Source organism: Dama dama, chromosome 8 (assembly GCF_033118175.1).
Source record: "Dama dama isolate Ldn47 chromosome 8, ASM3311817v1, whole genome shotgun sequence".
Classification (NCBI taxonomy): domain Eukaryota; kingdom Metazoa; phylum Chordata; class Mammalia; order Artiodactyla; family Cervidae; genus Dama; species Dama dama.
Window position 1 is genome coordinate 54,046,482 of NC_083688.1, and position 128,692 is coordinate 54,175,173.

Here is a 128,692-nt window from a genome sequence, read left to right on the forward strand (position 1 = left end):
AAAGAGAGAATTTGAAACACCTTTTCTGGAAGGGACAGCCAAAGAATTTGTATTGAAGGTGCATTTGCAGAGCAAGTATATCATCTTTAATTAGATAATATACTTTTCTTGGGGTGGGGTGGGGTGACATGGTGAACATTAGGAAGGAGGTAAGAGATTCCTGATCTCTTGGCAGTATCATTCTGTGTAAACTTGAAAAACTTAAGTCAAGTGCAAACAAAGATTTTATCTAAAACTTGACTAAATTCCTGGCTCAGATCTCATCTAGGTATGAACCTGACAATGTCACCATTCAGGTATGCAGATTAAGCAAAAACAAGAATAAATCTCCACAATTCTTTGACCTAAGTTCACATCACCATCTGCCCTCCTGCCTCCTCCGGCATCCTGCCCCCGTATCTATCCTTGTGTAAAGTACTGTCCAATACAGTTGCCACTTGCCATGGGACCTTCCCAGGTGGCTCAGTGGTAAAGAATCCCACATGCAGGACTTGCGGGTTTGATCTCTGAGTCAAGAAGATCCCCTGGAGAAGGAAATGGCAACCCGCTCCAGTCTTCTTGCCTGGGAAATCCCTTGGACAGAGGAGCCTGGCGGGCAACAGTCCACGGGGTCACAAGAGAGTCACAACTTAGTGACTGAAAAAACAACACTTGCCACAGAGGAAGTTGGTAGGTCCAGTATATTAATTCTGTGAAGCTTGTGATGTCTCAGGAACAAGGTCGTTATTCACTCACAAATGACAAAAGCCTAGAGAATACTTGTCTCATTTAAATGTGAAAGAACACTTACAGATAAGTTCAGAGGCAGCCTCCATCTTTAGTGGGTCTGTGAGTTGGTTTCCCTGTGAGACTAGCGCCCTCTGGTGCTTTTTTTAATGTTGTAGCCTTCAATTTGGTGAAGGAAGAGAAAATCTTTACAATGTGACTAACTAGAAAGATTTAGGTAATAGGATTGGCTGTCCTTAAAATTGCACTTCATTAAAAACTGTGTTTTCAATAGTGCATTAGACTCCCCGCTCCCAACCATTGCTCTAATATAGCGTAAAACTAGAAAGGAACTCGGTGGTTCACACAGATAGATCAATGCAGGCAGTAGCCAAACAAGATATACATTTACTGCAGCTCAACAGCAATGATTTGAGAAGTTAAGTATTTCTTAAGAGAAAGAAGATAGCAATCTGTCATTTTTAAGACTGAGTTCATTATTTTCATACCCAGCGGAGCTGCAGATACAGGTTCACCTTCCATGGAGGCATCTAGTTTAGTTTGTGTGCCTTTGTGCTTAGTCACTCAGTCATGTCCGACTCCTTGCAACTTGATGGACTGTAGCCCACCAGGCTGTTCTGTCCATGGAATTTTCCAGGCAAGAATAATGGAGTGGATTGCCATGCCCTCCTCCAGGGGATCTTCCTTACCCAGGGATCGAACTTGCACCTACCTGGGTCTCTTGAGTCTCTTGCATTATCAGCAGAGTCTTTGCACCTAGCACCACCTGGGAGGGATGGCCCTAGTTTAGTTTCCTGTAGTTTAGTTCTGTTTTAGATGGCACAATTGGTCATTTCTACACGTGGAAGAAAAAAATGCTGTACCCTACTGCTGACAGTCTTTTCACAAATCTGATATTTGTCACAGGTATTTGCTTTAGCGGTTTTTTTTTTTTTCTTGTTGCAAGGAACTTCAAGCTGGTGGAGATGTGATACAGGTTTTTTACTGTAATGAATCATCATCACAACTCCAGATCTCCAGAGAGGAATACTAGTCTGAAATTTTGGTGGTGAAACTAAATACAAAACTATTGCTCCAGTTAAGTCTGTATCTGTTGCTTCATTCTTTTTTTTTTTTCCCTGTGGTGGTGGATCTTCATCGCTGCACTTGGGCTCTCTCTTGCTGAAGGGAGCCGGGGTGTGCTGGCTTAGCTGCTCTGTAGCATGCGGAATCTTCCCAGACCGCGGATCGAACCTCTCCCTGGTACTGGCAGGCAGATTCTTAACCACTGGACCACCAGGGAAGCCCCACTTCATCCTTTTAAGAACAACCTGATGAATGAGAGGGGAGAGAAAGTAGATATTTCACTTCATGTCTTCCAAAATCCATTCATCCATGTTGCCAAATTGGGTAGTCTTTGCCTTGGTTCTCCTCTTCTTCCCTCTTCCCTTTCTCTTCCTTTTTGGGGGACCCCCAGTAGATAATGTACCTGTGTGTAGAATGACTAGGGCCAGGAAATACGGCACGTTAGTAGCATTCACGCCTGCAGTGTTATTTGGTTAGAATAGTGTTAAGTCTGCACTGTGTATTATGGGGTGTACCTTTGCGAGTGGGGGGGCAGGTTTATATTTTTAAACTATGCCTACCCAGATAATCACGATGGTGTGATCACTCACCTAGAGCTAGACATCCTGGAATGTGAAGTCAAGTGGGCCTTAGAAAGCATCACTACATACAAAGCTAGTAGAGGTGATGGAATTCCAGTTGAGCTATTTCAAATCCTAAAAGATGATGCTATGAAAGTGCTGCACTCAATATGCCAGCAAATTGGGAAAACTCAGCAGTGGCCACAGGACTGGAAAAGGTCAGTTTTCATTCCAATCCCAAAGAAAGGCAATGCCAAAGAATGTTCAAACTACCGCACAATTGCACTCATCTCACATGCTAGTAAAGTAATGCTCAAAATTCTCCAAGCCAGGCTCCAGCAATGCATGAACCGTGAACTTCCAGATGTTCAAGCTGGTTTTAGAAAAGGCAGAGGAACCAGAGATCAAATTGCCAACGTCTGTTGGATCATCGAAAAAGCAAGAGAGTTCCAGAAAAACGTCTATTTCTGCTTTATTGACTATGCCAAAGCCTTAGACTGTGTGGATCACAACAAACTGTGGAAAATTCTGAAAGAGATGGGAATACCAGACTACCTGACATGCCTCTTGAGAAACCTATATGCAGGTCAGGAAGCAACAGTTAGAATTGGACATGGACCAACGGACTGGTTCCAAATAGGAAAAGGAGTACGTCAAGGCTGTATATTGTCACCCTGCTTATTTAACTTACATGCAGAGTACATCATGAGAAATGCTGGGCTGGAAGAAGCACAAGTTGGAATCAAGATTGCCGGGAGGAATATCAATAACCTCAGATACGCAGATGACACCACCTTTATGGCAGAAAGTGAAGAGGAACTAAAAAGCCTCTTGATGAAAGTGAAAGAGGAGAGTGAAAAAGTTGGCTTAAAGCTTAACATTCAGAAAACTAAGATCATGGCATCTGGTCCCATCACTTCATGGGAAATAGATGGGGAAACAGTGGAAACAGTGTCAGACTTAGTTTTCTGATACTCCAAAATCACTGCAGATGGTGACTGCAGCCATGAAATTAAAAGACGCTTACTCCTTGGAAGGAAAGTTATGACCAATCTAGATAGTATATTAAAAAGCAGAGACATTACTTTGCCAACAAAGGTCCATCTAGTCAAGGCTATGGTTTTTCCAGTAGTCATGTATGGATGTGAGAGTTGGACTGTGAAGAAAGCTGAGTGCTGAAAAATTGATGCTTTTGACCTGTGGTGTTGGAGAAGGCTCTTTAGAGTCCCTTGGACTGCAAGGAGATCCAACCAGTCCATCCTAAAGGAGATCAGTCCTGGGTGTTCATTGGAAAGACTGATGCTGAAGCTGAAACTCCAGTACTTTGGCCACCTCATGCAAAGAGTTGACTCACTGGAAAAGACCCTGATGCTGGGAGGGATTGGGGGCAGGAGGAGAAGGGGACAACAGAGGATGAGATGGCTGGATGGCATCACCGACTCGATGGACATGAGTTTGACTAAACTCCAGGAGTTGGTGATGGACAGGGAGGCCTGGCATGCTGCAATTCATGGGGTCGCAAAGAATCGGACACGACTGAGTGACTGAACTGAACTGACAATTGAAATTCAGGAGATTTTTTTCTTAAAAATCTAGATTTGCAGCTTCTTCTGAAAAATTTTCCAGAGAAAAAAGCTATCTGTTAGATAGCTTCTCCACAAGCGCATTATCTTCCTGCCCCAAGAGGCCTTTGAATTTACAGCACTGGATTTAAGGCCATTCTTCTTCTTTCATTCTTTTAAATGGCGTACCTTTGAGTTACAATGATGTGTTAAATTCTGCTGTGCAGCAAAGTGATTCAGTTATACATATACATGCATATAACATATACATATAAGAATGTATATTTATACATTCTTTTAAAATCTTCTTTTCCACTGTGATTTCTCACAGGGTATTGACTATAACTCCCTGTGCTATACAGTAGGACCTTATTTATACATTCTATATATAATGGATTGCATCTGTTAACCCCAAACTCCCAACCCATCTCTCCCTCACTCATTCTTCTTTGGATGGCTTGCTGTTAATATACAGACCACTGGGGGCTGGTGCTGCACTTCCAAAGGGTCCTATCAAAATACTCATCCACAGCCCCAATCAGCTTCATCTCACTAACATATTCTGCTCCCTCCAACCATAATATCACATTTCTTGCTTTCCCTTTGCACTCATTTCCCCGCACCCCCCCCCCCCCCCCCCCAGTAGCCCAGGAGAGAAATGCTCTTGCTTAAGAGATGATGCGCCTTCCAACATCTCCACCTACCTCTCCCCACAGGGGTACTCACACTGAACAATCTGGGTCAGCTGTCCAGAGGTAATTATACTGTGACTACTCAGAAGGAAGTCACCAAAGCTGCCACCCAGAACCTCAGATGTTCCATAACAACCTGAAAGTTAGGAAAGTCTTCCCTTACTCTGACTGGATGAGTTCCAGCACAGAGGCTGGCAGCTTGGGAATTGAAGCGGTGTAGATTTCAGTTCTCACCCATCCTCCCAGCCAGTTCCCCTTGTGCAGTGAACCAGCTGATAGCTCTTCTCAGAGGCCCTGAGACCAGCTCACTTGTTTATAATGACTCTTCCACAGCACTTCTGTGCAGGTTCCTATTTTCACTGTCCAGAATGATGCTGACCCTATCCCACATCTGTGTCTTACTTCCTCAGGCAGACTGAGCACCATTGTTCCTCCCCTGTCTGAGTATAACTTTTTCATCCTTCACTTTTTCTTGTTAACCATGTCTCCTGAGTTTTCTGGCTACTTCAGTTCATCTTGGTCTTTAACTCTTCTGAATTCCTGTGGCATTCATGCTTAGTATTATAGGTCAACAGAATTTATTAGTCTTATATATGCTTATTTGGTCTTTGCTGTCAATTTGGTATCTCTGCAAGGAGATCCCTCCCTACAGGATTCTCATTCTGATGAGGGCAGTGTAGGAGCTTAGTGAATATTTCATACTGAAGTGAGTGGATTTACAAACAAGAATACAGCTCCTGTACCTAAAAGAGTCTCTGGGGACTTTTGCTTCAGACTTGATGGATTAACAGGGATTAAGGTCACCAGATAAAATCCAAGTAGTCCCATTAAATTTTAATTTCAGATATAATTATACTGTAAGTATGGGTTATAATAAGAAGTATTTGCTGTTGGTCTGATATTCAGATTTAAAAGAGTCTTTCCTTGTAGTTTTTTGGGATTTTTTGGCCTTTTTTGGTTTTTTTTGCCTTGTGTTTTGCTAAATCTGGCAAATCTTCCATGTGTGGATTTACCCTCCTGCTTTAAACAACTTTGAAAAAGCTGAAAAATATGTGAAACAATGATTTTCAGACATAGTGAACAGGCAGTGCAAGAGAACAATATTCCCTGAGAAGAGTGAAAAAATGAAGGAATTTTTATGATTGACCTAGCTTATTTTTAAAAAGGACAAAATTTCCAGGCTGCAGCACAGTAAGAGTGAACTCAGACACAGCCTGGCAGGTCCCCTGGAGTTGAGAGTTTGGGGAGGCCAAGTTGGCTAGAATCCAGAGGGCTGAGCACCAGAAAGGAGACTGTAGAAGGTGCCTCTTGACTCTTCAGCTGAGTACTGATCAGTATCTGTATGTGATGCAATTACCCAAAGTTGGGGGGATAAACCACTAGAAAGGAGAAGGTGGAACAATTTCTGGAGTTCACAGAGGACTGGGCATAGTCCCAACATACTCCCAACAGCCAGAGTGGAGGAAGTCCATAATACATGATAATAGCGGAAATTGGCCAACTGGTTTAAAAAAGGCAAGACCCAGTGATAGGGTACCTGCAAGAAACCAGCTTCAAATATTAATAAGTAGTTAAAAGTAAAATATCAGGGAAATTATATACCACGTTAATGTGAATCAAAGAAAACTGAAGTGGCTATATAAATATAAGACAAAGTAGCCTTCAGAGCAATATGCATTATCAGAGCAAAACACAGATAAAGAGGGATTTCATAATGATAAAAGGGTAAATCATAAAAAGGACAAAATAATCTTAAGTGTTTATGCACTTAGTGCTTCTAAAACATGGAAAAAGAGAACAGAACTAAGAGGAGAATAGACAAATCCAGAATTATAGCTGAAGATTTCAATACTTTTCTGATAATAATAAGATTAAGTTGATTCAGTCATGTCTGACTATGTATGACCCCGTGGACTATAGCCCGCCAAGCTCCTCTGTCCATGGGATTTTCCAGGCAAGAATACTGGAGTAGGTCGCCATTTCCTTCTCCAGGGGATCTTCCTGACCCCAGGATCGAACCCACGTCTCTTATGTCTCCTGAACCAGCCACTAATGCCACCTGGGAAGCCAAAACATATATTTTATTTCTTTATTTAGGCTATTCTATTTATTTATCTAGGCTAAGCCAGCTCTCAGTTGTGGCATGTGGGATCTAGTTCCCTAATCAGGGGTCGAACCTGTGCCCCCTGCTTATGAGTACAGAGTCTTATCCACTGGGCCACCAGGGAAGTCCCAAAGTAACGGTTGCTCAGTTGTGTCCAACTCCTTGCGACCCCATGGACTATACAGTCCATGGAATTCTCCAGGCCAGAATACTGAAGTGGGTAGCCTTTCCCTTCTCCAGGGGATCTTCCCAACCCAGGGATCGAACCCAGGTCTCTCACATCACAGGTAGGTTCTTTACCAGCTGAGCCACAAGGGATTGAATAAATAGGCAAAAAAAAAAAAAAAAAATCAGAAATTATATAGAAAACTATCAACCAATTTTGCCTAATTGATGTTCATAGGACACTCTACTCAACAGTGAAAGAGACTAGATTTTAAAAAATACATCCTAAATATTGAACAAGATAAATCATAGTCCATGCTGTAAAATAAAGTTCAATAAATTAAAATAATTCAAATAACAAAAAGTACAACAATCACAATTGAATTAAATTAAAAAGATAATACCAGATGTTATCTTTTACTAAAAAGATAATAAATAGAAAGATACCTGGAAAATTTCTACATATCAGAAAATTAGATGACACAGTTTTTCAAAAACACCCATATGTCAAAGAAAGAATCATAAGGGGGAAAAAAAAAGAATCATAAGGAAAATTAGAAAGTATTTTAAACAGACTGAATGAAAATTAAAAACAGCACATAAAAATTTGTGGGATGCAGCTAAAGCAGTGGTAAAGGGGAAATATATACATGCTTACACTGGGGCTTCCCTGGTAAGCTCAGCTGGTAAAGAATCTGCCTTCAATGCAGGAGACCCCAATTCGATTCCTAAGTTGGGAAGATCCTCTGGAGAAGGGTTAGGCTACCCACTGCAGTATTCTTGGTCTTCCCTGTGGCTCAGCTGGTAAAGAATCCGCCTGCAATGCAGGAGACCTGGGTTCGATCCCTGGGTTGGGAGGATCCCCTGGGGAAGGGAATGGCTACCCTCTTCATTATTCTGGCCTGGAGAATTCCATGAACTGTATAGTCCATGGGTCCCAAAGAGTTGGACTGAGCAACTTGCACTGTATTAGGAAAGAAGAAAGATCCAATCAATGATCTAACATCCACCTTAAGATACATAAAAAATGTGAATTGAAACCAAAGTAAACAGAAGAAAGGAAATTTAAAAAGCCAGAACAGAGGTCAATAAAATAACAGAAAAACAGAGAAAATCAATGAAATCAAAAGCTTGTTTTTGATACGATCAATAAAATTGATAATCTAGCTAGATTGTTATGGAAAAAAGAAGATATAAACTATCAGTATCAGAACTGACAGAGGTGACATTATACATATCCTACAGATATTAAAAAGAGCAAGAAGAGAACATGAACAACTTCATGTCTATAATTGGAACTATTTATATAAAAAAGATAATTTTTCAAATTGAAGTATAGCTGTTTTATAATATTGTATAAGTTTCAGGCATATATAACAAAGTGATTTGTTTATACATATACATGTATATGGGCTTCCCAGGTGGCACTAGTGGTGGAGAACCCACCTACCAATGCAGGAGACAGGAGCCACAGGTTCAATCCCTGGGTTTGGAAAATCTCCTCTGGAAGTAGGCATGGCAACTCACTCCAGTATTCTTGCCTGGAGAATCCCCATGGACAGAGGAGCCTGGTGGACTACAATTCATAGGGTTTCAAAGAGTCAAACACAACTGAGCGACAAATCCCGTACACATGCATATATGTATTTATCTATATTCTTTCTTTATTATTTCCCATTGTAATTTAGAACACAATACTGAATATAGTTCCCTGTGCTATACAGTAAATCTTTGTTGTTTATCTATTTGGATATATGGTACTGTGCATCTGTTAATCCCATACTCCCAATTTATGCCTCTTCCCCTTTCCCTTTAAAGAATCTGTCTGCAATGCAGGAGACACTGGTTTGATCCCTGGGTGGGGAAGATCCCCTGGAGAAGGGAATGGCTACTCATTCCAGTATTCTTGCCTGGAGAATTCCATGGACAGAGGAGCTGGTAGGCTACAGTCTGTGGGGTCACAAAGAGCTGGACATAGCTGAGCAACTATTACTTTCACTTCCCCCCTGCTTTGGTTACCATAAGTTTGTTTTCTATATCTGAGTCTATTTCTGTTTTGTAAGTAAGTTCATTTTTATTATTTTTTTAGATTCCCCATGTAGGTGATATGTCTTTGACTTACTTCACTTAGTATGATCATCTCTAGGTGCATTTATGTTGCTGCAAATAGCATTATTTCATTCATTTTTATGACTGAGTAGTATTCCATTGTGTATATATACCACATCTTCTTTATCCATTCATCTGTTGATGAACAATTAGGTTGTTTCCAGGTCTGGGCTATTGTGAATAGTGCTGCAGTGAACATTGGAGTGCACGTATCTTTTTGATACGGTTTTCTCTAGATATGTGCCTTAGAGTGGGATTGCTGGATTATATGGTCACTGTATTTTTAGTTTTTTAAGGAATCTTCATACAGTTTTCCATAGTGACTCTACCAATCTATATTCCTACCAACAATGTAGGAGTGTTCCCTTTTCTTCACATCTCCAGCATTTATTATTTGTAGACTTTTTAATGATGGCCATTCTGACTAGTGTGAGAATGTTGCAGGTACCTTGTTGCAGTTTTGTTTGGCATTTCTCTAATAATTAGTGATATTGAGCATCTTTCATGTGCCTATTGGCCATCTGGATGTCTTCTTTGAAGAAATGTCTATTTAGATCTTTTCTCTCTTTTTCGATTGGGTTGTTTCTTTTTGTTATTGAGTGGTATGAGATGTTTGCATACTTTGGAAATCAAACTCTTCTTGGTCGCATCATTTGCAAATATTTTCTCCCAACCTGTAAATTGCTTTTTGTTTATGGTTTCCTTTGCTGTAAAAAAGCTTACAAGTTTGATTAGGTCCCACTTGTTCATTTTTGCTTTTATTTCTATTGCCTTGTGAGATGAACCTAAAAAACATTGGTATGATTTATGTCAGAGAATGTTTTGCCTGTATTCTCTTCTAGTAATATTCTGGTGTCAGGTCTTATATTTAAGTCTTAAATCCATCTCAAGTATTTTTGTGCAGGGTACGAGGAAGTGTTCTAGCTTCATTGATTTACATGTGACTGTCGCACTTGCCCACCACCACTTGCTGAACAAACTTTTTTTCTCCATTGTATTTTCTTGTTTTCTTTGTTAAAGATTAATTGACCATAGGTGTGTGGGTTTATTTCTGAACTGATTTATTGAAGCAAATCAATTAGACCAACTGAAGGCAGCACTTGATGAAAAGCATTCAAAATGAGTCAAAAGAAAATGCATGTCTTCCATCAGTGGAGCACAAGATCACATGCTTCCTTGATGACCAGGCAAAAACTGTTGCAGCTTGAATGGGAAGTTCTGATTCACTGTTTTGATTACTGTAGCTTTGTCATATCATCTGAAGTCAAGTTTTGTGCCTCCAGCTTTGTTCTTTTTCCTCAGGCTTTAGCAGCAATTCTTTTTTTTTTTTTTTGGTTCCATATAAATTTTAGGGTTATTTATTCTAGCTTGGTGAAAAAAGTCATGCATAATTTGGTAGGGATCACATTAATGGATAAATTTTTTGAATTATACAAACTATCAAAGCTCACACAAAAGAAAATATTGGGTTGGCCAAAACTCTCCTTCAGTTTTTTAACTAGGAATAAAAGACAGTTTTCATTTTCACCAAGAACTTTGCTGAATGAGGTATTAACCAATTTTTTTCAGGCAACTTCATAATTCCATCTTCCCAAACTTTTTATCTTTTTGATCAAAGAACTCTTTCAGGTGCCTTTTACAGTCTTTCAGGGAATTGAAGATTTTTTTTTCCATTAAGGGAATCTTGTAAAGACTGAAATAAATGGACGTCCAAAGGTGAAATGTATGGTAAGTATGGCAGATGAGTTAGAACTTCCCAGACAAACTACAACAATTTTTCCCTGGTCATCAAAGAAACATGTGGTCTTGTACTATCCTGAGGGAAGATGATACATTTTCTATTGACTAATTTTGGATGCCTTCCATTGAGTGCTGCCTTTAGTTGGTCTAATTGATTTGCTTCAAAATGGGGGTCAATGGAAAGTTTTGGGCAGTTGAGTCTAATGACTCATGTCTAATGATCTATATAAAGTTATTTTTTGTCTCTGTTGCACACCTCCTCCATCCCCCCGGACTTCATGAATGATCAGTATGGTTTTTGTTGCAGTGATATTGAAGGAAATGAAAAGAGTATTTGAGGCAAGTTTTATGCCATGTTTTGTTCTCTCTCCCATTCTTTCCCCATTTTCAGCTTCCTTTACCTTCCTGTATCTTCTTCCTCTTTCCTTTCCTTTCTTATTTTTCTCTCCTATCTATTCCATTGTCCCAATTTTTATTTATGTCTTTAAGTGGAGTCCTTTAGCTGTTTTTTTTACTTTTTCTATCACCCCAAACAGCGTAACCAAACTCTTTTCCTAAGTAAAGATCATTCTCTCCCTAAAATATTTGAGAGAATAAGAAAGAGAGAAATTGAAAGATCACTTATTCTCTTTACCTTGATATTCAAATAGAATTAACACACATCAAATTGCAGTCATGAAATTGGAAGACACTTACTTCTTGAAAAGAAGGCTAAGACAAACCTAGGTAGTATATTAAAAAGGAAAGACTTCACTTTGCCAACAAAGGTCCATATAGTCAAAGCCATGGTCTTACATGGTCAAAGCCATGTAAGAGTTAGACCATAAAGAAGGCTGGGCACTGAAGAACTGATGCTTTCAAGCTGTGGTACTGGATAAGATTCTTGAGAGTCCCTTAGACAGCAAGGGGATCAAGCTAGTCAATCCTAAGGAAAATCAACCTTGAACACTCAGTGGAAGGACTGATGCTGAAACTCCAATACTTTGGCTACCTGGCGTGAAGAGCTGAGTCACTGGAAAAGATCCTGATGCTGGGAAAGATCGAAGGCAAAAGGAGAAGAGGGTGGCAGAGGATGAGATGGTTGGATGGTCTCACTGACTCAATAAACATGAACTTGGACAAATTCTGGGAGATGGTGAGGAACAAGGAAGCCTGGTGTGCTGCAGTCCATGGGGTCACAAAGAGTCAGACATGACCTAATTGTTGTTATAAACATATAAACATGCGATGTTATAATAATCAAGTGTAGAATCAACCTAGGCGGGGATGAAGGGACTCAACAAGGAAAGTCACTAGAAAGAGCCCTTCTCAGAACAGACTTTGATGATGGAGTCCTTCATCAGCTCTTCTTCTGTTCAGTAAACATTTCTTGAAAACCTGCTCTGTTCCAGGCACTGAGCTGAACACTGAAACACAAAGAACGCTAACATTTAGTTCTGACTCCCTAAATATTCAGTCTAGAGAGAATTGCATATGAAAAATACACAAAATAAAATGGGGTGGTTAAGGGCTATTTAACTGGCCACACAAGCAGAATTTTTTTGGAAAAGTCTACAACTCAAATATCCTAGCGTGCTGTCAAACTTCATCGTCTCATTTGTGGCTCAATAGAAACACTCACCTCATGTACAGTATAAACAAGATGCTATAGAAGCATGTAATTTTCTAAATGTTTTGGAACACTGTTGGCAATGTGCCTATCATCATGATACATCAGGGACTTTTAAATGCATGGCTCATTGTCTATATGCTCCATAGGAATGCTGGAGAATCAGAGGATATGCATCATCTCTAGCCAATAGACTATGTAATGAGTGTACTTTGGAATTTCTGTTTAGATCCTTAAATTTACCTCTTCCTTAACTCTCTGAGTAATTTATTGCTCTTATCATCAGAGCAGCTAAGGTTTTTGTTTTTAGTAAAGGTGAATGGTTACAAGTGTTTCTGGAGTAAGACAGACCAGTGTTTGAATCCTGAAACTGTTCCCTTATTATCTGATTAAGATTTACCAGATCCTCCAGCCTCATTAAGCTTATCTGTCTCCTTATCTGTTACTTGATGATAAGAATGATACTTAATCCTGGGGTATGTTGTAAGGATTAGGTAAAACAATGCATGTGAAGTTCTCAGCCCTTGCCTGCCAAGGAGTTAGAGCTGAAAAAGTTCTTGTTGTTGTTATTCAGTGGCTCAGTCATGTCAGACTCTTTGGGACCCCATGGACTGCAGCACACCAGGCTTCCCGGTCCTTCACTATCTCCACCAGCTTGCTCAAACTCAAGTCCATTGAGTTGGTGAGGCTATCCAATCATCTCACCCTCTGCTGTCACCTTCTCTTTCTACCTTTTATATTTCCCATTATCGGGGTCTATTTCAATGAGTTGGCTCCTCGCATCAGGTGGCCAAAAAAAAGTTCTATTGCAGGGGAGGGGGGGTGGGTGAGGAGTTGGGAGGTGGGGTGGAGTGAGGGGACAGAGAGGGTGGGGGACCGCAGATTTATAATTTGCAATGCTTTACAGGGAACAGTAGAGGGAGCACTCTCATTGGGAATTGGACTTTAAATAGGTAAGCCCTTAGCTTGCAAAGCCCTTGGCTTACAAAGAACAGTAAGGAGAGTGGGAAGTTGCTGTATAGCACAAGGAACTCAGTCTGGTGTTCTGTGATGACCTAGGGGGTGGAAGGGGAAAGAGGCTCAAGAGGAGGGAATATGTGTACCCTTATGACTGGTTCATATTGTCGTACAGCAAAAACGAACATAACATTGTAAAGAAATTATCCTCCAATTAAAAAATAAATACTTAAAAATAAAAAAATTTAAAAAAAGAAAGCCTTCCTCAGTGATCAGTGCAAAGAAATAGAGGAAAACAATAGAATGGGAAAGACTAGAGATCTCTACAAAAAAATTAAAGATACCAAGGGAACATTTCATGCAATGGAACAGCTCAATAAAGGACAAAAATGGTATGAACCTGACAGAAGCAGAAGATACTAAGAAGAGGTGGCAAGAATACACAGAAGAACTGTACAAAATAGATCTTCATGACCCAGATAATCACGATGGTGTGATCACTCACCTAGAGCCAGACATCCTGGAATGCGAAGTCAAGTGGGTCTTAGGAAGCATCACTATGAACAAAGCTAGTGGAGGTGATGGAATTCCAATTGAGCTATTTCAAATCCTAAAAGATGATGCTGTGAAAGTGCCGCACTCAATATGCCAGCAAATTTGGAAAATTCAGTAGTGGCCACAGGACTGGAAAAGGTCAGTTTTCATTCCAATCCCTAAGAAAGGCAATGCCAAAAAATGTTCAAACTACCATATAATTGTACTCATCTCACATGCTAGTAAAGTAATGCTCAAAATTCTCATAGCCAGGCTTCAGCAATATGTGAACCGTGAACTTTCAGATGTTCAAGCTGGTTTTAGAAAAGGCAGAGGAACCAGAGATCAAATTGCCAACATCCACTGGATTATCAAAAAAGCAAGAGAGTTCCAGATAAACATCTATTTCTGCTTTATTGACTATGCCAAAGCCTTTGACTGTGTGGATCACAATAAACCGTGGAAAATTATGAAAGAGATGGGAATACCAGGCGACCTGACCTGCCTCTTGAGAAACCTATATGCAGGTCAGGAAGCAACAGTTAGAACTGGACATGGAACAACAGACTGGTTCCAAATAGGAAAAGGAGTATGTCAAGGCTGTATATTGTCACCATGCTTATTTAACTTATATGCAGAGTATATCATAAGAAATGCTGGGCTGGAAGAAGCACAAGCTGGAATCAAGATTGCTGGGAGAAATAGCAATAACCTCAGATATGCTGGTGACACCAGCCTTATGGCAGAAAGTGAAGAGGAACTAAAAAGCCTCTTGATGAAACTGAAAGAGGAGAGTGAAAAAGTTGTCTTAAAGCTAAACATTCAAAAAACAAAGATCATGGCATCCGGTCCCATCACTTCATGGCAAACAGATGGATAAACAGTGGAAACAGTATCAGACTTTACTTTTTTGGGCTCCAAAATCACTGCAGATGGTGACTGCAGCCATGAAATTAAAAGATGCTTACTCCTTGGGAGAAAAGTTATGATCAACCTAAATAGCATCTTAAAGAGCAGAGACATTATTTTGCCAACAAAGTTCCAACTAGTCAAGGCTATGGTTTTTCCAGTAGTCATGTATGGAGAGTTGGACTGTGAAGAAAGCTGAGTGCCAAAGAATTGATGCTTTTGAACTGTGGTGTTGGAGAAGACTCTTGAGAGTCCCTAGGACTGCAAGGATATCCAACCAGTCCATCCTAAAGGACATCAGTCCTGAATATTCATTGGAAAGACTGATGCTGAAGCTGAAACTCCAATACTTTGGCCACCTGATGTGAAGAGCTGACTCATTTGAAAAGACCCTGATGCTTGGAAAGATTGAAGGCAGGAGGAGAAGGGGACGACAGAGGATGAGATGGTTGGATGGCATCACTGATGCGATGGACATGAGTTTAAGTAAACTCCAGGAGTTGGTGATGGAAGGGAGGCCCAGCGTGCTGCAGTCCACAGGGTTGCAAAGAGTCGGACATGACTGAGCGACTGAGCTGAACTGAACTGAAGCCCTTAACACAAGGCATTCTCTCTGCTTTTTGATGGAGCTTGAGTGACCTACACACACATGAGCTGGTAAGACCCACACCAGACTGCCTTTTTCCAATAATCCTGTGTACCTCTTGTTTGATACTAGCTACCTTGGAATCCAGTGTATCTTTCTGTGTGTATGTATTCTGTTGGTCTAATCAGATCTAACCTACCCCTGTTCCCTTGGGACACACAAGAGAGGAAGTTTAGACAGAGAGGTGAGGTGCTACCACAAAAGTAAAAACAAACAAATGTTTATGTTATTTATATAAGAATTGGGGAGAAGGTGGAAGTGGCTTGTATCCCGTGGAGGGAAAGTGACACCCCTTCTCTTCCTGTCTCATGGCCTCCAAAACAAACAGCTCTCCTGAGCACAGTGGAAAAAGCAGTCAGAAGAACGGACTGAATCCTTTCTGCGACCGACTTACAGAAGTGAACCTGCTTATCTCACTTTACCTGTCTTCATCCCATCTCCATTTGAGAACCCTGTCTGTACAACCAGGGGGAAGGGAAGATGGAGTTTATTAACCTAGTGATCTTCAAAGTTTCTTACAATCTGGCTCTGTTTATTATTCTATTCACAACAGCTACTGAGCATTTTTCCTTATCTCATTCCTGAAATTAGACCTTTGAATCTTCTCAGCAATTTTGTGTGGGCTATAATATCACCATTTTTATGGGTAGTTTGGAACTCAGAGGTTAGGTAGCTAATCCAACTTTGTACTGCTAGAAAGTGGTAAAATGAGTACTAGAATCTATTTTTCAGGAAGTCTATAATCTGGTATTTCTGTTTTAAGATGAGGCAAACAAACAAACAGCAGCAGGGCTTATAAGAGGGCAGTTAGGGGACAATTTAAAGCGGAGAGAAATCTCTGAAGGTCTTTGGGTTTGGGAAACTTTATGGGGGGATTTCACTTTAGAATGCTTTTGTTTGATATGCTTTGAATTGTTTTGGGGAAGGTTGGTTTGAGGTTTTCTGTTTTTGTTTTGTTTGTTTCTGACTGAGGCGCTGATGAGGCCAAGGTTAGCATAGGGTCAAGAAATTGGGAACCTAGCTTTTTACATTTAATTCTAAGAAAGAGAAGCAAGGGAGATATAGAGACACCCTTTCTTAGAAGCCTATTAGTTCATGAAATAGGAAAGGAACCAGAGTTTAAGCATATGTTTGAACCAAGAGACAGTGTTCATTTGAGTGGAGATTCCCTTATGATCTATAACTCTGGGTAACTGACTACAGTAGACAGGAGATGGTGCATGAAGCAAGGATTCTGAAAGTGTTGTCTGAGGACCCGTGAGAGTAGTCCTCCAGGTCTTTTCAGGCTGTCCTCCAGGATAGCACTATTTCATAATAATACTGGTTTGCCTTTTCACTTTGTTGACATCTACATGGATAGCACCAAAGCCATGATGGGTAATGTTGGTGCTTGGAATGAACCAAGGCTGCGGTGCCAAATTACCCTAGTAGTCACTGCATTCTTCACCACCATGCACTTCAATTCTATTTACTTATTTATTTATTGGCTGTGCTGAGTCTTTGCTGCTGTGCACGGGCTTTCTCTGGTTTTGGAGAGTGAGGCCTGCTCTCTGGTTGCGCTGCGGAGGCGCCCCACTGTGAGACGAGGCGCCCCACTGTGAGACGAGGCATCTCCACTGTGAGAGGAGGCATCTCCACTGTGAGACGAGGCGCCCCACTGTGAGAGGAGGCATCCCCACTGTGAGACGAGGCATCCCCACTGTGAGACGAGGCATCCCCACTGTGAGACGAGGCGCCCCACTGTGAGAGGAGGCGCCCCACTGTGAGACGAGGCGTCCCCACTGTGAGAGGAGGCGCCCCACTGTGAGACGAGGCATCCCCACTGTGAGACGAGGCGCCCCACTGTGAGACGAGGCGCCCCACTGTGAGAGGAGGCGCCCCACTGTGAGACGAGGCATCCCCACTGTGAGACGAGGCGCCCCACTGTGAGAGGAGGCGCCCCACTGTGAGACGAGGCGCCCCACTGTGAGAGGAGGCATCTCCACTGTGAGACGAGGCACCCCACTGTGAGAGGAGGCGCCCCACTGTGGAGGCCTCTCTTGTGCAGCACAGGCTGGAGTTGGTTGCAGCTGGTGGGCTCAGTAGTTGTGGTGCACGGGCATGTGGGATCTGCTTGGACCAGGGATCAAATCAATGTCCCTTGATGTGTTGCAAGGAATATTCTTAATGACTGGACCACCATGGAAGCCCCTAAAAATTTTTAAATGCCAGTTTGAGTTAAGAATTTTCAATAAAGCAGCAAAACATATTAATTGTATTAAGTCTCAGATCTTGAATCCATGTCTCTTTAATATTCTGTGTGATGAAATGGGACATACACATACTAATATACAACGGTCACTTCAAAGAAAAGCAATAATGTGATTCTTTAAGTTGCCCACCCACTGTCCTGGACATTTTTACTTGAAAAAAATAACTGACTATGGCTATGAAGACTTGGGTATTTGGAAGACATTTTCCTGAAAACAAAGTGAGCTATCACTTCAAGGAGAACAGTTGGCAATATCTGTTGCCATTAACAAAACTGGAGCTTTTAAGCAAGTTTGGAAAGCTTATATCTGTCATCATGAATTTAACAGCTTCCTATTACTTAAAATGGGGCTTCCTTGTAGCTCAGCAGTGAAGAATCTGCCTGCCAATGCAGGAGACATGGGTTTGATCCCTGGGTCAAGGACATCCCTTGGAGAAGAAAATGGCAACCTACCCCAGTATTCTTGCCTGAGAAATCCCATGGACAGAGCAGGCCGGTGGGCTACAGCCCTTGGTGTTGAAAAGAGTCAGACCCAACTTAGTGACTAAACAACAACACTTAAAATACATTTCTGGAGAGATCAGTGGTGATGTTAACTACCGTGATTTTCTGTTATTGTATGATGAAATGTGTCAGCATTTGGAAGAATTGCGTTATTCAGTGGACCAATATTTTTCAAACTGAACAATGTGTGATGTTACAAAATTCTGAGTGGGTTAAGAGTTCAATTCAAAAAACAAGGTGTACCAATGGATTTTAACGTAACAATATATGTAAAGTTTGCTGATACAGCTTCATAGTCCACAATACAACTAACTCTTAAAGGCTTACCACTTGTTGAGTTTTGGTGTGGTACCAAAGAATACCAACATTATCTGAAAAAGCTATTAAAATGTTCTTCCCTTTTCTAGTTACATATCTATGTGAGTGCAGATTTTCTTCAGATACTTTAAGCAAAACAATATTTTGCAATAAATTAAATGCAGAAGCGGCTGTCTTTTCTCAAATCAGACATTAAAGAGATTTTTTAAAATGTAAATCAACGCCAGTCTTCTATTTTGCCTGTCTGTTGGAAAATATGCTTGTTTTCCATTTTAAAATGTTTAGCACATAATGGGTTTATGACTATAATTTTAATTGAATAGATGTTTTAACTTTTTTTCAGAGTTAATTTTGAGTACAATAATTAAAAATGAATACAGAATAGAAATACACAAAAATTCTTTGGGATTGTCAACAATTTTTTTTAAGAGTATAAAGGTGTCTTGAGACCAAACAGTTGGAGTACTGCTAGGAGTATCTCAAGGCGAGGTTCTTCAGAGAAGGGAACAAGCTCTCAACTTTCTATAGCAGTCACTCAACAGTTGACTATAATGATGATAAAGACCCACAAAACCAATGTGACTAATGTAAGGCAGGAAGCGAAAAGTGTTAAATGAGTGGGCTAGTTCTACACTGTCCAGTATGGTAGCCACTAGCCGCTTGTGGCTATTAAGCACTTGAAATGTGGAGAATCCTAACTAAGATGGCAAGTACACACCAGACTTCAAAGATTTCGTATGAAGTAAGGAATACTGTCTTTAGGTCTTCTTTTTTTTTTAAGTTTTAAAAATTGAAGTACAGTGGATTTACAATGTTGTGTTAGTTCCTGGTACACAGCAAAGTGAATCAGTTATGTATATAATATACATATATATGATATTAAATACAGTTCCCTGTGCTATATAGAAGGGTCTTTCATTTATGGAATGCTGTCTCTCATTAATAACTTTTTATACTGATTATATGCTGAAATGTTAATATTCTATATGTATTGGGTTATTTAAGTATTAAAAGTAATTTAATTGCTGCTTTTCCCTTTTTTAATGTGGCTACTAGCAAAGTGAACATATGTGGCTTGCATTTTATTTCTCTTAGACAGCATTAGTTTGGACATGATCAGAATTCAGAGCAGGGAAAAGTTGCTTACAGGGTTGGAGTCATCAGTGAAATCGTCAGTGAGAAAGAGAGGATTTCAGTGAGTAGACAAGTTGGGGAAGAAACTGCAGCTGAAGGGAGCATCAGTACTAAAATATGAGAGGATAATCTAGAGAACAGAGGAGACTGATCTACATCAGATCATGGGCTCTTGGGGTGGGCCAGGAGGGTGGGGGAGAGAAGTTTCCAGAAGAGGTTAGGACCAAGTTGAACAGAACTTTGAGTGCCAAGAATTGGGACTTTTTCCTGTAGGCAGTGTCTGTGTCCCCAGAAGAAAACCAGGCTTTGCCCCAGGGCTGCTGGAACAGCCGAGATGAGGCCCTTTCTTCAGGTGGGGACAGAGCAGCATAAGCTCCTGGAAACCGCCCAGCGAGCAAGCAGCCAGGACCAGCTCTACCTGACAAATTAATTTAAATGATGACTTTGAATTTAGATGTCTGACTTTGGGGTTGATTGACTTGTTCTTTGTAAGTGAGGGAGAAGGGTGGTAAATTTAATCACATGATATCTCCTGAAAGAGGAGAAGAATCCTCTGTGATGCTAGTTAGCACCATGTTATGAAGCAAGGCTTTTGACCTTGGCAGATCTCTCTAGACATGTGCATGAACAGATTGAGTTGTTCTTTCTACCTCCTTCAGTCTATCTTCCGTTTTTGTTTTGTTTTGTTTTTGTCTTTATTTTCCTGAACTTTAGTAGGACTCAGTGGATGTTAACATCTGGCTCAGAGATGAAAAGAAAACAGCACTAAGGAGACAGTTGAACCCCCCAGGTTCTTAGCCAGTCTTCGCAGGTAAATCAATGAGTAATTCGGATCACCTCTCTGGGCCCCCCATCTCTTCAGATAGGAAAGAGGAGTCAGAACCAGAAGAGGCCAAGGCTCCCTCCAGCTCTGGGGTTCTAGAACCAGTCCACCTCACCAAGGGAGAAGCACATCCCCCTGGCAACCAGGCGTCGCCACTGGGTAGGGGAGGATGATTCTGGGCTGGTAAGGGCAGGTGTCCACCTGCGCAGGAGCTGGCCCCAGCCGCTAGGTGAGGTTGTCCTCCTGCTGGTGAGCAGACCCTGTTAGGATCCGCACACAGTGAAGTCTTCCATTGGCTGTTTTCATCCTGGCGACCCACCCCTTTCATCCCTGGGGCTGGCTCCCACCGTGGTGAGTGGAGACTGTAGGGAAGAAGCCGGGAAGCCTGGAATTTAGGTCGGTGCAAGGAAGTCTGCGGGCTTCCCTGATGGTTCAGTTGGTAAAGAATCTGCTGGCAATGCTGGAGGCCTGGGTCCGATCCCTGGGTTGGGACGATCCCCTGGAAGAAGGCATGGCAACCCACTCCAGGATTCTTGCCTGGAGAATCCTCCTGGCGGGCTACAGTCCATGGATGGAGTCGCAAAGAGTCGGACACGACTGAGCGACCAACCGCGGCACAAAAGAGAGCAGGGGCTCTCAGTCTGGGGAAACCCGAAGAAAAAGAAGCGTGCGGCCCTGACAGCCTCGGGCCACGGGGAGCGGCTGGAGTGACTGATGGGGACGAGGAGCCGGCGCCCCGCGTGGCGGCTCCAACCTGTTTCTGCTCTTTAGCGTTTCTAGAATAGACAGTGGGTGGGAACGACCCAAGTAAAGTACCGGAGGTTCTAACACTGACGCACAGGAAAGCCTCAAGTGGGGGGAGAAATGCAAATCCCCTCTGACGGAGGCGTCAGCGGCTAGGTCCTGGGGCGCCGCGCAGGGCGATTCCGACCGTGGACGCGGGCAGAGGGAGCCAAGGTAAGGAGGCAGACCGCACCTTGGCGTGGCTTCTCTGGAGGAGGGCGGGACAGGACGCGGTTCTGCAGGACGCTGCCAAGCTTTTGCCGCGCGCGTGCTGTGTTGACAGCCACTTCCCGGCACCCTAGCTGAGGAAGAGTAGTCTTAGAAACAAGCGGTAGACTCCATGATTCAAAGGTGCGCGGTGGCGCGGGTCTTTCCGCGGCGAGACCCCCGCACTCTGCCCGGGAAACCGTGAACCTGGGTGGCTGAGACCGCGGGAGCTGCAGCGGGGGTGGTCCCCCGCTTCGCTTTCTTAGCCAGCTGCTCTTAACTCTCATGCCTGGCGTTAGATTGCTTGCCTGGGTTTCAGCCAGAAGCCCGCAACTGAGGTAGCTAGTGACTGAGGCTTTGATAAGAGCAGTGATGTTTTAGGGCAGGTCGCCCCCTTTTCACAGAACCCCAAAGCGGCAGCGTTAGCTCCCAGGCGGTGGGACAAAACGCCCGTTTATCAGGCTTCTTCTAGGGCCAGGCATTCAAAGAGACTAGGCAGGCACTCGGTCTTCAAAAGAAATGCTCGGTAGTTTTCTTGGGATGGGTGATTTAGCCCTCAGAGAGAGAAGGTGTTTTTAGGTCCTTTAAAGGCATTACTAGAAGCTGCAACAGAAAAGCGTGTCCTGAGACTATAAACCTGTCTTTCCCCCGTTCAGCCTTGAGTTCAGCTCTCTGGAGGGTGGACTCAGATCCTAGGAGTGATCTAACTTTAGGATGGGTTCAGTCCACTTAATTCTTAGTTAGAAAATAGATTTTCACCCAGATCATAGCAGAGATTGAACAATAGTGGCAGTTACAATTGTAATGCTATTCTCAGCACCTGTTCTTTTTTGTCATTCCCTAGAATAAACTGATAGAGCAGAGCCATGGGGATAGTAGCATGGGAACAAATGTTGCAATTTTGAGAGGAATATGTGTACACCCAGCATCAGGAAAGACAACCATGTGTGGTGTCAGGAGACCTCAGGTTGTTCCTTAAGAGCTGCGTGTCTTGGGCAAGAGTCATTTTGCCTATATGTCCCTCAGATTTTTATTTTTCCATTTTAAAGCTAGAATAATGCTAGCCACCTGTGCTATTTACAGCATCCAGAGATCCACTCATTCTTCTATTAATGAGTACTTACTGAGCACTTTCCCCTAGGATTATATGTGTAAATATAAAGTGATAGGAAAGTGAAAATTTTTTTCCAGTCGCTTTATTTTAGCAAAACATTGGCATTAATCTTTTTTAAATACAAAGGTTCCCTTTGAAACCTGAGAAATTTATCATCATAATGTTCTGTAAGCGAAAGGAAATCTTAAGCAAAAGGATCTGTAATCTTAAGCAAAAAATCTTAAGCAAAAAATCTGTAAGCAAAAGGAAATCTTCAACAGGGTGAGTTGAAACACCATTGTGATTGATTACATAAAAGGTTTTTTTTTTTTGTTTGATCTAGAATTAGTGACAAAACTATAAAAAATTTGACTTTGGGAAAAGTAAAATACTGTAATTTCAAGGAGAGAGGTCATATTCATTTCCTTGAGTTAAGAAATACATCTAAAGCTTCTAAACTGGACAGAATGGGGTTATGTTGGGGAAACACATACTTTTGTTTTATGACACATTGCCAACTACGTAACAAGTGGTTTCTTCTTCAGTATGTTAAGGGTTTAACCACTGTCAGATACACATCAGAGACTGGTTAAAAGTAGACTTCAAAAGCTTTTCCCAGCAATAGTTGATCATTCCAGAGAGAAATAAAAATATTTATTTGTTCAGAGGTATTTTGAACTGAAAAAAAGCCCACGTGAAACTCTTCATGTAGGTAAGACTGAGACTAGAAGTCTAGGAATATGACTGACTCTTAGAAGCCAGACAAATCTGAAATAAAAAGGGATTGGGCAATTTTATGTAAAATAAGCTTTTGTTGGGTAGTTCTCACATCAGGTGTCCCTGGTGGCTCAGATGGTGAAGAATCCACCTGAAATGCGGGAGACCCAGGTTCAGTTCCTGGTTTGGGAAGATCCCCTGAAGAAGGGAATGGCAACATACTCCAGCATTCTTGTTCATGGAGAATTCCATGAACAGAGGAGCCTGGTGGTCTGCAGTCTGTGGAGTCACAAAGAGTCAGAAAGACTGAGCGGCTAACGCTACAGCACATATAAAGCCTTTAAGAGGGATCTTAGCAGATATAGTTTAGTTTGTTGTTTGCCTTCAAGTTGCTCTAAGTCTAATAGTGAGAAGGGAGCACAGAATAGGGAAGGAGATTGTTGAGAATACACATCTGTTGTAGACAGATGTGAGGGGTTTTGAGGGGGAATGAAAGCTTTCTAGAGAAGGTGGATCAGATGTTTCTTTTAGAACAAAGAAAGGCATGGCTTGGGGTAGAGAAAGAATCCTTTTTCCTTCCTTAGGAATGCCTTAGGAAAAAGCTCAGAACTGCATTATCTTTGGATTGAAAATATTTTCTTGTTTCTGTTTTCTTTAATTGAGTGACTATAAAATAAATTTTTTCTCCAGTTATTTAATGGATAACATTGTCTTTGTCCGAAGTCCAAAAAAAAGAAAACATGTACCATAGTTGTTAATTAACATTATTTTTAAATTCTATTGTTTCCTCTTCTTTATAGCATGTCTCAGTGGAATCAAGTCCAACAGTTAGAAATAAAATTTTTGGAGCAAGTTGATCAATTCTATGATGACAACTTTCCTATGGAAATTCGGCATCTGCTGGCCCAGTGGATTGAAAATCAGGACTGGTAGGATCAAACGTTATTGTATTTTCCCTAGAGGACTTACATATGGACTTACTCTATAGTCAGCTTTTAACTCAGTAGATACATTCTTTTCAGGTAAAGAACTTTCTTTGAGGCTTTGGAAAGCTTCCTTAAGGGAGAATAATCATTGTCCTTTCTGGTTTCATCCATTGTAGATTAAAACTTTGTAGTTCTAGTGCTTCATTTTTTATGAGCCAACCCCCAGTGATTTTCTAAGTATTAAAAAACCAAGAAGTAAGTATATTGTTTATATCAGTTCTCCATCATAGACTCAATAAAATAAACATTTTTTTTCTTAATATGTTTTACAAACATTTTTGGAAGCTCTATTCACCTTGTACAATTAATTTTTTTTGCTTTGTCTTCTTAAAATTTTTATTGTGATAAAAATGCATAACATAAAATTTACCATTTTCACATTTGTTAGGTGTTCGGCTTAGTGGCCTTAAGCATATTCACATTGTTGTGCCTCCGTCACCACCATCCATCTCCAGAACTTTTTCATCTTAAACTTGAACTAAAACTGTATACTCATTAAATATTAACCCCTCATTCTTTCCACCCCAGCCCCTGGCAACCACTGTTTTCTGTCTCTGAATTTAACTAGTCTAGGTACTTCATATAAGTGTAGTCACATCAAATTAGTTATTTTGTGACCAACATTTTACTTAGCATATTCTTTCAAGGTTCATTCATATAGCATGTATCAGAATTTCCTTCCTTATTAAGGTTGAATAATATTTTGTTGTATGCATATACTACATTTCTATATTCACCCTTCAATGAACATTTGAGTGATTTCTTCTTTCAGCTATTGTGAATAAAGCTGATTTAAATGTTGTACAAATTATCTACTCAAGTCCCTGCTTCAGTTCTTTTGAGTATCTACCCAGAAGTGGAGTTCTATGTAATTTTATGTTTATAATTTGAGGAATCTCCATACTGTTTTCTATACTGGCTGCACAGTTTTCCACTGCCATTGGCTATATACAAGGAGGTTCCAGTTTCACATCCTTACCAAAACCTGTGTTTTCGATAATAACCATCCAAATAGGTGTGAAGTGATATCTCCTGGTTTGATTTGCATTTCCTTAATGATTAGTGATGTTGAATATACTGTCATATGTATACAATTTAATTTTTAAAAACCATTAAATGCTTATCACTGTGGGATATATTTATCACTTTAAAATGATTATGGTAAAAAGTAGGCATTTTTATAAGCTATTTCCCGCTGTGTAATAACATTTTTGTTTTTTAGGGAGGCAGCATCTAACAATGAAACCATGGCAACAATTCTTCTTCAAAACTTGTTAATACAATTGGATGAACAGTTAGGCCGTGTTTCCAAAGAGAAAAACTTACTTTTAATACACAATCTGAAAAGAATTAGGAAAGTCCTTCAGGTGAGAACGCATTCTACTTTTTAAAAATATTTTTCTTTATAAGTCTTAAATTCAGTTTAAAAAAATGTAGTCTTATTGTATTTCCATATCAGATTTAAAAGGGAAAAAGCTGAATTCTCTTACGACTTTACATTTTGTGCTCAATTTTATTTCATTACCCAACGTTTGTTTTTCACCAACTTTTGAATCTTAAGATGCCCACAAAGGGGAGGGTATGATTTGCATGTGACTGTTTACTAGTTATGATCAAATCGATGAGAGTCTGGGATGGGGATCTGAAAGATGCTTGTTTCACAGCTGTCTCTCTGAACCTTTCTTGCATTTGTCTCATATGTAACAAATCAGAGTTGGTATTGTTCTCATTCATAGGTGGAGGCATTATGATCGTATGTCTTCTTCCAGATTTGGTTCAAACTTCACCTTTGAAAGCATTCTTTGGTGTCCTGTAGCTTCCCATTCCAAAAGTTCACCAAGGTGTTTCCATAACACCTGCAACTCTTCTGTGCTGTAGCATTTAGTGTTTTTCTACATTAGTGTTACTTCTGCATTTCTTCTCCCTCAATTTGTGGGTTACTTAAGGCAAGGACTTTAACATTCAGTTTTGAATTCCCAGTGACCACCACAAAGCTGGACATATGGTAGATGTGTAATAGTCATTGATTAAACAGATGAATGAATAAGTGAAACAGGGATCTAAAGAATTAAGAGCCGGCTATTATTGACCTAAACACAGAGAGCCTAATGAAGCAAACTTTAAACATGAACTGCTCTATTATTTACAAAATGCCTATACAATGTATTAGAGAACATAAAATATACATGTACCATTTCTTAGTGATACATCTTTAGAACCTCAAACTTACAATGAATGCATTTTTAGAAGACTTTTCCTAGACTATAATAGAAATGTTCTTGATATTACTAACATCTGTGAGAGGGAAATAGATATTAAGTTTTTATTGTTGTTTGGATTGCTGTTTTTTAAATTGTTAGTGTTTTATTGTTAGGATTGGATTTTTTTTTCATTGTCATTTTACTGTTATCTTTGCCTTTGTAATCCCCTACAAATTTGCAAGAGACTTGGCTGGGGCAGGAAATGAACTTGTTGCCAGCAGAACAGAGTTTTTCACAGTGTAAAGCAAACTATCTCTTCCAGAGATAAGACATTTAATCTTGGCTTCATTTGCTATTGTTCTAATCGATGGACCTAAAACAGAGGTTTGGCATACTGGTACCCACAAGTCAAATGTAGCTGTTGCCTGTTCTTGTGTGGTCCATGACTAAGAATGGTTTTTGCATTTTAGAGTGTTTAAAAAAGAGTAAAAGTAAAATAAATAAGTTTGTGACATGAAAATTACAGGAAATTCAAATTTCTATATTTTAGTGGAATGTAGCTTACTTAATTAGTTATGTATTGACTCTGGCTGCCTTTGCACTGCAGTGGCATAGTTGAGTAGTTGTGACAAAGACTGCATGGACCCACAGCCTAAATTAAAAATGTGTGCATGTGTATATGTGTGTGTGTCCGTATTAAGCACACTTATCTGGCCCTTTATAGGAAAGTTTGCTGACCCTTGGTCTTTGCCAGAGGGACATAGATGGATAAAATGGGTGATTCGTGGTCTTTGGAAATTCTGATTTTCAAAATTTGACCTTGGGCAAGTCACTTAATTTTTGTAAATTCTTATATCTTTTCATGTAAATGAGGATAATTATTGGGATTATAAGAAAAACTGGAGCTTTTATTCTGGCAAAAAAAAAATAGGCTTTCAAAAATGGGCCTTATTGTTGATAGAGAAAACAGCAGGATCTTCTTAGTGTTATTCAAGAGTAAGTGTCCAACCCATCATTTTTCTGAGTGGGGATATGATTGTGAGGGAGCCCAAGAACCCGCAGTAATTCCCAGTCACATTTCAGCTCAAGCACAAATGTCTCTGCTTATGTCACAGACCTTGCAGCATCTTGTCTCTATTGACCTTTTCAATAAACTGCCCCAAGCTCCTCCACATTCCTGCCCTAGAAACCATAGATCTACTCCTTGTTCCTGAGCACAGCAAGCCCACTCTTGAATGACTCTGAGCCTTTGTCCGTGACAATCTGGTGGCCAGGAATGCTCTGGCATCTCTCTTCCTGTGGTCCAGCTCCCAGTCATTCCTAGAGGACCTGTGAAGGCCCCAGGGCAGCAAGGGAGCCTTCACCTCTGCTTCACCCTGCTTTCTCATTCCCCATGGAGCATGTGCCGTAAGATAACCAGCCTCTCATCTGTGGGGGATGTACCCAAGAAGGTCACAAGCTCTTTGAAAGTAAAAATCTGAGCTCCTTTTGTGACCTACCTCTTCCCTCCGGTACCCAGTGTGGTACTAGAAACAAACTAGAAACTACTAAAAACTAGAAGCTCCAAAAACAGTTTGATTGGTTAGGATATTTTGAATGGACAAAACCACTTGCTCTTCCTTTGACTTATTAACTATACTTATTGATATTTGTATTAATTCAAAACAGTAGAAAATAGTGATAAAGAACATCACCAATGAAGACAAATCTTTTTGGTAAAGCAAGATCCCCTCCCTCAAAATGAAGTAAAAAAAAAAAAAACAAAACAAAAACCTCCTGCTGAAAGAATATTAACACCATGTTTATCTGGTTTGAACATTTTCATCCTATGGGATTTTAAATGCAATCTATTTTAACTTTTATAGCATAAAAGATCAAACAACATGGTCCCAGGGGAACTAAGCAGGTGTAAGGTAAATTTATTTTAGTGGTTGTCAGAGCAACTGAGGTCTCCAGTTTCAATATTTTAATTTACTATTTATATCCCACCTACTTCTGATAAAAACTTGGAATGGCTTGTTATAAAAGACAGATTAAACAAAACCACTGAGCCAAGAGTCAAGGCAATCTCTGAGTTGGAAGCAGTGAACACTGATGTCCAGGTTACCTTAGTCCTTTTAAGGGGAGGCAGCCTCAGATCAAGGTCAGGAGGTAGGTCTATATTGGGTTGAATCCTGGTTCTATGACTTGCTTGCTGTGTGGGCCAGGGCAAAATGATCATGTTCTCTGGCCTTAGTTTCCTCAGTAGTATGAGTGGAATCACAGTGGTATTGACCCCACAAGGATGTTAGGAGCATTAAAAAATTGTAGAACATGTAGTAAGGACTGCGTTAGGATTTGCTAAAAATAAATATCTGGGCCAGATATTTCAAGAACGCTTCACTCTGTTCCTGGGGCTTATTTTTTAAACTAATAGAATTTATTTTTTAGAGCAGTTTTAGGTTTAAGGAAAATTGAATAGAAAGTAGAATTCTGTATATGCTCCCTCTCCACCTGCCTCTCCCTAATTTCTCTTATTATCTGGCAATTTTTTGTACTTTGTTTCAGTTGATGAACCTATTATAGTACATTGTTACTAAAGTCCAAGATTGCATTAGCATTTACTCTCTGTGGTATACAATTCTGTAGGTTTTGGCAAGTGCATGATGTATTGGATCCGCTATTTCAGTTTCACTGCCCTAAAAATTTCCTCTGCTCCACCAATTTATTCATCCTTCCCTCCCCATGCCCCAGCTCCCAGCAATCACTAATCTTTTTACTGTATAGTTCCACCTTTTTCAAAATGTCATATAGTTGAAATCATAGAGTATGTAGACTTTTCAGATTGACTTTCCTCACTTATTAATATGTTTTAAGTTTCCTCTGTGGCTTTTTGTAGCTTGGTAGCTTTTTTTAAATCGCTGCATGATAATTCCTTTTTATGAAGGTACTACAGTGTGTTTATATGTGTTGAGGAATTATAAACAAAACTCATATTAATATTTATGTGCAGGTTTTTGTGCATTGAGTTTTTAACATATTTTTAGCACCTTGGAGTTTGATTACTGGATCTTTGATTTTCAATTGAAAATCTCTTTTGTTTATTCATCTTCCTGTCTGGGTCTTAGTCTGTTCTGGATGTTATAACAAAATACAACTGACTGAGTAAATTTTATATAAAAGACATTTATTTTTCACAGTTCTGGACAGGAAGCCCAAGATCAGGGTGCTGGCGTGTTCAGTGTCTGACTCAGCTTTATTGTAACCTCACAAGGAGGCTCTCTAGGTTCTCTCTTAAAAGAATGCTAATCCCATTCAAGGAGCTCTGCCCTTGCGATCTAATCATTTATCAGAGGCTCTACCTCCTAATGCCATCACTTTAGGGGGTAGGGTTACAGCATATGCATTGGGGAGTCACAAATATTTAGCCTCCAGCAACCTTTTACTGTCTCTTTTCCTCAGATAAAATGACTTTAAAATAATTAAAATGGTGCATATCCGTAATTTTAAAAATTGAGGCAATATAAAATATGCAAATAAAATATGAAATAATACAAAATCTACTGCTAAGATATAACCATATTAATATTTGATAAACATCATTCCTAACATCACTCTCTCTCTCATTCCGTATGATAGATAGTAGAGCAGGCTACTATTGACATTTTATACTCAGTTGCTGTCAGTATCTTTGTAGCCTCCTGTTTCCCCACCGCCAATTCCTCTCTGCTCTCTCCCCATTCACAGTAATCACTAATCTAAATTTTGCATTTATCAGTCTCTTTCTTTTTCATTACAGTTTATCATATATTGGCATCTTTAGATGATATATAGGTTTGCAAGTTACCAAATGCCACGCAAATAGGATCACATTTTTTATCCTATTCACATAAATAGGATCACATATTTATTCTTCATGACTTTTCTTCATGTAGCATAATTCCTGAGATTCACCCGTGTTGATGTACACAGCAGTGGTTCATTCATTTTCATTGCTACACAGTATTCCATTGTGTGACTATGTCATAGTCTATTTGTTTTAATGTTGATGTTCACTTGGGTTATTTCCAGTATTTCTTTGCCATTTCAGACACTGTGGTCTGAATATTCTTGTGCGTACCCCTTGGTGCATGCAGTTCTCTGAGACATAGACCTGGGAGTGAAACAATGAATCTTGGGTTATGTATATCTTTAATTGTACTAGATGATGCCAAAATTGCTTTCCAAAAATAGTTATACAAGTTTACACTCTCCCAGTAGAGTAAGAATTCTGGTATTCTTGTCCATACTTGTAATGGACACAGGCCTGCATGTATGCGTAGTTGCTAAGTCACGTCCAGTGACTCTTTTCGACCCCATGGACTGTAGCCCTCCAGACTCCTCTGTCCATGGGATTTCCCAGGCAAGAATATTGGAGTAGGTTGCCATTTCCTCCTCCAGGGGATATTCCTGACCCAGGGATTGAACCCGCATCTCCTTTGTCTCTTGTGTCTCTTGCATTGGCAGGCAGATTCTTTACCACTGAGCCACTGGGAAGCCCAGTGGACATATATCATGTACCAATCTGGTGCTATATCCATCTAATGTCTTCAGTTTAGTTTATTCTTTGTCTAACTTCTTTATTCAAATACTTAATTTCCAGCCTTTTTTTCCTTATACATGAATTTAACACTATACGTTTTTGAGTGAGAGAAATGGTCTATATACTTTAATATGGAGTGCTCTTGTTCATATCTAATCTAAATGTTTCATTAGTCCAGTTTTGACTTCTGTTTCTAGCTAGCTAAACTTAAAAATGATCTCACTAAAAATACATAAAAATGATAGATAAAATGTAACAGACTTTAAATGCATAGATAAATTTATCACAAATTAAGGCAAGTTATAGAACCAAAAGGGCTTCCCCAGTGGCTCAATGGTAAATAATCTGCCTGCACTGCCGGAGAAGCAGGAAGATCCTCTGGAGGAGGGCACAACAACCCACTCCAGTATTCTTGCCTGGAAAATCCCATGGACAGAGGAGCCCAGTGGGCTACAATCCATAGGGTCGCAAAGAGTCAGACATGACTGAAGCAAAGAGCACACACATACACAGAGAACCAAAAAAATTTTAAACTATGAAACAGAACTGTGTGTAGGACCTGAACTTGTGGCTGTCATGCATCCTGTCATTTATCCATGTGCATGCGTGGTAAGTAACTTCAGTGATGCCTGACTCTTTGTGACACTTTGAGCTGTAGCCTGCTAGGCTCCTTTGTCCACGGGACTCTCCAAGCAAGAATACTGGAGTGGGTTGCCATGCCTTCCTTCAGGGGAATCTTCCCAAGCCAATGATCGAACTCGAGTCTCTTATGTCTCCTGCATAGGCAAGCAAGTTCTTTGCTACTAGCACCACCTGGGAAGCCCATCATATATCCTTAAACTCTAGAAATACAGGCCCAAGCATGGTAAATAAAAAAAAAGTGTAGGACACCAGAGAAAAAGAAAAGATCCTGAAAGTAGCAAGAGAGCCCAGATATATTACCTACTTAGAAATGAGAAAAACTGAAAGCCAAGTTTAAAACAGTATCAAGTGAGATAAGAGTGTAATATCTTAATATCCAGAAACTTAGAATTCTATACCCAGCTCAATTATTATGCAAAATTAAAAGTTTTGTTTAATACTATACAAAATCTACAACGGTATGCTCACAGAAGAAATTACTAAAAGAAATCAGAAACAGATGGTAAGCACACATGTTAAAATTTCAAAAGTTTCACTGCAAAAAAGTAAAAATAGAGTACATGAAAGGTTGAAAATGTGCAATAATATATCAGAAAAAAACATTCACTATGTGAATCAAACTTAGCAGTTCTAAGCCAAACTATAGTTTTTACAAGGATGTATCTAAAATATGAAATAAAAAACTGGTGAGATCAAAGGCGTGAGCCTGGGCTGCCTTGTATAGAATCTTATGGGCCCTGGTCAAGATTCTGAGTCTTATTCTGAGTGTGATGAGGAGCCATTGAGAGGTTTGGGCAGAGGTGTGACATGAACTGATTTCTGTTTTTCAAAGCTTACTCTGATTTTTAAATGAACTGTAGTTAGTCAAGAAAGAATCAGGGCAACCTGTTAGAAAATTCCGTTGATTTTTGAAAGCGGTATACTGAGTCAGTCTTTTTCTATTATTGGGGTTTATCAACTCTTTAACTTCTAGAAGTTTTTGCTTTGTGTATTTGTTACTATGTTGTGAGGAGCATAAGTACAAAATAGTATTGGTGAATTCAACTTAAAAAAATTAACTTAAAATATCCTCTTTGACCCGTTTGTTATATTTGCATTTTGAAATTTTATTGTGTGGCTTTCTTTTTGTTACTGTTTGCCAATAGGCAAATGACTCTATCTTTCCATTTTCATACTTTGTCACTTTGTACTGAGTATTTTATAAATATCACGTAGCCAATCTCATTATCTGGTCAACAAATATTAGACAAGTTCTTATTATATTATCAGTTACATCTTAAGCACTAGGAATACAATTGGAAGAAGTCATGAAGTTTACAGTCTAAAAAATTCACACCTCCTATGTTTTGTTTTTAACTTATAGGAGCCTCAAAGGCTGTCCGTCACAAATTAGTATCAGGAAGTAAGAGGAAACAGACAATAGCAAACTTGTCTGATTTAAAAAAAAAAAAAACAAATCTCCATTAGAAGGCTGAGTTCAGGGTTTTGGTGATTAACTCTGTGGTTTGTAGTCCCATCACCTACAGAACATTTTTCACCCACCAGGGTAATGAGTCTGTTAGTGAGAGTTTTAGATTCTATGTGTGAGGGGGCACAAGCAAGTGCAAACCACACCTAACATGTTCTATTCTCTACACTCTTGTGGCCTCTTTGTCAGAGGTGTTTGGATTTGCCTGAACAAAAATACATTTTGGGGTTGAAAGGTCCTCTAAAGTTGGGTAAACTGTGGTTCCTTCTGGTCCAGTCTGTAAAAATCCTACTGTTGGTTCTGAGTATCAAGCAAAGTGAGATTTTTGACATGACAAGGTAGAAGATTAGAAGCACATTTTTGCAATATGATGGAGAAAAAAGTTTTTTTTTTTTTTAAACTATTGAGTGGCTCTGAATCTACCAGATGGTCTCCTCTAACTCATGCTGCTTTCTTAGTTCACTCCTCTTCCTTCCCCTATGTACACCACATACAAGAGAGGTGACGAGGTGACTTCAGCCTCCAACCTGAACAGAGCCTGGTGTAGCCAGTCGGTGTTAACTCTGAAGGAGCCAAATGAAAGCTTCAGTCCTTCAGGGTATTTTCTACACATGGGCAGCAGCCAGTTTGTCATTTTCATGACACAGTTATTTTCCCAAATCCTCACATCCCTATTTTCCTTCTGAGATGCCAGTATCACAATGCTCACATTTCAAAGGCTAAGAGACCTGCAAGTCATGCCATCTAAGATGAAGTGTGAGTTAGGGGTCAGGATTTTGTTTGCTGCATAATCTAGGACAGCAACAGAAGGTGGGTAGTGTACATCACAATGCTCATGCACATCACACTAAACTGGAAATCCCAGGTGATCAACTCAAGATCCCACCCACCTGAGACGTCATTCATGGATCATTTTTTGCATATTCCTCCAAGCCTGTATCTTACCCAAGCCTGCCAGGATTGCTCTCCCTCCTTATTAAGTCTTCCCTCACAGTGTATCATGTGTCTGTGATGATTTGTTCTTTCCCTCTTATGAAATAATCATTTGTTTATAGTCCATATGTCTTTAAGTTCCAAATGATGATTTGGATTTCTTACAGTCACAATAGAGTTGGGAACAATTGAGCTGGTTCTAAGAGGACGATTCAGAACTCTGACAAGAAGAAGGGAGGGAAGGGAATCATGTACAGAGGGAAAAGCAGGAGCAGGAATGCAACAGGGGAATGAATCCCCATCCCTCAAACATGCTTGGCACTTCAAGCATTAACAGGGACCTTGTATGAGGTCCATCTAGTCAAGGCTATGGTTTTTCCAGTGGTCGTCATGTATGGATGTGAGAGTTGAACTGTAAAGAAAGCTGAGCGCCGGAGAATTGATGCTTTTGAACTGTGGTGTTGGAGAAGACTCTTGAGAGTCCTTTGGACTGCAAGGAGATCCAACCAGTCCATCCTAAAGGAAATTAGTCCTGAATATTCATTGGAAGGGCTGATGCTGAACTGAATCTCCAGTACTTTGACCACCTGATGCGAAGAGCTGATTCATTTGAAAAGAGCCTGATGCTGGGAAAGATTGAGGGCAGTAGGAGAAGGGGACAACAGAGGATGAGATGGTTGGATGGCATCACTGACTCAATGGACATGAGTTTGGGTAGGCTCCAGGAGTTGGTGGTGGACAGGGAGGCCTGGCGTGCTGTGGTTCATGGGGTTGAAAAGAGTCAGACATGACTGAGCAACTGAACTGAACTGAACTGAAGCAGTTTGGACTTTGGCAATGGGGAGCTATCAAAGGTTTTTGAGCCAAGTGGAACATGAATGTAGGTTTTTTTGAAAACATATATAGAGCAATCTTTCTCTCCAGAAAGACCCATCCCTTATCTGCTGTAAGCAAAATAATTTTGGAGAATTTCCTAAGACTTAAAGCTTTTTCTTTCCTCATTCCAGCTCCTATTCTCCCTCTCCTCAAATCATCTAAATTTAGAGATTGGATAAGCTTTATTTCCCCTAATACAAAGCCTAGCTATAGTGTTCCCAAGGAAAAGAAAAAAAAACTATTCTTTTTTTTGTTAGTGATTTTTAATGTAGACCAACTTTTAAAATCTTTATTGAATTTGTTACAATATTGTTTCTGGGTTTTTTTTTTTTTTTTAAGTGTTTCTTGGCTTTTTGAGTCCCAAGGCATGTGGGAGCTTAGCTCCTCATCCAGGAACCAAACTCGCACCTGTGTGCAATGGAAAGCGAAGTTCCAACCACTGGACTGCCAGAGAAGTCCCAAAACTAAACATGAAGCTCATGAAATTTATCCAAGAGCTGTCATGGAAAGTCCAGACATAAAGATAAGGCCTGAATCTGTCAGCCTGACAGACTGTAACAGAAGCTTTTAGAGGAGCTGCCGAACCCCAGAGAGAGCAGTCACCCCCAAGAATATAATTAAATAGATTTCTATAGCCCCTAGTATGATGACTAATATCACCATTGAGAACGTGGGTGAAGAGACACAGATGCCAGTTGGGGAAGAGGATATGAAAATCTTAAGTGTCATAAGCTGATGTTTACTATCCATGGGTTCCTTTTGCCGATGGCATCATGGTGACTGAAGAAAAAGCTGAGCAGATGTTCATCTTAAAAGTGGGATAATTGTATCATTCTGCTAGCAGTTGTTGTTTTTTTTTCATTAGTTTCTTTTTTTAGTTATCCCCATCTCAAGGAGATGAAGACTTATAGGAAAGCTTGGTTAAACTGTTCCAAATTCATTGTGACCTGGAAACTGTCCAAAGAGATACTTAGTCAAAACCAAGGTAATTTATAAGACTTGTTTGTTACCTTGGTGTTTGCTGCTTTAAACATTTTTGTACAAGTTTAGTAAAAGCATAAAAATTGGAGCAAAAATAAACAATCCACTTATAAACAAATTAGTCAGTATAATCCAAGTTTGTAAGAAACCATTTTATTTTAGCTTTAAAACTGTGATCTGAGTGAATGATGATCAAGTTGCTATCTAAAATTAGTATATAATTAGATTTAGTTCATAGTGCCTATGTGTTAAGCCAATTCAGTCATGTCTGACTCTGTGATCCTGTGGACTGTAGCCCACCAGGCTCCTCTGTCCATGCAGTTTCTCTAGGCAATAATACTGAAGTGGGTTACCATTTCCTGCTCCAGGGATAGAACCTGTGTCTCTTACGTCTCCTGTATTGGCAGGTAGGTTCTTTACCACTAGCACCAGCTGGGAAGTTCTTAGTTCATAGGCATTGAATAATTGCCTTTAATTGATCCAAATAACTTTAAAGGTATCAATTGTGAGTTGTCAATGAAAAGTTCATTGTTTGGGAAAGAAGCTATTTTCTCACCAAGGCACCAGTTCCCCTCTGGGCTTCTCTTACTGATTTCTCCAGAAGTGACCTGGGGAACAGAAGGTTTGCTCAGTTGACACCTATCTCTCACGCTGCTGCTGCTGCTAAGCCACTTGAGTCGTGTCCGACTCTGTGCGACCCCATAGACGGCAGCCCGCCAGGCTCCCCCGTCCCAGGACTTCTCCAGGCAAGGACACTGGAGTGGGGTGCCACTTCCTTCTCCATCTCTCACACTACTGCCTTTAAAAAAGAAATCAGGGTATAGAGCCAAATATTTGGTACTTGGTTGCTGCGCTCATTACCATAATCCTGTGATTGGCTACCTTGGTCAAGAACGTAATGACGTCACCCCCTGTGCGCTGAGGACACAGCGAGGCGCTAACACGGTTCCGGTAGCCAAGAACCACGCTCACCAGAGACACGAAGACCGTCCTGTGTGCCTGGGGAGTCAAGAACCTGCCTGTTTTCTGTCCTTTAATCTGTCATCTCTGTCTCAGTTGCAAGATGTGGAAATGAGAAAATAAACAGTGCCATATCAAACTAAAAACAAAAACAGCCAACTGCCTTTTCTACTTACCAGGTTTTCATAACTTACCTCATTTCTGTCCAGATTTCTTTTGGGAAAAATTAATATCTCATTGGTCCTCTGTAGTTCAGTATATCATCAACTCAGTATTTCTCCTCCTCTGGACTCTTCTGTATCTTTCTCTGAACAATAAATAGTCTTCCCAGAAAAAGAGATGGAGATGATAGACAGACAGAGGCTTCATGGCAACAGTGTGGAGCGTAGAGGCCAGAGGTGAACATTTAGGCACAGAGACCTGTCCAGACATTATTGCAGTAGTTCAAGGGATGTTGAGCTGGGCAATGACAAGGGTGAAAAAAATGTGCTGGAGTCGTGAGATAATTTGGTAAAAGAATGTATCAATGAGTGGATAGATATGAAATGTGTGAGAGGGCAGAGCAAGAAATGAGAGATGATTGAGAGTTTTAGTTTGGGTTACTGTATGATGTTGATGCATAATGATTAGGTTTGGGGCAGAAAGTGGGATGACAAGATGAGTTTGTTAAATTCTAGTGGAGTACAGCAGAAAGTTAATGGGAAGTAACTGGAACTAATGTGTCTGCATGCTTACCTGGTTTTCTCCACAAGGCTGTGAGCTTCTTGGCATGTTCATCTCTGCATTCCCAGAGTTTGACACAAGCCCAGCACATAGTAGGGGCTCAGCACCTCATTTAATCAGCAGTGTAGTCGATGTTGAAACCGTGACTCTCTCCTGCTACAATCAGTATCCTAAATAAAAGGAGCAAATGTCATGGCATCATTGTGACTGCAGTTTAGCGTCCATAAACTCAACTTTGATAATAAAACTTTCTTGCTGAAATCACCAGTTTCTAAAGATGAAGGGGATTGGGTTTGGGAACATGTGTTTTTTAGAGTGTGTTGTACATGTGAGAGAATTTGGACTGGATGGGACCAGAAGCAGCAAAAGCTGAGAAACCTTTGAGGAAAGGATACAAAACCACAGTCTAGAGTTTTTATTCTTATATGAATATGTATTTAATATGCCCAGTATGATGATTTGATATACATGTACATAATGAAAAGATTACTGCAGTCAAACTTATTAGTATTATCTCAGTTATCACTTGTGTGTGTGATAAGAGCACCTGAAATCTACTCTCAGTGTATTTACATTATCTGATACAGTATTAACTATAGTCAATCTTGCTGTACATAATTGCAACTTCCTCACTCTTCCACTACCCCCAAACTTCTGGCAGTCACCTAAAACATCCATATGGTTAAATCTTTCATTTCTCCTGGCAATGTTTTTCAGTGTTCTTCTGTAGGTCTTTCCTGTCTTATGGATGTACCTTACTTTACCCAGCCTTCTAGAACTGGGCATCTAGTTTGCAGTTTTCACTCCATTGCATCTCTACAAGTACAATGAAATTTAAAACCTCACATCTGTCTTTTGCTTGTCATTTTAAGTTCTATAATTATCATCTTAAAGTGCTGTATTGGTATCGAACATTATTCATTCTCCCCCTCCTATATTCTCATCTATAAGCAAGAAGCCAAAGGGCAAAAAAAAGATTACCAAGGGTGTCCCACCCTTTGGTTTTTAAAACCACAGCTCAACCACTTCAATCTATTTCCTGTTATTTAAAATCTCTAGGGAAGGCTACTGCATGAACACACTTTGTAGCTTTCCAGTACCAACATGGTTATGAGAAAATGCCTTCTTTTGTCATTTTGCTATAAATTAAACCCGTTTTCCCATTGTTCACTTGTCAGTGAATGAAAGAACTTATTGAATGGAAGAATATCTGATTTTTATTTTTTAAAAATAGTTCTCCATGAATTAGAAAACAAACTGTATTGAGGGGTCTATTAATTTCCCATATTTTTAACTCTTTTTAGCTCTACATATTGGTCCTAAACTCCAACCTTGCAAATCAACTAATAAACATGCACTTGTTGGTAATCTGCTCTATAAAAGCCCTTTTAATAAGCATGTGAACACTTTAGCTTCAGGTCTCCTCTCAAAGGCAGCCAACTTTCCTGAGTTATTAAGCCTCAAACAACACACATTCAGAGCCTTATAGGTGGTTTATCTCTGAGTTCCTGTAGGTTATATCTTTATGCTGATGTAGTTCAATATTATAACTACTGATTTTTAAAGAACTTTATTTTTTATCACAAAAATATTTGTGTATTGGATACACATCCAATAATGAAACTTTAGAAAACATAGATAAATAATAAGGAAAAAAGAATCATCTGTAATCCCATCTTTAACTGATAACCTCTGTTAACATGATAGTATTATAAAATAGTATATTATAGTGTATTTCCTACCAATGATTCTACTCAAATATATCTTTTAACTTAAAAAAAAAATTGGTATTGTTTTATATCCTTTCTAAGCTTGCATGCGTGTGTGCATGCTAAGTTGCTCCAACTGAGACCCTGTGGACTGCAGCCCGCCAGGCTCCTCTATCCATGAGGATTCTCCAGGCAAGAATACTGGAGGGATGCCATGTCCTTCTCCAGGGGATCTCCCTGATCCAAGGATCAAACCTGCATCTACTGCTTTGGCAGGCGGGTTCTTTACCACTAGCGCCACCTGGGAAGCTTAATACAGTTAAAGAATCATCCAATCAACCAACCATGGAATAGCATTCCATGCCATTAAATATTCTTTTTCAGCATTATTTATATTCACCTATTATTTGGATATTTACTACTTTTTCCTATTTTTCAACAATATAACAAGTGAAGTGCACATGTTGTTTAGTGACTAAGTTGTGTCTGACTCTTTTTGTGACCCCATGGACTGTAGCCTGCCAGACTCTGCTGTCCATGGGGTTTCCTAGGCAAGAATACTGGAGTGGGTTGCCGTTTCCTTCTCCAGGAGATATTCCCAACTCAGGGATGGATCCCACGTCTCCTGCTTTGCAGGCAGATTCTTTACCACTGAGCCACCAGGGAAGCCCCAAAGTACACATATCTGTTATTAAATTTTCATTCATATTTATGATTATTCTGTTAAATGGTGGGTTTTAACACTATGCATCAAAATCACTTATAGAGTTGTTGTTTTTACTACACCCACTGTTGACATGAGTGTAAACTGATATATTAATGAGAATAATACTAGTTACTTTATTAAGCTATCAGACAGTAGGATTTTATTTATCATGCACATAACAGTTAGGTATTGGTTCATCTATAGATAAGTGGGTGGCTTTCATTTTCATTACAATTCAGGGACCCAAGTTCCTTCCACACGGGACTTGGCTATTCCAAAGGGATCTCTTTGGAGATAGACAGGAGCTGGAGAAAGAGAAAGAGCATGAAGTCACAGCCACATCAAGATTCCTTGGCCTAGAAGTGACACAGTATATCTATATCCCATTAGCACGAACTAGTTACACACCTTCCACATTGTGCAAGGAATGCTAAGCAGTGTAATCTCTGGAGGGACTGCCACTTCACACTTCAAAGGGGAGAGAGGAAGCAGGAATTTGGGGGAACAAGTAGGTATGTTTGCCACATTTGGTAAAACCATTTTTAAAAAGCAGTTTTTCAGTATCAAAGTTTAATGCAACTCATGAATTCCATTTCTGGATATTTATCCTATAGAAGTTCTTACAGGGGTAAAAAGAAGGATATCCATACAATTATGTTCATTGTTTTGTTATTTATAATAGCAAAATGTGAAGATGATCTCCAATGTCCATCTTTAAATAATTCTTTTATCATTGTCCCATCACTCGATTGTGTCTGACTCTTTGCAACCCCATGGAATGCAGCACGACAGGCTTCCCTGTCCTTCACCATCTCCCAGAGTTTGCTCAAACTCATGTCCAATGATGCCATCCAACCATCTCATCCTCTGTCGTCCCCTTCTCCTCCTACCCTCAATCTTTCCCAGCATCAGGGTCTTTTCTAATGAGTCAGCTCTTTGCATCAGGTGGCTAAAGTATTGGACCATCAGCATCAGTCCTTCTAATGAATATTCAGGGTTGATTTCCATTAGGATTGACTGGTTTGATCTCCTTGCCATCCAGGGGACTCTCAAGAGATTTCTCCAACACCACAGTTTGAAAGCATCAATTCTTCGGCACTCAACCTTCTTTATGGTCCAACTCTTAATTCTTAAAAAGTTGAATTATTTCTATTGGATAAACAGCTATTAAAATATTAGATCTGAATATGCTGAAGTGAAATAATGATATATGTTATGGGGTGAAGAAAATGCAGAACAACATATTCTGTGTGATTACCCACAGGGAGTGAGGGAAAGAAGTAGAAGATAGACCTGTCAGCAATTTTTAACTTTTCTATTACCTGAAATTAAAAAAAAAAAAGAGTCCAGTTGACATGAGTATTTTCAAAACCCAGATTCCCAGACCTTGCCCCAAATCGACAGAATCATAATCTGCAGGGAGTGGGGCCCAGAAATCTGTAGTTCATGTAAAAGCCTCACAAATGATTCTGATAAATTGCCAAGGTTGAGACCACAGCCTTAGGGTAAATTTCTATACGTGGAATTGCTATGTCAAAGGGTATGAAAAATGTCAAGGTTCTTGATCAGAATTGCTAAATTGTCCTTTAGTAATGTACCATTCACATTCCCACCAGCAGTGTGTGAAAGCTCCTTCCATCATCAATGCTGAATGGTGCAAAGTGTTTTAATCTTTGCCAGGCTGATAAATGAAAAATGGTATATCTGATTTATTTCGACAGAAGGGCTTGTTTGTTGCATTTGGTTCTCTTGGGGGACGTTCTGTCCCATCTATCTTCCTCTTGAATTGTGTAGAAAGATTCATCATGCTAAATTAGCGTTCCATTAAAAATCGCTTGGGGAACTTCTTAAAAACTTCTAGCACCCACTTCCAATTTTGACTGAGCAGGTCAAGAATGTGGTTTGGAGATGTGGATAGGAAGGTAGGACTCACAAAGTTTACAAAGGAGAGACACATTCCAGGCAGAAGCAACAGAATACAATGTGAACAACGGTGGATGTAGTTTATGAATGTTTCATATGCCTAGAATAGAGGCATTGCTCATGACTTGCCCTGCCTTCTGCTCCCCTTTCCTCCCATCGTCTATTAAGTTCCAGTCCAAGACCTCTCTCTGTGTCATTAAAAATCCACATTGATTTCTCCGTCCTCTGTACTTCCCCAGCCCTTTGTCTCTAAACAACTCACCCTGACAATCACATGCTGCAATTACTTTAAATAGACTGGCATTGACTTACAGTAATAAAGATACAGGCTTGTAAAAGTTGTAGAAGTATTGTTTCAGGACAAGAAGAAATGCCCCAGGATAGCCTGGAACATAATCCTGAAGTAAATTACTTTTGTGTTGACACTAAACTAGAAGCATTGCAACTCTGTAGAAGGTGAAATTTGAAGTCAAATGGACTTAAAGAATTAGAAATGAGTGCTTCTCTGTCAAAACAAAACAGAGGGCACTTTTTATCTTCCAAATTGGCAAAGTTTTAAAAACCACTCGGGCTGAGTACAGACTGAGCAACCCGGGTGATTCTTATAATCAGACAAGTGTGGGAAAGAGTGCCTTTCCATCAGTGTTCCCAACATTGCCTGCTTATTAGAATCATCAGGAACACATCGAAAAATTCACCATGCTTGGCCAGCCCCACCCCAGAGATTGTTTCAACTGGGTTTTTTTTTTTAACCTCCACAGATGATTATAATGTGTAGCCAAGATGGACACTCGTCAAAAGTAATGCAAAACAACCAGGTGTAGATCTCGCATATAATGTATTTCATTATTTTTTGCCACTTTAAATGCAGGGGATAAGTGAGTTGCTTTTCCAGTGGAAATGATTCCTAACGGTTTATTTACCAGCTCCCTCAAATCCGTTGTCATCCGTTATGAGAAGTTTGAGTAAATTTACTTTCATTTATTCATTCATTCATCCAACAAGTATGCATTGAGGAGATTCTCTGTCAGGAGTCTGCTGATGTTAGGGATATTGACTTCATGGTGTGTATAATCTACCAGAGCAGATGGAAATTAAATAAGTAATTGCAAGTAATTACACTGGAGCTGAATCTGTGAGTAGACTTCAACCATTATGGACCATTCCCAAAATATGCCATCTTTGTCTTAATTGAATGCAGTGTGTTTAAGAACAACTTTTCTAATTCTTTGAGGTTATTTCTTCTATTTTATTTTAAATCTATAGTTATTTGATTAGAAGATAATTTTCTATACTATTCTCAACTTTTAACATTTCTCAACTTTAGTTAGGCTATTTTTTTTATTATGACTAAGCTGATTCTTCTTTATGTAAACTTTAGATTGCAAAGTAATTGTATATCAACAAGACCAGCTGATGAGGGCTTGAGTCCAGGTTGGAATGCAGTGGCCAGTATGATCCTGTAAAGAAGGAGATACCAGATCATAGATCTAAAACTATTACATTATCAAACTATTTCCCTCTTGTCAACACAAGTGGACAAAGGGTACATGTGACCCTTGTCTCACGTTGGGAATGGAAACAGTGGAAGGACCTATCAAGATTTCCATCTGTCAGTCATGGCCCTTACCAAAGTATTTCATGTTATAAGCAGAACACATCCCAAGCAAATGCTGTTTTTCTGACAATCCAGTATCATTCAAAGTTTTTCTCATGATCATAAGGTTCATTTGAATCATGGGTTCCATGACCATAGATCCATTAATCCCATTTGACTAATCTCTTATTCCTGCAAGAATTAAGCACTACTACATGAAAGACACAATCTTCTCTGGCATTTTCACTTAAAACCTGCTTGAAAAGGTAACAGAAGACGTAGTATGTAGAATCGTAGTACATTTTTGGACCCCTTAAGAATTGATGTATACTATTTTTGTATTACTGGTATAATGTACATTAAATGATTCCTAATTTATTAAGGAATTCTTCACTGTGCATTGGTAGGAAGTCATTATTTCTGAGGACCAAGGTTATGTACCAGCCTGGGCCCCCAAATAATTAAATGTAGCCTAAGATCCTCATTGGAAACATGGAACTATAAGCTATTGCAATTTTGCTACAGTGGGAACATTATTCTGTCCAACTGTACACAGGTGAGTAAAAACCCTAATGAGACACAATAAAAATGATGCATAGGCTTTTGGGGAGTCTGATAAAGTAGCATTAAGCACAAAGCCAATGCAGATGTTTTTCAAAACAGAAGTTTCAAAGTCTCGAAGTATGGTTGACAGGCTATGCCTTGCACAAATGCATGAGACTGGGGGACAAACAGGGATCCTTCTTATGAAGCTGTGTGTCCTGCTGTGAGACCGCCTAGGTTGTTTTATTACAAGTCACTTTAAGTCATCCTAGGAACTGCTTTACTTTTCTTCTTTTTTAAACAATTTTTTTTTTGGCCACATCACATGGCTTGCAGGATAGTGCCAAGTCCTATCTGCCTGTGAGCCCTAACCCTTCCTCAGCCGAGACATATCCAGTTTTTTATCCTCTCGGATTGGCATTGTTTATGATCCTATCTGACATCACGAGGCAAGACATGACCACCAGCCACAAGGGAGAGTCCAGTGTACACATGACTACTCCAGGTGCAGTTGAGGCATCTTATTGAGTGAGGTCAGTACTTAAAAACTCGTCCAACTTCAGGGCTGTGTACGCTTAACTAAGAAATTATGGAGCTGGGAGAATGGAGTTGTTCTTTTTGCTTCAGTGAGGCTGTACGTGTGAGGAGGCTGTGTTCAAATACTTCTAAAAAAATGATACAAATGAATTTACACAACAGAAACAGACTCACAGACTTTAAGGTTATGGGGTAGTGGGGAGGGATAGATTAGGAGTATGGGATTGACATGTACATACTACTGTAATTAAAGTAAAATGCCTTTCAATGAAAAAACAATTCTTACAAGAACGAGGTGAAAGCACATTAACTAAAAGGAAGTACCCCTCAGTGCTCAGTTTGGAACAAAACCTAAAGTTTAAACTAGCCTTTTACCCTTTCCATCATCCTGCTTGAAGTCATGAAGAAAAACTAAAGGACACAATACAGATTAAATCCAGCTCCTCCTTCAGAGCCCAGATCAAATCACACTCTCTCATTGGATTGATCTCTCACTCCTAAGAAGAGCTATTTTCTTCTCTGGGCTTTGAACAGTAACTTTGTTCACACCACTAATAAAGCAGACATGTCATGGCTGTTTACATATCTATATTTTCTATTAGATTGTGAGTTTTGGAGAGCAAACAGCCTGAAATCACTTTAACAAATGGTCTTTTAGTGAACTGGTTTTTGATCAACTGAAATTATATGACGGTAGAATTGTGTTTTATTCAACTTTCCCCATCACTTAGCACAATCTCTGGCACATAGCAGATGTTCCTTGAGTGTTGGAGGAATTGAAAACCAGGTAATTTTTAATGTTTATAAAAGTAATGCACTTCCATGCTTGTCAAAAAAAATGTGGAATATAGAGGAAAATATCAACAAATTTACCTTTTAATCAAGCAAACTAATGTACACTAGCACATCAGTTTTGAGAACAAAAAAATAACACTAGCAATGATGATGTTGTTCAGTCACTCAGTCATGTCCAACTCTTTGTGACCCCATGGACTGCAGCACACCAGGCTTCCCTGTCCTTCACCATCTTCCATAGCTTGCTCAAACTCATGTCCATTGAGGCAATGATGCTATCCAACCATCTCATGCTCTGTCTCCCCCTTCTCCTACCTTCATTTTTCCCAGCCTCAGGGTCCTTTCCAATGAGTTGTCTCTTTGCATCAGGTGGCCAAAGTATTGGAGATTCAGCTTCAGCATTTATCCTTCCAATGAATATTCAGGGTCAATTCCCTTTAGGATTGACTGGTTTGATCTCCTTGCAGTTCAAGGGACTCTCAAGAGTCTTCTCCAACACCACAGTTCAAAAGCATCAATTCTTCGGCACTCAACCTTCTTTATGGTCCAACTCTTACATCCATACATGACTACTGGAAAAACCATAGCTTTGACTAGATGGACCTTTGTTGACAAAGTGATGTCTCTGCTTTTTAATATGCTATGCAGGTTGTTCATAGCTTTTCTTCCAAGGAGCAAGTGTCTTTTAATTTCATGGCTGCAGTCACCAGCAGCAGTGATTTTGGAGCCCAATGATGACCACACAGAAAACAAGGCACATGAAATTTTGCCATTAGGGGTGGAAACATACCTTCCCCTGACCCAACAAAATGCCGGTTGGCTGCTTAATTGAATGAAAGCAGAACTCTGTCCTCTTCTATTTTCATATTTGCTGTCTCCTCCTCCAAAGGAATCTCTAATCTCTCTACCCTTCAAGGGGCATGATTAATAACACTGACCCTATTTAGTGATATATTTTAGTAGGGAGAGTCCCAGGGCTCTGACTGAGATAAAGGTGACATCACATGTGATAAGTTGTGTCGTGGTATTCTCACTAGAACTGACTTCATATTTCTAATAAAGTCTCAGCTGAAAAACATACAGAAAATGGAAAACACAAATTATGCAACTGAAAGTTGTAATTTCCTGTTGAACTTCAGGGAGGAGGTGATAATAGAACAGTAAGAGAGAAACTATTCTTAAATGCTTTTTTTTTTTAACATATTGTTTCTTCTTTAGCTTTTTGTACTATCTATACTATACACAGAGAATACTATATTATGTTTATCACACTATATGTATAAGCATCCTAGAAAAATAATATTTTAGATATGGAAGAGACCATAAGAATAATGAATATGTGTGCAACAAATAGCCAGCAAAATTGTTTTTGTTTCTTTTTGTTTTTGTTTTTAGGAAAAGGAACATTGTTTTGTTAACAGTCTCATTATCATGACTTTGAAAAAACTTCAGGCTATAAATTTTTAAAAATTTTATGTCTTGTTCAATTTTAGAAATGCTATTAGCAGCTGAGCATTGCATACAACATGTAAGGCTTGGGGGTCTTTCATTAATTTCACTGATAATTATTCTCCTGTCCCTATTGCAATTTAGTTGCTTAAACTAAGTCTGAAATGCTACCTATGTTGTAAAACAACTGTGACCCAGACTAGATTCTAACAGCAGCTTCCTGTATATCACACCTTTGCTCAGACCACAGCTTTCTTAAGAAACAGTGTATTTTAAACATCAGATTTGATCAACCATAAACTCTAGGCCTTCGAGTCTGGGGGAACCTCTAGTCTGTGGTAGTTCTGAGCAGAAGGAAAAGATGTAAAAATACGTATGAAAACATTTTCTCTATATAACTCACTTTCTCTGTTTTAAAAACCTCTAACGTTCATACAACATTCTCTGTGGCTCTTGGGGAGAACTTTCTCTGTGAAAAGCTGCTTTTAAAAACATTTTAAATTTCCACAGATTTTCATTATACTGATCTCTGTAATTATTTTCCTTGATATTATTTCCTGGGCTCTTTTGTTGAAACTCCCAGGTGAAGTGCTCTCTAATTCTTATCCTTAACCTATTTAATCCCTCTTCCAAATGACAAGAGATGGTGAGAGTTGTCCCCAGTGACATCTATTTGCCTTACAGCATCTCTCCGGGGAGGCCAGAAGTCTCTTCAAGTTTCTTAAACCATTTCATCCTTGTTCAAGTTTGGCTCCCTTGTGTGAATTTCTGAGCATTGTTTACATCAAACTTTTTAAAAATTGTATCAAATTCAACAGTTTCCTTTCTCTTAAATTAATACATTTCAAATAAGAGTTTGTCTCCCACATTTCAAATGCTGTACCCTGAACCTGTCATAGCTCTAAGGTTAAAGGAACAACTACAATATAGGGCTTCCCTGGTAACTCAGATGGTAAAAAATCTGCCTGCAATGCAGGAGACCTGGGTTCAATCCCAGGAAGATCCTTTGGAGAAGGGAATGGCAACCCACTCCAGTATTCTTGCCTGGAGAATTCCATGGACGGCGGAGCCTGGCGGGCTACAGTCCACAGGTTACAAAGAGTGGGACAGGACTGAACAACTAACACTTTCACTTCATTTCACTTCACAGTATAAAAGTGAAGGTCAGATTCAAAGAAGGGAAAGATGGAGGAGGTGATGCTTGTTTGGTGTGGTTTTCTGAGCATCCAGATCAGTGCCTGGCAATAACTGTTGTTTAATACAAATTTGTGGAATGAGTGAATGAATAAATATATTGCATCAGTAATGTCTGCAAGCATTGGCAGGATTTTCATAAACAGAGGTGTGAAAGATGTACAAAGCCATATATGCAAAGGCACAGAGGTAGGAAAGCAATGTGAAAGGACATAGGAACCTGGACTAGGCGATTTGTGGTCACCCTTGGGTTGTGCACTTGAGTCTTGTGAAGGTGGGTCACAGCAATCGAGGACTATATGGGTGCTCTTTGCATGAGGGAGCACAGGGAACTGGCAGTGGGGTGCAGGGGAGAAAGATGCTTTTCCTTAATATTTGCTCTACAGATACAAAGATATAGACACAGGACTACAAATTGTCTGTTTACTCTGAGTCCTAGAATACTTATTAACTACATTTGGGAAATGACCTTGAATTTCCTTCCTGTGATTTCTTCAGATTTAAGGTGCTCAAGAGCCCTAGACTTGAAGTCAGAGTGTCTGTGTTCCACTCATTAGTTGATGACTTACCCTGCTTCTGCTTCAGTTTTCTTAGCTGTAGAATGGGGGTACTAATGAGCCTTACCTCACACAGCTGTAAAACTAAGATGATGTTTGAGAAAGTAGTAACAGTAATAACAAAAGTCTCATTTTTCATAGATCAGTTCATTGCTTCCTTTAGGTTCACCACTATCCTATATTCTATGTCGATTGTGCCACAGCATCTGCTTACATGACCATACATGTTCATACATGTTCTTGAATACATCGTAGAATAATGGTGCATGCTTAGTGTGTGTGGAGTCCATTCTGATACCTACTTTCATTAGCTCTTTTAATCCTCACAACAGTCCTATGAGGTAGCTACTGTTATTTTCCCCATTTCACAGATGAGAGAACTGAGGCTTAGAAAGGTCACACAGCTAGGAGGTGAGAGAACTAAGATTCAATCTCAGTTTTTCTGAATCTAAAAACTGTGCATCAAATAATATACACACATAGGTAGTTCCCCCAATTCTGAGTTTATATTTTTCTGAAAAATATAGTTTATGATAGTTTGAACAATATAAACACATAAAGTATACAATTTGAGAAGTTATGACACAGGTATCCACTCATGAGACCATTACCACAGTCAAGATAATGAGCATACTCATTACTTCTAAAAACTTCCTTGGGCACTCCTTTATACCCCTTCCTGCCCGGGGTTCCTTCCACAGGAAACCACCTCTCTGCTTTTGCATACTAAAGATTAGCTTGCATTTCTTAGAGGTTTTTTCCTTTTAAAATAGAATTAAGTTTGTGTTTGTTTTAAGGTTTATTCGTTTATTCATTTTAGTATTTTTGGCTGCATTGGGTCTTTGCTGCTGCACATGGGCTTTCTCTAGATGCAGTGAGGCAGAGCTCCCCTCCCTGTGGTGCGTGGGCTTCCGCTTGTAGTGGCTCCCTGGTCGCCGAGCATGGGCTCCAGGCCCTCGAGCTTCAGTGGTTGCGGCCGTGGGTCAGTCGTTGCAGCCCCTAGACGCTAGAGCGCAGGCTCTTTGGTGGTGGTGCATGGGCACATGGACTTAGCGGGGCTTCCCAGGCGGGTCCGTGGTACAGAATCTACCTGCCAATGCAGGAGACCTGGGTTCAATCCCTGGGTCGAGAAGAACCCCTGGAGAATGGCAACCTACTCCAGCATTCTTTCCTGGAAAATCCCATGGACAGAGGAGCCTGGCAGACTACAGTTCATGGGGTTGCAAAGAATTGGACATGACTTAGCAACTGAGTGTATGCACACACACACAAACACACACACACACACACACACACACACACACACACACATGGGCTTAGTTGCTCCATTGCATGTAGGATCTTCCTGGATCAGGGATCAACCCATCCCCTGCACTGGCGGACAGATTCTTAATCGCTGGACCACCAGGGACATCCTTGAGTTTTTATGTAAATATAATCACACCCTGTGCTGTCCATTTAAACTGGGACCTTCAGTTGCTAAGTTGTGTCCGACTCTTTGTGACCCCATGGCATCTTTAATGCATCATAATTACTCGAGTTTATTCCTTTCTGTTGCTGAGTAGTATTCCAGCAGTATGGACTATTGCAACAAGCTTATCTATGATAATTTTTAATAATTTCCCGTACTCTAGAATATACAGGAAGTACAAAAGTAAATTATGTTCTTAAACTTGTGATATTCTGATCCTTAATTGATATTTCTCCTCATACTTCATGCCATGTTTCCCTGAAACATTAAGTAGATATCTAAACTGAAAAAGAATAAGATAGGTAGTTAAGAGAGGAGAAAGCACAGGATGGATAAGAGTTTGTCTCCCAGATGTAATATCTCTCTGGTCTTTCAAAACCATAAGTTAATTTTGAAATTTTACCCTCACAGGCATGCACATAAAATCTGTATTTTTTAATTCTATGCATAAAATTCTGCATTTGAAGTATCATGTTTATAATTAAATTAATCCAATATGGTGCTACAAACGATGAAAACTCACTCTGTAATCCAGTGCTTCAGCTGTATCTGTTGAAACACACACATCTTTTCCTTGGTAATATAGTTGTAAGTGGCCAATAAATGTTCCCACTTTAAAATGGTATTTCCTCTCCCTGCCTGTCCCAAATCCTTTTTTCTAGAGACTTCTTTAGGCTCCGAGGGAAAATAAGGACTCCTTTTACCATTCCTGGTTTAGCACTTTTCATATACTTTCCTCCCATCACCTGTCACAGAGACAGGCACATAGCTAGTGCTGGAATACTTGTTGAACAAATGCCTGAACGGGAGCTTTTCACCCTAGCACTGGCAAATAGCTGTGTAGACTGGGGAGCGGGAAGGACCGTCCACTCCAGGAAAGGCGTGGAGCCCTGTCCCGGGGAGGCAGGCCTCTGTGCGGCTGGCTGGCATTCGCTGCAGGGCCTGGTAGGTGGTTCTGTCAGTCCTTGGGGCTTTGTGGAAGGTGACAGCTCAGATTAGAAACCAGAGGCTTGCTAATTGTGATCTTTCTTTGTGAATAGGGCCCCCCTGGGAAATATAACAGCTTATCAAGGGCCGTTTAGCATAGCTTGGGTGTTGACACACCCTCAAAGCCAGTGATGAATAAACCAAGTACCTTGCCATTGTGCAAAGTCAGAATATTAGTTTCCAGGGAGTTGATCAAGAGACCCTTGTGAGACTTTAAATCTTAGAAAATTGACCATGTTGAGTGAGAAAGAGAAAAATGGCAAACGTGTTGCCAACATCAATAGGTTTCCTTAGACAATGTTTCTGGGTCTACAGTTAGCCCTTTGGCCGCCAATGGTTGTTCTGGGTGTGCTGAGGCTCCATCGACCACACTTGCTCCCACTCCAAAACAGAAAGCCAGACTCGAACTCTAAATGAAAACATAAATACATAAAACCACTGGGGTTGTTTTGAGGGATGGAGTAGGACATGGGAAATAATAGGACTGAGAAATAAAATGTTCTAAAGAACATTTTAAAAACCACTGGCATAAGATAAATTCAGTGCAACATAAAACTTAAAAGAAGAATGGCCAACCTGTGTAACCTTCTCCCTCCACCGTAATAGAAAGACTTCTGGAGTAACAGGAAGATTTGGTCTGGGTTTCAGGTCAGCTTCTAACAAGGTCAGTGACCAAGGAAGGCACTTTACTTTGAGGATGCTCGTTTCCCCCTTCTGTGAACTAGTGATTCATGGCATTGATCTTAATCCGACTACTTAGAAGAGATCAAAGGGAGGACAGACCAACTGAACACAGGACTTAGCACATAGTGTTCAACAGACCTTTGTTGTGCGACTACCCCCGAAAGGCCTTCTCCTCTTAGCTGCACGAATGGGGAACATCATTCAGGCTTTGCTCCTTCTCTTTGAAAAAAGCTGAATTTTCATCAGAACTTTCTTTCCGCCTCTCTTCTGTATCTGTAAAATGAGTATAAATCCACCTGCCTCCCAAGGTGTGTGTGAGAACCACAGGTAATCAGGGAAAGTGCCTACTGCACACCCAGCATATCACTGCTCAACAAGTCTCTAAAAGCACTGCTTTTTCTCAGGAGCAGAAACACACTGCTGATTGCTAATACTAGTCAGTATGTGAACCATTCAGAAAGGTGGAGAATGTCTTTGACAAATAGGAAAGTAAATAAAGCTAATATTTTGTAATTTTCCATTAGAAACCAAGAGGTTTCTGTTTTTGCCAAATGGAAAAAGATTTGTCAAATGCAGTCTTATTTTTCAGGTACTTCAGTAGACATGGAAAATTCAGTTTTAAAAAGCTATTTTGTTAGTGAATCTCTATCAAATTTTTAAGGGTATGTACCCAGAGTTTTAGAATTTTAGGGGAGTTTCCATTAGTAAATAGCGCTTGCTTTGGCTGTGACTTTTTGGCTGGTTTGAACCTGTTGGGTCCAACCACAGAATCATGGTCCCAAGACACAAACTTGTTTTCTCATTTTAGCCTGTTCATCACGCCTGTTTTGCTGATGCTGACCAAAAGGTTTCCTTTTCTAAGTAAGAAAAATTCATCTGCTTAGCCTCGTATAACTTGCACGCACAAACTGAAGTGAAATAAGTCTTATTTCATGTCCCTTTCTTCTTCCCCCACCGCCTCCTCTTCATTTCATATTTGACTGATTTGTCCTGAACACACCAAAATCAGTTTCTGATTCTGTTTCTCAAAGCATCACTGCATGTAAGTGAAAAAGTATCTGTTTCCAAAAGAACAGATATTCATGTAGAACAGCACTGCAACTATCATTACATTTACAGATAAATAAGTTCCCTTTTTTTCTGTTACATCTCCATAAATTAAACAATGGATAATCTCTTTATTTCATCTTTGGTATGCTTCATAAATTATATAATTTAGAGATCATAGAAACTACCTCTGTGTTTTCAGAGATCATAGAAACTACCTCTCTGTAAAGTGTGGGCATCGATCAAGTAAGAAACATTCTATAGAAATTGGGACGCTTCAGCCTATAGAAAAATGTGGGACTTCCCCACATCATAAATACTTGATAAAAAGCTAGAGCTATCATTGAGATTCTCTTTCTGTGACCAGACGGTAGAATAGCAGGAAAGGTGGATAATAATTCAGACTGAGACAATGAAAAACAGAATTATACTTTGAATATTTCTACTTAACGTGGGTAAGTGGCTAAGCCATACTCACTGACCTTAAAAAATATATATCAAAACTAAGCTAAAAAGTGGAGACAATTTAAAAATAACAACATAATCTTTACATGCATTCATGAATCAGACTACCTGGATGGACTCCTGGTTCTGTGTAACCTTTGACAAGTTACTCAATCCCTCTGCACCTCACTATCCTTATGTTTGCATTTCTGCCTGATCAAATGGGGAAAGTAGTAATGCTATGCCCCTTATCATAGGGCTGTTGTGGGCTAGAGGACATAATTCATGTAAAAAGCTTAGCACAGTGCCTGGCACTCAAAAATCCCTCAATACATGTTATTTTATAAATATTGCCATATCTAGAACTGAGTGTAAATGACACGGTAGACTAGTAATAGGTGGGATAATTACAAAGAGAAAATAAGAATGATTTGGGGGAATTTCAGCTCATAAACATGCTTGCAGTACATATTGAGGTCATCACAGTATATTTGACATTGGGGATGGAAGAATGACTACAGGCTTCCCAGGTGGTGCTAGTGGTAAAGAACCTCCCTGTCAATGCAGGAGACATAAGAGATGTGTGTTCGAGCCTTTCGTCCAGAAGATCCCCTGGAGGAAGGCATGGTAACCCACTGTAGTGTTCTTGCCTGGAGAATCCCATGGACAGAGGAGCCTGGTGGGCTATAGTTCATAGGGTGGCAAAGAGTCTGACATGTCTGAAGCAACTTAGCATGCACACTTTATGCTACAGACCTCACAGAACAAGAAGGCTGATCTCTGAAAATTTTCAAAATTGGTCTATGTATACATTTTTTAAAAAAATATTTAAACATGCATTTATTTGACTGCGTCAGGCCTTAGTTTCAGCACTCGGGATTTTCACTGCATCACCTGGGATCTCTAGTTGTGGCACGTGGACTTTAGTAGTTGCGGCTCATGGGCTTAGTTGCTCCGTGGCATGTGGGATCTTAATTCCCCAATCAGGGACTGAACCTTCATCTCCTGCACTGCAAGGCAAATTCTTACCCACTGGACCACCAGGGAAGTCCCTCTGAAACTTTTGAACACTTTTTGTCTTACTGACCTCCCTGAACACTGCATTAAAAAAAAAAAAAGCCACCTAAACAGAACCCGCCTCCCCAAAACCCTATATTCTGTGCAGTCACAAGTTTTTGCTGATGGTGTTAAATGTATAGAAGTACTTGAATTCAGCAGATATGCTGATCAGCAGATCACTATCAAATCCAGTATCACTTGACTGACATTATAGGTGTATCACCGAGCACTAAACGTGGCGCCTCTTCAGACAGCAACATCCTGTACAGTTTGCTTTGCAATATCTTCCTCGCCTAGAGGATTCCAAGAATGCTCTCTCATAAAAATGAGGTTTCTCCATATACTGTGGGCTTCCCAGGTGGCCCTAGTGGTAAAGAACCTGCCTGCTAATGCAAGAGAGAGGTAAGAGATGCAGGTTTGATCCCTGGGGTGGGAAGATCCCCTGGAGGAGGGCATGGCAACCCACTCCAGTATTCCTTCCTGGAGAACCCCATGGACAGAGGAGCCTGGTGGGCTCCAGTCTATGGGGTCACACAGAGGTGGGCATGCCTGAAGTACTTAGCATGCATACACACCACATACTGTGAGATTCCTAGGGATCTGGCCTAATTCTAATGCTGGGCATGGGCACACTTGTCACACTCTTGCTCTGCTCCTGAAGGATGTATGTTTGCTTTTCCTAACATGATTTGTTGACTCATACACATTTTTTTTCCCAGAAATCTCCTTAAATTGGGGACATTTTTATTTTTTTCCTATGCAGTCACTAAATCATAAAACTTAAACAGAATTAGGCATGTGTTTTGATTTGTCTCCTGTTCTGCCAAGTTGGAAAAGTTCCCAATACCAAGTGATTTATTTGCCAGCAAAGCCACAAAAGCACAAATGAGACCCCAAGGGTTACACATGCTTTTGTAGTATCTGTGTTCTAATGGATGGCTAATTATTTTTGGCTTGAGACCTGTTAATAACAAAACAAAAATTAGGAGAGCTGGAATTCTAATATCATTTAATGCAACTCTTAATGTTACTGATGAGGCCATAATGACCTGATCAAAATTCCTCAGTAACAGAAAAGCTGATGGGGGATCTTTCTCCTGCAGAGCTCACAGCAAATCCCAGTGATGCACCTGTAGTCTTAGACTATCATAAGCCTCTCTGCTGATGCCAACACTGTCCCTCTCCAGAAGCTGCTGCTACTGCTGCTAAGTCACTTCAGTCGTGTCTGACTCTGTGCGACCCCATAGACGGCAGCCCACCAGGCTCCCCCATCCCTGGGATTCTCCAGGCAAGAACACTGGAGTGGGCTGCCATTTCCTTCTCCAATGCATGAAAGTGAAAAGTGAAAGAGAAGTCGCTTAGTTGTGTCCGACTCTTCGTGACCCCACGGACTACAGCCTACCAGGCTCCTCCACCCATGGGATTTTCCAGGCAAGAGTACTGGAGTGGAGTGCCATCGCCTTCTCCTCCAGAAGCTAGGAGTTAGCTATTTTTCTGTTCATATTATGAACAAGGATGCATGTGTGTGTGTGCATGTGCACTCAGTTGCTCAATCGTGTACGACTCTTCTGCGAACCCATGGACTGTAGCTTGCTAGGCTTCTCTGTCCATGAGATTCTCCATGTACGAATACTGGAGTGGGTTGCCATTTCCTACTCCAGGAGATCTTCCCAACTTGGGGATTAAACCTGAGTCTCCTGCATTGGCAGGTGGATTCTTTCACCACTGGGAAGCCTGATTAGCAAGGATAGTGAATACTACATTTAGAAATCAGGAACAACCTGGATATTCATAACAGGAAACTAGTACCATAACTGTGGCCTTGCCAGATAAGTCAGTAATACATTTATTTAACATCATGTTTTTGAATACTGTTTAACAACACTGAAAAATAATTGGGACGTATGTACCCATGAATTCATGACTTTGGCTTGGCTAGGACAGTGTAAAGACTGTGGCTTTTATTTTGAAATGAGAAACCACTGGCAGGTTCTGGTTGTGGAGTGGTATGATCCTGCTTAGTTTTTAACAAGATCACTCTGTTTAGCCATACTGAACAAGGCTGGTCGTGGTAGAGGTGATGAGGTTTGGATTCTAGCTAGTTATCCATCACAGTGTTAGGTTTTGAAAACTATTTTCCCACCATCTATCATTCATTATATGGGGATTTAAATATGTATTTAATATATTTTATCAATAGAATTTATGATGAACTGAAAAACCATTGGGTGATAGGTCTTCATGAAAATAACACCAAGTCTGATTTTTCCTTTCTTTCTCAAACACCTGCTTCTATACCAAGCATTACTCTATCTCTATGGAGCCAGGTAAGATTCCTCTGGGACTGCTTTGTCCAGTCACCAGAAGAACCAAGTCTTAGTCCAGGAAGCATCAAGCATCAGTTAGGGCCCATCCTTAATAAAATCACCCGTCAGCCGCAAAAGAAGAAAATTTACAAAGTCAAATTTATTCCTTTTATAGGATTTTAAAAAAATTCTGTAACATTTCGTATCCTTGGGATAGAATGTTCTGTTTTCTTGAAATGATGATGTGCATGGGAATATTTGTGGAGATTTCCTTATATACTTATTTAAGCAGAGTAAAAAGTTGGCCACTTTATATTAGTCACCAAAAGTTCTACTGTTTCTGGTCCATAAAATGCTCGTGTCTGAAAAGCACAGCATTAGTCTATGGCAAGATCTTCTTCACATGTGCCTGTTGCAAATGTCCTTTTTTTTTTGGTAACTGAATGACAAACGACCACTAAAACTTTGTGCCTATAGTCTACTTTTATCCTGTCCCAGAAAATAGATGTTGGCTGGGACTTAACATGGGAAAAGCAAAATTCATTGATTTAATTCCTTCATCATCAAAGTTTTGTTCAGTTAGAATAGATTTTTCTTTGGTTATATAAGTAATACATATTAATTATAGGAAATTTGAAAAATATGGCAAAGAATAAACTATCCATAATGCTACCATGCAGATTTCAACCATGGTTGATACTTTAGTATATTTCTTCTTATCTTTTAAAATGTATTAGAAATGGATGCATGTATTTTTTTTCACAAAATGGAGATTACACAAAATGGTTGTTTCTTTAGTATATTACATCAAAAAGCTATTATAGAGGCTCTGATGCTTAGAAAACTTAGCAACCCATTACTCATACTCTCAAACCTAGTTTGCTCATCAGAAATGTGCAAATAAAACAACATATATTTGAAAGACTGGGGTGACGAAAAACATACATAGGGAAAAGCTACAGATTCCCCAATGCCTGAGAAAATTACTTCAAGTTAAAATAGAGCTTAATTGACATTAAAGACATATTACTATATCATGAGACTAATAAGGTAAAATAGTGACAAGCAATTTTTAAAAATCAAATTATGCTTCAGCTTGAATAGAAGCAACCCTATAAGCAAGAGAAACAGGGCTTTCTATTTTTGCTCTTAGGAATTCTGACAAGAGATTTAAGTTTCAGCACATCTCTAAAGATTTTTTTTCCAGTTTACCATGGTGCCTGGAAATCATGCCTTTGACTTTGGTAATGAAGACTTCAAGTTTACAATTGTATATAAAAATCTCTCCAAGCTTCTAGATAAAATACATTAGAGGAGAAAAGGATAAAGACATACAACATTAAAGCCTAAAATGACAGGACAGTTAAATACCAAAACATGAGTGAAATCTTTACATTATCAGACAAATAAATAAAACTAAATTAGGAAAATCAACCCCACATTCATCCATTGAAGCATTGCCTAAAGATACATGCTTGAATCTTATGAAAAAAATCCTTATAACAAGAGACTGGCAAGCTCAAAAGGATGTATTTTAAAAAAAACATACCTCTGAAAATGATCTACTCCACAATATGAAGTTTTTCAGGAAACCACGTGTATAAAATAGGAACACAAACATAAAAGAGATAAATAAGTTTAAATAAAAATTTCAAACAGATAATATGAAAAGAGGGAGATATAGGAAGGGATTCTAAGGAGGGAAAAAGAGAAACAGGAGAACTAAATCCATACTGGACATGATAAAGGACAGAACTGATACTATGGAGAATGAATAAATAATGTGGGAAGGGAGCTTCCCAGGTGGTCCTAGTGGTGAAGAACCTGCCTACCTGTGCAGCAGACGTAAGACACCGGAGTTTGATCCCCGGGTCAGGAAGATGCTCTGGAGGAGGGCATGGCAACCCACTCCAGTATTCTTGCCTGGAGAATCCCCATGGACAGAGGAGCCTGGTTGGCTACAGTCCATGGGCTCGCAAAGAGTTGGACACAAATGAAGTGGATTAGCATGCAGTCAATGTGGGAAGCACCCAATGTAGTGAAGTGAAGGAAAATGGAATTTGGAAATCAGACACTGAAGGGCTGACAAACATAATTGCTAAAGAGACCAGAACAAACAACAAAAATAACAATTGAAAATATATTCTCAGTTCAGTTCAGTCACTCAGTCATGTCCAACTCTTTGCGACCGCATGAACTGCAGCACGCCATGCCTCCCTGTCCATCACCAATTCCCAGAGTTTACCCAAACTCATGTCCATTGAGTCGGTGATGCCATCTGACCATCTCATCCTCTGTCTTCCCCGTCTCCTCCTGCCCCCAATCCCTCCCAGCATCAGGGTCTTTTCCAGTGAGTCAACTCTTCAGGTCAGGTGGCCACAGTATTGGAGTTTCAGCTTCAGCATCAGTCCTTCCAGTGAACACCCAGGACTGATCTCCTTTAGAATGGACTGGTTGGATTTCTTTGCAGTCCAAGGGACTCTCAAGAGTCTTCTCCAACACCACAGTTCAAAAGCATTAATTCTTTGGTGCTCAGCTTTCTTCACAGTCCAACTCTCACATCCATACATGACCACTGGAAAAACCATAGCCTTGACTAGACAGGCATTTGTTGACAAAGTAATGTCTCTGCTTTTTAATATGCTGTCTAGGTTGGTCATAATTTTCCTTCCAAGGAAAATTTTCCAAGGAAAATTTTAATTTCATGGCTGCAGTCATCATCTGCAGTGATTTTGGAGCATCAAAAAATAAAGTCAGCTACTATTTCCACTGTTTCCCCATCTATTTGCCATTAAGTGATGGGACTGGATGCCATGATCTTAGTTTTCTGAATGCTGAGCTTTAAGCCAACTTTCTCACTCTCTTCTTTCACTTTCATCAAGAGGCTCTTTAATTCTTCTTTGCTTTCTGCCATAAGGATGATGTCATCTGCATATCTGAGGTTATTGATATTTCTCCTGGCAATCTTGATTCCGGCTTGTGCTTCTTCCAGCCCAGTGTTTCTCATGATGTACTCTGCATATAAGTTAAATAAGCAGGGTGACAATATACAGCCTTGACATACTCCTTTTCCTATTTGGAACCAGTCCGTTGGTCCATGTCCAGTTCTAACTGTTGCTTCCTGACCTGCATATAGGTTTCTCAAGAGGCAGGTCAGGTGGTCTGGGATTCCCATCTCTTTCATAATTTTCCACAGTTTGTTGTGATCCACACAGTCTAAGGCTTTGGCATAATCAATAAAGCAGAAATAGATGTTTTTCTGGAATTCTCTTGCTTTTTCGATGATCCAACAGACGTTGGCAATTTGATCTCTGGTTCCTCTGCCTTTTCTAAAACCAGCTTGAACATCTGAAAGTTCACGGTTCACATATTGCTGAAGCCTGGCTTGGAGAATTTTGAGCATTACTTTACTAGCATGTGAGATGAGTGCAATTGTGTGGTAGTTTGAGCATTCTTTGGGATTGGAATGAAAACTGACTTTTTCCAGTCCTGTGGCCACTGCTAAGTTCTCCAAATTTGCTGGCATATTGAGTGCAGCACTTTCACAGCATCATGTTTTAGGCTTTGATGTAGCTCAACTGGAATTCTATCGCCTCCTTTAGCTTTGTTCATAGTGATGCTTCCTAGGGCCCACTTGACTTCACATTCCTGGATGTCTGGCTCTAGATGAGTGATCACGCCATCGTGATTATCTAGGTCATGAAGATCTTTTTTGTACAGTTCTTCTGTGTATTCTTGCCACCTCTTCTTAGTATCTTCTGCTTCTCTTAGGTTCATACCATTTTTGTCCTTTATTGAGCTGTTTCATTGCATGAAATGTTCCCTTGGTATCTCTAATTTTCTTGAAGAGATCTCTAGTCTTTCCCATTTTATTGTTTTCCTCTATTTTTTTGCATTGATCACCGAGGAAAGCTTTCTTATCTCTCCTTGCTATTCTTTGGAAGTCTGCATTCAAGTGGGTATATATTTCCTTTTCTCCTTTGCTTTTCACTTCTCTTCTTTTCTCAGCTATTTGTAGACCTCCTTAGACAGCCATTTTGCTTTTTGTATTTCTTTTTCTTGGGGATGGTCTTGATCACTGCCTCCTGTACAATGTCATGAACCTCCGTCCATAGTTCATTAGGCACTCTGTCTATCAGATCTAGTCCCTTAAATCTATTTCTCACTTCCACTGTATAATCATAAGGGATTTGATTTAGGTCATACCTGAATGGTCTAGTGGTTTTCCCCACTTTCTTCAATTTCAGTCTGAATTTGGCAATAAGGAGTTCATGATCTGAATCACAGTCAGCTCCCAGTCTTGTTTTTGCTGACTGTATAGAGCTTCTCCATCTTTGGCTGCAAAGAATATAATCAATCTGATTTCAGTGTTGGCCATTTGGTGATGTCCACTTGTAGAGTCTTCTCTTGTGTTGTTGGAAGAGGGTGTTTGCTATGACCAGTGCGTTCTCCTGGCAAAACTATTGCCCTGCTTTGCCCTGCTTCATTCTGTACTCCAAGGCCAAATTTGCCTGTTACTCCAGGTGTTTCTTGAATTCCTACTTTTGCATTCCAGTACCCTATAATGAAAAGGACATCTTTCGGGGGTGTTAGTTCTTACAGGTCTTGTAGGTCTTCATAGAACCATTCAACTTCAGCTTCTCTTCAGCATTACTGGTTGGGGCATAGACTTGGATTACTGTGATATTAAGTGGTTTGCCTTGGAAATGAACAGAAATCATTCTGTCGTTTTTGAGATTGCATCCAAGTACTGCATTTTGGACTCTTTTGTTGACTATGATGGCTACTCCATTTCTTCTAAGGGATTCCTGCCCACAGTAGTAGATATAATGGTCATCTGAGTTAAATTCGCCCATTCCAGTCCATTTTAGTTCGCTGATTCCTAAAATGTCGACATTCACTCTTGCCATCTCCTGTTTGACCACTTCCAATTTGCCTTGATTCATGGACCTAACATTCCAGGTTCCTATGCAATATTCCTCTTTACAGCATCGGACCTTGCTTCTATCACCAGTCACATCTACAAATGGGTGTTGTTTTTCTTTGGCTCTGTCTCTTCATTCTTTCTGGAGTTATTTCTCCACTGATCTCCAGTAGCATATTGGGCACATACCGACCTGGGGAGTTCATCTTTCAGTGTCCTATCTTTTTGCCTTTTCATACTGTTCATGGGGTTCTCAAGGCAAGAATACTGGATTGGCTTGCCACTCCCTTCTCCAGTGGATCACATTCTGTCCGACCTCTCCACCATGACCCATCCATCTTGGGTGGCCCTACACAGTGTGGCTTAGTTTCATTACGTTAGACAGGGCTGTGGTCCATGTGATCAAATTGGCTAGTTTTCTGTGATTGTGGTTTCTGTCTGTCTTCCCTCTGATGCCCTTTCTCAGTGCCTACCATCTTACTGGGGTTTCTTTTACCTTACCCTTGGGGTAAGTCTCTTCACGGCTGCTCCAGTGCCCCTAGAAGAATACTTTCTTGGGATGACAAATCATTTAGATATGGAAAGTATGGTAAATTCCTTATTTTGACATGGGAATTTCAAAATAACAGAAATTAACTTCTACTTCAGATACTTAAAATGAAGTTCAATGGTAGTATCATACAGTCAAGACATCTTATGATTGGTGCAAGTGAAAAGGGTGGGATTACAGATGGTGCAAGCTGGGCGTTGTCCATAGTGTATAGCCTCTTCTCTCAATGCAGCAGTGCACAGAGGAGTATGGGGTGGGTGTGGGGTAATCCACCTGAAGACTGGTGAAAACTAGGTTGTGAACTACTGGGCACAAAAAAACTTTTGATAAATTCAATGATAATTGATATAAGCATGTAAAACTGTATTTATACCTCCCCAAATAGTGGAGAAAGTGACAGAAAAGAAGTATGGGCTATATATAACAAAAGAGAGGCAAAGTAAATAGAAAAGTACGTGACAGAGTACAACTGAACATATAAATATGGCAGTAAATGCAAGTGGATTGAACTCTTCTTAAGAGTAAGAAAGTTCTCATTTAGAATCAAAACAGAAAATTCAGTGACATGCTATTTACAAACAACTCCTAAAATGAAGTATATGTGTGTGCTCAGTCACCAAGTCATGTCCAACTCTTTGCCACCCCATGGATGTAGCCCGCCAGGCTCCTCTGTCCATAGGATTTTCCAGGCAAGAGTACTGGAGTGGGTTACCATTTCTTCCTTCAAGGGCTCTTACCAACCCAGAGATCAACCCTGGGTCTCCTGCGTCAGTAGATGCTTTACTACTGAGTCACCTGGGAAAGCCCAAAATGAGGTATAAGGAGAATTAAAAGTAAAAGGTTGGGTAAAAATAATGCAGACAAAAATAGAGTATGGTTATTATATATTGTTATAATAAAAAATAATAAAATAGAAATGAGCTGACATTTATTTAGTACTCAGAATGTGTAACGTTTAATCCTCTTGGTGGTTCTGAGGTGGTTAGACAATGTCAATTTCCAGTTCAAAAGCAACAATCAGGACAAATATTTTATCAGAGACAATTTCAAATAGAAATGTAACATTCCCAGATCAATATGCACCAAATAGTACTGAATCAAAATATAAAGTAAAAATTATAAATACAGGAAGAAATGAGAGACATCAAAGTGGAACACTTTAGTAAACTTCTCTTAGTTTCTGACATATCAAGTAGGAAAACCATAAATGAACAAGATCTAAATACTGTAATTTAATGAGGTTGGTTTAATCAATATATCACAGCATTTTAATGGTGACAAATTATAAATAATCTACATGTCAACAGTGGAGAGTTTATTCAATAGTTTAGGGCTAAAACAGCCATTCATCAGCTATTAAAAATGATATTGTAGATGTTTGAATGACATTGAAATTTAATTATCAATTAAATGGAAAAGCAGATATATAATAATATATAAAGTATGTATAAATTTTATTTTCTTAAATGTCTGCACATGGAAAATATAAACTGAATGGCACATTAAATGTTAACATCAGTTATCTCCAAATCTTGTGATTATGGGTGTCTTTTATTAGTATTAGTATTTTTGCACTTAAAAATTTCTCTTCAAAGGATATTTTTGCTTCTGCAATCTGAGCAAAACATAATTGACCTTTGTTTAATGATTGACTCTGATATTTTGAACATCCCACTTGATTCTCACAACTTAAGAGGGCAGGGTACAGATTTTAAAGCGGAGAAAATCAAAGTTCAGAGATGTAGAGTGGCTTTTTTTAATGTCACAGTTAATGGCAGGGCTGGGTAAAACCCTGATTCTGACCTCAAATGCTCAGGACTTTCCAGTGCCTTCTGCATAAACCATGTCTCCACAATGGCCTGGCTTCAGCACCTCAAGTGATTCATGCCCTCAGGTAGTAAACTATATAAATCTGTACAGCTTAATAGGAGTTTTCATCCAAGATGATAGGAAAAAGAGGCAACTACATCGATTGTTAGCACTGCATAAGCAAGGAGTGTAGAAATGAGACGAATACATTTTGATGGATACTGATGGTACAAATAGTCCCGGAAGCCAGAGCCAGTCAGTTTAAAAGGCCTTGAAGGACAAGTTCCACTGGGTTAGTGTCTTTACTAATGTGGCCTGAGAGAAAGTGACCCTTTAAATATAAACATGTTATTGTGACTTGCATTTCAAGCCTCAAGACCACTTTGAAGTGTCACTCTGGGTATCTGTAAACCAACATTAGGATTCCCAGTTTTAGAACCGGTTCTGAGACCTATCCTCATGGTCACAGTTGAGTAATAAGTCACTTGGGCATCACTTTCCATTATTCATGAGCTATTAGCAACCCTTCAGTTTCCATTTCTCTCAGTAGCTGAACAGTATTAATGCCTCCGCTACAATTCAAATAGATTCCGGAGTTTTGTTCAATGGAAAATGTTTAATGGTCACTTTGAGGGTTGCTTCATAAGTGTCAACAGTCTTCAGAGAATGGTTTTATTTCTTCCGATTGGAATGGTTTTCCACTTCTAGATGTAAGAGGTCTAATTTTCTAATTTTTGCACAATATGTAAATTAATTTAAAAGTTTTTTACTAATGGACTTTTTTGATATCATGGAAATAGCTTTCTAATTTTCCCCTAATTGCTTAAATAACACGTCTTTGTGAAAATTCAGACAATAATGAAAAATCTAAGACGAAACTAAAAAATTCCCTAAAATTCCACCAAAAGAAAATTACTACCACTAACATTTTGGTCACTATCTTTTCATATTTTTACTGCACATTCACCTATAGTCTACCATAAATTAGATTTAATATATGCTGCTTTTTTATTACAGATTTCTCTTTTTCCTCACCTCCATCCACACCATCACCCCCAAAGACATCAGTGTTAACATCAGTGGGTAGTCTTCCATACCTATATCTCATTTCTAAATAAAATAAGAACATATGCAATTTACCCCCATGAACATTATATGTTCTCTGAAATTTTGTAAATGAGAAGTCAGGATCTTGTCATGAAAAAAACATGAAGTTGTGTTAATCATTTCTCTACTTTCTAAACTTTACATCACAGAAATCTCTAGATCTTAATGGTAGCAAATGGTCCATGGAGTGGATGTGCTGTAATTTATTGAGCCATTCCCATTAGTAGAGCAGGCACTTTACCTGTGGTTTTTCTCTACCATAGTGTGGTAACAAACAGCCTGGTGTGTGTGTCCATATAGGCTATTGCCCTTATTTTTATGGGATAGATTCCTAGAAAGGGACCTTCTAGTCCAAGGTGTAGTTGAATTTTAATAGGTATTGTCAAGATTGCTTTCTAAATAGGTAGTAAAATTCACATTTCCATCAGCAAAGTCTATGAAGACCCTCTTTCCCATATCTCCATTAATAGTAGGTATTTTCATTTCTTTTCATCTTGGCTACCTGATTGTTAGGAAATAATATCTCTTTTTACTTTGTTTGCTTTTCTCTGACTACATGTGAAGCTGGTCATCCTTTTTCATATTTATTTGTTACTTAGATGTGCTCTTTTGTCAATTTTCCATTCACTTTCTTCTATTGTGCTCCCTCTCATCAATTTCAAATGATTATATATTAAAAACACTAAGAATATTTTTCATGTTAAATAGCAGTTACTAATAATTACCTCAATCTACCATATGTCTTTTGGCTTTATGACATGTTTTTCCATACAAAAAAAAAATCTTTAAATGTAGTGAAAAATTCATCTTTTTGTATAGTTTCAGGGGGTCTAGCCTCAGTTAAAAGTCTCCCAATTCTTAAATTAAACATGTTTTCCTGACTTATTCTACTTTTTAAAAAAATTATCTTTAATCCACATAGAATTCTTTATATAAAGATCCAACTTTTCTTCTGGATTAATACACAATTATACCAGCAAGACTTTTTAAATCATTTTTCCCCACTGAATTGAAATGCTTTTTGTATGTTCATTTTTAACGTAATAATCCCCTACCACTCTCTTGTTATGCTCTGCTAGTCTAGATATATGTCAAAATTAATGATTATAAAGTATGTTATATAGTATATTTATACCTTAAATATACTACACTTTGTAGTATATTTGAGCATCTTATATGGCAAGTCCTTCTCCCCCCAACTTGGTGACAATGACTTGGGTGGTTAAGTGGTTGAAAACACACACTCTGGAGTCAGATTGAACCTTGGCTTCAAGCTACTTCATCTCGCTCTCTCATCGTGCCTATCTGTGAAATCAGGATGATAGTATTGACCACAAACAGTTGTTGTGAAGATTAAGTGAAATAGAACACTTAGAAAATTCCCTGATATATTTTAAGCACTGAAAAATTAAGTAGCTTTTGTCATTTTCCTAACTATTGTGCAACATTTCTTTCATACGAATTGTATTACCTCTTTCTTTCAATCCAAACTCTCCAAAAGCAACTCTTGGAAGTCTAACTGCAATTACATTAAATATGTGTATTCATTTTGGGATGATTAACATTTTTAGGAAAAGTCCCACATCCTAAAATTCTGTTATGTTTATTTTATGTTGTTTTTAATTTATGCCTTCTCAGATCTTTAGTCTTCAGTATGACCCTAGTTTAATTGATGTAAAACGTGTACCTTTCTTTTTACATTTATTCCTAAGTTTTAAAAGTATTTTCTTACTATTTTGAATGCAACATTATTTCCATTTTTAGTTTGAGATGATTATGACCAGTGTAGAAAAAAGTGTCATCTTGTTTATCATTCTAAAAGTTCTTATTAATCTCTTATTTTTTCTAGATATAGACATATCAACAAGAGAGATGTGTGTATACCTTCTTTATCAATATTAACATTTAGTATTTCATTTTCTTGTCTTTATATTCTCATCTAAATAATCTTTGATTATAAGGATGATACATTCTTGCTATCATGAGAGCAAAGGTAAAAGGGTGACTAAAGGATTCTACTAGACATAAGCAAAAGACATCGATTCTTTTACTATAAGTAAAGAATGTTTCTTACCATACAGACAGCAGGAGACTCTCAGAGCATCATCCTTACTATTCAAGTCTCCCCAAGGCAGCCTGACTACCTGTGATAGGTCAACCAGGATGAAGATCCCACCAGGGCTTTTTGAAGCAAAGTTGCCATCTCCAGAAATATTTCATACCTTGCTATCCTCTTTCAACTAATCTCAAGATTCTAGTATTATATATTCCTGGCTAATAGGGTTAGATGACTAATAAAAACTCCAGGAGAATTTAAAGACAATCTCTTTACCAACACTGAGATCAAATAATATGCTTTTTCTATTTTTTCTCAGTTAGGAGGGAATTACTGTAATTTATTCATCTTCTCATTTGATCATTCAGCAAGCATTTGCAAGGTTTCTATCAGGTGACAGCTACTACAAGATTTGTCTTGAAGAAAGCCAATTCCTGCTTGTGGAAGATGCCAAGTATAGATTGGGAATAAGACATAGGAACAAATAATGGAAATGTTACAAGTTTATAATACAAATTGGTATTGAGAAGCATGGAGGATCTGGAATTTTACCTTTTCTTTAACAAATGAGCTTATTGTTTCCTGTGCCAGTTAAAGACTTGAGACTTCCGGATAATAAAGAGCAAAAGTAGTAATCAGAGCTCCAGGCTCATTTGCATTAGTTTCCTTTATCCTCTGGATCCTACAGCCGTGACACAGGTACTAGAGGGGGCCCACCATGATTGTCAACACACTCAGTGGGTTGTGTCACAGGAGAGGAATATTGAACTTGAGGAATTCACTGCTCTTACAGCTAGGGGAAGCAAGCCTGCTCTAGACGGAGACGTTACCACATCACTTAAGGCTGCCTGCTGCAAATACAACCCCCCCCCCAAATGAAACGAGTGGTGAGTGGTCAGGGCTTTGTATTCTTGGCACACCAGCAAGATCACACAGGAGCCCTCAGGGTCCATGGCAGATTGCCGGTATGAATAGCAAGCACAGTAGCCAGAGGTTATTAAGACTGAATTCACTTAAGGAAATGTGATTCAATGATTTTACAATCAAACACATAGTAATTTTCTGTTGGTTGGTTTAACCACTGCAACTATCTTGAGGTTCCATAAAGAATGGTTAATCCTTGACCAGATTTATCATGGGAAATATTATAAAGATAATTTCCAGGGAGAGTAAAATTGAATGCAGCTGTGACTGAAGGGGTCCAGTTAAATAAGAAACACATTTTTAAAAAGAGAGTAGTGATTTGGAAAGGTGATGGTTTATAGAATGAGATACACCTGTTTTTTGAAGCACTCCTTCGCCTTACCTTTAGAGTTCAGTGCCGTTCACAAATAACGTGACCTCTGGGCTTCCTAACAGGACTATTGTCCTGTTATTGTCAGCTTTTATAATGCTTTTATAAATGCACCCTACATATAATAGGTATTCAGTAAATGGCAGGTTCTAGTATTGTTATGTTCAAACGTATAAATGATAAGTAGAGTTTGTTAGCATCTACCTTGTTCTCTTCCTGTCACTTTGAATTAAGCAATTCATTTCTCTCTTAATTACAAGACTGTGAGTTCCCCAAGAGCATTGAAATTTAGTCGTTATAGTGATCTAACTAGACTCTGACTCTTTTTTTCTCTTTTCACCTGAATGACACATTTTCAAAACCAACATTCATCTTTTACAAAAACCTCTGCCTAAATCAAGCCAAGAGAAAGATCTGGTATGGAGCATATATGAGTGATTTATCACTACTTGTTTTGTTTTAATCGTAAAAGTAACAAATGCTTAAATATCTTTAAAATTCCAACAATACCAAAGAATAGAGATAAAATGAAAGTATCCAGCCCCCCCAATCTCATTTCCCCAAGGATGATCATTAATGAGAGTTTATCATGTTCCTTCTCAAGCCTTTCTATTTGCTTAGAAAATGTAGTATTGATTATTTTCTTCCGAAGGTTTTATGAATTATGCTCAGGTGGGAGCACTGTATTATTATGTCTTATTGCTAGTTTGTATGAGTTGGTTTTTTAAATTTAAAGCAGCTGTGTACTTGTGCACATGTGCAAGTTAATCCTAAAGAAATGCTGGGAAAGTCCCTGCTGTTTAATGTTTTGAAAATCCCCAATACATAGTCTATCTTTTTCTGGAGTTTCTTTTATATTCATGTAAATATATTTCCCAGAAAACAATTGGTCTTTATTAGTTTTTTAGTCAGTTTTCTTCCTTTTGGTGAAACAGGAAGATTTTTATCTTGTTTTCATTGATTTACCATTTATGGTCTTTAAACTCTTCTAACACCCCCATGAGACAACATAAAAAAACCCTCTTCTCTTTTTAGAGCACTTTATAAGTTACATGCTTTACAAGCTTCCCAGGTGGAACTAGTGGTAAAGAACCTGCTTGCCAATGCAGGAGACAAGAGGGTTTGATCCATGGGTTGGGAAGATCCCCTGGAGGAGGTGCATGGTAACCTACTCCAGTATTCTTGCTTAGAGAATGCCATGGACAGAGGAACCTGGAAGGCTATAGTCTGTGGGGTCGCAAGGAGTCTGAAGCAACTGAGCATGCACATGTTACAAAGCTCTTTCTTGTCTGGCATGCCCCTCACAATGACTCTCTGATACCAGTATTGTTATCTCAGCTGACTAAGAAGCAATTCCCAGGTGGCTCAGATGGTAAAGTGTCTGCCTACAATGTGGGAGACCCAGGTTTGATCCCTGGGTCAGGAAGATCCCCTGGAGAAGGCAATGGCAACCCACTCCAGTACTCTTGCCTGGAAAATTCCATGGATGGAGGAGCCTGATAGGCTATGGTCCATGGGGTCGCAAAGAGTTGGACACCACTGAGTGACTTCACTTTCACTTTCAAGGAGCAATTAGAGTAATGAAAGTTAAGAAGTATCTTGCCTAAGGTCACACAGCTAGTGACAACCACAAACTCAGGTTCCCCTGACTTTATATAGGGAATTTCCCACCGCTTCATGGAGCAGTTGTCTAGGATAAGCTAAGCCTTCACAGACACAGAACATGGTGCCAAAATAGACTCAGAATTTAAGTCTGATGACTTTAAGAAGTATTTTCTTTTGGTTAAAAAAATAAGCCAACACAAACATAAAAAGTAAACCAAGACAAACTATTTACATCTACAGTTAATTTTAAGTTCATTTAAGATGTATGTATCATTATTAGCATAAATAGAAATGGGGCATTAATAATTTGTATCCATGGAGAATCTATACCTCATTTATCTTTTATTAAGAAAATCTTTGTGATTATGAGAAAATTTCAGTTCAGTTCAGTCGCTCAGTTGTGTCCAGCTCTTTGCAACCCCCTGGACAGCAGCACGCCAGGTTTCCCTGTCCCCGAGCTTGCTCAAACTCATGTCATCGAGTCAGTGATACCATCCAACCATCTCATCCTCTGTTGTCCCCTTCTTCTGCCTTCAATCCTTCCCAGAATCAGGATCTTTTCCAATGAGTCAGTTCTTCACATCAGGTGGCCAAAGCATTGGAGTTTCAGCTTCAGCATCAGTCCTTCCAGTGAATATTCAGGACTGATTTCCTTTAGGATTGACTGGTTTGGTCTCCTTGCAGTCCAAGGGACTCTCAAGAGAATTTAAAGCCAACTAAACAACAGAGGAGAGTGGAAAAGTTTGCTTAAAGCTCAACATTCAGAAAACTAAGATCATGGCATCCGGTCCCATCACTTCATGGCAAATAGATGGGGAAACAGTGGAAACAGTGTCAGACTTTATTTTGGGGGCTCCAAAATCACTGCAGATGGTGATTGCAGCCATGAAATTAAAAGACGCTTACTCCTTGGAAGGGAGGTTATGACCAACCTAGATAGCGTATTAAAAAGCAGAGACATTATTACTTTGCCAACAAAGGTCCGTCTAGTCAAGGCTATGGTTTTTCCAGTGGTCATGTATGGATGTGAGAGTTGGACTGTGAAGAAAGCTGAGCACCAAAGAATTGATGCTTTTGAACTGTGGTGTTGGAGAAGACTCTTGAGAGTCCCTTGGACTGCAAAGAAATCCAACCAGTCCATCCTAAAGGAGATCAGTCCTGGGTGTTCACTGGAAGGACTGATGCTAAAGCTGAAACTCCAGTACTTTGGCCACTTCATGCGTAGATTTGACTCAGTGGAAAAGACCCTGATGCTGGGAGGGATTGGGGGCAGGAGGAGAAGGGGACGATAGAGGATGAGATGGCTGGATGGCATCACCGACTCAATGGACATGAGTTTGAGTAAACTCCGGGAGTTTGTGATGGACAGGGAGGCCTGGCGTGCTGCGATTCATGGGGTCGCAAAGAGTTGGACACGACTGAGCGACTGAACTGACTGACTGACTGAAACAACAGAGGCAGGCAACTCTAGTCATTTGAATTTTCTCTTTCTTGGTCAAAAGAAAAGCATAAGGATATGTGAAAACTGTGACTTCTGAATGATGGTTTTTAAAAATAGACTTTAAAATTTTTTTTTAGAACTGTCTTAGGTTCACAGAAAAATGGAGTGGACAGTACAGAGTTCCCATACCTTAGCCTCTCCCCGCTGCCCGCCCCCCCGAGTTTCCCTTGTTATTAACATCTTGCATTATTAGTGTAGTGTATTGGTTGTAACTGATGAACCAATAATACATTATTAGATGAAGTTCATATCTTGCATTACCCTTTGTTCTTTGCGTTGCCCGGGTTTTTGAGTTCTAACATATACCTCATACCATCTGTCCACCATTACGTATCATACAGATGAGTTTCACTGCCCTGAAAATCTCCTGTGCTCCCCCCCATTCATCCTTCTACCCCACCCTGCAAACCTCTGGCAGCCACTGATCTTTTTACTGTCTCCACAGTTTTGCCTTACAGTATTCTTGTAGTAATATGTTTCCGTTTCCTCCATGTCTTTGTGTAGCTTGACAGCTCATTTCTTTTTATCACCGAATAATATTCCATCATAGAAATGTGGTGGTTTAGTCGCTAAGTCGTTTCTGACTCTTGTGACCCCGTGGACTATAGCCCGTCAGGCTCCTATTTTTAGCACGCAATTTTTCTAGGCAAGAATACTGGAGTGGGTTGCCATTTCCTTCTCCAGGAGATCTTCCCAACTCATGGATCAAACTTGAGTCTTCTGCATTGCAGGCAGTTACTTTAACATCTGAGCTACCAGGGAAGCCCTCATGCAAGTATGAACCACAGTTTATCCACTCACCCATTCAAAGACATCTTAGTTGCTTCCAAGTTTTAATAATTATGAATAACGTTTCTATAAACACTTGCTGATTTTTATGTGAACATAAGCTTTTAATGCATTTGGGTAATTTCCTAGGAGCAGGACTTCTGGGTTGTATGATAAAGGTGTTTTTAACTTTGTAAGAAGCTGCCAAAGTGTCTTCCACATTTGATAGTTCTGTTGCACTGTATCTTCACCAGCATTTGGTGTGGTCAATGTCAACCTGACAGATGTGGAGTGGTACTTCATTATTGTTTTAATTATCATGAAAGAGAATTGCTTTTTAAATCTGTTAGACTGGCCAGTCTAAGTCAGCCTTAAGACAACTGGATTAACTCTTCTTCAATTTAGTATTTTTTTTTCACCTTAGATATATCCTTATAATTCTAGTGAGGAAATCTTAGGAAAAGCCTTTAAGAAAAATCATGTACTCAGAACAAAGAGAAGGAAATAATAATAAGCTGAAGCTGAGAGTGTGTTGTCGTGGTCAGTATGTTTGATGCTGGTAAGGAGCAGGGATAGACATGATTTAACAGCAGTATTCAGGATGGTAAAAGGGGAGAGTATGAACTGGCAGCCAGAAGTGTGCAGTAGATTGCAGATTGCCAATAAAAACATGAATGGAAACATTTTACCCAGTAGTTGGAAATAACTGCTTCATATCTCAGAGATACCATAACAGAAGAAATATCAGCATTTGACTGTAGTGTGGTTGCAGGTAGTTTAAAAAAATAAGAAATCAAAAATGTCTCAAACTGATGTTAGGAGGAGAGCTGGTAGAGCAGAGATAGGGGCTGCCCTGCCCATAGCCCGTTGGACCTTATGGCTTTAGTTCAGTCAAGTGGACTTCAAAGTGCCAGCATCTGTGGGTGTTTGCTTTAGGGCTAGTAATGACAAGAGCTGATATAAAAATACTCCAGTTCCCAAAGCCCTGGAATAGATAAGTCTGTGCCGTGCTGTCACTTCAGTCATGTTTGACTCTTTGAGACCCTATCGACCATAGCCCATCAGACTCCTTTGTGCATGGGATTCTCTAGGAAAGAACACTGGAGTGGGTTGCCATTTCCTTCTCCAGGGGAATCTCTCTGACCCAGGGATCGAACCCACGTCTCTTACATTTGTCTCCTGCATTGGCAAGCAGGTTCTTTACTACTGGCACCACCTAGGAAGCCCAAGTAACTCTAAGGCACATATTCTACCCTATCCTGGGGGTTTCCAGCCCATCTGAGCCAATGGCTGGGTGGCGCACCCTTTACTGGATGCCTTCTCTTCTTCATCTCACTGACCCACTCCCATAACCGTGCTTTTGGGGATGAACTTTCAGTTATGCTTCTTGCACTGGCATCTTTGTCTCAGGGTTAGCTTCTAGAGAAACCCAGGCTCAGACAGTTGTTGGTTACCCATTTATTCAGAATCCTCCATCCCCTTTAGTTACTGTGCCTCCTTCTTTCAAGGCTGTCCTGAAACTTCCCCTTTTATTTGCCCTGGAATCCATTACACTCAGCCTGCAGGCGCCAGGTCCCTGCAGCCAGAGAGCACATCTGATAAATCCTTCACAGTGCAGAGGGAATTACGTAAATGCAGTGTGTTAACTCTCCCTTATGTCTTTGCATTTTAAAGGGGATCCTTGGGAAGACTGAAAGTCTAGCGATGAAATCTCAGGTTTCATGCCACCCGAATGAAGGATATCGTTTTGAGCAGCCTCATCACTTCCTTTACCTCTGACTCTGGTACTCTTTGGACTATCTCGGAGAAAAAGAGCAGAGAAACTAGTCATTCTTTAGTGACAATCAAATTTACAAATTAAATGGAAGGCACTAGAAGAAGAATTTGAAGGAAAGCCAAGGAATTTGGCCAAAAGCAGCAAAAATAATAAAATAGCACATTTGTTGATTTTAATGGAGGAGGAAACAGCAACCTACTCCAGTATTTTTTGCTGGGAAAACTCCATGGACAGAAGAGCCTGGCAGGCTATAGTCCAGAGTCACAGAGAGTCGGACACGACTGAGCAACTGAGCACGTCGATTCTAAGACACTTTTTCCTGCATTTTAACGTCTCTGAAATCAAAATGCATCTTCTGATCAGTAGCATCTCTAGTTACAACCATCAGGTAGCAGTCACAATGTTATGGCCATTTCCTGTGATGTACAATTAAGTCATAGCTCTTCATGTCACTTTGGTTGAACTATGTGCACTGTTGATAACAAGACATTGAATTTAATTGCTGTTTAAGTGTCATTAATATAATACTGTGATTTAGGATTGAAACAAACAGTTTTCATGTATGTGGAATGTTGTTCAGTTGCTCAGTGGTGTCTGACTCCTTGTGACCCCCTGGACTACAGCACGCCGGGCTTCTCTGTCCTTCACCATCTCCTGGAGTTTGCTCAAATGGAGAATGGGACAGGAAAAAATCAGCAACACATAAATTTGATATTTGTTAAGCAAGTTAATTGTCACTAGGTGGATGGTCCTAAATTCCGTGTTTTCTTAGAAAGCAACAATAAAGTACTTTATAAGATATAAGAAAGGGAGGAAGATGCCCACTATTAGAAGTTGTATTATATTTTATTTTTGAGACTCATGCAAAAGGATTGCCTATCATAGACACTGCAACAGTGGCAAGAGAAATCATCAAATGCCTCACAATAGATGAATAAAATAGCACAATAGCAGGCTGGAGGAAATGAATCATGCATTGCACAGGACTGTCATTAAGATGTACAATATACATTTACCAGAAACTTCCTGCTGCCTTTGAACAGAATGCCCTTAATTTACAGCATGATACCACTGAGGAAAAATTAAAATACGTGTTTAATTGTTATCAATTACACTGCTTTTCATAATCCAAACTCACACTCTTGATCCTTTTAAGGATCCATTTTCGGAACCCTGCTACACTGTTGGTGGGAATGTAAATTGGTGCAATCATTATGGAGAACAGTATGTACAGTGTGGAGTTTCCTTCAAAAACTAAAAATAGAGTTGCCATATGATCCAGCAATCCCACTTCTAGGCCTATATTATATTTTTGTTTCAAGGCAAAAAGCATTCTTAAAGATCAGTTCATAGTAATGAAAGATTTGACTAGTAATTTATAACAAGTATGAATGTGTATTGAAAGAACCACAAGAAGAAAAATTCACAAACTAGATTTTAACATGCCTTTTTCAATATTTGATAAAATTAATGAGGCAGAGAGAAATCAGCAAGGATACAGAAATTTGAACAAAACAATTAAAGTTAAGTTAATGAACTTGTATGAGACATTTTCGTCCAACAACTGCAGAATTCACATTCTTTACAAGCTCACATGGAACATTTACAGAAAGTCCATATGCTGGGCCACAAAACAATTCTCAGTGAATTTTGTGACTGAAATCATTCAAAAATCTATTCTGATCAGACTTTAAAAAATCTATAACAGTTAGTTAAGAGGGTAATAGAAAATCCCTATGTTTGGAAATTAACCAATACATTTGTAAACAAGTCACAATGAGAAGGTGAAATTCTGATGGAAATTAGATAAAGGAAAAGAGAAAAATGATATCAGTAGTCAGACAAGATTTGATTCGTATTTGCAGAAAAATCCAAAAGAATTTACAGATAAATTTTTATACTTGGTAAGAGATATTATAAGTACCTTATTAGAATTATTGGAATTTAGCAAAGTTGCTGGATTCAGTCAATATATAAAAGTCAAATATATTTCTACATACTAGTGAAAACACTTAAGAAAGAAAGATACTATCCATTATCAAAAATACCAACTACATAGAAATAAACTAACAAAATTGTGTAAGATCTCTGTGGAAAGATATAATGCTTAATAGAGAGGCATTAAAGAAGACCTAAATAAATCGATTAGAACACAATTATAAAGATACCAAGTACCTAAAGATTTAGTGCCATTCAGATTCTCAACAGGGTTGTGTGTGTGTGTGTTTGTAGCTTGATGAGGTGATTCTAAAATTTATGTGAAAATGCAGAGAAAGCCTATTATACTTGACATCAAAAAACTTGTTATACAACCCTAGTAATTAAGATGGTCTGTTGATAAAGCAGATAGAACCATAAGGTGGAATGGAGTCAGAAACCACCCCATCCATATATGGGCACTTGGTTTATGACAGTTCACCCAGCAGTGGTGAAAAACTAGAATGTTCAATAAATATTGTTGGAACTAATATTCATATAGAAAAGTGAAAGGGACCACTCATATTAATAAGCCCCAAGTGAATTACAATTAGGGAAAAACTCTAAAGGCTTACAATATATATATAGGGAAAAGTCTCCATGGCTGTAGGTTAGGGAAAGATTAAGTCATAAAAAACTAACCATAAACAGAAGAATTAATAAATTTGACTTCACTAAAATTAAAAACTTCTCTTTATTGACACTAAGAGATGGTGAAAAGACAGCCAGAGATAGAAAGTATTTGCAATACCTATACATAAGAGAAACAGACACACACTAGAAAAAGGGTAATTTCCCTTCCTCCCTCCAACTTGGTGGCTCAGATGCTAAAGAATCACCTGCAATGTGGGAGACCTGGGCTTGATCCCTGGAGGAGGGCATGGTAACCCACTTCAGTATTCTTGCCTTGGAGAACCCCCATGGACAGAGGAGCCTGGGGAGCTACAGTCCATGGGGGCTGCGAGCAGCTGGACACGACGGAGCAACGGAGCACACAGCACACACGTAAGAGAAACTCACAACTGGAAGAAGGGCGATCTCCCTGCCTTCCCTCCTGCTCCCAGCATGCTCTTAGGGGTGGGCTTCCTGCTGCTCTGTGTCTGATTTTTGTTGTGGCTTTCTGGGAGGAGGAGTGTCCGTGGCCCCTATACACAGTAACTACTAAAAGGTGAACATAACTACATCTTTTGGTAACACACACACACACACACACACACACTCAGCTGAATCACTTTGCTATACACCTGAAACTAACACAGCATTGTAAACCAACAATACTTCAATAAAAAATAAAATTTTTAAATTTACCTGATCATTTTAAAAAGTGCTAATTTTGTTTTGAATCTATAACAATCAATTTTCCATAAGATGTTTTCATCTCATGTATTTAAGTGAGATAAAGGTTTAGGAAAATACAAAAGGAAAGTGAAAAGATAGCCTGGGTAAAAAACATGGTGATTCTCTGCTCTTAACAAAGCAGAAAAAAAATGACTAATGTAACCTCACAGTGGGGAAACTGAAATGTAAAAGGGAAGGTAAAAGAAGTCCAAGTAGGAAAAAAAAGAAAGAAATTTAGACAAAGGAGCTGAGAAATGATGAAAGATAGTATCTAAATGATCAACAATGAAGAACTTCTACAACATTGAGAAAAACAAATAGTGGTGATTCTTAGGATTTTAGAGGAACTCCTAATCTTGGATGGAAAAATCTTTCAACTTAACATAAATAACAGAGCCTCCAAACTAGTCCTGGGAGAAACCCTTAATTGTTTTCAGTGGAATATTTTAGAAATAAGGGCAAAATGAGAAAACAAAGCTTTTCTTGGAGAGTTCAATAGATGGTATATGGGGGAAAAATCAATAGATAGGAACATTTTAAAACAGGAATAAATTCAAACTAAGGAGAATCTGAAATTGTTAGCATGCAGAAATCAGAATTTTTGGTATCCCAGCTTAATGAACAGGATAATTTTAATTTCTTAAGAGTTTTTGTCAATTCATTTTTGTTTTTTTCTTTTGGAGTTTTCTGATTTTAAAGGGGAAAAATGTTTTGAAAGTATTAGAATATGAAACCAGATAATTGGTGTTTACCCTAACTTTACCAATAGAAATGCTAATTAGAAAGCATCATCTAATAACATTGTAGCAATTTTATGGTCAAGGCCATAAAAATGTTTACAAACAATAACCTCATTTCTTTCCCTGAAATACCCTTTGATTTACTAGTCCATACAATCTACTTTTGATTATTAATTTTTCACTTTGTCCTTTATTATTTTATCTTTTCTACTGTTGATCTTTTGGCCATTTTGTGGATAAGTAGCACCTCGTTCAGAGAGGACAGGGAAGGAAACTAAATAAAAAAATAAATGCATTTGTTTACATTTATTGTGCTTCCTGTTAATCCTGCCATGGAGAGGTCTAGTAACAAAGTTTGACACTATTGACTAAAATGATGCTGTTCAAATTAGTCCTGTAAACCAAGAAAACACAGACACCTATGGGAGCCTAGCAGGCAAAGGAAATGAGTGCCTGAGTCACTCAGTGATGAATATTATGGCAATTTTGGGTAGTACATGCTACCCTGAAGGAATTACAATATTTCAACTTACACAACATACCTTATGGCTGAATTAGGCCCACGGGCTACCAGTTTACAAAATCTGCACCGTTAGCATTGGTAATAAAACATGTATATGCTTAGATGTCATAAAAATGAAAGTGAAAGTGAAGTCACTCAGTCGTGTCTGACTCTTTGCAACCCCATGGACTGTAGCCTACCAGGCTCCTCCATCCATGCAATTTTCCAGGCAAGAGTACTGGGGTGGGTTGCCATTTCCTTCTCCAAGGGATCTTCCTGACCCAGGGACCGAACCCGGGTCTCCTGCGTTGCAGGCAGACACATTACCATCTGAGCCACCTGGGAACTGTTGCTCTAGCATACTGACATAATTATGAGCTAGTTGATATGAAGACCACCAAACAGGGACCAAAAACAATGCGTTAAACAAGTCACGAAGTACAGGATTAACAAATGAACAGCTGGGACCACCATGGTTCCTAATAACAATTTAGAAAGAAATAACTCTTGTAGAACTTATCCTAAGCCCAAAGTAAACCAATCCTTCTGAATGTGTGTTCAGAGCCTTTCCTACAGAGGTGCTCAAAAAGTATTTTTAATCATTAAGAATAACTTTTGGAGACGGAACAATATGTTACATAGATGTCTACACTCACAATATAAGTTTCTGTGGCTTTATAATAGAATAGATAGTTGAAACAAATCCCAAACAATTTCACATACTTACTGGGAGATTATTTTAATCTTCAAATAGTGATGTATATAAGATTTTATGTTGTTTCTGTTCAATTTTTTTCAGGGAAAATTTCATGGAAACCCAATGCATGTAGCTGTGGTCATTTCAAATTGTTTAAGGGAAGAGAGGAGAATATTGGCTGCCGCCAACATGCCTGTTCAGGTAACATTTTCTCCAGTTGCAATCTTTTCACCCAGAACTCAATTTTTCTAAAACAGAAATTCTAGTCTTCTTTCCAACTGTCTTCTTCTGTCTATATTAATGGTGCCATCATCCGTTCATCCAGTTGGAATCAAGGTCTTAGGATCATCTTTGAATAGTTGCTTTTCTCTGCCTTCTTACTGAGATAACTACCAAGTCTTTGCAGAGTTTGTTCCTGGAATCTCATCTATACGTTCTTTTCTGTTCCCACTGCTCTCACTCTGGTCTGTGGTCTTACAGCACCGGCTGCGGACAGAATAAGCACTTCCTGGATAAATTCCTGCGTGCCAGCCAGGCTCTGTTCCTTTCAGCATGTTTATGCTCAGGGACAGTCTTGCTTGAAACCCTTCAGTATTCCCCAGCTTGCTACACCACAGGCCCAACTGTTCCATAAGCAGGAATTTTGTCTTACAGAAACTCCATAAACACTTCTTGTCTGCTTCAGTGTGCTCTGCCCTGCCATATTTTAGAGAACATTTTATCCCACTATACTGAGTGAATTCAGAGTCCCCATCAAAAATAAGCAGAGGAGTTAATGAAGGCCTTGGGAATACTCCATTTAAAAAGGAAAGAACATGTAGATAATCAAGTTTCCAAATGTCATGCGGCATAATTTAGTGATTCACACTACTGTATTTATTTTTGAAGATCCAACAAAAGTATCTTTTTTTCAACTATTAAAAATTCTCAAATTTTCTTGCTGTTAGTTTATGGTTGTTTCTAGAGAACTATGAGGTTTTAACAACTTACTCTTATTTTTTAGATGTGAATAAGAATGATATCACCTTTAATTTTAAAATCTAAAGTTAGTAAGTTTCTAAAGTAAACATAGTTTGATTCAGTGAAAATTTGGATGAAAATTAAGATTCTATTACTAATATATGACATTTTCATATATTCTCAGTTGTCCTTTTTGGTAACCCTCTTATCTCTAGTCATTATATATATATATGTGTGTGTGAGTGTATATTGTTGTTATTGTTCTCTTCATATATCAGGTATCAGCCAAGTTAGAAACATTTATTTGAATAGATGCTAATCAAAATCATTCCTCAAGCAATCTTCTAGTACTACATACTACCACAAAAGAAGCACTAGTTTGTAAACTTCAAAGCAGTAGACAATATATAGAGATACACACACAGAGAGAGAAATAACTGGAGCCAAAATGAGAGAGAGGGAATTTTACAAATCATCTGAAGAATGTGATGTAGTTGAAAGAACATTTCATTGAAAGTTAAGCACCTGGGTTCCACTTGAGGTTCTGGGACTCATTTTCTATTTAGTCGTCACTCTTTCTAATCATACCTCCCTATCCAAGTGTAAGGTGAAGGGTTTATGGACATTCTCTCAACTCAGACATCTATGTAAACATTATATCTAAAGAACAAACTCAGATAGGTTATTAGAGCGGCCAGGAATCATGGCTTGGAGTAGCTGGTTAGTCTTTCCAATAATACTTAACCAGGCTAACAGTTTACATATTCTTTGTAAACTCTCTTTGTTCCAATATAAAAATAAATTTCATCCTGGCAGGTTCAACATCCTTAATTCTGAATTCAAGTACAACTTAATGTAGTTTCACATTTTATAGAATTTCAAAAGTCACATGGGTCTGATGTAGAAAAATAGGAAAAAAATTTTCACCGTAAAATCATCTGTAATTTCACTGTTCAAAGATAACAAATGATAATATTTTGGTGTATGTATTCTTCCAATCACATGTGCTTGAGTTTACATATCTATACATATATCTAGATATTTATAAGTAAATACATACATACACAAGCAACAAAGATCACAAACATAGTGTCTTATAATTTTGCTCTATTTCTTAATACTTTAACACTACTCATCTGTCCTTAAGGGCTCCCCAGGTGGCGCTAGTGGTAAAGAACCTACCTGCCACTGCAAGAGATGCAAGAGACCCAGGTTCGATCCTGGGGTTGGGAAGATCCTCTGGAGGAGGAAATGGCAACCCACTCCAGTATTCTTGCCTGGGCAATCCCATGGACAAAGGAGCCTGGTGGGCTGCAGTCTGTAAGGGTCGAAAAGAGTCAGACATGACTGAAGCAGCTTAGCACACACACACGTACGTCATTAAATATTTTTCTGCAGCATGGTTTTTAATGGCTGTAGAGTATTGCATATCATACTGATCCAGACCTCAGTTCAAAGTATATTACATATACTACATTCATCATAAGCCTGTTTCATCAATATGTTGAAGTTTCAGGGATTTTGCTGGCAGTCCAGTGGTTAAGTCTTTGCCTTCCAATGCAGGGGGGTGCAGGTTTGATCCCTGGTCAGGGAGCAAAGATCCCATATGCCTTGCAGCCTATAAGCCAAAACATTAAAAAAAAAAAAAAAAGAAGCAATATTGTAACAAATTCAATAAAGACTTTAAAAATGGTCCATATAAAAAATGTTTTTTAATATGTTGAAATTTCAAAACGTTTTTCCAGGGACCTCTGGAGAAATCCTTACAAAGTTCTTCAGTTTCAGAAAGACAGAGGAATGTGGAGCACAAAGTGGCCGCCATTAAAAACAGTGTGCAGGTGAGTGGTCTCTTATAGATGGTAGAAAAGGCGAGCAGTGGTCCCCGTTCTATGCACCTTTCTCTTGTGTGCCCAAAGTTACTGTGTACAGAAATCATGGGGCACTTTGTTATAAGATAAATATCTCTCACACACTATGTTCATATTAGAAAAGATTTCTTTGGGGAAAGCTTTGAACTTCAGTTTACTGAAAAGTGGAATCACACCAGTCTCTATCAGTGAGAAGCCATGTGGCTTCAGGCAAGTAAGTTACTTTACATCTCCAAGCCTCTGCTTCTTCATCTGTAGAAGTAAGGATAACCACTCTAACAGGCTGTTTGGGAGGACTACATGAGATTTAATACTATATGAAAAGCCTTTAGCTTAGATTCTGACATCTTTATGTCTGAGCAGAAAACATCACTAGATTTGGGGAAGAGTAAAAGCAAAAATCTCAAAGACAGAAATGAACAGGAGACACAGAGGAGGCATAAATATTTTCTAAGAGGTAGAGAGGAAAAATTTTAGACTGTATTGTCATAAACTATATCCTTTGATAAAGGAGACTTTAAACAAAAAGATAGTTGGTACATTAATACAGAGCTATGTAGAGCTAAGTGGATAAAGTATCCATTACATAAAAAAGATGTTAGCATCATTTGGAATTTACTGAGAAATGAGAGACATGATGCTGAAATTTGCAAACACTCAGGAAGAGAAAATGGAAGAGCAACTTCAGTCTGGTTCTTCCAGAGCTATTCTGTTTTCATGGGAATTAGCTCTTTAGAAATTGTGGTTCTATAATATATAATTAGTTTGGGATATTACTGCAGATTGGAAGCACTAAACAGTGTATTTTGAAATACTGATAATGGATGGTATTGTTTCATTGGCACGATTAATTGCAACAACAGAGTATGTTTTCTTTTGTAAAAAGATGACAGAACAAGACACCAAATATTTAGAAGATCTACAAGATGAATTTGATTACAGGTATAAAACAATTCAGACAATGGGTAAGTTTTTGTTTTGTCTACAATTCCACAAAGGGACATGACTAGGGTTTCTTCTTTCCTGAAATAATTGATAAATTAATCTCCTTTTTTTGAAGAGAGGATGCAGGAGAAGAGAATTTAGTTTACTTCCTCCTTTTCTCTTCATATAAATATGTATTTTTCACCAACCATTCAAATTATAAAGCTCATGAGAAATAACCCCTATATCAGAATGGTTCTCCAAAAGCTAAGAACGTTTTCCTGTAGAATCAAAATATTGTTATTACAACTAAGAAAAGGAATAATAATTGTCTATTATGATCAGGAAATTACTATATTATCTCTAGATGAGTTTTTTACTATAATTTTTAAAATTAAAAGTAGAAATGTTATTCACTGTAGGGAAAGTAGAAAAAAATTACAAAATTTAAAAATCACACAAAATTCTGCTATCTAGGTGTAACACCATTAAAATGTTAGTATATTTTCTTCCAGCCTTTGCCTACATGTTCAAAATACATCCACGGAGATTTATTTACAAAAAATGAAATCATCTTGCATGTAGTTTTTGAATAGTATTTTAAGCTAAACTTTTATTTTACATATTTCCTCACATTAAAAAAAATCTTCACACACATAATTTCAATAATTATATAAATATCAAAATGTAAGGACACTGCAATTTATTTCACTATTTCTTTGTGGTTAAATATTGAGGTTGTTTACAATTAGGTGTTTTTAAAGAAATGTAAGGAAAGAATGAGAATATTTGCAAAGATCTAAGATTTACAAGAAATAATAGATTGGTCACTAAAAGTGTGCTGCAATTAATAGAACAATTAGAGAAATTTTAATCAGGTCTAGATTAGTTAATAGGACTGTACCAGTGTTAATCTACTGGCTTTGACCATTGTACTATGGTTATGTAAGACATTAGAGGAAGCTGTGTGAAGTCTATATGGGAACTCTATACTATTTTTTGTAACTTCTAGCAATTCTAAAATTATTTTAAAATAATTTTTAAAAACACATTAGATATAAATTCTTTTTATAGATGATTTACAAAATCATCCTTAACTATTGAAATGCTAGCTTAAAATTTATCTGGAAGGAAGTAATATGGATGGTTGTGATCAAATGCTTATTAACTTCCTATCTAATATTTAAAAGAGAGGATATTAGTTTTTCCTGGCATAGGTGAGATGTGACATGTTCTCCTGGCACCTTCAGGATGTCTTGACTCCCATGAAATGTTGATTATTATTATGTTATGATTATAAGTATGTTCATGAATTTGTATGCACAATTGTGTGTATAGTTTTTGTGCATGCATAATTGTTTGTATGTACAAATTTTTTTCCTTTGGAGAAATTCACACAACACAGGTTTCACCAGATTATCAAAGGGGTCCATGACCTTAAAAAGGTTTAGAACAACTGCACATTTAATCAACCATTACAGTTCATTGAAAGCAGCCTCACTCTAAATTTCATATGTGAACTACCAATTTTATTAATTAGAATACAATAAAATACATTATAACAATAACATTATTTTAAACTTATGTTACAATTAGTTACTTTAATATCTTTCAGTACTTCATAAGCAGTATGAAGAATAAAAATGATTATTTTATCACTTTAATCAGCAAGTATTTATTTTATTGGTTATAAGTGAAAGGAAATGTTTTAAGTGAAATGAAAGATACATGGGAAACAAGTTATATCCTTGCTGGTGAAGAACGAAAAGTATTAGCTAATTAAGTTTTGAGTTGATAAAATGCTGTCTAAGCAAGAGTGTGCTATGCATGGGATCTAGGAGTTAGTGAATTTGTGAATTAATACAGCCAGAAATACTTGGAGACCAGTGCTATTTTGTGGAGAAATTTGCTACAGCATTGTTCAAGAGCCTCTTCTTCACAATTACTGAAGCCCTATCAGTGTTCCAGGCCTTCATTTAGATGCATGAACAGTTGGTATAAATAGTCACTTACTATATACCAACACATTTTTAAGTTAAAATTAAACAATATGATGTTTCTTGTACTTTTTCCATTTAAGAGGATAAATCATTTGGGGTTTTTTCAGCCAGAGATTTTTCTTAATTTGCAACTCCCACTTCTGGTTTCACTGTGAGTCTAGCTTGTTTTGCAAAGAAAAAGAGAAATTAAAGGATTTAGTCATTATTAGTTCATGAGACTGTGTATAAAAGTACAACCCTTGCAGGAGATTGAGTCAAGACATCAGGAGGGGTCAATATGATTTAATCATGGGCACAAAGAAAGACCCCTTCTTTTCTTACACATGCCAACCAGCCAAGGTCATTATCAACGTAGAGATGATCTAATAAAGAATCCATTATAAAAACATTGTATCTCCTCTCTCCCGGCCCCTAAAAGGAATATTGTGAAGAATGGTGTTCTCTCAAGGCCTGTAAGATAGAGAGTTCATCTCTGGCATGCTTGGATGTAATCCTTCCTGGCAATATGAGCAGCCAGGGATTTACTTCCAAGCTCATCACTAATGGCCCCATTTCTGCTCTTACATCCTGGATCTTAGGGTGGCAGGTTACAGCCAGCTTGGCTTTCAGGACAGAGACCTTTTCCTTGGAGAGGGCTCTAAATCTGATCTCTTCTTCACAGACCAGGGTGACAAGAACAGTGCCCTAATGAATCAGGAAGTTCTAACTCTGCAGGAAATGCTGAACAGCCTGGACTTCAAAAGAAAGGCTAGTGAAGAACTCTAATTTGGCCTTTTGTCTACTTTTCTCCTTTTTCTGCATCTAGTCCTACTGAAATGAAGCTCTTTGATTTTATCAGTTCCATTTATGCAATGTTTCTCGGACGAGTATCATACTGTTTGCCATGCTTCTCTACCTAAGTTTACAAATCAGACTCTCTCTAGAGTCTATTTATTCTGCTTATGTGGTACCTGTAGTATAGAAGAAAGTGAAAGTGAAGTCGCTCAGTCGTGTCTGACTCTTTGAGACCCCGTAGACTGTAGCCTACCAGGCTCCTCCGTCCATGGGATTCTCCAGGCAAGAGTACTGGAGTGGGTTACCATTTCCTTCTCCAGGGGATCTTCCCAACCCAGGGATCGAACCCGGGTCTCCTGCATTGGAGGCAGACCTGTACTATAGCTACCATTAATTTCAAGGTGAACATTTTACCCAGTTTTTATTTGCCATTATTTCAGACGTGACTGTTTTAGTTGCTGTACTTAATATGCTGAGATGGGTTCTACTGTATATGTATAATTAAGATGTTACTTGATGACTACTAAAATTTTATTGCAGAAATGTGTCCTAGTTTCTATTATGAGATTATACTAAATAATTTTGTAGATTTCAGGATAGTCCACTGAATCCTGAACATATTCAATCTCATCTCTTCCCAAGGAGAGGAAGAATATTTTTCTGGCTCAATAAAATATTTTAAAAGAGGGGAAATATCTCTATTTCAATTCTACCTCTCTTTGAAAAGAGACACAACTGAAATTAACCAGTTACTGAAATCGATAGTTTATTTATATAAGTTTGGTTTCACTTTTTTGTGCAGGAATTTGTGTAAGCACAAATATTTTCACCCTAAATCAATTGTAAACTTAAACAACTATATATCGGATTTTAAATGTGTAAATATTTAACCCAAGATAAGCTCAATACTTTTGAACATAATGAATCTATGCTATACATTTTATGCATGCTATCTTAAGATTTTAAGGAGAAGGGGAACCTCAGAAATAATTCAGTCCATTCATCTGACTGTATAGATGAGAAAGCAAAGTAAAATGACTTGCTCAAATTTACATAGCCTGTGGCCAAGCCAGGGTAGAAATTCACATCTTCTAATCCCTAAGCCTTTGAAAATTATCCTCTTCCACTATGCTTCCCCAAACCCAGATAAAGTGGTAATAAAAACTAACGTGTGTGTGTGCTATAACACTTGAGTTGTGTCTGACTCTTTGTGACCCTATGAACTATAGCTGGGCCAGGCTCCTCTGTCCATGGGGTTCTCCAGGCAAGATTACTGGAGAGGGTTGCTATGCCCTCCTCCAGCTATCTTCCCAACTCAGGGATCAAGCCTGCGTCTCTTAAGTCTCCTGCATTAGCAGGCAGATTCTTTACTCGGGCCAACTGAGAAGCCCAAAAACTAACAGAGAGGGTCTCAAATTTTAGTCAGTACATTTAAGAATTAATGCATTAAGATATTTATAAGAATGTAAATTTAACTTATAAATGGCGTTTTAAGAAGCAGATAAATGGCTTTTATGACTACAGGATTCAATATTGTCACAGGAGTTACAAATTTAACATATTTATATTAATGATATGAGACTTCTGTGAGATATTATGAGAATGTTAATTGTGATCATAGTTTTTTCTTCATGATGTTATTGAATTGCAATAATTTAATTATTTGAAAAGGTAGTCCTATGGCAAATAGAAGGTAGTATTTGGTAAAATATTTGGTCAAAATTTTAACCCAAAGTTTTATCTCCCAGGTTAGGCAGACTGTTTTCTAGATTGAATTGTGACTGACTTCGGTTGTGTTGTCAAAAGAATCTTCTCAGTAGTCACTTTTGTTTTTAGGAAGCCCTGAGTAAGATGACACAAATAGTGAATGAGACGGACTTGTTAATGAACAGCATGCTGGTGGAGGAGCTGCAAGACTGGAAGAGGCGACAGCAAATCGCCTGCATTGGAGGTCCACTCCACAATGGGCTTGACCAGCTTCAAAACTGGTAAAACGCGCTGACTTTAGTTTCTAGTGAAAACCACAGGAAATACACACACAGCTTCAGTGTCACTGAGCTGGAGAATGCAGGCTTAGACCTCAGCGTCAGTTCATTCAGCTTGTTGATGGCTTATGAGCAGCTGGAACTCTTGAATACAAATAGATGTAATTGTCTAAGTGTTCTTAATTCCCATTCCTTTGGGGAGAAAAATAAAGCATCTACAGAAATCTGTAGAATGCATAAGAATTGCTTATTTTCTCCTATATAATATGTCAATATGTCAGTCTTAAAAGACTCAAATGAATTTTTTTCAAATCATCAATAAATACACTTTCTTGAAGAGCATGAGCAGCACTGGCTTCAAACACTCTATCTCATTTTTAAAATGTGTATCTTAAGATGTCAACATAAAACTAAGCATAAATTTTGTGTTTTTAACAAAGTGATCTGTTTTTGTAGATAAATGACAAATCTCAAGTGGCTAATACAATATGGCATCCGCTGCCTGTGTACGCATGCACACAGTCATGTACAGATATTATCTTTTGTACTAAACAAAGGTTTATAGGGTTTCCCCCTTCATCAGTGCAAAAGAAAATTCTCTGAGTGAAGGAGCAATTAGAAAATATAATGAAAAAGAAGGAAATTTTTTGATTGAATCGAAAATTGCTTTCCAGGGGTGCAATCCAATGCGATGAAAACACATAGAAACTGGGCACACTTGCACTAAAAGCTCTGCACTCCAGGACTACTTCCCAAGAAAAGTAATTGGGCGCTTTTAAAAATTTATTGATTTCCTTGGGGAAATATTTTGATTCACTAACCTCACTGTCGTTGTGAAAACAAGATAAACAACAAAGTGAGGAATAGAGAGCATAGCAGAAATGGTGCTTATACCAAATTCAGTAAGGGGTTGACACTTCTTTCTACCATGTTATGGGGAATAAACTTTAGAAAGAGCTGCTGTCAGGGCACATGGACTTAGTAAGTGTGATGAGACTTCTGCCTCCTCTTAGTTGGAGGCCCTTTCTGTGTGCCTTTCAATCTCCCCCTTTCCCGGACTTCCAGCCCAAGCTGCCACCTCCATTTCTTAAGTGAGATCCAAGGTGTGAAACTCTAAGCAGATAATTTTCTTCAGAAAGGTCCATTGACAATCTTTTGGTTAATACTTAGGACTTGTATAAATATATATGGGGGGTCACATTATTTTTTCCATCAGTATTCTTACACATAAGATTCTTCATAAGATGTATTTTTAAAGTTTTAAATTTGCTCTCTTTGCCCTTTAGCGAGTACCATCTTTTAAAAATATATGTGTTTAATAGACATTTTTAAAAAGATAATTAAAAAGAATTTGGGGGGACTTTCCTAGTGATCCGGTGGCTAAGACTCTGTGCTCCCAATGCAGGGGGCCTGGATTTGATCCCTGGTTGGGGAACTAATTCCCATATGCTGCAACTAAAGACCCTGTGTGCCACAACTAAGACCCAGTGAAGCCAAATACATAAAAATACTTTAAAAACAAAGGAATTTGAATCCAGACATTCACAAAATTTTCTAAATGATTTCTTGTCTAAAAAGAAGGTAAAAAATTTAAAACATTGAAAACAGTTAACATCTATCAAGCATTTTAGAGAAAAGCTGAGTAAGGAAAATAAACACAAAAAACACTGTCACTAATCTAATGGAATTAAATTACCAATTAATTTAATAATTTATTTAGTAATACTTGCTAAATAGTTTAAATGGTGGAGTTTAGTAGAAAAAAACTATCTGCATTTTTCATTGACTGTTCAATAGCTTTACACTGTTGGCAGAAAGTCTGTTCCAACTCAGAAGGCAGTTGGAGAAATTAGAGGAGCAATCTACGAAAATGACATACGAAGGAGATCCCATCCCATTGCAAAGAGCACATCTGCTAGAAAGAGTCACCTTCTTGATCTACAACCTCTTTAAGAAGTAAGTCAACGCTTTGCTCTACACCCATAACTGAAACAAATTGTACATCAACTATACTTCAGCTTAAAAAGAGAGAGTAAGTCAAGTGTTATCCATTTAGATGCCTCCTGGCAGCTTCACTTCTATGTAGTTGGGAGGACACCCTGGTTGGCTTTTGGTGTTCAGGTGAAGGAATGGGAGAGAAGTGTTAAACAGTGAGCTTTAGGGTGCAGTGAATAAAGCTCCAGAGAGTTCCAGAAACATTTTTTACTCATCACTGTTTATTCATCAATACTTCTTCTATCACTTAACCCAGTTTCTCATGAGTGACCACGTTGCCCACCCAAAGTTCATTTTTCATATTTTAGAAAAAAGATTTCAAGGATTTCTACTCAAGTATCAATACATATTCAAGAAATGAAGGGTGGAGAATATGTTTATGTTTATAAGCTCATCTAAAGAAAAAAATATTACTGTGTACCAGAAATCCTGATATCTAGGTCAAAAATGGCATGAAATTAACTTTCTACTTGATGTTTATTATGATAAAAAGAGACTGGGGCTTTTCTTCTTGACCTAAACATAATAATTAAGAATTATTTACTGTTGTTACTTAGGGAAATCTTTAGGCATTTCCCATCTCTTGGTAATTATTTATGTGAAGTCTTGGAAAGATTTGAGCCTAATGGGAGTTTGAATGTCTTATAAGTGTAGAAAATTTGGATTTTATAAGAGGACAGCATCCTGCTACTCTATGGTTTTCAGCCTGTCAATGTCTTCAGTGTTTTCAAATGACACGCTTTATTTCCTTTGACCCCAGCTCATTTGTGGTTGAACGACAGCCGTGCATGCCAACCCACCCTCAGAGGCCAATGGTACTTAAGACTCTCATCCAGTTTACTGTAAAGCTAAGGTAGGCAGAATGTATTCTATTGTTTCATATTTATGGTACTATGGTCAATGTGTAATTAAGGCTCATTTCTTTCAATGTGGCTTTCATGCAACTATTCTTTATTGAGTGCCTCCTGCATGCCCAACTATGGTAAATTAAATACCCACAGAAATATTAAGGTGAGAGCCCTGCTTACAAAGAGTGGAACAATGAAGATGAGGACATGAGAATTATTAGCATGAAAGTATGAAATCACAGTTTCAGATGACATGGGATTAACTGCTCAGAAGATTGACTTGAGAGAACACTGGGGAGCCTAGAGAATGCCTTGCAGTCACTGTGAGGAAGGGCCTTGAGGGAAGAGCAGGGGTGTGAGGGTGAAACTATCAGAAATAAGGACTTTCTGAAATAAGGAGTCACTGTTCTATAAGCATGGGGAGCAGGGAGAGAGAATCGAGAAGATAGATTGGGACAGGTTGGAAGGCTCAAATATCCTATCCAGTCATATAGTGGCAAACTCTTTACCTGTGATCACCCAGAAACTAGCTTATTGAATTTTCCATGAAAACTCTCAACACCATGATTTCCAGCACACCCTTATTATGTACTTGATTTAAAGAGAAATGATTATGTTGTTGCTGCTTTATCTATGTTATGTGCTTCTTTTCATTTTCATGAGCAAACTAACACATACAGCTTTCCTAATGACAGTTTTAAAATAATGAGTTTGACTTTAGACTTTCAAAGATTTTCATCATGCCTCAGTCTCTAAGTCCCAAAGCTTTAAATTCCTAATCACTAGGGCATCTCTGGAAAACTGAAATTCCAGACCAGTACAAGAGGTTGTGATGCCATGGTAGATGGTAGTTAAGATCCCATGATAGCATCCCTGGTCACAGGTCACTATTGAAACTCCACTTTTAGTTCAGTTTCATTTTATCGAGACATATTAACATACAACACTGTATAAGTTTAAACATAAGAACTTAATGTGCATAAATGGCATAATGATGATTTCAATAAGTTTAGTTGACATCCATCACCTAGGAACTTCATTTTTAAAAGGAAGGCATTTGTCTTTCATTGGCATTTCAGAAACCCTACTTGAAATTCTGAATCGTTTCCTTTGTGTGAATTTGCACCACAACACTAAGAAACAAAAATAAAAGGCAGAAACCAGGTTTCTTTTTAAAATTTTATAATTTTCAAATGTATTCCTTTCTCATCCCCACATCTCTATACAGCCCAGAAAATTGTAACACTAAAGGGAAATAGGATAGAAGGGTGGTGCATATATCCTGCTTTCCCTTGAGACACCCCTATATGATATATTCAGTCCAAGATGTTCTCTGGGGCAAAAGGGAAGATGAGTAGGCTTGCTCAGCAAAGAACTCTGAGTGGAAGAGGTCCTTGAATGGGCATCACCTAGCATGTTGTTTCAACTGACTGCCAGAGCCATAGACCGTTAGTGCCTGGCAAGGGTATTCTGCCCTCCTCTTCCATCTAGCTGTTCAGTCCCCATTCTTCTTTTCTGTACCCAGTTCCCCCATTGTCTTGACAGCTGATTCTTTACTTAGTACTCAAGATTTTTCCTAAAACCCCACTCTACCAAAGCATTCCATCCTCCTATTTCAAAGGAAAGAGGTGACATGGGACTCCCTTTTGTTGTCAGCAGTTAGCAGTGAGTCAGATCCTTCCTCATCCAGGATAGAGAGGAAGGCAAAAAGGGAAATCATTTCATCTTACTTCATATGACTTCCTCACTAGCAGCAGCTATATCATTATATCCCAAACCCCAAGACCAATTCTGGCAGGATTTTTAAGAAACCTTGATACATTCTTTTTGTTTTGTTTGGGTTGTTTGTTATCTGTGATTATATTTCTCGAATGTCAATCAGTTGTTTACCACCATCCTTTAAATTTCATCTGTTTAGCTGGACTTCTTCCTGTGATGTATCTCCATGTCTACTCTGCTCCTTCCTTAATCTTCATTATGCCAGTTTCCCACTGCCTGGGGCTGTATTGGGTTTATATAAGAAGCTCAATGCAGCTGAGTGAATAAACAATGTTTGGGATGAGTGTATATGTAAATGAATGAGTAAGTGAATGACTGAATGAATACCTCTGTAACTGAACTGAACCTGCAGAGAGGTTATGTCAGAGGGCACAGCTTAGAAAAATCGGGGAAAGCTAAGGAGATACCACCAGACACCTGCCCTGCCTCCTGAGAAGCCTGTATGCAGGTCAGGAAGCAACAGTTAGAACTGGACATGGAACAACAGACTGGTTCCAAATAGGAAAAGGAGTACGTCAAGGCTCTATATTGTCACCCTGCTTATTTAACTTATATGCAGAAATGCTGGGCACCATGAGAAACGCTGGGCTGGAGGAAGCACAAGCTGGAATCAAGATTGCCGGGAGAAATATCAATAACCTCAGATATGCAGATGACACCACCCTTATGGCCAAAAGTGAAGAGGAACTAAAAAGCCTCTTGATGAAAGTGAAAGAGGAGACTGAAAAAGTTGGCTTAAAGCTTAACATTCAGAAAACTAAGATTATGGCATCTGGTCCCATCACCTCATAGGAAATAGATGGGGAAACAGTGGAAACAGTGTCAGACTTTATTTTTTTGGGCTCCAAAATCACTGCAGATGGTGATTGCAGCCATGAAATTAAAAGACGCTTCCTCCTTGGAAGCAAAGTTATGACCCACCTAGATAGCATATTAAAAAGCAGAGACACATGTCAATGTATGGCAAAAACCACTACAATATTGTAAAATAATTAGCCTCCAACTAATAAAAATAAATGAAAAAAAATTCAAAAAAAAATAAAAAAGCAGAGACATTACTTTGCCAGCAAAGGTCCGTCTGGTCAAGGCTATAGTTTTTCCAGTGGTCATGTATGGATGTGAGAGTTGGACTGTGAAGAAAGCTGAGCACTGAAAAATTGATGCTTTTGAACTGTGGTGTTGGAAAAGACTCTTGAGAGTCCCTTGGACTACAGGGAGATCCAACCAGTCCATCCTGAAGGAGATAAGTCCTGAGTGTTCATTGGAAGGACTGATGCTGAAGCTGAAACTCTAATACTTTGGCCACCTCATGCGAAGAGTTGACTCACTGGAAAAGACCCTGGTGCTGGGAGGGATTGGGGGCAGGAGGAGAAGGGGATGAAAGAGGATGAGATGGCTGGATGGCATCACCGACTCAATGGGCATGAGTTTGAGTAAACTCCGGGAGTTTGTGATGGACAGGGAGGCCTTGCGTGCTGTGATTCATGGGGTCGCAAAGAGTTAGACATGACTGAGTGACTGAACTGAACTGAACTGAAGGTGATCCCTGAAAGAATTAAAGGAATTGTTATTCTGACCTTTAATCATTTGTTTGTGTGAAGTTAGGGCTTTTTCAGTTATAAAATTTTTGCTGTTACTTACATGTAATATCTTTAAAGTCTGCAAATGTATTTGAAGTGGAATTTTCCATATTCTATCAGAGTCCTAGTCTTTCTCAGTATTTTACCATAAAATAGTTATCAAAACATTTAATTTTACTAAGCTTACCATTTTTTTATAATATGAGAATTAAATGAATCCACATAAATAGACTTACAAAAGTTTTTTCTTTTATTTATATATCCAACCCAAATTTAGGCTTTAGCCAAAATATATAGCTATTTTTCTGATCTAGCCAATGCATTATCCAACACACATCAACTGAAGCAATATGGAAATACTTTCTAAATATGTGTTCTATTAAGTGGGTGATGTCAATCTTAGTAAAACAGCAAAGTAAAGAGGAATTGGACATTTTTAAAGCACACTAACATGACTGGAAATAATGTGAGCTTGATTTATATATATGTGGCATAAATGTATTTAAATCTTTAAATATAAAAAGGCTTTTAGCCATGAAAATTTTTATCTTTAATTCTTTATGTGTTTTTTCCAGACTGCTAATAAAATTACCAGAACTAAATTATCAGGTAAAGGTGAAAGCATCAATTGACAAGTAAGTTTCTAATTTCATTTTGAAACATGAAATTGTAAGACTTTTTAAGAAGAATTGTCCTTATTTTATAGAATAATTTTTAACTTTTAAATTTACTTCTCTCACATTACAAATCAATGTACTTCAATATTTGACTTTAAAGTTCAAACCTTTAACAGAACTCCAATGAAGACTGACTTTAAAAATTTTACTATAAAGACATGAAATGAAATTTTATATACTATCCTCATCCTCTAAAGTTGCATAGAAAAATCTTTTTTTAGATCTATTAAATAACTCATTTTAAAGAATCTTCTTGGTTTTACAGGAATGCTTCAACTCTAAGGTAAGACATTTACTTTAGAATTTTTTTGTTGTGCCCATAAATACATTTTTACCTGAGACCATTGTAAATAGCTAAGATTTCCTCTCTAGCAATCGAAGATTTGTACTTTGTGGAACTCATGTCAAAGCCATGTCCACTGAAGAATCTTCCAACGGGAGTCTCTCTGTAGAATTTCGACATTTGGTGAGTTAAGCAGTGAAATGACCCAAGATCCTCCCCACCCCTCCAAATCAGACACATCTAAACTAATAGACCTTATAATTTAATGTGTTTTGTTCTTTAGTGTTTCTTATGTGAATTAAGGATCATATTGAGAAATAAAACATGCCATCTTTGAAGAATTAAAAGTGGTTAAAAAAAAATTGAACCTTAACTCAGAAGGTCTGAGTTCCTAACAATGGAGATGCTGTACCTAAACATATGTCTTAATTAGTCAAAATATTTTGGTCATGATGACAGAGATAATATGTCTTAAAGTAGATAAGCATTCCTGGCTTCATTTTTAAAATCTCCCCAATTGATACCCAATAATGGCATGTCTGTCTAAAAGCTCTGTCATTTTAGGAGAATTGGCTTGGGGAAATAGGATGGTTTTAGGTGTGGGATGCACACAGTTGGCCTTGGCATTTCTAGAAAGCTTCTGACCCAGCCTCATCCTGTTACTTCTTGTTTTACCACTTCCTCTTAACCTAGAGTTCTCTTGCTGCTTCCTTTCTAATTCTTTGCATAGTTCTTAGATTTCCAAATATCCTATTGCTTGTCTAGCCAAAAACATGTTACTCACCTGGCTTATTAGCATTGAGAAGGTACCTCACCTGAATGTTGGGACACCACTGAAGCAGCCTCAAAAGATCTACTTTCTAAAAGATAAAATTTATGTTAACTGAAAGATAGCTGCATACAAATATTTATACTGGTATTCAGTTTTTATTTTGTTTTTGTGTGAATCCTTGAATCCCTCTGTATGAGACTACTAAATCAATTAAATGTAATGATGAGTGATTATATATATATTTTTACAACTAGCACTCTTTTTGCTTAAGTTCAATTCCTATTCTCAAGAAACTTTCAATAATGGCCCATGTTTGCTAATAAATGAAGCCATAAAAGGCTCTTAATTTAGAGATACCTGTCTCCCAAAAGAGTCATTTGAAAAAGGAAGGACAAGAAACATACCAAAAAGTAGTTGAGTCTCTATTCCAGGAAGGATAAAATATAAAATAACAAAACTTTAGTTTTCATGATGCTTTTCTATTTGCAAAGCATTTTCATATATATTACCTTTTATATAATACTTTTCATCACTTTTTAATACCAAAGCAAATATAGAAAATCAGCAAAGCAAAATTTTAAAAATTAAAAACCACCTATATGATCCCAACACCTTGACACCTTGACATAACACTATTTACATCCTTATTTTTGCATTTTCATTCATATATGTATGTAAATATGTGTGTACATATATAGACAGCTTCCCTGGTGGCTCAGACAGGAAAGAATCTGCCTGCAATGCAGGAGACCTGGGTTTGACCCCTGGGTTGGGAAGATCTTCTGGAGAAGGGAATGGCTACCCACTCCAGTATTCTTGCCTGGAGAATTCCAAGGACCGAAGAACCTGGCGAGTCACAGTCCATGGGGTCGCAAAGAGTTGGACACGACTGAGCGACTAACACTTACACTATACAATATGTATATGTGTATATTCTTTTTTAAAATGGACCAGATTGTACACATTGTTTTCTGTCCTATTTTCCCACCGAGTAGTCTGTGTCATGAACATTTTGTGTTTTCTCCTCTCATGGCATTTAATAGCTCACCACGCCATGTGCATACTGGCCCATGTCTATTTCCCCAGGCCTGTGTGTTAAACATGATTTCATAGGCATTGAGAATTGTCATGGCTTAGCTCAGATGATACTTTCCAGGTACAGAGGAGTGCTGAATATATTCTAAGACATCCCAATATGATTTCCTCTTTCCAAAATGTGGCTGAAAAACAGTCTTATACCAGCTTGCTCCCTTATCTCAACGAAACTTCCTTAAGTGGTGTCCCATGAGGTAAAACAGGAAGCTATTTCTGTTGAATCTGGGCAGCTATGTTAGGTTTCAATGTGTTAGAAGACATCTGGCTTACTGTTCTAGAAGTCAAAATTCTGACTGAAAAACCGCTATAATAGGTACAACCAACTTGTGTTTAGCAGATAATGCTTCTCCATCCAAACACTGTTGTTTCCTTTTCCACAGCAGCCAAAGGAAATGAAGTCTAGTGCTGGAAACAAAGGAAATGAGGTAGGAAATGTTTTCTCCAAAGGAATTTTTCTAGGAAATAATCCAATAAAGTCTTATTTTAACAAAGCTCATGAACAGTATGAAAAGGCAAAAGCTCTTAAACTGCCCTTTATATTTTTATATAAAACCAAATTCATGTTTCTCTAATTATAAATGTAAAACTTGATAATTGCCAACTGTATAAGAAATTTTGTTTTAAAAAGAAGAGAATAGAAATTGCATATAACACCCTCCTAAGAAAACAACTATTAATGTTTTGGTTCACATCATTCTAGACTTCATATGTATGCTGCTGCTGCTGCTGCTGCTAAGTCGCTTCAGTCGTATCCGACTCTGTGTGACCCCATAGACAGCAGCCCACCAGGCTCCCCTGTCCCTGGGATTCTCCAGGCAAGAACCCTGGAGTGGGTTGCCATTTCCTCCTCCAATGCGTGAAAGTGAAAAGTGAAAGTGAAGTCGCTCAGTTGTGTCCGACTTGTAGCGACCCCATGTAGCGACCCCATGGACTGTATCCCACCAGGCTCCTCCGTCCATGGGATTTTCCGGGCAAGAGTACTGGAGTGGGGTGCCATTGCCTTCTCTGCTTTATATGTATACATTACTTTAAATGTATACATACACACAATGTTTCATAACCTGCTTTCCGTCACATAGCAATGTGAAGTGAACAGCTTTCCATAAACTTACTCTTGGAGGACATGATTTAAAGTGGTTGCATTGTATTGCTGTAATTTCTTTAGTCAGTTCATTATTGTAGAATATCATAACATCACTCATTTTCCACAGGTAAGACGTAAGTCTTTGAACATCATGACCCAGGATGTGAAAATCACAAGTGAAAAACAGTTCTGTTACTTTATGGTATCAATTACTTTATTCATTTATCTAAGGTTGGCACTTCAGTGGATGAATTGATTAAAAGAACAAACTGATGCAGCCCAGGTGTTTGAGTTTGTCAGTAAATAATAGAGTTGCCAAATCCTGGATTGGAAGTGGCTTTGGGAATCATCTATTTAGTTGACCTAGATACTAGGGCATTTCTCTATGCCCTACGTATTTGGAATTAGAAAACCTGGGCTTGAGTCCATTCTGACAGTGACTGAAAATATGACCCTTGGCAAATGATCTGATAGAGAAATATTGCATTTTTTTCCCTCTAAGAGATCAGAGTCATAATGCCTAATGCTCCGTGCTCAGAGAAACTGCATGTGTAAGACCACCTACATGATCCAGTTAGAAAGCAATGAGGCTTATTCCTGGTGTGGTTGGTATGGATTCAGTCTCCTGGCTTTAGTGTTACAGCTCTATGAGAAATTTCTTCAGATTATTTGGAAGAAAATACACTTTATAAATCCAGCATTCAATTATAGTCGATCTAGCCCACTCCACAAAACCACAAAGATCCATCACAACAGTTTTCATGCTCTATGTTTTTCCCTTCCAAGAATTCTTCATTCTCTTAACCATGTCTTAAAATTCTTTTGCCAGATATCACCACTCCATCAAGGATGAGCTAAGCTTTCTTCCCAAGGTAGAACCTTGGCTTACAGCAGACTGTCAAACAGGTTTCTCAGTGCAGATAGAACAGGAACAAAGCTTTTGAGTTTAAGAATATTCTAGTAAACCAAACAAATAAGAGTTATTCTTTCCACCTTATAGAAATCCATAAAGGTTTTCCAAACTTCCTAATTAAAACATTAGCACATTATAAATAAAAGTCTGTTTCACAAATCTCCTTGGAACTTTCACCAAAGTTGCAAACAGCATTTCATGCAGTGACCTCTCTGAATAGTATTTACTAAGTCTGAATAGACTAAGCACAATGCTTCTAAACTCTTCTTAAGGAAAACAAATCAAGTGGGAATAAATTAAATAGCTGAATTCTTCAGTACTTTGTCATCTTTGTGAATGTAAAATCAGAATCTACTTGAATTTCTCTAGAGACAGAGATCTAAGTAAATCAGCTTCCACTATAGAAAAACAATGTCTCATTAACACTGCCTACTTATCTCATTTTGAATTTATTTCCTCTCATTTTCTGATTAATAACAAGATCATGTGGTTATATCAGAATGATTTGCTTTTTTTTCCCCCACATTTGCTGGAACTGGATAATTTTATTTTAAGCTGTTCTTTGAGCTCCCCCTGTTGACAGAATTTTAATATGACTCCTTGGTACATTCAAAACAAAGCATAGACTTGAATGCTGTTTTATGTGCTTATAGGAACCACTGAAAAGTCACACAATATATGAAGTGGACTCAGAAAGTTGAGATGGGAATCAGGAGCTTGGCCAAACTTAGGGGTGACAACAGGAAAGTCAGGAAAGAGTGGGGGAGGATCTGGTGATTAAGTGGGATCCACAAAGTCATGGGGCCAGGAATTGCAGTAACCAAAATTTAGGGAGAATGGGAAGCTGGGATGTTACAACCTCATTTTCAAATTTCAAACAGTAGCTGTTGCTTATCGCTTATCTATGTACCTGCAGCAGGAGTTCATAACCTGATAAGAACTTATTTGACAAATCCTTGTGTGGCATTTACTCTGTATTGCACTGTCTAATAACTTTGCTGGCACTGACTGATGTAACTCTCTCAACATTGCCAGGAAGTAGAGACCATTAGTGTCATACTTATTTTGGCCAGGGAAACTGAGGCACTGAGTGCTTGGGCTTAGATTCAAACCTCAGCAATCTGGCTCCTGTGTCCATGCTTTTGGCCACTGTGCCACACTGCCTCTGGAGTCACAAAACCTTGCCTGGGAGAGACTGTGATGGTTGACACTCACTTGGACCTCTTTAGCTCATCACACCCACCCACCCACCCACACACACGCATGCACAGAGGCCGTGATGGTTATCACTCCACTTTGACCTCTTATCACACACACACACACAGAGGCCGTGATGGTTGCCACTCTGCTTTGACCTATTTCATCGCGTACACACACACAGAGGCCTGGATGGTTGTCACTCCGCTTTGACCCCTTTATCTCATCACACACACACCACCCATTTGCTGGTATTCCTATGAGGAGGATCTCTGCGGGTTTGTGGGGAGCACCTCCTTCTTTCTTCTGTTGAAACCACTGTTTCCCCCACTTTACCCGCCTGCTCAGAAACACGTAGCTACCTCACACCAGAATCCTGACAACGTTTAGAAGGAACTTGAGATCACGGTTCCCAGGAAAACTCGGGCTGCTCCCGCACCCCCTGCGCGCGTTGGTACAGTGGTGGGAACAGCGCTGCCGATGGCCCTGCCTCTTGCCGGCAGCTGACCTTGCACCAGCCACTTCACCTCACCAGCCCCCAGTTTCCTTAACTGTGAAATGGTTTCACGTTCACCTGCACCTCATGGGGTTGTTGTGAGGACCAAACAAGATGAAGCGTGTGAGTCCACTGCAGTGCGCCGTGCAGCTGTCTGCCATGGGCCCGCTGAGCAGCTCGCCAGGCTGCCCGCTCTGTAACATGACCCTCAAGGTGGTTCCTGGCTTAGGATAAACTACGAATCCGTAACGTCCCTTCTCTGCCCACACGCCAGGTGCTCTGCCGGAAACATTCCCTTTAAGAGCCACTGAGCATGTTCCTCTTCTGGCTCCAGGTCCATGAACCCTCAGACCGCTATGTATATACACCCCTTTTATACGCTTGCATGTCTACTCCCAGTGCCTGCTGCCCGACAACTTCCCCGACTCTGAGTCCTCCTCTCCTACGTCAGTGGGGTTAGACTGAATGCTCATTAAACAGTTGAGAACATACCATGGCAGTTTCCTCAAGACTGCCAATCCAAACCTCTTTAGAACTGCAGCGCCCCCTGGCGTTTGACTCGGAGATTATCCGGGAAGAAGTGACCTGCCGGGATGCGCAGGGGCTCCTGGCCAGCAGCACTGGGTTGAAAGAAGGAAATCGCACTAGACCCATGCTGTCCCTAGAAGGCTAGGAAGACCAGTGGAGTCCGCTCCTTGGTTGTGGTTTGGTAAACGGTGGAACTCTGGACTTCCCACCCCTATTTCAATCAATCAGCCCTATTTTAAGTATTTTACAGATAGGGGCCCAGGTGGGAAATTTACTTCTAAGAACATGTTTCAGGGTTAAAAAAAAGATTTTAGATCCATTAGACTACACAATCTCTGAAACTCCTTTGACAGAGATTCTGTAATCCTCAGAAGTGCAGCAGAGAATCGGGTCATTTTTCAAAATGCATTTAATTTAAAGGATTTGCTTTGCAATGAGGAATCTGTTGACATGCTGTCACAAATTCAAGGTTTGCAATTACTGCTTATTTTTCCCACCTTTGTTCTTTTCTTGGAATAATCATGCTGAAGATAAGATTCCATCATCTAGCAAGTGGCCTAACTTGGTGAAAGCTTCAGTCTGTCTCTATAAAATAAACATTCCCAGGAAGCAGCCTTTCCTGGAGGTCCTAAGAGCTGGCTTGAGAGTGATTGTTGAAATGGCAGAAATTGTTTGAACAGGAAGGCTGAAATTGCAGTCTCTTGAGTTTGTTCTGTCAGTAGGCTTTAACTGATAAATGGCAGTTTTAGCCACAGACTGAGGTGTTAGGTAATTTTGTTTATGTGGTGGAAAGTCAGGAAGCACAAAGAAGCTATTAGTAAAGCCTGGCTGACTTGAGTTTCATTTAACAAAATAGCCAAACAGATGTTCTGTCAAGGTTCAGTGTTCTCAAACACAGATCCACCACTCACACTCCAACTGGCTCAAGCATTTTCACAGGAAGTCGATTGCCTTCTGAACGAATTTGAGTAGTTGCAATGCTTTTTAAAGACAAAGATTGGTGCACGAATAACACTAGAAACACAGATTTATTTGCGATATCTTCTGTATAGTCCCTTTATTTTATGGATTAGTTGTTGCTTTACATTCATTTCCTATGATTCTGTGATTAAGGTCTCTCTCTCATATGATTGTACCATTGTTTCCCCTCTTATTATTGTTTCTCAGGATCTAGGCCAGGGTCTAACACATGATAGGGACTCAGCAAATACTCATTAAGCGAATGGATTACTGCAGTTGTTTTCTATTCCACATAGTTTACCATGTGCAACATTATCATAGATTATGGCTTGTTAAGAAATGAGCAAGATAAACAACAATGTCCTGCTCTATTGGGGACTTCCCAGGTGGTGCAGTGGTGAAGAACCTGCCTGCCAATGCAGGAGACATAACAGACATGGGTTCAGTCCCTGGGTCAGGAAGATCCCCTGGAAAAGGCCATGGCAACCCACTCCAGTATTCTTGCCTGGAGAATCCTATGGACAGAGGAGCTTGGCTGGCTACAGTCCGTAGGGTCGCAAAGAGTTGGATATGACTGAAGTGACTTAGCATGCATGCACAGAGGTAACAAAAAGAATATGGTGACATCTTTACCTGCCTTTCATTAGGTTCCATATATTTTCCTAGGTGGAGTCCTGGTCAGGTTGTTTAGCCAGTTTTTTAGTTTCTTAGCAGATTATCCAGTGGGTACTTTTCTTTAAAAGTGCAATACAGTCAATCCAGTTATATCATCAATGTCATTAATATAAATATCATAAATATGGATATTTTAAATCTATAATCATTTCAGATGGTTGAAATGGCTTTTAATACAACATTAATGGTACATCTTATCTATGATATTTTCACAGTCTGTAAGGAATGGACCCTAGGAATGTGAGATTGAATAGTGTCTCTAGCTTAGACTGCACTGATAAAATAATAAAGACTATGACTGGTGGCCATGCAAGCTTGGGAAGTTAATGACACTGTCTTCTGTCAGAGCTGCTCTCCTCCAGTCCTGTATATTGTTGATACACATGTTGAAGCTGATGTCAGCTTCTTTGTTGGATTTCATTCTAAACGTACCTCACAGTTGCATCAGAAGTTTAAAGCAAACACTGGAAATTAGTTTGAATCCCTATGTAAATCTCTCACCATCCACATTACTGTTCAACAAAGTACTATTTTTAAAGTATAGAGTCTTCTTCCAAAGCTGATGGACAGCCCCGTGTGCCACTGCTCAGTAAAGTCCAGATTTCTCAGGACTGAGAAACGAAAGAGTCTTTGAAAGACTCTTGCCATTTGGACCAGTGGATCACCCAAGTGCCATAACCCAAAGGTGTGAGGGAATGATATCCATGATGAATTGTTGTTATACACACACACACACATACACACACACACACACACACATTTAATTAAACAAATTAAACTGCAGAGACTAGAATGAAGGAGGGATAAGAACTCCAAAGGCTCCCTTTGGCAGTCCTCCCACTGTGGCCCTCCCTACAGAAAGAGATGTCTGGGTAGTCAAGGCCATGTGCTCACCAGAGCCCAGGGCTTCAGCGTTCCCAGCCCGGAAGACCTCAAGACCACTTCCAGGGCTGTACAGGCCTTTTCCCCAGGTCTGCTCTCTCAAGCACAGATGAAACCATCAGTGCAAACATTTCCAGGCATGAGGAGAGGCCTCAGGGCCACACTCGTCAGGTCAGCCCCGCACAGAGGGAGAAGAAAGAAGGATGGGAAGTGGTCCCGGAAGGTCATGCTCTCCCCAGGCCAGCATACTTCAGCAGGACTTTGAGGAGTTAAAGCGTGGCCAGTTAGGTCATGTGAAAGCTTAGCTGTTGGTTGAGGCAGGAGGCTACACCATACTTTAACATTTGTTAAGTTGATTTATAAAGGCTAAATATTTAGACATATGGTATGTGCGCTTGCCTCAGGCCTCTCAAATGTTCTGTTCAAATGTACAAACACAGGCTCGTGTCCTTTCTGCCACTGAGCTCAGTAAGGATGTGAGTGGCACCCACTAGTGAACATGGACTTGTGGATTCTTCTGTTGTCTCACTTTGCATAGTGTGAACACCTCCTCCTAGAGGGCAGTGAGATTTTCTGTTGTTTAAAAAAACAAAATGTGGTTTTTGTTCAACTTGGTGCCTAAACATGACCATTTCATCTCATGGTCAATCAAAGGAAGGACAATTTAGTTCTACATAATCAGTAAATTGGGGGAGAGGGCTGGTTGTTGGGTGTGTTGGGAGTAATTTTAGGGGTGGTCTAAGAATTTTCAAAGGAATTTTCAGTAACATAACTTTCTACTAAATAAGAAGCAGTCTCACTGAGTCAATCCAACCACCCCCAGGCACTGGAAGGTACCACAATGCTCTAGCCCAAGGGAAAGAGGAGTTTTTAATTTTCTATTTCCTTCTCAGTAACAAATTCTATTTTAATGTTCCTCATTATCAATAAAATCTTCCTCACGTAGTTGTCATTCATATCATCATATTAGAACTTTTTTGAAATTTAACACAAAAGGACTCCAGCTTGTTATTAACTATATTCAGTAGCAAGAGCTCCCTTTCAGAGCTGCCTCAGCCACCCACAACCCCACCCTGACTTTTCTACTCTAGAGAATTCCACTTCTGCTCATATGTTCCCACAGGACTTATTTTTTTTTTTTTTTTTTATCGTTTAAGCTTTCTATATCATCTCCAATTTTTCTACATCCCTTTTGAGACTAAACACAATGTGGATACATCACATTGAGAATAATTGCCTCATAAATTCCACCTGGGGTTCTTGTTAAAATGCAGAATCTGGTTCAGTAGGCCTGGAATGAGGCCAGAGAGGCTGTTTTTCTAACAAGCTCTTGGATGATGACAGTACTGCTGGTTCTGGGCATATAGCAAGTTTCGGTCAGATTTCATACTGGGAAAAACAGCAATATCTGTCCCACTCCTTCCCATTCGAAACCCACTCCTCAGAGGTGATCATTTTTTGAGTTCTAAATATTATGTTAAGATCATACTGATATTTCTTGATATTTTTATTTTATATACTTCTGAATTATTTCTAGAAAAAGATTAAGCTGTGGCTCTCTTTTTAAAAAACTTTTTATTCTATACTGCAGTATAATTGATTAGGGGCTTCCCTGCTGGCTCAGATGGTAAAAGCATCTGCTTGCAATACAGGGGACCTGGATTCGATCCCTGAGTGTTGTGTTAGTTTCAGGTATAGAGCAAAATGATTCAGTTATACATATACATGTATCTATTCTTTTTCAAATTCTTTTCCTATTTAGGTTGTTATGTAATATTGAGCAGAGTTCTGGACAGTAGGTCCTTGATGGTTATCTATTTTAAATTAAGCTATGGTTCTTATATACCAGCTCTTCACACACATGAATTTCACCCATTTTTACTATATTACTGTATAGCATTTAGTTTATTTAGTATAGTCAGTGTTTGGGGTTACATTAGTAACAGGTAGATAAAACAAATTAAGTAAAAAGTCTGAGGCAACAAATAAGTCCAGGGAATATAAGAATGGAAATGCAATCATATTGTTATATGGTTCAGCTGTTAACAATGTTTTCAATAATCATAGTAATGTAAGCACTGGATGTATTAACTAACCAAAACCCGACCAGGGTCAGGGAAGCTGGGAACCTCATTGCCTAGGCTGAGGCTAGTAACTACCCGTCCTGTTCAGCCCTTACTCTCCAGCTTCTGGGGGCTCATTGCTTCCGCCCCTGGCTCTGACACACAGCCCCTAACTGCCACCCTCGCTCCACACTCCCCTAGCTTTCACTCCCAGACCTAGGTTACAGTTTTATTTTATTGGAAAGTAAACAAAACCCCAGTTGTTACTTTTATTGAAGTTTCTGGAAGAAGCTGAGGAAAGTACATATTTTTCCCACTTACCATGTTTAACCATGTTTGAGCTTGCTTTAAAAAAAATCCATTATGATACTGACTTGTCTTTGTTATAGCTACACACATCTGGCTTTCTTTTATTAATAGGTGATAAGTCAAAAGGACAAATTTCCAAAAGTAAAAATAAAGAGCAATTTATCTGGATTTCAACTGATGAAAATATGCTGGAATTGTTGAAGTTAGAAAGTTCATTGTTTTGGAGACAATATCATTCTGTTTGTGGAAAGGAAGATTTCTCAAACTCTCTATATCCTTTAACTTTTTAAAATAAGGAACGTTCCATAGCAGGAGATGTTTGAGGGTATTTTATACTTTATACTTTAAGAATTTGTTAGTTTTTATAAAAGCACATCTAATAATAGGTAACAACTATACACATTTGTATAAGGCTTCCCAAGTGGCACTAGGGGTAAAGAACCTGCCTGTCAATGCAGGAGACATAAGAGACACAGGTTCCATCCCTGGGTTGGGAAGATCCCCTGGAGGAGGGCATGGCACCCCACTCCAATATTCTTGCCTGGAGACTCCCATGGACAGAGGAGCCTGGCGGGCTACAGTCCATAGAGTGGCAGAGAGTTGCGACTTAGCACACATGCATATGCATTTGCAAGATAACAATTTATTTCTTTCCCCCTTAGGGCTGTCACATGGTGACTGAGGAGCTTCATTCCATAACATTTGAGACACAGATCTGCCTCTATGGTCTGACCATAGATTTGGAGGTAGGTGTTTCAAGGAATATTTAGTATTTACTAATAACATTTTCAGGAATTGGTCAGTATTTGAAGATGAAAACTCAATATTTTCTAGGTTTTAGTACATTCCTTATTCATTATTTTTGTTGTAATTTAGGAAATCAATATGTCAAATATTCACTCATTAGTCAGCATATATTATTCTGATTAAATATAAATGATAAGGAAATTCCCTGCTTGTCCAGTGGTTAGGACTCCACAGTCTCATTGCCAAGGGCCCAGGTTTGTTTCCTGGTCAGGGAGCTAAGATCTCACAAGCTATGTGGTATGGTCAAAAAATAATTTTTAAATTATATATATATATATATGATAAAATCTCAGTCATTATAATCCAATACATATTGAATAATTTGTTGCTGAGACTGTATATTTGTTTGTTTTCTGAGATTCCCAGATTCGTGGATACTCAGTGGAAAGCTTAAAGAGAAATAAATATACTTGAACCATGTCTTCTATGATTTCAAAATTTTAACTTGTACATAAAATTGCCTCAGAAGAAAGGTATTTATAGTGTGATGAGCAAAGACCAATGATAGGAACATTAATAGTACATTATTTTGATCCTCTGACAACAGTCACCATTGAACTCAAAGAAGGAATCAAGAAATGGGGAATTAAATTGAATATAATTAACAATGAGCTCCTTGAAGGCAGGATGTCACACCTTTATCCTTCCATTACCAGTGCCCAGCACAGTGCCTGACATGTAACAGATGCTCAACATTTGTTGAATAAATGAATGAATGAGTGCATGAATGAATAAACACAATTTCATACACCTGAATTTGGTCCTATTTGTAGAATATATTATTTTAGCATTCTGCCTTCACTCTTTTATCTTAATGAATGTGAACATATTTATAAAATTTTCCAGAGATTCCTTCATCCCTTTTCCTTAAATGTCTGCTTCCATAAGCTGTTAAGTTCCTCAAGTGGGCATTTCACTGCCTACAAGCAATATAACTTCTGTTAATGTGAAGGGACTTAATGTAAGGTGATTAGTTTCCCAGATGCGTCTGTGAAGCCTTTTGTTCCGTAACGTTGAAAACGTTAGCACCAGTAGTACCAAGTTGAGTGCTATGACAATGGAGGCAGTCGCTCTATCTCCCATAATATTTTGTATTCCAAAGTCACTTACCTCTCCCTCTTCTACAGTTAAAACCCCCATATCTGATTCTGACATTAATGAGATGTTAAATCATAATTTGAATATATTAACCCATTCCAGAGATAAATTTTAAATTAGATTCTTTGATGTATTAAGAGGAAAGTTGCTAAGTCAATACAAGCTCTAATTAGTTACATTTTAGGCAGTACAGGATACAAGAAAGTAAAAATATCTACATAATATCAGGGAATTTGGAGCTGACTGACCGAGCACTCTGAAAGGACCTCTCTTTCATCACTCTCTCCTCCTGGTACTTTGACCCATGTATGCTCAGACGACTCCAGTGCCTTCGTGATCATTTTAGTGACCAAAGTAGTGTGGACCCAGCACTGGAGGAGTGGGGTTGACTTGAGATGGCTCTTTAGGGGAAAGATCCAAGTATAAAATCAATGCAAGATGCTACTACCTTTAATAACTGTGCCTTTTTTTTTTTTTTTAAACCAGACCTGCTCATTACCTGTGGTGATGATTTCCAATGTCAGTCAGTTACCTAATGCTTGGGCATCCATCATTTGGTACAATGTGTCAACCAGCGATTCCCAGGTAGAGACCCTATTCCTGTTTCTTCCCCTTTAATTCCATTTCGTTTGTTTTATGGTCAACAAAACCCACGTGCCCCAAAAGGTATGTGTATATGTGTGTGTATAAATTTTGGCATACCTTTGTGGGTTGTTTATTTCAAAACTCCAATACAACTCAGTTGTATGATTCCTCCCTCGTGTCATATTTAAAATAACATGTTCTGATGTACTTGGACCATGAGAGAGTTCTGGCTAGCGGAAGTGAGAGACAGGTGTTCTTTATTTCTGAGGTCTGGTCAGTTCCCAACTCCATGCATCACGGAGCGTCTAAGGCCGTCCAGTTGCTCCGTTCACTGGACTCTGGAGAATCCCTTCTCCAAAATTTGAGGTCTGATGGCTATGTTCACCTCCTCAACTACTTCTGGCCACACCATCTGCACAATGGCTCTTCCACAAAGGTCGAGAATTGGTTTCAAATAAGTGACTAACATTTTCACCAATCTCACCTAACAACACTACAGATTTTCAAGTTGATTATAGATTTAAATCCATTCTAGGCTCAAATTGGCTTCTAATGCCATCTGGTGGTTATTTAAGATATGGATGAAAAATTGGCCTCAAGTTTCAAAGGAAGCAGAGAAGAGAAGCACTTCTTAAAAGAGCTTCTATTAAGACCACCAAGAAAGGGCGTGGCAAAAAAGAGGAGTCACGATTTCCCTCCATTCTAAAACCCCAGTGTGTTGTCCTGGAAACCATCAAGGTCTAGAGAAAATAGGTCAGATGTAAATAACTATTTCTTCTTGATGCAAAGCAAATGTGCCTTCCAAAGGGAAAAATTTTTCTACCTCGGGTCCTAGCAGTAGGAATAGTCATAATGAGGCAGCTCCAAGCGTTCCCTCCCTTTTGTCTAATGTGCTTAATAAGAAAACAGCATAGAAAATGCCTCAGCCTTGTACCTTCTCATCCTCTGACACCCTGCATCTGAGTCAGATTAACTACAGACAGGAAGATTGTGCAGTCCTGTGCCTGGCTTCCTCTCAGCCTGCAGTGAGAAGAACAGAACTCACTAGAAAAGTTCAGTTCAGTTGCTCAGTCATGTCCGACTCTTCCCAACCCTGTGAACTGCAGTATGCCAGGCTTCCCTGTCCATCACCAACTCCCGGAGCCTACTCAAACTCATGTCCATTGAGTCGTTGATGCCTTTCAACCATCTCATCCTCCGTCGTCCCCTTCTCCTCCTGCCTTCAATCTTTCCCAGCATCAGGGTCTTTTCACATGAGTCAGTTCTTTGCATCAGGTGGCCGAAGTATTGGAGCTTCAGCTTTAGCATCAGTCCTCCCAGTGAATATTCAGGACTGATTCCCTTTAGGATGGACTGGTTGAACCTCCTTGCAGTCCAAGAGAGTCTCAAGTCTTCTCCAACATTATTGTTCAAAAGTATCAATTCTTTGGTGCTCAGCTTTCTTTATGGTTGAAATCTCACACCTGTTCATGACTACTGAAAAACCTTAGCTTTGACTAGATGGATCTTTGTTGGCAAAGTAATGTCTCTGCTTTTTAACATGCTATCTAGGTTGGTCATAGCTTTCCTTCCAAGGAACAAGTGTCTTTTAATTTGCAGTGATTTTGGAGCCCCAAAAAATAAAGTCTGTCACTGTTTCCATTGTTTCCCCATCTATTTGCCATGAAGTGATGAGACCGGATGCCATGATTTTAAAACTGTTTTCTGAATGTTGAGTTTTAAGCCAATTTTTTTCACTCTCCTCTTTCACTTTCATCAAGAGGCGCGTTAGTTCTTCTTCGCTTTCTGCCATAAGGGTGGTGTCATCTGCATTTCTGAGGTTATTGATATTTCTCCCAAAGTTATTTCTAGAATATTTCTGAAAAGTTACCTGGTCTGTAAAGTCAATAACAGCCAACACTTCTGAGATTTAATGACACTCTCCATTAGAAACTACACGTTTAGAATGTTTCATCCAAATCCAGGATATAGGAAGGAGATGGACTGGCCTCAGAGGGCAGTGCTACCACCCTTAGCTTTCTTCAGCATCCTTCTTCTATGAGAAAGCCACCAGAGATGTCTGCTTTAGCATTTCAGATTCTGCTCTAGTTTTAGATGAGAAACCTGGAGATGTATTTCATATACAACTCCTAACACGTAAATGTACAGCCAGCTTACAGAGTTCAGCATGACAGCTAACTCTGGCTTCTCTTAACTGTTCTGCTTCAAAACCTAAGCTCCTAGATCTTAATTATGTTCTATGCATTTTGGTCATCTGTCCAGATACAATCTTCATGTTCAAGGAAATCCTTTCTCTCTTCTCTTCCTTCTCCCATCTCTCACTCCTTCTTACAGAATGCCATGTCTTCTTTTACTCCTACCTTCTGAAGTCTCTTGAAATGGTTCCTTTTCTTGCTGCCCAGATTGGTTCATGCTTGCCAAAGGCCTTCTCCCCATATTGCAAAGGACTTCTTAATTCCTCCCCCACCTTCCTCCTTGAAATATCTTTCTTGGCTTTCTCACCTTCTCCTTCCCAGTGATCTGAGGTGAGGTCTTCTGTTCTGTCATTGTTGACCCAGTTTCTGTTATGAACAGTTGATCTTTTGCAGTTGATCATACAAAAGATCCTCTCGTCTAGAACAATATTAGAAAAGGCCATCCTAAAATGGGAGTCCCAAGTTAATTATGAATTCATATTATAGGATTCGCTTCATTAGCCTGGGACTTAACTATTTTTGTGCTTTGGGATGCTTTGTCTGGTCAAGATATAACTTGTACTAACCCATGATAAACCAATTAAATATCATGATACAAGTTTTGTTTAGATGGGACTTCCCTGGTCCAGTGGTCCAATGGTTAAGAATCCACCTGCCAATGCATGGGACACAGGATTGATCCCTGGCCTGGGAACTGAGATCCCATATGCTTTGAGGCAGCCTGTGCCGCCAGAGAGTGGCCCCGCTCACAACAAACAGAGAAAGCCTACTTGCAGTGACCAAGAGCCCACGTGCCGCCATGAAGACCCAGCACAGCCAAAAATAAATATTTTTTAAAAGATTAATATTATTTCAGAAGAGAGTATCTGTTTAATTATTAGTTGGACAGTGTTAAGTACTTGTATGAGTTGATTGATAGTCTATAGTCCAGGGAAATTTAAAGAGCTGCCCAATGATTCCTTTAAGGATAAGATAGAACCATATATTACATTAGACTCAAAGAACCAGAAACTCTTTAGGAAAAGACAAAATCAGTCTTAATTTAAAAGCACAACAGAGATGAGACAATAGATCTGTATTGTTAACTTAGGTTAACCTAAGGAGTTTAAATCAGGAATCCTATATATTGAACTACAATGTATTCAGTGTGATTAATGCATACAATCATCAATACGACTCTGTTTCAGAACTTGATTTTCTTTAATAATCCTCCATCTGCCACTTTGAGTCAACTCCTGGAAGTAATGAGCTGGCAGTTTTCATCATATGTTGGTCGTGGCCTGAACTCAGATCAGCTCAACATGCTGGCCGAGAAGCTAACAGGTAAGAGCTGGTGTATATGGAGGACTTGCCCCTGTTTCTGGTACTCAAGAGTTTTAGAGAATGAGGGTGATATTACTATTAATAATAATAATGCTTACCACAATTTATTGAGTGCCTACTATATTGCTGGATATAGGGCTAAATGCTACATTTTCCTTCTCACAGAAATTCCGTAAGGCAGAATATTGAGGATAACTCATTATTCTATTTTTTTTAATTCTATCCATTCTATACATGAGGATACCTAAGTTCAGAGGTTAAATGACTTGCCACAGCTAGTATGTAGCAAAGACAAGATGCAGGCCAGGACTGTCCAGTTCTAAAGTACCTTCCTTTCTACTTGGCACTCCAGTCTCTAGGGTGTTCTTATGCCATTTCCACTGAATGTACTGTGAAGCCTTAATGGTGCCTTGATCTTTCATATTAATATTAGAGTGGTTATTAACCAACTGGAAAACAGCTGATCCCAGGGTCAGGAAATTTATTTGAATTTTAAAAAACTACCCAAAGTGGAAGTGAAGCGGTAGTCACTGAGTCGTGTCTGACTCTTTGGGATCCCATGGACTGTATCCTCTATTTGTGGAATTCCCCAGGCAAGAATACTGGAATGGGTAGCCATTTCCTTCTCCAGGGGACCTTCCCAACCCAGGGATGGAACTCTGGGTCTCCTGCATTGCAGGCAGATTCTTTAACATCTGAGCCACCAGGGAAGTGCCTGGTCATAGTTAATTATTAATAGCAGGAAAATTTCAGTTTTGACTGCTATTTCTAAAGTTTGCAAAATAGTCATTGGTACTCCATATACTGACTACAGTGTAAGTTTTTTCTAAAAGAATTTTAGAAGATATGTATGTTTTGACAAATCTAGGGTGAACACATTTAGCACCAAAAAAAGAGTTAAAATTGAATTTGTATACATTTCTAGTTAAAGTACAACCAAAGATGTATTAGATATGAGAGTTGGACTATGAAGAAAGCTGAGCACCAAAAAATTGATGCTTTTGAACTATAGTGTAGGAGAAGACTCTTGAGAGTCCCTTGGACTGCAAGGAGATCCAACCAGTCCATCTTAAAGGAGATCAGTCCTGGGTGTTCATTGGAAGGACTGATGCTGAAGCTGAAACTCCAGTACTTTGGCCACCTCATGTGAAGAGTTGACTCATTGGAAAAAGCCCTGATGCTGGGAGGGATTGGGGGCAGGAGGAGAAGGGGATGACAGAGGATGAGATGGTTGGATCGCATCACTGACTCGATAGACATGGGTTTGAGTAAACTCCGGGAGTTGGTGATGGATAGGGAGGCCTGGCGTGCTTGCAGTTCATGGGGTCGCAAAGAGTCGTACATGACTGAGCGACTGAACTGAACTGAGTGAGTCATGTGTAATTTGGTTAAACTTGACTTAAAAGGGATGCCGAGTTGCCCTTGGATCTACTATCTGAGCACTTGATGTTTAAATAAATTGGGAATATTACAAAATTTACTTAATGTAAATATTGTTTTTTGTCCTTATTTAATTCATAAAGCACAATAGTAGGCATTCAATAAATATTTGTTAATGAGTGAATAAGGTTTTTAAATATGTTGTATAAATAGCAGCCATATTTTTTCAGATCTTCATCAAATTATTCTTATAATTTCCTGAAATTTTAGACAGAAATTCTTTTTTCATTGCTCTGGATTGGAACATTCAGTGATGGTTCCTTATTGCTAAATGGATCTCTAATTCATTCTTTTCATGATAATATTCAAGACTCTTGGCAATGTGGCTTTCACAGATTTATATTATAATGTTTATTTACCAACATTAGGCTGCTCTTATGGCCTCATATATAAGCTTTGTTCATATCCACTATGCCTCAACCTACATTATTCTTGCTACTGGAGTGGCCTCTTCCTTCTTTGACAATTTATATCCTATCCATTCATGGAGGCCTGGTTCTAGACACCCACCCACTTCCTAAGGCTATCTTTAGCTCCTCCATTGGAAAGAATTCTTTCCTGGATAAAAATTTTCATGACATCTTATTTTTACTGTTTCTAGCATTAAATATACTGTAAACCCATAGCAGGTGCTTAGGAAATGCTTGGGGGAGGGCAATCCAAATTAAGCACCAAATTGAAGAGTCTAATTGTTTAATAAAAATGTCAATCTCATTTCTTTTCTTTCATTTTAGTCCAGTCTAGCTACAATGATGGTCATCTCACCTGGGCCAAGTTCTGCAAGGTACAAATGGGGAAAGGATAGCATCATTTAGATTTTTTTTAGTGTTCCTTTTTAAGCCTCCATTATCATAATTTGAGATTTTGAGGGTTTCTTTGATAGGGCTATTTTAGGAAGAATCTCTAAAGTGTTTTCTTATTTAAAATAAGTATTTCACTGGAAAAAGCATCTTGAACTATCATACCAACAATACTACTGACACAATTATTGTCCTAACATGTTTGTTTATTCCAATAGGAACACTTGCCTGGTAAATCATTTACCTTTTGGACCTGGCTTGAAGCAATTTTAGACCTAATTAAGAAACACATTCTTCCCCTTTGGATTGATGGGTAAGTTCCATGGAATAATATGGAGGATTATATTTTCCATTTTGAATTCATTCAGTTCTTATTTTTATACTGTCAGTTTTTTAAAAATTGCAGTGTACTTGATTTACATCATGTTAGTTTCAGGTGTATAGCACAGTGATTCAGTTGTACATATATATTCCTTTTTAGATTATTTTCCCTTATATGTTATTATGTGCTGTACAGTAGGTCTTTGTTGGTTGTCTCTTTCACACACAGTAGTGTATATATGTTACTCCCAACGTAGGTCCTAGTTTACCCTTCCCCTCACCCCACTTCCTCCTTTGATAACCGTAAGTTTGTGTTCTATGTCTGTGAGTCTATTTCTGTTTTGTAAATAAATTCATTTATATTATTTTTTAGATTGCACATATGTGATATCACATAATATTTGTGTTTGTCTGACTTACTTCACTGAGTATGATATTCTCTAGATCTATCCATGTTGCTGCAAATGGCGATATTTCATTTTTTTATTGTTATGATTGCATTGTATGTATATATATCATATATATGTTTTATATGTATAATATATATATTATACTACATCTTCTTAAGCCAGTTGTCTGTTGATGGACACTTATGTTGCTTTCATATCTTGACTGTTGTACATAGTGCTACTATGAACAGAAATAATAAAATATAGGAGAGGGTGTGGAGAAATGGGAACCCTTGCACAGTGTTGGTGGGATTGTAAATTGGTGCAACCACTATGGAGAACAGTACAGAGATTTCTTTAAAAAATAAAAATAGAGCTGCCTTGTGATCCAACATTCCTACTCCTGGGCTTATATTCAGAAAAGACAAAAACTCTAACTTCAAAAGATGCATGCACTCCACTGTTATAGCTTCTTTGTTTATAGTAGTCACTTTTTCTTTTCTTTCCTTTGTAAGCATATTTAGTGTCATAGAATGGAAAACAGTTGCAGTTTCTTACATTCTTCATCACATATTGATATTTAATCTGTATAAGAATATTTTAGGCATTATTCACTTTTGATTATATCAAAGTCAGGTGTGTTCTTTGTGAATGCAATAAATTATAGTCTTTGATCTGATGAAACTATGCCATGTTCTATTTGTAGGTACATCATGGGCTTTGTTAGCAAAGAAAAGGAACGACTCTTACTAAAGGATAAAATGCCTGGGACCTTTTTGTTAAGATTCAGTGAAAGCCACCTTGGAGGAATAACTTTCACCTGGGTGGACCATTCTGAAAACGGTACATGCTCACTATTATTTATTCAGGTGAAATTGGCATTGAGTTTGGTTATTGGTCTTTCCATCTTCAGAAGTGTGTGGCCTGTTGTTCTATTTCTCATGTGTTCAGTGGGTTTGCATATTAGTTGTGACGGTTGTTCCAGAAGAACGTAGCATGACTTTCTCACAGCCTATATGGATGTCCTCTCTCATGTGGCCATCTGTACTCTACATAGGCAGAGAAGGGCTGGCCTCGTTTTCTAACCAGTGACATGAAGAGAATGTAGGCTGGAAAAATGGCCACAAAGAATGCCTGCAGGATCCTGAATATTCCCTCTGTTTTCTCTTTTTCCAGGAGAAGTGAGATTCCATTCTGTGGAACCTTACAACAAAGGCCGGCTGTCTGCTCTGCCGTTTGCTGACATCCTTCGAGACTACAAGGTTATTATGGCTGAAAACATTCCCGAAAACCCTCTGAAGTACCTCTATCCTGACATTCCCAAAGACAAAGCCTTCGGTAAACACTACAGCTCCCAGCCATGCGAAGGTTAGGGTCTTGCCATTTTGCTTTTTCTTCTTAAGATTTTGGAAAATAATCTCAGATTGGAGTAAAGTAAATGAAGTTCCTCTCTTTATGTTGACGTTGATCATTATAAGATCTAAGGGGCATGTGGAGGTCAAAGCCTTAGAAATGAAGTAGTGTGTAAGCAGTTCCTGAAAAGAACAACAGGAACTGTCCAGCTAGCAAAGCAGTTAGTGATCAGCAGCTAGACTTCACCATGGCTATGGGCGCTTCTCAGCCACCTACTGGTTCATTTTTCTCCCTTCTAAAGTAGGAGTGGCACCAATTTCACCTCTATGCCTAGGGAGAAAAAGAGAAAGAAGTAATGATTAGAAAGCTGTTAAGAGTCAGGCAAGGATGTTTTTCTTTCTTACAAAAGAAGCTCAGAGTTGATGAGCTTTGTATTTTTTACTTACTGTAGTCTCACAACTCGGAGACTATTGTTCCTTTGCCAAGGAGGGGACAAGGGGGTCTTTATGCTTTATCCCCACCTTCCAGCCTATCAATAACAAGTCTTGACATGCCTGCCTTTCCTGATTGTATCTAAAGGGCTGAAAATGATACCTGGACAAAATAGGCATTTGGTAAATATTTGTTGAATACGTGAAAAGAACATTTGTGAAATAGCAATATAATTGTAATATGTTTACCATTCTGTTTCTTTAAATGAAGTATATATGTGAACGTTTGAACGTGTTAGTCACTCAGTCATGTCTGACTCTTTGTGACCACGTGGACTGTAGCCCGTCAGGCTCCTCTGTCCATGGAATTCTCCAGGCAAGAATACTGCAGTGGGTAGCCACTTCAACAGGGGATCTTCCAGACCCAGGTTACAAACCTGGGTCTCCTGCATTGCAGGCAGTTTCTTTACTGCCTGAGCCACCAGGGAAGCCCAGAAGTATATGCAATCTGTTAAAACAGTCATCCACAGCAACTTAATGTATGAGCATCATCTTGAGGAATATGGTACAGTTGTCACTCACAGCAGTGACTTGCTGCCACCCTCCTTCATCCCCTTCTGAAACAAGCAAAAGACAACAGCCACCACAAAAACCTTGAGGCTTTTGTTTCTATATCTGATCAAATGAAATAATAAATGTCAATGCAACAGATTACACCTGAAAAATTACAGTTGGTCCTTACAACTGGATCAGTGGAGTAAACCAGAGAAATTTGAGGGTAAGGATTGCATACAATATTACTGCTACTACAATGCAGTAATATTGTACTTTTAACACTGAAGTCTGTGCTTCAAAACTTTGTGTCATTATAATATTATAATTGGTGTCAGTTTTAATGAAAAGAACTGCATTGCTATAAATCCCCAATCCACGAATAAATCTGTCCTTATAATTAAACTTAAATACTACATGGTGGACAGGTAATATAGTTGATTCCCAATTTTGCTCACTCATTTCAGACCATTAATATGTAAAGTTAGATCAGTCCTGCCAAGAGATATGTTTTTCTCTTCTTGTACATTTTATGCTCATTTGAAATGTCATTTCATCTATTCAACTAAAAAATGTTGTGAATCACTAAACAATTATATTATCTCTCTTCCTTTTAGCATTACTTATCCTTTTGTAGATTTATAATTTTATCAATAATAATATTTTCCCCCAACATGCCTTTCTTTTCCAGTTTCAAGACCAACAGAAAAGGGAGACAAAGGTTATGTGCCTTCTGTTTTTATCCCCATCTCAACAATGTAAGTAATCTTAGCCACATATAAGATAATTATTATTGAACTTATCAAAAAAGCTGGAAACTTAAGGGTAAAACAGCACACATATAACTGAGAATAAAGCATTTTAATGCTTGATGTCCCATTTTCTTTAACCCATAAGTCTTTAGGATACACCACAGTCCGTCTTGAAGGAATTCTAAAGTTGCCCTTTAATATGCCATTTATTCCATAGTGGGCTGAGTACTCTGATTTCAAATGATGAATTATTTGAAATTCAATAATCTCTGTCACAAATAGAAGAAACCCTAAAAAGAGTTCTTTTGGGGAGGTAGAAATTACCACCTCAAGTTCTCGTGACTGGACTAATAATAAAATTGATACAAGGTAGATTAATAGGAAAAAGGAAAAAATTTTAATTGATGTTCATAGAATTCTCATAGAAATGGGACTTAAGAAGTGGCCAAAGCAGGCAGCTTTTATACTTTTTGCACACCAAAAAAATCAATAACTTTGGGAGGAATTGACAGGACAAAATATTTAGGCTTTGGGTGCTTAAGTAGTAAAGAATCTAAACAGAGTTTGGGTCTGGGGTATTAAAGAAGTAACAAGGTTCAGGCTTGTACAGGCGTCTCAGCCTCAAATGAATCCCCTATCTCTAGCAAAAAGGATGTTCTTCTACCTCTAGAACTAGAAGGGCACCTCTCACAGAAGAGACTTAGTTCCTGCTTTCAGGGAGGCAGAGACAGGGATCTGAGTGTCCCTCCTACTTTGGATCTTTTTTAAGTAACTTAAGTCATTTAATTAAAAATAACCAATATGCCACTGAGGCACATTTTGGGGTGGCTTCCCCTGGGCCCTAACAGTTGCTAACACAGTAAGTCACCACAAGCTATTATGTTTAATCCTCTTCAATATTTACTCTGTTACCTCTTCAAGCCGAAGTGATTCTACAGAGCCGCATTCTCCATCAGACCTCCTTCCCATGTCGCCGAGTGTATATGCGGTGCTGAGAGAAAACCTGAGTCCCACAACAATCGAAACTGCAGTATGTTCCCTTTCTTTCCACTGCTGTCAAGGGCATTTCTCTGGAAGTGAGGGTGGTGTGTGTGTTAAAGGGGGTGAAGATCTGCCTGGGAGGTGAGAAAACACATTTGTTGGAACAAATCCATGAGCCTAATACAATGGATGTCTATATGGTCCTGTGTGTTGCTCTTATGGTGAGCACTGAAAGCAGACACCTATGCTGACCTGAACTGCTTTAAGGTCTTCCATCAAAAGCTGCCCAAAGGCAAAATATCCCTGTATACCTCCCTACCTAAGTACACTTCATCCCTACTTTCACCATCAGCCCCAGCAGTCCCCACCAATGTCCCCCCTTTAGCAGATAACACATATCAGTCATTAGATATGTAAGTCTAGTATAATATTTATGTTAGCAGTTCATGCACCAAAAATGCCAATTTTTCTTGATTGTTACTTGCCTCATTTGTCCTGTCCTGGGAGCTTCTTCAAGTAGTATATGAACAACAATCAATATCAGCATAATAATGCTTTTTTGAGAACTAAATCATAGTATTAAATGCAACTATGTGCTCTAGGGTGCAGTCTATTATTGTTCCCCAATATTGCCGAGCAGTTCAGAACTTCAGTTACATGAGAATGCATGTACATCAGAATAATAGTGTCTTGGGGAGACCATGAGCCCCAAGAAATTTATATCTGGCTATAAATCAAGTGGTGTTTAGTTTTTCTCTTGAAGATTTCCAGGGATGAAAAACTTACTCTCCAGTGTTAGTTGTACTTAAATCATTTCGTTATAAGAGAACTTTTGTTACATTTTACACTCACCACTTCATTATGTTTTTGTGGGATGAATAGGGCTTCTTAAAATAGTTTTTATTTATTTAAAAAGTGCCTTTTATTTTAAATTGACCAACCTCAGTTACTTTTGCAAGTACTGTAGTTAATTGGTAGAAAGATTATGAAGAAAAGTATGTATTTAGTAGACAAGAGAATGTTTACCTAAGAAATGGTGACTTGTTTGCAAAACAATAGTTTGCTCAAAGGTTATTTTCATTTTTCAATTTTAGATGAAGTCTCCCTATTCTGCTGAATGACAAGATAAACTCTTGACACTCAAAAGAAGGAAGCAAATGAAAAAGTTTTAAAGACTGATCTTTGCCAACAATCACATCTGGTTTCTTCAGCTTTGTATATACCAAGAAATGATTAAATATGAAGCTTTCTTCTCATTCTTATGACACCCCCAAATGGGAATGTCATTGAAATGCTAGAGATCCAAGCTTCTAATAAACTTGTGAGATAAAACACTTTAAGAAACCAGTGTTAATATAATAGTAATGAAAGACTCATTTGTATGTGCTTCATTTCTGGGTTTGTTTCTGTTGTGTTACTTATGATTTTGACTCTAGAAGCTTTGCGTGTAAAGATTGCACAATAGGTGAAAACTAACAAAGTCACATACACATTACTCAAAAACCAGCAGGAAGGCTTGATGGAAACTCTGAATAAGAAAGTGTCTTGAGTTCTAGCAAATAAGAGTCATCATGCTGGATACAAGACGGAAGCAACAACAGGGAATTAACAGCAGCAATTCCCAGGTGAATTAGGAAGCCTCTTGGTTGCCGTGTCAGCACTGTTCCAGCTTCAGGATTCACAGCTGCTGGCATCACTGCAAGGGACACCTCTTCTGTTAGGGGGAGGGATCCAGAGTCATTCCTGGTGGCAAATCTCAGACAAATTACACCGAAAGCAGATGCATGGGTAAAACTCCCATGAAATGAAGACCAAGAGGAAAATAACAACACTGGCCTTAGTTGAGTGATTTGATCGCTGGGTTGTATGTTCTTCACCTCTAGAAGAGGTTGGACTAGGTAGGCTATGGTCCTTTCCAGCTCTAATAGTCTCTGGTCTCATGAATCCAACTTGAACCTGGAGGAAGGAATTTAGGGTGAGATGCTCCATCCCTGGTGATGCAGGAGGGGAGTGGCTGACTGAATTACATGTATGTGGGCTACAGGTCTGCTTTGATCTTTCCCCTTGCCAGGACTGGATGCTTAGTGGTGCCACCGCCCAGCTGCTGACTCTAGTAATAGTGTGGGCCCTCCCAGTGCCTGAGCCCTGGGGAGCTCTCCATGTCTCCAGGCTCCAGAGAAGCTGCTGAGTCAGGTGAGGAAGTCATGATACTGTGGTATCGGCCATGACCAGCCACATAAAGTCCCGAGGCTGGTGTCCAGAGTGAGCCCTGACTGCAGTCAGAGATGACAGTTCCTTGCGGGGGACTTCTCTCTAAGTTCTTTCACCCATTTCCCATCTTCTGGGTGGTCAAACAAGAGGAAGCTAATGTTTGATGGAGAAGATTTCAAAGAAAAAAAGCTTTTAATATAACCTGCCTTCTGCCTTGGACTTCTCTAATGTCTCAGTAGGTAAAGAATCCACCTGCAATGCAGGAGATGCGGGTTTGATCCCTGGGTAAGGAAGATCCCCTGGAGATGGAAATGATGACCCACTCCAGAATTCTTGCCTGAAAAATCCACAGAAGAGGAACCTGGCAGGCTCCAGTCCAAAGAGTCGGAAAGAGTTGGATACAACTGAGCTCCATCCTATCTCTGATCCTTTATACCCACCCACATGATCCTAGATTACTCTGTAGGAGAAACTTTGCGCCTGTCCCAAGGCTGCCACTCTTACTCTTTCGCAAGCTCTTAACAGTATTCTTTGGGTGAAGGTGTCAGTTTGATGTAGGACCACAGGCTAATTCAAGGTGCATTTTCCAGTCTCTACTTCTCTCCACAAGCCCAGTTTTCTGAAATTCAAATATATTAATTGGCAGCAGAAGTGGAGGAAATAATTTTAAACTTGGTTTGAAATTAGTATATATTTTGATATTTAGAACTATAAATGAAAGCAAAAGTGTTAGTCACTCAGTCATATCTGACTTTTTGTGACCCCATGAACTGTAGCCTGCCAGGATCCTCTGTCCGTGGGATTTTCCAGGCAAGAATACTCAGATCTCCTGCATTGTAGGGAGATTCTTTACTGTCTAAGCCACCAGGAAAGCCCTTAGAACTATAAAATGACCATTATAGCTTTATCTTTAAGGAGGTAATTCCTTACCAGGAAATACTCATAAACAGTTGGATTTAGATATCAAAAAATGCTGCAGGAGTTTTTTATTCCCTAGAAAATATTAAAAATATGATGACTCTTATTTCAGAAGAAATTTTGAAAAGCTTGTAAATATAGAGCCTGGCAGAAGAATGTCAAGATTTCATATGTGGTCACAGACACCTTAGTCGATGTACAAGGACATGTATAGTTTGTTTCCCATAACAGAGGCAGAGGTCTAAGTAAGAATGAGTCCAATAAGTGGCTGTTTTTTATTTAGATTCAGAAAATAAAAATCAAGTTCTTGACCCCAGGGTAAAGAGTTATTTACAAGGGTGTGAGTCTCACATTCAAAAAACCATCTTTGTGGGAGTAATAGGGTTCTGTTAGAGAATTCCTAAGGATACCTATTTAGATCAGGATAAGGTATGCTGCATGAGATGGAAAGGCAATGGGAAGGGAATCTAGACCACATTTACACAATATTTTTTTCCTGCTGCCTAGTAGCAAATAGCAGCATTTAATGAAGCAAAATGTAAATTTATTTTCAAAATATTAATCACATTTTCACTTCTCCCCTCAACCATCCAAGACCAATCACAGATGTCCATTTTCCTAATTCCTTTGCAAACTCCTTATAATGTAAACACACTTTGACCAATTGTACTGAATAGCAGTGTCTTTATCTGGAATAAACGGTGAAAGAAGGCAGCTGCCAGTAGATTTCCTCAAGTCGTAAAGTAGTCAGAAAGGCTCCCCAAGGAACCATCAAGAAGGAGCCACATCTGGCAAAGCTGAGGGGGTTTTCTGTCCCTCAGATGGTGCAGGAGGCCCATGCACTCCCTGCAGCAGCAGGATCAGAATTAGGAGTTCCAGCAGCAATCATTGTCCAGACTGAGCAAACTGCCCTCCCTGTGCACAGACTCCAATTTCTGTCAGATTCTTTTTACTTTTTTCAAATGAACTGTAAACACTGATTGATTTGACTGACTACAGTTCTAAAAGTCTGGCATATTGAAGCACAATTTACACACAATAAAATTCACCTTTTTCCAACTAACTCATACAGTTGTATGTGTATGGATCTGTAAGACCTAGAACATTTTTCCACCAGAGTCCTCACAAAGAGGACACTACAAAAGCATCATGAAATTGCATTCATTCAGACCCACTGCTAGCTTTTACGACAATATCCTTAGAGTAAATACAACAACGAATTCCCGGTGGCATCCTATGTAGACAGAGGGCTTTACTTAAAATAAATCAGATCATTTGCCTTCCTGCTTAAGATCTTCAAAGGGCTCGTGGCACTGTGCGTTGACAGTTTGTAACTTGGGTGTAAAGATAGAATTCTGGAGTTTGAATGGCAAAGTGAGAACTATATTTTCAGAAACTCCTAACTGAAACTTAGCGTTTCCTTCAGTTGGGAGTAAAGGTAACAAACCATAAACCACACCACATTTTTGTCACACTACAGTTGTTACACTTATCTCAAAATATTGCTTATGTGAAGCATAATTTTGAAATTGCATTCATCCAGACCTACTGCTAGATCTTACTCAATGCCATTAATAAAAAAGCATTTGTATTACTTATCACAAAGCTGGTATTAATATTTTGATCTCTGTTTCATTGTAGTTGGTTTCCTGTTTAATCTTATGTGTTTTGTTTTATTCAACAAAAAGCATTAATTTTTGAAAGAGTTCATAGGTTTCATCAGACTGCCAAAAGGAGTCCACAGCACAAAAAATTAGTTAAGAATCCCAGCTCTGGATGAAGACTCTTAAGTCTCAACAGATCTTTCCAAAGTCATATATCCTCTAGTCTGTTCTTAGTCGTCAACTCATTTCTCAACATTTCTCCCCAACAATAGCTTCTAATCCTCCAAAATATACACAAGACTGAACTACTTTTAGTTTCTTTGATGGCTCATACTTACTTATTGCCTCCCTCTGCTGTTTCCTCTCAGATCTCAAACCCCAACCCACTTACCCTCTCATCTCAATAACATTCACATATCTTTCAGGGTTTGAAAAGCCTTCTTGCCCAACACACACACACACACACACACATGTGCACATGTGCAGGGCTCAGCTCACGCCATGCCTCCTCCATATCCTCCACCTCACCCAGCACTGCTCTTTCCACCTTGGTTGTAAATGCTTGTCTATCATCTGTCTTCATTAGGCTCCAAGCAAGCTCTGTATGTACAAGGACCAAGAACCCCTGGTTCACAGTCATTTCCCTAAAACCTAGTACAGTGTGCCTCTTAGTATTAATAAATATTTGTTAATGATTCAGTGTTTGAACTGAAGGAAATATAGAACAATACTTAGTTATTTTATTTCCTTTGCTCCTCGATCTGCCTGAAAGATTAAGCTAGAACTCCCTCTATAATCCTCCAAACCCTATAATTGTGGAACAGTCCCAAATATTATACTTCAAACTGGTTAACCAAAAACATACTTGCCACTGCTCAAACATAGGATGTTTTTTCTACTTCACCTCATTCATGACTTTCAAACACAATAGAAATGCTCTGGAATCAGACTGTCCACTAGCTCACCGTAACTTCCCTTTAATTTAGGGAACATCCCAAGCATCTGCTTGCTTGCAGATGAATCAGATGTTCCTGAAATTTACCCTTAATTCCCCTTCATTAAACTCATTGCCTTTACTAATCCCACCCGCAGTAAAAATCCCACACAACACTCTCTGACTTTAGGCTTGACCGTCATCCACTTAAGATGTCTCACACGCTGCTGCAGATGGAAAGAACCCCAGAGGCCATCCACACAGGGTGGAGATGGAAAAGTTTGAGGGGTGTGGAGAAGTGGTGCTCTCAAGCACATTTTTCAGACTACACCTAGTCTTAATCCTCCTCACCCTCAATTCTGGCTCAATAGGCTTGGAGCCTGTGCTGAGGTCTGAATGGTTGATTTAACTTGTGAGTCCTTATCCCAGCACTGTTTATTCAAAAAGGCATTACCTTTTGCAATCAGGATTTCCTATCTGAGCCCCAAAGACACGAAGTGACTTGCTTGACTATCTTTTCAATTCTCCCAAGGATGGTACATAGTGCCATTCTAGAGAAACAGGAGAGAAGGTAATTCACACACAGATGCCTCAGGCTTTAGGCTTAATTCTCTCGTGGAACCCGAGATGAGACAGCGCAAAGTCCTTCCGGTTGTGAGGACATATGAAAACAGTCAAGTAAATAATGAAGGACAGATTTAACAAGGGCTATGAAGAATGTAAATGTGATACAGAGTAACTGAAAGAAAAGGTCAGAGAAGGTCTCTCTGAGGCGATGGCATCTGAGATGAGACCTAAAGAATGAGAAGAGGCAAGTTCATTACACAGCTGGGAACACAAGAAGAGCATACACATTCTGAGGATCCAGGCAGGTAAAAGCTGGGGGTACCTGAGGAACAGAAAGAGGCTACAGAGCGTGGAGCAAAGAGGAGGATGGAGAAAGAGGGACAAGATGTGTAGGAGAAAGAGGCAAGATCAGAGGGTGTAGGGCGCTACAGGGAGGGAGGAAGGCACTGGATTTTATTGCAAATGCTTTAGGAAGGAGTGGTGTTATAATGCTTCACTATATCTAAGTTTTCATTTAAGTAAATATGTAGGGAGGTCTCTACAGAAGAAATCTCCCCTCCCGCAATTCCCCTATTAGAAACCTCATGGGTGTGCAACTGTGTGCATCTGTACAGGGCAGAACACTCAAGAGGCTCCACGCCTGGTTTGGTGCTCTGCCTGCCTTCTTGAAATTCTTCATAAGCCTGAATAAGGGGCTCCTTGTTTGCATTTTGCACTGTGCCTGCAAATTATATACCGGCTCCCGTCCTCTACTAAGAGGGGGAAACAGATGTCCATCTGTATTCTGGGAATTATGTAAAGTGTTCTTGCAGCTCTGGGGACTGGTGCTCACTCTCAGGAGGTCTGGAGACTGTGGTCCAGTCACGTGGGTTCCCTCACACACTGGAGGTCCTAGGTTGGTCCCCTAAGTAGATAACAGCGCTTTAAGAGTGGTTGAGCAGAGTCCAAAAAAACCCAGTTCATGCCTCCTGGGACCATTCAATAAGTCACACAGATAGCAGGCTGGACCAAAACGATTTTTCCTGGGCCTGCCAAACTTTGGAAATCATGGTCCAGTGACTAGATTGTTCTCCTTCACTACACTTCTTCCCTACTCCCGCTGGTATACTCACCAGAAAGGGGAAGGTAGGGACGGGGAGAGGTGGGGGCGGTAAGAAGACGCCAGAGGAAAAAGGCAAGTCCTCTGCAGACCTAGAAGAGGGCAATTGAAGAAACAGCCAGCCTCCCCGCAGCCCCACCCCATCTCTGCTTAAAGGGCAACTAGCCCAGCTGGGTGGCGGTCAGAGCTTGAAAGACTAGTAAAATCTGAGTTAGCATGTGTGCACACTGTGTAGATAAAGAAGTGAGGGAGGAAAAAAAAAAACACTGACATCTCCAGACCACCGGAAGAAAGGCAAGATGGAAGAGGATGGGGTAAGTCTTCCAGCACCTTAAGCAACGTAGGGCTGTCGGCGTCCCGGAGGCTGCAGGGGGCGAGGGGGGCGTGGCCGCGGCGCAGCGGGCGGCCCCCTGGAAAGCCCCGGGCCGCGCCTGCGCACTGCGCCCGCTGCCTCTACTTTCGCTTTTCGGTTTCCTCTCAGCCCTGCTGCTTCTCGCTCCCAGCCCATTTCCCCGAAAGCACGTGGGACGGCTCTTCTGAGCAGTCGCCTCCCTCCCGCCGAGCGCTGGGCCGGCCGTCACTGGAAACTTTTCAGCGTTTGACAGTCGGCACCTCCCCGACTGTACCTCATCCTGGGCGGGGCCTGGGCTGCTCGCCTGCAAGCACACAACTTCGCGAGGTCTTCGTGAGGGTGTTTGGACTACGAACGTACTAGTCTCCGTAATGGGCCTTTTTGAAAGAAAAGAAAATTATAAAAAAAAGTAACCCACCACCCTGAAACATGTTAGGGACATTCTGTAGCGGGTCCGGACTAGCAGGCAAAGTTCGTGTTCGTCATAAATGCGATGAGACTTGCCAAGACTTTTAAGGAGGGAATGACTATAAATGAGGTGTTTTAGAGAATTTAATTCGGTTAATGCAGGAGACATGGGTTTGATCTCTGGGTGGACAAGACCTCCTAGAGAGGGACATGGTAAGCCCCTACAGTGCTCTTGCTTGGGAAATCCCATGGACAGAGGAGCCTGGCAGGGTACAGTCCATGGGGTAGCAAAGAGTCAGACAGACTGAGCGAGTAAACACCAACAACAGTTTGGTGAGTACAGCGGAGGGGAAAGGGGCAGGAAAAAGTTAGTGTAACGGGCATCGACTGTAGCGCTTCAGTTCTAGACTGAGGAAGACCTACAGTGGGGCATTGTCAATGATGGGAAAATTAAGGCAGTTAAAGACATAGGGAAGGAACCATCCATAGAACTTGATGACAACCAGCATGAAGAGAGCCAAAGAGAAATATCCTACTTGCAGATATTAACATGTCAAGACTGAAGTTGGTCTCTGTGTAAATTTTATAGTACCAGAAAAAAAAAATATATGTTTAACATATTATCTACCCTTCTGAGAGTCAGCTTTTCTCAAACATTGTGTGGGCCCTTAGAACAGGGTGTAAGAAGGAGGGGAAGGACTTTTTTTGGGGGGGGGGGTGGAGTCCTAGCATAGTTTTACACAGAGGGCTGCTACTTTGGTACCAAGAGTCATTGTTATCACCAGTTCAATACTGGCTTTGTGAAGGTGAATATGTGACAAGAAGAAGAAGTATATAGATATGAGAATGGAGAAAACTACAATAGACACACATATAATCATGAAAAGTGAAAGTGAAACTCGTTCAGTCATGTTGGACTCTTTGCAACCGGGGTCAGAATGCTGGAGTAGGTAGCCTTTCCCTTCTCCAGGGATCTTCCCAACTCAGGGATCAAACCCTGGTCTCCCACATTGCAGGTGGATTCTTTACCAGCTGAGCCAGCAGGGAAGCCCAAGAGTACTGGAGTGGATAGTGTATCTCTACTCCAGGGGATCTTCCCGACTCAGGAATCGAACCGGGGTCTCCTGCCTTGCAGGTGGATTCTTCCAGCTAAGCTACCAGGGAAGCCCACATATAAGCTTCCTGGGAAAGGAAGCTTATCTCTGGGAAATTATTTACAGCCTTTTCCCATCCAAAATTGCCTTATTATTTTAGGCTTGATTCAAGTTCCATCTATTAAATACTTGGAGGAACCAACTGATTTTATGTGCACACCTTCCAAGAAGACCTAGTCTGGCCTCAGTGATGCCTATCTGGGGAAGTGACATTTAAGCTTAGATTTTAGTGGAGACATAAAAGATGAGTTGGGGCTTCCCTGGTGGCTCAAGGTAAAGAATCTGCCTGCCAATGCCGGAGTCACATGTTTGATTTCTGGGTTGAGAACACCCCCTGGAGAAGGAATTGGCAACCCACTCTAGTATTCCTGCCTGGGAAATCCATGGTCAGAAGAGCCTAGCAGGTGACAGTATATGGGGTCGCAAGGGTTAGACACAACTTAGCAATGTGACCAACAACAAAAAGATAGGCTAGCCAGCAAAGAAGTTGGGAGGGAGGGCACTGGCTCAAAGGGTTTTCCAAATGGAGAACTGCTTGTGAGAAGACCCTGAGTTTGTAGAAAGAGCTTGTCTTATTTG

General features: G+C 39.3%; 1 protein-coding gene across 4 annotated transcripts; it reads left to right on the forward strand.

The window, feature by feature from the left end:
* Window positions 1–21,265: 21,265 nt before the first annotated feature.
* STAT4 (signal transducer and activator of transcription 4) lies at window positions 21,266–120,242 on the forward strand. 4 transcript variants are annotated; one of them, XM_061149122.1, is made up of 24 exons: window positions 21,266–21,365; window positions 24,009–24,137; window positions 25,417–25,561; window positions 79,295–79,393; window positions 81,898–81,990; window positions 82,907–82,985; window positions 85,606–85,691; window positions 87,555–87,706; window positions 89,501–89,659; window positions 90,459–90,551; window positions 94,481–94,540; window positions 94,848–94,865; window positions 94,955–95,048; window positions 97,113–97,157; window positions 106,502–106,585; window positions 108,231–108,329; window positions 111,712–111,847; window positions 114,022–114,071; window positions 114,306–114,400; window positions 115,504–115,640; window positions 115,974–116,165; window positions 117,825–117,891; window positions 118,807–118,915; window positions 119,961–120,242. In XM_061149122.1, the coding sequence occupies exons 2-24, from the start codon at window positions 24,010–24,012 to the stop codon at window positions 119,985–119,987; spliced, it is 2,247 nt and encodes a 748-aa protein (XP_061005105.1). In that variant the 5' UTR covers window positions 21,266–21,365; window position 24,009; the 3' UTR covers window positions 119,988–120,242. The 4 variants fall into 4 exon arrangements, with proteins under 4 accessions (XP_061005105.1, XP_061005102.1, XP_061005101.1 ...); XM_061149119.1 differs by lacking the exons at window positions 82,907–82,985; window positions 85,606–85,691 and having other exon boundaries at window positions 97,116–97,157; XM_061149118.1 differs by lacking the exons at window positions 82,907–82,985; window positions 85,606–85,691 and having other exon boundaries at window positions 21,267–21,365.
* Window positions 120,243–128,692: the final 8,450 nt, after the last annotated feature.

What these genes read in the sequence shown, in the direction of transcription:
- STAT4 (XM_061149122.1), top strand. Translation starts at nt 24,010, where the DNA reads ATGTCTCAGTGGAATCAAGTCCAACAGTTAGAAATAAAATTTTTGGAG. An exon ending in CCTGGGCCAAGTTCTGCAAG is followed by an intron (nt 114,072 to 114,305) that starts GTACAAATGGGG and finishes TTATTCCAATAG; the next exon opens with GAACACTTGCCTGGTAAATC. An exon ending in CTTCCCCTTTGGATTGATGG is followed by an intron (nt 114,401 to 115,503) that starts GTAAGTTCCATG and finishes TTCTATTTGTAG; the next exon opens with GTACATCATGGGCTTTGTTA.